The sequence below is a fragment of the Ylistrum balloti genome, unplaced genomic scaffold (genome assembly GCF_031769215.1).
Source record: "Ylistrum balloti isolate Yb309-2 unplaced genomic scaffold, AGI_CSIRO_Ybal_v1 Utg370064, whole genome shotgun sequence".
In the NCBI taxonomy this organism is placed as follows: domain Eukaryota; kingdom Metazoa; phylum Mollusca; class Bivalvia; order Pectinida; family Pectinidae; genus Ylistrum; species Ylistrum balloti.
In genome coordinates, this window is record NW_026782110.1 from 243071 (window position 1) to 387249 (window position 144179).

The window sequence follows — 144179 nt, forward strand, 5'->3', positions numbered from 1 at the left end:
GGTAATTTATTCAACGAACTTGGTAGTCCTTCATCCCAATTCGCAATATCGGCACCATGGACCTTTTGGTAACGGAGAAGACGTCATTTGAATGGAAAGTTTAAACACGGTGGACGGCAGACGGCGGGCAACGACGGACGAAACTTGATGGCTATAGGTCATCCTTCGGGTCGGTACGATGAGCTACGAAGATAATTAAGGAAAAGGTAGATATAACATAAATTTATACAACAAATTGAAGATTTTCAAAGTAGCATGCTAGAACTGTTCATCGACCTTTCTCTACATGTCATGTAGCCATACAAAACACGTTTTGTTCACATTTGTTCGGTATTACTTTTTTATGACAGCTTACCCGAATGCTTGTCCAAGTACACGTTCGCTTTGTGTATTGATTTTTGATGTTGTGTAATTTATTAAGATATTACCTATTTAAGAAATGGAATTAATAGTATGTGGATTTGAAAGAAATCCGAATAGCATTTGATCAATCTTCAACACCCTTTTCCAAAATAAAATTTCTTCTATAAGAATACTTAAATTCTCCACTCTGTACATCACCATACCCCATTCTAAACTGAGATTACGCCTTCGTTCTTTTTTACGAGAGATTCATTTTCAAAGGAAGGTGAACTGTGATATAACTATATGGTGAAATATACTGGAGCGTATTTCCTGAAAAACACGTCCAAATCAAAGAATGAATATACAGAGGACAAAATCATAGAAATGTTCAAGTTTATGGTTGACAACATCTTCGTTGAGTTTGGTAGTAAGATCTTCCAACAGCCTATTGGCATATCTATGGGCCCTTTTGATCTTAATTTCCTTATTGTGATATTCCAGTTCTGGATAGTAACACCACTGCATCCCAAACTTTTGATGTTTATATGTCGAAGTTGGTACGATATTTAAGGGTCTGTTCCCAATATCACGATTTTCATGCAAGAACCTGGTTCGTTTGCTTGTTGGTTACGCTGTTGTATTCCTTGTTCTCACGTGTACTAACTTAAATTTGCATGGCGGATGTCGTCGATGAAACAGGAGATACCTACTCCTCCGAAACACCTGGTTTTTTTCCTATCTAGTTTTATGAGTCTCCGTGTAAATCTTTTCATATTTTGCTTTAATTTATTGAGTTTGAATTTGATGAATTTGAGTTTTGATGGTTTTCCCTTTTTAAATATGTTAACTGTTGATGTATTATAGCAACGAAAACTTTCTATAACAGCCATCAAATTAGTAATTTGTCGGCGACTTGTGGTGAAAAAAGCGTATATACAACTATTATCTATAACACTAGGAGATGCAGAATTAACAATACAGACAATACGGCCAAAAAGTTATGAAGGAATAGCATTATTTTTGTACTATAAAATATATGTTACCACCCTGAAACGTCTATCGCACGGTAAAAGGCTTGGATACTCGTAATACACAAACTCACACCAGCTCAGTGGTCCTGTCGACCGGTGGGATGCGACAACTTTATGTAAGAATGAAGCTGATCTATTGTACATATAAAATCGTAGTTCTTTTTGGTGTTGAAACCACTCATCAACAGTAGGAGCCAGTCATCAGTTTATGGTCATCGAGGTCTATCTGTTGCGAAAGACATCGAGGACAATGTGTTCTGCGTTTTGTTTAATTTCATCTTATTGGCACTCATCCAAGCACTGAGGTCGGATAGACATTCCTATTCTTCTCTGGTTCTTACACGTTGTATTTTCTTGCTGATGTCATGGCTGTGGTAGTTCACTCAAGCACTCCTTAAAATTATATCTAAATCATCTGGAGCCGTTTGTGTACTGGTCACATCATTCATTTGGAAATTTATCCAAATATACACAGCGAGCCTAATTGGAATTAAAACAGGTCTGTTACCCTCGGCAGTCTTCTTTGTACAAAGAGAAGTCGGTAACTTGATCGATTTTAAAATTTGTAACATCTCAACAAATAGGTTTCTAAAAACATGTTCCGTTGTCCTAAGCGTTCTGTCATGTGATTGGCGAGGCTGACTCGAGAGTTTTACAACTTCATTGGGTTACCAACACATTGTCTTTCGTGTGATATGTTGGTCCGAAATTCTAAGCGAGCTGATGACGTCATTCACTAGCGTGGTGTTATAGGGGTAAATTCTATGTGTTGAAAATCTCACCGTGAGTACTGAAATTATAGGTCAATGTTAGTTATTTTTAGACGGCCTTGCATGTAGTATTGATAAAAAAATAGTTGATTTAATGAGAAAATATGACGAAAAGGGGCATTTGTGTATATAATGAATCTGCTGCATGATCTATATGTAAATGTCACACCGTTATAATGAATTACGTATATATCGATCCATTCCCCTGATTTGTCTCGCTAGAGTTGGAGTCTTCTTCAAATTTAATGTTGAATAATGAACACTTTTGAAGTTCCCTATCTAAATCCTTGACTCTAGACTGATTTATTTCTGTGTTATGGCGGCCATCGGTTGGATTTTGAATATGATTTAAATGACATGCCTTCATTCTTTGAAATGGATGTTAACACGTTTGTTTCAAGTATTTTTGTCTGCAGGAAATGATTCGATTAAAGTTCAGTATGGCTGCTGCAACATCCGTCAGCTGAATGTTTAAAATTCAGCTTCCTATCTTAAGTTATACACTTATTACATGTGCCCATAGCATTCATACCACAGGGACTTGGCACAAACTCCCGACCCATGATTAATATAATGTATTATATAGTGACAATATGATACATACATTTGTATAGATGGTCTGTGGGTTGGGAATTCGTGCCAAGTCCTATGGTTCATACAAGTACATGTATGTATCTTGCTGTCATGTCCTCATCTATCCACAACTCGTTTTGATCTTTTTCTTATAATCGAATATATCAATTAATATTTTATAATCGAATCGAATATATCTATTTATGTTTTATAATCGCCTAGTATTTAGCGTTATCGCGGACCAAGCAGGTTCAGTACGATAATCTAACTGAAGAGATCATTAGTGATCATCCTAACCCTTGAAAGTTTGAAGATGAGATTTTAACAACAGCTGGTTACATTACGATGTTTTGTCCACAGAATCAGGCAGAAATTTCAACCCAAGTACAGTGTGTACTGAATACTCTCTAAAACATGGTGTTGTCTATTTTTTCATTGTTTTATCAACTTATTTTTATTTAATTATATCCTTATATCAAAAGTTCAGCTGATAAGACAGTGGGCACAAAATTGTTGGTTTAGAGAATAAATACATCTCGTATTGGCGATAGCAGACGACAAACGGTAATGCCGATTTCTGTAAAAGAAACGGTAACATTTAGCGTTGTTTGTGTAAATAAAAAAATGCGTGTTTTACTTTTTCGAAATAAATACATGATAGAATATGAATTTCAAGGAACTAAGTCTGATTTTTTTACTGAAATCGAACTTCGATTCTCTCCTTCAGAACAAACAAACAAAAATACATTTCTTCTCTTGGATCACTGCCTCTCTAGTCTCAACTGACTTTTAGGGGGTTGTTTTTTTAAGTGAAAAAGATGGTCAGCTACTCTATAAAGTATATTGCATATCTTTAACCCCTCATATGTATACATAGTATTGCCTTTGACATATCAGAGTCTACAATCCTACCAAGTTTGACATGTTTCCTTTAAAATAAAAGATAATGTAAATGTACATGGGAATCCTCCCTCAAATCCGCTTTCGGTCGATTTTGTTTATTATCTTTAGAATGGAAAGAAACAAATTCATGATACATTTGTGATTCAGTCTATGTCTCAAGAAAAATATCTTCTTCTAGGAGAAATTCTCAATTTAGCCATTAATTCTTGTTGATCACTACATAGCTAATTGGTTTAAGAGAGATAACTCCGAAAAAACTTTGGTACACTCAAACAAGCACACACCTCCAAAATAGACCAATCAGATTAGCCGTTACAAAAATATCGCCTGAACATTTACGGTAAGATATTAGGTAGTAGTATTAACTGTATTTAGCTGTTATAGAGACACATCACACGCGACAAGAAAGTTGTCAATGCGATATGTTGTAGGTAAGTTTTCGACAAAACGTCCCATTTTTTAAAAACATGTTCCGATTACAGGGGTCAATATCCAACGTGACACAGATAGAGGGTAGATGTTATCGTACTGTGGTCGGCTACTTTGTAAGCTCGTTTGACAGCGGTGTCCTAGCGTGACTTTTACAACCTACATTTACTGTCCTTTTCATATTGATCTGGACAACAAAATGAGTCGATCGCTTTATTTCACGTAAATGTTACAAAGCTATTATACCTACATACAAGAATAACATCATACAGGTCATTAAAGGCAAATCGAAAGTATATGAAAAAGGCCCAATTGGCATATATCTATCGCACTGCTAACGTGGCGCTATCTAAACTGGAACAATTTTTTAAAGAAAGTTGTGATAAAAAGTGTTCTACCTGGTGTTTGAATCAGTCATATTTTTCTTGGATATTTTACAAATTTCATTTCATGATTTGGTTACATTTGGTCAGAACCACGTGTGTCTATAATTAGCACTCACCGAGGCATACCTGTACCAGGACCAGGAATATCCAACGCGTACAGGTTCCTTTACTTCCTCAATTTAGCTCACTTGTCTATCAATGATAAACATTTCAGCAATTTGTGAAAAAAAACATGATAGGGCATTTGTGTTGATGCATCATCATTTTAGGCGTCTTTTAATTTTGAGCTAAGGGTGTCCAATGTACATTATTGGACAATTTTTCTCTCATCAGATATTCAAAATATAATTTTACTTAATAAGTATATGTTGTAGGTGACATAGCAAATTCAAATCCTCTATATAAAGAGGTCAATGGAAAATTTGGACACAATTCCTTTATGATGTTAATGTTCATTTAAATTTAGTTTGTAGCACTTTATTCTAGTATGCACTAGGCCAAATATTATGATTTTTCACATTTTGGTTATTCGGGAAAACATGTTTAAGCTTTTGACTCCAGTGACATTGGAGGATATCAAAGATATTCCTTGATACAAACATTGCAGACCTTCTCCCAGTATACTACAGCCTTAATATCATGATCATGGGCCTTTCAGTTTCTGAGGAGAAGTTGCTTGAAAATTATAGCACACCTGTTATTGATTTCCATAACCATCAATGTAGGTCAAGGTCATTTATTTTAACAAATTTAGTAGCCCTTCTTCACAATCGATTGATAATTATTGAGCCATTTAATTTATACTGTCAGGGCCAGCGGTTCTTGGTTATTGGGTTTATATAGAGATTTTGACCTCTGTAGCAAGAAAATTGAGTTACTATGAAGGAAATGAACCCAACCCTTCTTCTCATGAACTAAACATATAAAGTAGTTTCCATCCCCATCTGTCCTAAAGGCGATTTTATTTTTGCATAAACAAATGATACTATCATTAGACTAGTTATCTCAGCAATGTTAAACAATAAACATCTTACCTAACTATCACTCTTCTTTTCCAACAGTTCCCATTTTAGTGTTGAAGGAACAACAGACAATTGATCTCCACACAATACATACCTGATAAAATGGCAGAGCTTTTTATTCGAACTCCATGTATTCAGAGCATCCCCATGTCCAAAGGGCCGTACTCTGTGTACCTGAAGCTGGAGAATCTCCAGATACCTGGCTCGTTTAAGCAAAGAGGCATTGGTCACTTCTGTAAAAAGGTAAGCACATCGAATAGGTCAAAAGAAAATAAATGCAATGTGACCATTTTTGTGTATTGTCTTATATAAATACCCAAGACCATTAGCAAACAATGTGTGATATGAACTAATGCAAACAATTGGATTCAAATCTTACTTCACCAATATATGTCTCTGATTTGCTACTCTAAAAATAGTTAAGAAATTATTTGTGAATAGAATACATTTTTTTTAATGCAGGCAGTAGAGAATGGTGCCACTAGATTTGTTTGTGCTTCTGGTGGCAATGCAGGGCTTGCTGTGGCCTACTCTGCTCAGTGTCTTAAAGTACCTGCAACAATTGTCCTTCCCACTACCACACCCGAGTTGGTTGCCAACAAAGTCAGGGACATGGTAACTATTACATACTTATGATTTGTTTTTCCATTTAACCTTTGTTCTGTCCAGATTCTTAATTCTTGTCTCCATAGAATTATATCTAATTATATAATACTAGTCAATATCACACATTTGATAAGAACATTTCACCCTCCTATAGATAAAATTATATTCCATACATTTGGAGACACAAGTACCCCATTCTTTATCCTGTGATTACTTAGATTATTATCTCTGTTCACCTAGGGTGCTGTTGTAGAGGTACATGGAGGAGTCTGGGATGAAAGTAATGCCTATGCTCAGAAATTGGCAACAGATCCAGGTAAGTATTACTTACCTCCCCTGTTTTTGTGTCATTGCCACAATGTCCACTGTACTTTGGAGTCATTTAAGTAAATGTGTCTTACTAATACACAGGTGTTTTGTTGTTTTCAGAATTCTTTGGAGAACTTGTCCTGTAAAGATAATAATAATGTATAATAGGATGTATAAAGAAACAGCAAACTTCCGATCTTCCTTCTTATTTCATTGAATCTGTCATTTCTTATCATATTGATTTCTTGGAGAAATAGAAATGACTTATTTAAAGGAATCTCTCCTATAAAGGTCAACATAACATACTGGGGTCAAAGGTCACATCTAAAATTGATGGGGATTTATTATTTCTTTTTTATAAGAAATATTCAAGGATTTATAGTTCGTACATTTGTTCTTTACAGGTTGTGTTTATGTACACCCATTTGATCACCCTGATGTATGGTAAGGAATATGAAGTATATATATTCATTTTGTAAAGGGTTACTAAAGAGTAAAGTGTTGGAATAGTAATCAAGTTTAATATATATATATATTTATAACAGATATATCTGATCACCTTAGATTATTACCTGGAAGGTAATATATAGATATATATATTATAACAGGTACATTTGTATGTCTCATCACCTTAGAGGAATACCTGGAAGGTAATATATAGATATATATATTATAACAGGTACATTTGTATGTCTCATCACCTTAGATGAATACCTGGAAGGTAATATATAGATATATATATTATAACAGGTACATTTGTATGTCTCATCACCTTAGAGGAATACCAGTTTGAAATAGTTGAAATGTCTTGTCATAATCAAGCATCTTTCTATACAAATTTAGATTGAGATATATTAGTGTCAAATATTAATCATAATAATATTTCTTCATTTAAAATTTCAGGGAAGGCCACAGTCCTATGATTGTAGAAGCAAAAGAACAGATGCCGTGCCAACCAGATGTGGTAGTGGCATCAGTTGGAGGAGGGGGCCTGCTGACTGGAGTAGTACAGGGTATGCAGAAGGTCGGGTGGCAAGATGTACCTGTGGTTGCCATGGAAACTGAGGGAGCTGAGAGCTACAAAAAGGCTGTAGAAGCAGGAAAACTTGTAACATTACCTGCTATTACCAGGTATGACAAACTGCAGTCCATTTGAGTTACCCACTCTTTATCGTTAGAACAAACGAAAAGTTTAGCTTTGACTATACATGAAGGTCACCCACATAAAGGTCAAGGTCAAGTATAAAATGCATTCATATTATGTAAAGCAGATTTCACTGAAATTAATTGTGGAATTACAAAGTGACATAATGGGTGACTGCAGTCAAATTTGGGGATGCATGACCAAATATGAAGGTGACCATGTCTTAGTTCAATGCTAAGAGTGAATTATCTCATAACTGGAAAATAATTTGTCATAAACGTTCTAGATTAGGGTGATGATTATAATATTGTATTGTGGCACTAAATTGCTAACTTTGAATTAGTCAATGTTGCTGGAGATTTGGGATTAATTCTATTTTATTACAATATTAAAGGCTGTAGTGCTGTTTTGTTTACTTGGATCACTTGCATTTCATTATCACCCGTCATTCTCACTCTGTACTCTTCAGTGTTGCCAAGAGTCTAGGATCCCTGACTGTGTGTGAAGCATCACTCGAGAAATCTAGAGAGCATAAGATCCACCCTGCCTTGGTAACAGACCAACAGGCTGTTGATGCTTGTATCAAATTTTCAGGTGAGTTACACATTCTTTACAAAATGTATGCCTGCTAGTTATATTCCAACTTGTCTAATTTGTTGTAAAAGTGAGTGATTCTACTGGACACGTTATCATGAAATATCAAGTCACATAGGCTTATACAAGTGAAAGTTGTCTCCCTTTGATCCCTGATGAATTTTACAATAAGAAGTAAAGTTTGTTGTGATTCCAGAGGACCACAGGATGTTAGTGGAGCCTGCTTGTGGTGCCAGTCTGGCGGCAGTGTACAGTGATGTTATCACACGATTACAGAAGGAGGGCAAACTAGGGGAGGTAACCTCTGTCCTGATCATCGTGTGTGGGGGGAGTGCAGTCACCATCGATAAACTCCAGCAAAAGTTTGGGTTATAACACCAGCAGTGTGATTACTTACAATACAAATCTATACGATATTTTACATTTTTTTTTTTTTTTGTGAATTCATGATTGGGTTGATTTATTTATATCTAAGATGTTGATATTTATTTTCTAATTCTAACTGTTATGTTGACTTACACTTAAGTCTTGGTTTGAAAATGGATATCAAGAATAACTCACTGCCACAGTATTTACTGTTTAGACAAATTGATGCAAGGAAAAAGCAGTAGTCACATTTGTATTTAACACATTAAAACACTTCCTTGATTGTAGCTTGTTTATATACAAATGTACAATGTCACGCATCACTGTCTACAAGATACCAATTGTCTCAATAACACATACTAGTACTGTATATGAGAAATACTTAGTTTTGGAATTGTTATTATATAAAGGTGTATACAAAATACACCTCCATCTTTTCTTAAACAAGTTTATCAACTTACAGCAATACTTTTGTATGTAGATGGAAACTAGAGTGTATAAAGAAACTATAAAACTTGGAAACTCGAAGGGAACTTAAGACTACCCATAAAAAACCCAAAAACCCAAAACTACCCATAGAAAACCCAAAACTGCCCATAGAAAACCCTAAACTACCCATAGAAAACCCAGAACTACCCATAGAAAACTCTAAACTACCCATAGAAAACCCAAAACTGCCCATAGAAAACCCTAAACTACCCATAGAAAACTCTAAACTACCCATAGAAAACCCAAAACTGCCCATAGAAAACCCTAAACTACCCATAGAAAACCCAGAACTACCCATAGAAAACCCTAAACTACCCATAGAAAACCCAAAACTGCCCATAGAAAACCCAGAACTACCCATAGAAAACCCAGAACTACCCATAGAAAACCCTAAACTACCCATAGAAAACCCAGAACTACCCATAGAAAACTCTAAACTACCCATAGAAAACCCAAAACTACCCATAGAAAACCCAAAACTGCCCATGGAAAACTCTAAACTACCCATAGAAACCCAAAACTGCCCATAGAAACCCCTAAACTACCCATAGAAAACCCAGAACTACCCATAGAAATCCCTAAACTACCCATAGAAAACCCAGAACTACCCATAGAAAACCCTAAACTACCCATAGAAAACCCTAAACTACCCATGGAAAACCCAAAACAGTATCCAGAGTAGCCCCAAATCTGGAAAACCATGAACTTGAATACCTACAGGAAACTGGACTACCCAAAAATACTATTGGTGTACCCAGTGATACTACAAACCTTAAATCCCCACATAAACTACAAACCTTAAATCCCCACATAAACTACAAACCTTAAATCCCCACATAAACTACAAAGCTGGAGTTCCCACATAAACTACAAACCTGGAGTCCCCACATAAACTACAAACCTGGAGTCCCCACATAAACTACAAACCTGGAGTCCCTACAGAAACTACAAAGCTGGAGTTCCCACATAAACTACAAAGCTGGAGTTCCCACAAAAAACTACAAACCTTAAATCCCCACATAAACTACAAAGCTGGAGTTCCCACAAAAAACTACAAACCTGGAATTCCCACATAAACTACAAAGCTGGAGTTCCCACATAAACTACAAAGCTGGAGTTTCCACATAAACTACAAACCTGGAGTCCCCACATAAACTACAAACCTGGAGTCCCTACAGAAACTACAAAACTGGATTTCCCACATAAACTACAAAGCTGGAGTACCCACATAAACTACAAAACTGGATTTCCCACATAAACTACAAAGCTGGAGTACCCACATAAACTACAAAACTGGAATTCCCAAATAAACTACAAAGCTGGAGTTCCCACATAAACTACAATGCTGGAGTTCCCACAAAAACTACAAAACTGGAGATCCCACAGAAACTACAAACCTTAAATTCCCATATAAACTACAAAGCTGGAGTACCCACATAAACTACAAAACTGGATATCCCACATAAACTACAAAGCTGGAGTCCCCACATAAGCTACAAAGCTGGAGTTCCTACATAAACTACAAACCTGGAGTCCCCACATAAACTACAAACCTGGAGTCCCTACAGAAACTACAAACCTTGAGTCCCTACAGAAACTACAATGGTGGAGTCCCCACATAATCTACAAAAGTGGAGTCCCCACATAAACTACAAAACTGGATTTCCCACATAAACTACAAAGGTGGAGTACCCACATAAACTACAACGCTGGAGTTCCCACATAAACTACAAAACTGGAATTCCCACATAAACTACAAAGCTGGAGTTCCCACATAAACTACAAAACTGGAGTTCTCACATAAACTACAAAACTGGAGTTTCCACATAAACTACAATGCTGGAGTTCCCACAAAAACTACAAAGCTTGAGTTCCCACATGTACTACAAAGCTGGAGTTCCAACAAAAACTACAAAGCTGGAGTTCCCACATAAACTTCAAAGCTGGAGTTCCCACATAAACTACAAAAATGGAGTTTCCACATAAACTACAAAGCTGGAGTTCCCACAAAAACTACAAAGCTTGAGTTCCCACAAAAACTACAAAGCTGGAGTTCCCACAAAAACTACAAAGCTTGAGTTCCCACAAAAACTACAAAGCTGGAGTTCCCACAAAAACTACAAAGCTTGAGTTCCTACAAAAACTACAAACCTGGAGTTCCCACATAAACTACAAAGCTTGAGTTCCCACAAAAACTACAAAGCTGGAGTTCCCACATAAACCACAAAGCTTGAGTCCCTATAGAAACTTCAAAGCTGGAGTCCCTAGAGAAATCCTAAAACTATTATAACCCCCCTCTACCCCCCCCCCCCCAAAAAAAAAAAAAAAAGCCCTTATGTTTGTAGTTTTATCAATACACAGGTGGTTGTGCCATGTACATATAGTGATATTGTTGTCAGGAAGATAGTTATGAAAGACAGCACGATGAAGTCAAACTTCTCTAGAACTAAGGTTGTGAAGTTTTTAACTCCTTTAATGATATGTTGGGGTTTTTATTTAACAACAGGGACCATATTTGTAATGTTTTAATTATAATTTATATTTATTTAGGTCAGAAGTGTGTTTTGCTATTCAGGTAACCATATCAATAATCTTCATAGTTGACAAAATAGAATAACACAAGTGCATAAAGCTGACCAAGAAAAGTGGATATTTTTGCCAGCAAATACCATTTTTATTTTCCATTTTTGACCTTTTTTTAAACTACACAGTAAAAGTAATCCACGACTATGTAATCACTTAAAGCTATTAATTTGAGTGTAATTTTTTGTGCCAGTTAGATCTATATGGGTTTGAAGTTTATGATATTCATTACAAGTCCAAATATTGTTTTCTTGTCTTCATAAATACCTCATGTTTTAAAAAAAAAACATACTGATCTCATCATCTCATCATGTGTGATAGTAAGAGATATGGAGATATTTCTGTTTTTTAAAGGTTGAGGTTTTGCTGTATTTAAGTGATGTGCATTTTCTTTTATAAATATCAATATCTCTATATATAGTATTACTGCTTGAAATGGTTAGTAAAGTCATTACTTGAAATGTAAGTGTCATTTCTTTGTGGCTACCTACCATCTTACAATGTTCAAGCTTAATTTTCAAAGCATACTTCCTTTTTCCATTCTTATCAGTACATATTGATATCTGGTATTTCTGCAACAGAAGTATTGTTTATTTCAATGCCAAGGGATTAAACGGGGGACCTCTAGTTTAGTTGTCTTACCCTCAACCGATCAAGCTAAAGAGACCTTTGTTTCCTGGCTGACAGTATATTGTGAATACATGTAATATCTACCGGGGTATCTTTGTTTTGATATTACTTATATTTTCTTGAAGTTTTCTTTGAAAGTATCAATGATATAACCGTGTTGCATGTGTGATATACTTGTTCAAATTAAACTGATGGTATACATATATTGTGTGTGTGATATACTTGTCCAAATTAAACTGATGGTATACATATATTGTGTGTGTGATATACTTGTCCAAATTAAACTGATGGTATACATAAATTGTGTGTGTGATATACTTGTTCAAATTAAAGGTGACACAACGAAAAACGATTGTTTTTCTTTTCATCTAAGAGTGAATCTGAAATATTCTCACGGGATGCTTAAAGATTAAAAAACAGACTTGAATGGAAAAGGACAGCTCAGTATCAAGATATGTTATACGGCCGCTCAAATGAGATATAAATATAGATTGTAAAGTGGCAACTTATTCCTTAAAATTAGTTTTATCAAGGTTAAATGATTACTATTACATAGTGTTGGTGTAACAGTCATTCATATTCAACTCACTACGACAAATATCCACAGAACTCGTGTTACACTTCCAATAAACTTAAATTGTGTCTGCAGATAAACCATTCAATGCTCTTATTTCAATTTCTGCCAACAAAGATAACTAGGTTTGCTGATAATCAAGGTTTATGATGATTAAATGATAAAAACTGCTAGCATGCTTCAGTCTTAGCATTGCTGACAGGGTTCTGAAACTTAGCAGATATGGATATAAAACGTTTTATTAGCTCACCTGGTTTGAAGGACTAGTGAGTTTATGCCATACCACGGCGTCTGTTAGTCCGTAAACTTTTAGTCCTAATAATCGCTACTGTCGTAAACGACTAGGCGGATCTTACGGAAATTCGGTCTGAAGCATCCTCAGAAAGGAACAAATTTTTGTATAGATGATGAGTCTGGTTCCGTCAGGAATCTGATAGCTGATTTTGTGCAAACGGTTGGTTTCTGCCACCTAGAGCATGAATAATAGTGCAGATGTTGATAACAAGAGCAATTATTTGTTGCATTTATCGTCCCTTGAACACCCAAGGTCATTAAGAGATGGATATCCATGTAGTAAGTAGCTGGTGGCTCCCTAACTGTACAACATGCGGAAGGCCCGCGTATCAACCAGAGCAATTACGGTAAAGTGTCTCACGCAAGGGCTGCTGGTCTGTTTCGGTACACGTAATGCGAGGCCTTTACCCAGGGTTACGTTAGTACATAAAGGTTAACATTCTACCGTCTAAGCTATCGTACATACTTAAACACCCTATTGAGTTCAAGTCATATCTGAGTCTATTTGATGTGTAGATAAACCATATATAATGTGACTATCACCTATATTCACTTAATTTTTGATATATGATAATTATTATACAGAATACATAAAAAAAACTACACTTTTCTACAAATTTCGATAAATGTACAAATACATAACATAGATTAGGAATGATAATCAGAAGCTATTGTATAATCACCTGCGTCAGTGGTGACAATAGAATAACACAGAAAAAAATAAGAAGTTTGAAAAGTGACTCGCCAGTGTATAGCCACCAGCTATTTAATTATAAAAAATAGAACCTTACCTAATAACTTGTTGTGTAATCTAACTGCAAATACATTCTCGCCAACCATAAACCCGACAGATACAATAAAAAACATCACATGTATATTTACAACCGTAACCGAGGCTCCATGGGAGCTGCTAAGAAAAAGATAAGGAGAGATTTATTACGTATATATAATTCGTCAATGATTAAAGTATTTCTGACAGCCTGAAATTGCTTGGTAGTTATATAAACTGTTTTGATGACCACACTGACAAATACATTAAATACAACGTAGCTCAAATGAAGTACAGTGATAAATACCGCTACTCCGTCGATCTAAGGACTCGCCAGTGTGGTAATTATACTTGTATAAGGTACCTAACATGATAGATGATTGGGAAAATTCGCAAACGGCCGAAAAAAGTAATAAAAAGTATAAATTGTTTTTAATGTAAGTTGATTGAACCGTTTTTGCACCACCCCTCTGTCCCCTGATGTCATCTACTTAAAATCACAAGTTATTATATCATCTTCTCAGGTGTGATCTATATAACATAGAAACATAGTTCTGCTATCCTTAACAGCCACACCAGTTTTATAAAAACAGTTGTCTTTGTTGTCATGTTAATTGTCACAGCATTCATCTTAACAAATATACAGATACAATTGTAAAATCACATCATTTATATATTTACAATTTTATAGAAAACAAATGGAGGTCTAAATAGGAAAGAATGATGAGAATATTTATAAAAGTGTACATACAAAAAATTGTAACTACTATTTCTACAGTTTGAATTGCCGTTGTAGCTACAGAAATTTAGCATACTGAAACGATGTACAAAAAACACTAGTGAATAGCACTTTTCATACCAACTTACAGTTACATACAAAAATGAATGACAATGCATCATACGGCTCTTTCGAATCTTCTGTGTCTCTTCAGCGATGTTAGGAACCATAAATAGTAGGTTTGAAGGAAATCACAACCGGCCAAAATATTTTTTAAATAATTATAATTAATATAGTCTTCGATTTGTAATCATTAGAATTGACCTGTTGTCACCGTACATTGCCACTGGAAACTTTGCTCGCCGGAGTTGCCTGGTGAATAAGTTTTAAGTCATTTGAAAATGTGATATTACTTACGTTTGAATTGACCAAGGCTGACATGGCGGGTGTCGTCGATAAAGCAGAAGATGCTTGCTCTTCCGGAACACATGGTCTTATTCTCCTTGTACTTTTTTCAGAAGTCTCAATGTGAATATTTCTTTTGTTCGTATTTTGCTACAGGTTTTATCAAATTTGAGATGGGATCATCATTCTGTTGACAAACTGAACATTCCTTTTTTACATATAACTAATGTGAATCATGCATACCGTGTTTTGTTTTCATGTTTAACCTTGATAAAGTCTCTATATCATTTCTCTATTTATAAGTTAATTTTTTAAAACAGTTCTTTAATTCATTTATTTGATTGAATTTATTTAATGTTAATTTTACGTAATGCTTCACAGAAAATAAAATTCATCTGTTTTGTATTTGTAATTTGTATCCCATCTATTCCAATCATAATACTCCCAAATAACTGTGACGTTTCACAAATAACTGTGATGTTTCACGAATAACTGCACAAATAACTGTGATGTTTCACGAATAACTGTACAAATAACTGTGATGTTTCACAAATAACTGTGACGTTTCACAAATAACTGTGACGTTTCACAAATAACTGTACAAATAACTGTGATGTTTCACAAGTAACTATGACGTTTCACAAATAACTGTGACGTTTTACAAATAACTGTGATGTTTCACAAATAACTGCACAAATAACTGTGATGTTTCACAAGTAACTATGACGTTTCACAAATAACTGTGACGTTTCACAAATAACTGTGACGTTTCACAAATAACTGTGACGTTTCACAAATAACTGTACAAATAACTGTGATGTTTCACGAATAACTGTACAAATAACTGTGATGTTTCACGAATAACTGTACAAATAACTGTGATGTTTCACGAATAACTGTGACGTTTCACAAATAACTGTACAAATAACTGTGATGTTTCACAAGTAACTCTGACGTTTCACAAATAACTGTGACGTTTCACAAATAACTGTACAAATAACTGTGATGTTTCACAAATAACTGTACAAATAACTGTGACGTTTCACAAATAACTGTACAAATAACTGTGATGTTTCACAAATAACTGTACAAATAACTGTAATGTTTCACAAATAACTGTACAAATAACTGTGATGTTTCACAAATAACTGTGACGTTTCACAAATAACTGTGACGTTTCACAAATAACTGTACAAATAACTGTGATGTTTCACAAATAACTGTACAAATAACTGTGACGTTTCACAAATAACTGTGATGTTTCACAAATAACTGTACAAATAACTGTAATGTTTCACAAATAAGTGTACAAATAACTGTGATGTTTCACAAATAACTGTGACGTTTCACAAATAACTGTGACGTTTCACAAATAACTGTGATGTTTCACAAATAACTGACAAATAACTGTGACGTTTCACAAATAACTATGACGTTTCACAAATAACTGTGATGTTTCACAAATAACGTTTCACAAATAACTGTGATGTTTCACAAATAACTGTGATGTTTCACAAATAACTGTGACGTTTCACAAATAACTGTGATGTTTCACAAATAACTGTGACGTTCACAAATCATTTTAACTTTAAAAATACATGTATACGTAATTGAATCATAAAACACTGATGTTTGTTATTCTTAATTATCATAACAATATAATTTGACTGAAGAAAGTGACCGTGTGATCATTGAAACGTCTCATACAAATCTGATACTGCTGCACCTCTTCATCCAGATTTTGCCTTTTGTTTCGATCAGTTTCGATTTTCCTCTGTCGCCTCCTAGCCTTCAAATTGTAGGCCTTTGGCATCACTGACGAGACTGAGACAGACTGTATGGTGTAAATGTACCGTCACTGACGAGTCCTAGAAGGACGAAACAGCTGTATGATGTATATGTACCATCACGGATGAGTCCGAGAAGGACGAAACAGATGTATGATGTATATGTACCATCACTGATGAGTCCGAGAAGGAAGAAACAGCTGTATGTTGTATATGTACCATCACTGATGAATCCGAAAAGGACGAAACAGCTGTATGATGTATATGTACCATCACTAATTAGTCCAAGAAGGACGAAACAGCTGTGTGATGTATATGACCATCACTGATGAGTCCAAGAAGGACGAAACAGATGTATGATGTATATGTACCATCACTAATGAGTTCAAGAAGGACGAAACAGATGTATGATGTATATGTACCATCACTGATGAGTCCGAGAAGGACGAAACAATTGTATGATGCATGTAGAAGTATTGGATTAGAAAATCTTCTCATTGTATTTCAACAATTGATTCAACTGTCTTGGAGCTATCGTACAACTTTCAACTGTATTTTACTAATTTAAACTTTGCCCAAGAAATGGAAGGATATATTGAACATGGATTTCAATCTATTTTTGTAAACTACAAGTAAAAAAAAAATTTTTTTTTTAATATCAAAACACGATATAGTACAGTTTGTAATAATCTTCATACTTCCTTCTTAATAGATAACAGTAATGTAATCACAACAACTATTGATCATGTTTTTTAAGTAATACATACATCAACAGCGTAGAATGAAATCATCTGTTGTGATATGATAAAATGTATCGCACTCTGTATATAAGACACGTGATGTTATAAAATGTAGTTAACATTTCTGCATTACGTAATCAGTGGGAAAGCGTAGTTGATTACGTTATCTACTAGGTTGTACAGAGATAAGGTAAATCACGCGCGACAACACGTGGTCATGAACACGAAATAAACCAACAAACGGATTATCAGCAGGTCAACAGAATCTTAAAACTTCAAATATGAAATTAGGAAATATTACCACGGAGATTAATAGTCGTCTTCTTCATAACAGATATCTGTAATATAAATCTTCATTATATATTCCCATCTTTACAGTTGATTTTATATGATAAAACTGCTCTCAGTTCTTGAGAGAATACATCTCCAGGGGTAAAGATCACTTTTGCTCTCTGCACCCCTGGAACATGTCATGGCAAAATTGAAGGCACAAGCGAAGTAATATGATTGATTCCAGGAGAAAAAATCTGACCGTTCACAGGCTGATATGTTCTTTTTGAAGATAACAAAGGAGCGACACTCAACTTCAAAGGCATTTCTTAATACCGTTGTGCGACCTCGAGATTCGTTTAATGTACATTAAAAGATAAAACTAGTCTTTTTGTCTTGTTCACAATGTACATGGACCCTTCAATTTTGCCATGACATGTTCCAGGTTTGCAGAGAGCGAAAGTGACGGTAACCTTTGTAGTATCAAGGATGGTGGAAATATGCCATATAGAGTAACCTACAATAGTGTAGGCTCTGACCACAACGGGTTTCCCATACACGTTTGTTCTATATAGTGTGGTTCCGTACAGCGTTATTGATAACAGATTAATATTAAACAGCAGATCTTGATTTTAAATATATAACTATGATATGATAAGTAAAACAAATGATTTAAAAAACGATTAAGGGCCGTTTTATAAATTTGGCAGCGATCAATTAAACCCATTTTAAAAATACTTTTAGAAAAGTGATATATTACAACAAAAATAGTAAATAAGGTGAATTCAAAATTCCAACTTATGTTGGATAAAACATTTTGACCCTTATATGCAATTAATATACTCTTACTTCAGCAGAGTATATACACATACGTTCCACGTGACTTAATGATAACTGAAGAATAACGTCGACGCCTTTTCGTATCAGCTGTCAATCACGGTGAGAGATTTTTACCTGAATTATGACCTCTAACGCTTATTAAGTTACTTCTAAACAGCTTATTTATTCTGTCAGTATATATAGACTTATAGATATGTTCCTGGCATTAGTTGTTTGTATTGACTAAGAGTTATATTGAATACATCCTTCCTGCACATGTTGTCTTACTCTCCATGTATTGTTGTTACAGGAGTCAATCTTTCTTTTATTCATATTTGAACATATTTGGCAGTGTTGTCGGTTTTATGTATTTTTGTCTTAGTCTCAGTGACTCAATGAATTACATCAATATCTGCTTATAATTATCATAAAAATGTTTATAATGATCGACGTTCACCTAAAATGTATGTAATGACAAGAACTTAAGTTGTTAAATTTTTAAATTTGAACTAATTTAAACTAACTTTAGATTATTCGATATATTGCTACAATGATCCTTTACCTGAATAAAATACGAAGTATATCGTTAAACAATAACAAGTATAAAAGTATTGATTATCACTTATCATAATCATAGCATTTTCAAATTCATGGTTTAGCTGTATATTTTTGCAAAATTTCTAGCCTAATGGTAAATCAGTCTTACCTACCGAACGTACCATACGAAGTAATCATATCACTTTGTATACTTAATATACAAAAGTCAAAGTGATGAAAGACAGCATAGTTCTTATACGAAATGTCCCTTGATGTAGAACAAAGTAGTTCTACTGGTGAGCATGTAAACAAAAGGCTACCTGATGTAGAACAAAGTAGTTCTATTGGTGAGCATGTATACAAAAGGCTACCTGATGTAGAACAAAGTAGTTCTACTGGTGAGCATGTAAACAAAAGGCTACCTGATGTAGAACAAAGTAGTTCTATTGGTGAGCATGTATACAAAAGGCTACCTGATGTAGAACAAAGTAGTTCTCTTGGTGAGCTTGTAAACAAAAGGCTACCTGATGTAGAACAAAGTAGTTCTATTGGTGAGCATGTAAACAAAATGCTACTTGATGTAGAACAAAGTAGTTCTTTTGGTGAACATGCAAACAAAAGACTACCTAATGTAGAACAAAGTAGTTCTTTTAGTGAGCACGTATACAAAAGATCATCTGATGTAGAACAACATAGTTCTATCGTTGAACATGTTAACGAAAGGTCATCTGATGTAGAGCAAAGTAGTTCATGGTGCAGCTCGCTATCCGTAGCAATGAATTGCCGATTACGTTATCGTCAAGGACGTACACAGATCAAAACACTTCATATGATTTATTTCGCAAAAATTGCAAAATAGGTAATGTGACAAGAGACAATAGAATAAACGTGTTATTATCACACGAATCGGTGTGTTTATATTTCTATCTTTACGGAAAATGACTACATGTTGATTCCGTCTTTAGTTTTTTTTCAAACGAACAAACAAATATAACGCAAGTTTGTAGAGATGAATTATATTTATTCATAACAGAAAATTACTACATCGCTCCGTTATTCAACCTTATGGACAATAAAAAATGAATTTGTATTATCGATCAACACTTTAAAATACTCCTCTGAATATTTCAAGGTAGGAATTCCACAACATAATTCATCTAGACTTTCATGAATTTAATATTAAATTTCATATATGCCTTTCCTTAAGCTTTTTATGGACATTCACTATTTTTGCCAGTAAAATGCAGTTTTGTCCAGCACTCTATAACAGTAACATATATGAAGTTTGATATTGATGAGAACGAGGATTGATGATCTGTTGTAATAGCAAGTACTCGAATAGCTGGAAATTCAACACAATGTAATGACATATATTGATTTCTACTTCTTCAGCTGACTTATGATCGCTTTACAGAAATCTGGTAAATCCTTTGGAAGTCTTGATGTGATCATGTTTCCATCCACTACGACAGGAGAATCCTCATACAGAGCTCTACAATGTACAAAACATTAACGTTTCCTTAAAATGTATTATTCTGGTTTGGTAGATAGATAATGTTGGATGGACGTAAAGGTGTCATGTATCAAATGTACTCATAGTAACGTCTTAAGTAACTGTAGGAGGGTGACACCTGTACAACAGATTTTCAACCCCCACACCCCACAACAATAGAATCGTGAATACAATAGATACATGCTAGTCACATGTGACATTCCGTTTGATAAGCCGTTAAACATGAACATAACGTACATAATACTCTACCCAGGGTCCAATCTAGTAATACGGACATACTCAAGGTCGCAAATAACAAATATCTTTTGACAGATAACATATTTCTAGAATAACGTTTCCGAATGATTTTTATGTCTGCTGGGGTCAAAATGTATGTCTGCGGTCATGTTGAAGTGTGGACTGTAAAGCTATTTGATATGAATAATCCTTACTATATAATACCCAAATATAATATGCTGAATCATAACAATTATCGAATGTAAGTAAACCAAAGGTAAATATAGATACACTAGGTGATATTCAAGTACTCTAGAACAGTAAAAACTGTAAAACTGTTTTGTGAACAAAACAATGTCTCCTTATTAGGTGGTTGATTCGTGCCATTTCGTTAATTCGTCCTACTGAAACTCGAAATTTTCACCAAAAAGACGAGAATTGATTAACCTTGACCTAAAGGACGGCGTTGTAGCATGACAATAACCCAATTCATTACAAATGTTATTGTAACAAATTTTGTTGTTGTAACACACTGGCATGTTACAGGCATGGATGGGTCGGTGATTGTGGTGACAGGAGCAGCTCGCCAACGTTTGCCTTAGGATATTCTCGACAAAATACTGTCAATCCTACATAGAGTACAAAATAAACACAAGTGACTAATACAGAATTAGACACAAAGGAGACAAATTATGAATTAAACTTATTCATACAGATGTCTCACCCTTCAAGGATTCAGCAATGATTCAACAGCAATTAATTGTTCAAACATAAGAAGTAGCCGAAGGGGATCCAAATCAATCAAAATAAATTAAACAAAATTCAATAATTTATTCAGTTCTATAAACACATCTTAAAATTCAAGAAGAATATGAAGAACTGTAAGAGAAGGATTTTGTGTACAGATGTATGATGATTTTAATTTCGCAGTGGGGTTCTTAGTTACCACACCCAACCTTAGATAAAATTGGTGAACTTTCCCTCAAGGATGCTTCTGGCCAAATTTGGCCAAAATAGATTGATATGGAACATGTTCATGGACGGACGGATGTACGGACGAAGGACGCTTCGCCATGAGGGGTTCATTAGATAATGTCCACGAGCTTTTTATGTCAAAATTGGTCAAAAGTATGACCTCGATCGATGGCCACAAAAATCTGTTGTAGGTATATACCTGTGATGGGATGACGAAAATAGGACCCATAGACTGATTGATGATATATATTGTACAGACTTGTCCATGGACGCGCTGACGAAAAGTGACCATCAGATGATCCATTTGATAGAGCCTTCTTGGCCGATACTCTCACTACGGGCTGCATGGACTCCCATAATGTTATTACTTTGATTACTATCCTAGACCATGATCATAATAGAAATATACCCTTTATGTGCCAATATTCTTACCCAGCGTTTTCAACATCGTCTTTAATTGCAACAAAGCATGTAACTTTCTTGTCCTTCAGAATTTTGGCGGAACAGAACATCCATGCACCGTGACATATCGCAGCGATAGGCTTTCCTGAATAACAAAAAAAAAACATAATACTACATTTAAACAAGACCATTGTCCATCTCGACAAACAGCTAAAAATCTCATATATCCTTACCTCTCCTGAAATAAACTCACTACATACTTTACCTTACATATCATATCCTAACCTCTCCCTACATAAACTCACTACACACTTTACCTCACATATCATATCCTAACCTCTCCCGACATAAACTCACTACAAACTTTATCTCACACATCATATCCTAACCTCTCCCGACATAAACTCACATCATACTTTATCTCACACATCATATCCTAACCTCTCCCGACATAAACTCACATCATACTTTATCTCACACATCATATCCTAACCTCTCCCGACATAAACTCACATCATACTTTATCTCACACATCATATCCTAATCTCTCCCGACATAAACGCACTACACACTTTGTCTCACATGTAATATCCTAACCTCTCCCGACATAAACTCACTACACACTTTATCTCACACATCATATCCTAACCTCTCCCGACATAAACTCACAACAAACTTTATCTCACACATCATATCCTAACCTCTATCGACATAAACTCACATCATACTTTATCTCACACATCATATCCTAACCTCTCCCGAAATAAACTCACGTCATACTTTATCTCACACATCATATCCTAACCTCTCCCGACATAAACTCACTACACACTTTATCTCAGACATCATATCCTAACTTCTCCCGACATAAACTCACATCACACTTTATCTCAGATATCATATCCTAACCTCTGTCCACATGAACTTACTACACACTTTACCTCACACATCATATCCTAACCTCTTCCGAAATAAACATATCATATCTTAACCTCTCCCGACATAAACTCACTACATACTTTATCTCACACATCATATCCTAACCTCTCCCGACATAAACTCACTACACACTTTATCTCACACATCATATCCTAACTTCTCCCGACATAAACTCACATCACACTTTATCTCAGATATCATATCCTAACCTCTGTCCACATGAACTTACTACACACTTTACCTCACACATCATATCTTAACCTCTTCCGAAATAAACATATCATATCTTAACCTCTCCCGACATAAACTCACTACACACTTTACCTCACACATCATATCCTAACCTCTTCCGAAATAAACATATCATATCTTAACCTCTCCCGACATAAACTCACTATCTCACATACATATCCTAACCTCTCACATAAACTCACTACACATATCAAACTAACCTCTCTTCCGACATAAACTCACTACACACTTTACCTCACATATCATATCCTAACCTCTCCCGACATAAACTCACTACACACTTTACCTCACATATCATATCCTAACCTCTCCCGACATAAACTCACTACACACTTTACCTCACACATCATATCCTAACCTCTTCCGAAATAAACATATCATATCTTAACCTCTCCCGACATAAACTCTCTACACACTTTATCTCACATATCATATCCTAACCTCTCCCGACATAAACTCACTACATACTTTACCTCACATATCATATTCTAACCTCTCCCGAAATAAACTCACTACATACATTACCTCACATATCATATCCTAACCTCTATCGACATAAACTCACTACACACTTTACCTCACATATCATATTCTAACCTCTCCCGACATAAACTCACTACACACTTTACCTCACATATCATATTCTAACCTCTATCGACATAAACTCACTACACACTTTATCTCACATATCATATTCTAACCTCTCCCGACATAAACTCACTACACACTTTATCTCACACATCATATCCTAACCTCTCCCGACATAAACTCACTACTAACCTCTCCCGACATCACTACACACTTTTTACCTCCATATCATATAACCTCTCCCGACATAAACTCACTACAACCTCTCCTAACCTCTCCCGACATAAACTCACTACACACTTTACCTCACATATCATATTCTAACCTCTCCCGACATAAACTCACTACACACTTTACCTCACATATCATATTCTAACCTCTCCCGACATAAACTCACTACAAACTTTATCTCACACATCATATCCTAACCTCTCCCGACATAAACTCGCATCATACTTTATCTCACATATCATATTCTAACCTCTCCCGACATAAACTCACTACACACTTTACCTCACATATCATATCCTAACCTCTCCCGACATAAACTCACTACATACTTTACCTCACATATCATATCCTAACCTCTCCCGACATAAACTCACATCATACTTTATCTCACACATCATATTCTAACCTCTCCCGACATAAACTCACTACATACTTTACCTCACATATCATATCCTAACCTCTCCCGACATAAACTCACTACATACTTTATCTCACACATCATATCCTAACCTCTCCCGACATAAACTCACTACACACTTTATCTCACACATCATATCCTAACCTCTCCCATAAACATACAACTTTACCTCACATAACCTCTCGACATAAACTCACTACACACTTTATCTCACATATCATACATAAACTCTAACCTCTCCCGACATAAAACTACACACTTTATCTCACACTCATATCATATCATATTCTAACATAAACTCACTACAAACTTATCTCACACATCATATCCTACCTCTCACATATCATATCCTAACCTCTCCCGACATAAACTCACTACACACTTTACTCACTATCATACTAACCTCTCCCGACATAAACTCACTCACACATATTACCTCTCACACATCACATATCCTAACCTCTCGACATAAACATAAACTCATAAACTCACTATCATCCTAACTCTTACTCACTCACATCTCACACATCATATCCTAACCTCTCCCGACATAAACTCAATACAAACGTTATCTCACACATCATATCCTAACCTCTCCCGACATAAACTCACTACACACTTTATCTCACACATCATATCCTAACCTCTCCCGACATAAACTCACATCATACTTTATCTCACACATCATATCCTAACCTCTCCCGACATAAACTCACTACAAACTTTATCTCACACATCATATTCTAACCTCTCCCGACATAAACTCACTACACACTTTACCTCACATATCATATCCTAACCTCTCCCGACATAAACTCACTACAAACTTTATCTCACACATCATATCCTAACCTCTCCCGACATAAACTCACTACAAACTTTATCTCACACATCATATCCTAACCTCTCCCGACATAAACTCACTACAAACTTTATCTCACACATCATATTCTAACCTCTCCCGACATAAACTCACTACACACTAACCTCTACATAAACTCACTACAACTTTACTTTATCTCACATAAACTCACTACAAACTTTATCTCACACGTCATATCCTAACATATTAACCTCTCTAACCTCTCCCGACATAAAACTCACTTTATCTCACACATCATATCCTAACCTCTCCCGACATAAACTCACTAAACTTTATCTCACACATCATATCCTAACCTCTCCCGACATAAACTCACTACAAACTTTATCTCACACATCATATCCTAACCTCTCCCGACATAAACTCACTACAAACTTTATCTCACACATCATATCCTAACCTCTCCCGACATAAACTCACTACACACTTTATCTCACACATCATATCCTAACCTCTCCCGACATAAACTAACTACAAACTTTATCTCACACATCATATCCTAACCTCACCCGACATAAACTCACTACAAACTTTAGCTCACACATCATATCCTAACCTCTCCCGACATAAACTCACTACACACTTTATCTCACAGATCATATCCTCACCTCTCCCGACATAAACTCACTACACACACTTTCTCTAACCTCTCCCGACATAAACTCACTACACACTTAACATATCATATTCTAACCTCTCCCGACATAAACTCACTACACACTTTATCTCACACATCATATCCTAACCTCTCCCGACATAAACTCACTACACACTTTATCTCACACATCATATCCTAACCTCTCCCGACATAAACTCACTACAAACTTTATCTCACACATCATATCCTAACCTCTCCCGACATAAACTCACTACACACTTTATCTCACACATCATATCCTAACCTCTCCCGACATAAACTCACTACACACTTTATCTCACACATCATATCCTAACCTCTCCCGACATAAACTCACTACACACTTTATCTCACACATCATATCCTAACCTCTCCCGACATAAACTAACTACACACTTTATCTCACACATCATATCCTAACCTCTCCCGACATAAACTAACTACAAACTTTATCTCACACATCATATTCTAACCTCTCTCCATAAATAAACACTTTATCTCACACATCATATCCTAACCTCTCCCGACATAAACTCACTACACACTTTACCTCACATATCATATTCTAACCTCTATCGACATAAACTCACTACACACTTTATCTCACATATCATATTCTAACCTCTATCGACATAAACTCACATCATACTTTATCTCACACATCATATCCTAACCTCTCCCTTTATCTCACACATCATATTCTAACCTCTCCCACATAATAAACTTCACACATTTTATCTCACACATCATATCTATATTAACCTCTCCCAAAAGCTTCTAATATAATTATTTCATTGAATGAGATCTTGAGCTTGCAGGTTGAAAGTTAAAAAAAAATTATAAAATAATGTCTTTTATACCCAATTGCTATATGTACTTACTATATGTACATGATTAATGCATTCTGGATATTTACAAACATCATAATTACATCTTGAATTAAAATTACAGGATTAGGCGGGGTCTTTATTTCAAGATAAATTCAGTCTCGTATAGACAAACATAAAATTTAACCAGACAAGAGAAGGGTACAGTTTGTTCCAAACTGTCTGCTGGAAGGTCTTACCACCAAATTCAACAAAAATACTGTCAATCAGATCATTCTCACAAGCTCAACATGGGTAGCCATGATTTAACGCGTTCCCTTTTATATAGCTTTAATTTCCTCGTTTGTTATCGGACCTTGTTTGATCGCGCATACAGTGTGTGATCAGAATTGTATTAACAAATTATTTCTTTCCCTAAACCGTTTAAACATCCCTAGCTAATTACATATATTGCCAAGTTAAATTGTACCGGACTTCACCACGGCGGCGGGATCAATTGTTTGATCGAGACGTCAACTTGATCACGTGACAGGAATTCAATTGTTATCGCACATGATAAACAAATTCAGGTGTTAAATGAAAATGAGAAAGTTTTCATCCTACCGCAATGGCAACGGAGCGGGTTTCTGAACGAACTATTAAATGTAAAGTTGTAGTGGTCGGAGATTTAAGCGTGGGTAAGACTTTACTAGTGAACACATTTGTAAACAGAGAGGACCAGGATGATTTATCTAAATCTAGTCAGTTCTCCAGCTCGTCCAAAGGTTTTCCATCTAGGACGGGATACGCTAGTAAAGCTACTACCTTCATATCTACAGAGAGCAAGGTCGTCAAACTGGATATCTGGGATACGGCTGGTAAGTTCATCATATATTTACAATCTTGTGTTTTGGTACATGTTCTTTAATAATGATGTCGACACACAAACACTGTCGACACCACCAAACCTGTTCTGACCAGTCCTAAACGTGATATATTAAATCTTACACACGGTTGTTTTTGCATGAAAAGCCTCGCTTAGTTTAAAAATGTTTTTAAACATATAGATTTGTATTCAGCCATTATTGTTGTCTGAAATTATGTACCGAAATAAAGTTATTTTTGCTTCAAGGAATTGTAGGCACATACAGCGCTTTCACCATTACGATTATGAGATACATATGATGACCCGCCTAGAGAACGATATATTTCCCTAACTGGTATAAACTTGATCTACACGTACTAATGTTTCACATTTAGATATTATATTTGCACTATCACGGCTATAATATATATGAAACAAACAAACAAAAAAAGAGAAAAATACATCGTACTGATATACATACCACTTATATCAAATACAAAGGCGTTATCTGTTCATACAATCAATCAATCCATTGTTCTCCGAGGCCACAGATAACACCAAATCACAGATATTCTATTACATCCCTCTTTGCGATATCTCTCCTATGTATCGGTCTTATTTTCGCTCGTCCTAATGTCGATTGATTGTATCTCTACCTTCAGTTTTCCTGTGTGATTACCGTAACATTTCTACATGGTTATATATGCAGTGTACCTGTATCAGGATGCCGTATGTGATGTGTTGTCAGATAATTGATAAATAAAAAAACACTGAAGTGCACGGCAGTCGGTGAAACTGCAGCATACTGATAAGATGACAGGTCATTTCATAAACGCAAGTCATCAAAATATGCTTTTAAAGTATTATACTAAAAACTTATCTAGATGTAATCTTAAACATATCAATAGTTTAAACATGCCTTCGGTGTAAAGCTATTCACAGTGTTGGTTTTAGTGGAAGTTGTTCGGTGTAGGACAATCATTTATCTGTTGAAATACGATTCGGCGTGATGAAGTACTAACTATTCAGGTGTCGCACTAGTCATCACACCAGATGCACCGCGTATACATAACTCTAAATTCATGACTTCAAAAACATTCGATACTAATATCAAAATTAAAGACTAGTGCGGTTGACGTGTATTGTGTTGGGATTTTAATGGCATTAAAGTTCAAAATATTTCCATGTAGAAGAAAATTATGTGGAGTTTAACGATCGTGATGTAATTGAGAAATATTCGATTTCTTTGGTCGGTATGAATCTGGACGTGTTTCATGCTCCTTAGCTTGCCTGTGGGTTCTAAGTTTGTAAACCTTGTTCTCATTGAACATGACTTTGATCAAGATTCACATGGCGGGCGTTGTCGATGAACTAGAAGACACTTTTCCGGAACACTTATTTTCCTTGTACGTTTTAAGGACTCTCCATGCAAATATTTCATTTGTTCGTATTTTGTCTGTGTTTTATTTTATATGAGTTTGGATTATGATTACCGCGTAAACGATTATTTTCGCAGGATATTTTCACCTTTTCGCGGTACAGTAACGTGATCGCGAAAATTCAATCCCTGAAATAATATGACACGTGTGTATAAGTTATCATCTACACCGTTAAAATATTATTTTGTCATTCTGAAAGAAAATCGCGAAAAACTTTGAACTGTAAAAATATAGAGTATGTTGATAACTTGTATGTTCTTGTTTTTTTTTCATACATAGTAACTCTTTATGAATATGAATACTAATGAAATTGATAACAATTTTTCGGTGACGTCAACTGATAACGTCAAGAAACTGCAGACTTTTGTATCTAAATGATATGTCCAGTTTTAATGTATTGTGTCGTGCGCACAGCGATTTTTAGCGATAAGAAATAAGCGATGATACTTTATCTTCAATTGATCGAAATCTAAAGCTTTTATCAAAACAGTTGCCATGACGACAACTTTATTACTGACATGATCACTTCCGGGAGCTAGTTGTATCCCCTGATAAATCACTGTAGCGTTCTATGAATGATTTGATGAATAGTTTAGTCTGTTTTCTTGTAAAAGACATTATGTAAATGTAAAGTAACTTTGCTACTCATTATCTGATACCATACATTTTAGAAATAAATCTTACAAACGCATTTAGTCAGGCTCAATGTTACGCAATTTTTCTATTTGGTAATTTAGAGCAAGGAAGAATTTGTGTATCCACAATAGTCAATTTATAAAAGTTAACAGCACAAACATTGATAAAATCAGAGCAAAATTTTCAAAGCAAAATGATGTTTGCAAGTTTTGCAATAAAACCCAACGAAACAGTAGAGTGACCCCGACAACATTGACTCTGTGAAGGTTAAACACAAAAACAGAATGGGGATTTGGACAGTTGTTTGTATGTCTGACATTGACACATGTTTACCTGGGATATCGCTCGTAACAGCTGCCTTTCTGCAGAAAGGGGACTAGACAAGGAAACGACGACTGGGTTAAACGACCACGAGACAAGTTAAATACAATCTGACACCTGCTGTCGCTGACTTCAATACAATGACAACTGATTACGTTGACAAAATGCGATATATATTTCGGGCTGTTAACTGAGATTGGTATTGATTCTGGCAATTGAACAAATATTGACAATACAGAGAAATATATCACATTACAAATCTTATATATTAACTCATATAAATACGAGGATAACAGAAGAGCAACAGAAAGATTTATCTGATCCCTGAAAGACCAGAATGCTGTTCCTCATTGACACCAGTCACGTTAATCAACCCAAGACAATGATGTCATGTTCTCAAATAAAACCATGTTTATAACCACGAAACTACTAGGTCTACTAGTGAAAACTGAACACGTAAAACTTCGTATCACTTCAGATCAAATAATATTTCGCAAAAAGATCATGTTAGCTACCAACTGCATCACTCGAAACCCGCGTTTAATTACTGATATGTCAGATGTCGAAATATTTCCTAGAAATGAGGACATTGAAGAGGGTCTATGATGTCGAACCTTCAATATGTCAACACCGCAGATCTTTCTATCTTTCTATATCTCCTATTGATATTAAATACACACAGACCACTGAAATAGTAACCGAAAACCATGGTAGAATAAGTGTCTTCTGTTTCATCGACGTCGCTCGCCATGTAAATCTTGGTCGATCCAAGTCAAACCTTCGTTGTATACAATTTAAATATTGTATACTATAAATGTTCGTGTGCAGAGGTTATCTAAACAAACTGGTAATTGCGTATATAATCCAATGAAAATAGTACATACTTAATAGATTTAATCATGTGCAAAGCAAAACACATCATACATGAACAATGCAGGTCAATCACCGAGAATGGTATTTTCTATAATTGATGGTATAATGGTAGGATATGTTTTCAAAACAGCTATTCAATTGCTAACGTTTAACTTAGTGAACCAACAAATGTCTCCTCAGTACTGGTGTTCGTCTACGTAATGTTCTCTATGTAGATTTTCTGTGAAAATCATTGAACGATGAAGCCACGTGTATAAACTATTTAATAATGAAATAATATGTAAAAAAAACTATGGAGAAAATTAGTCACCTGTACAAAGTATTAAAACACGAACTCACTGGTAAATCTATCGATCAACTAAGCCAAATAAAACAGATTGAACAGTGAAGTCACCTGTAAAAAAACATTGAATAATACAATCATTTGTAATATCTACTGAACGATAAAGTCACTTGTAAAAAATATTGAATATTGAAATAAATTGTAAAATTATTTAATAAAGTCACTTATAAAGACAATGCAATCACTTATTATCTCTATAGGACAATGAAATCAGCTATCAAGTCTATCGAAGAACGGAGTAACAAGCAATAACAGAATAACGAATTCACGTGTGAAATGTTTTGAACAATGCTTGTAATATATATTGGATAATGAAGTTATCTGTTAAAACATTATTGAGAAATGAATTAATCTGGAAAAATACTGAACGATGACATCATCTATTTAAAGATTATACAAAAGACACATAAGTGAAACACCTTTAAATACAAATGAAAAGTTACAGTATAGCCATACATTAACTTCACTTATAAGTACCCATACCCTTGTTCATGTTAGCAAAGACGTCTAATATATAAAGATACATATTTTCAAATAGAAAAATAAATTGTAAAGAATTTGTAAAGGACACAGTAGTGTAAATAGATAAGAAATGTTCACTTAATTTGATGATTCACATGAACAATTTCAAATAAAATCATTCTGTTATGAATATTTTTTCTATTGTAATAATAAGTAAATCAATTCGGTGCATCCGTTATAACATATTATTCAAGTATTATCGGTGTTTTGGCCGTTGATTTGAATTCGCATCTGTCCGTATCAATGAAACGTGTGTTACAATGTATGAAACTGTGACAAAAAACGAAATTTCCTTTGTAAAACACCAGTAGACGTTTATGGCCGATCATAATAATTGAGCTTGGCAGCTTGTATGATACTGTGACAAAAAACGAAATTTCCTTTGTAAAACACCAGTAGACGTTTATGGCCGATCATAATAATTGAGCTTGGCATTTTATAAGCTGTGTATCGTTTTCATTTTTTTTACCTTATGTCTTTTATATATTGTATGAAAAGGGCAAAACTGACATTAAAAGATAAATAATTTTATCAAACAATGAAAATTACACAATCAGATCTTGTTTACGAGACCCTGTCTACAGTAATTATTCCTACATACCACTTCACACATTAATGAAGGCAACCATCCCAGTTGTCGACAGATAAGGTTATACAAGTTATGTATTGACTGGTGTGAATGAAATCATTAGTTGTACACCTGTTCTTCCTCGTTCGTTGTCATGTTGTATATAAAAATTTCTTCGGCTTGCAATACGTGTCGTATCTATTACTAGTCAGTTGAATTGAATAGCTTATTATCTGTGTTGTGTAGTGCTGAGATGACCGTTATTGCGATTTAAAATGGAAATCAACTTAAACATTCAAGATTATTCCAATTTAGTTTTTTAGTTGTGTTCTTACTTTGTATGTATCTATTTATTTTCTTTCTTTCTTTTCAAAATGTTTATTTTGACCAACATAAAAAAAAATGATGATTCATATATGTTATTCGCGAAAAATATTCGATTCCTTGACGAAAGGAAATGCTCACTGTCATAAATGATATAAGAAAACTATTACATATATGATATAAACAATAAAACATCGAGTTGAAATTACCGATCTCGGACCACCAGTACTTTCAAATACGTGACGAAGAATAATACAATAAAGTGTTGTGTCTCTCAACTGTTACTGACACAAGGGCACAAAGTCGAGTGTGATTAGAAAACTAATTTCACAATAGTCAACTTCAACTCAAAATAAAAGAGATAGAGAAATACGTTTAAATCAAACGTACGGTATTTTACAGTGAAAGTTTTCATTGAAGGGGAAATTAGGTTTAAGTTGATTTCAGCGAGATTGCAAAATTTCAGGCATTCATGTGACCCATTGGATCGTAGATTTCTCTTGTGGAAGGTAGCACGAGAGGAAGCACGTGACCATCTTTGCGTTTTCCCGTTGTAATATCTTTCAAATGCATACTGGTTCATGAAAGCTTAATTGGAATAAGGATTTCAAGGTTTCGTCGTGGTTGGGGGATGGAGTCTTATTCCAAAGAGTGTGTGAACGAGAACACGCGCTGGGTTCATTTTAAAAGAAGTCTGCATTTATTCAATCCTTTTCAAAAGATTAGCAGATAACAATATAAAATGACTTCAATATAAGTGTACGTTCCTGGATCTCGATGACATGATATCATTGGTAAGGATTTACGTAATCAATAAGGAATTCTGTTCGCTGATGATCCATCTACAGTAGTCTGCACCCAGTATCATATTTCAAGTTTACAAAAATGGTATCTCTATTACAAATAAAGTTCTACTTACATATTATTCAGTCTTTTCCGAGACGACATACTCCTTAATCACGCATTAGTATGTTATCAGATCATGGGTTAAGGATACGCCGCTCAACTTCGCAAAAATCCATTTAAACACAAAATCTTTATCGCAAATATTCTTGTATGTTATAATATTAATTTGGCGTTACAGTTTCATTTAAATATCGTATACGCCAGAAGTTTGAGTGCCGCATGTCGAGTCTGAAGAACTCGCACATGCTACACATTCATACTCCATTTAAAGTCGAATTCATTCGCTGGAAACAGTTTTCTTAACAAAAGACACAAGCGAATGTCGCCTTTCTAACAAATTCAGAATAAGACGTAGCAGAGCAAATTAATTAATTGAACAGCATCATAAAGCAGTTTCGTCCTTCTAGGACTTGGCAGTGATGCTGAGGGTAGAGACCTAGGGTAGACGACTGAAGACATTTAATGATCGAAACAAATGTCAGACATGATATTTGACAGTGCACGAACCCAATAATTCAAAAACTTTCATAATTTCTTTCTTTCTGACAATTTCAGTAGAACGTTAAGAACAATCAATGCAAAGAAAGATGAAGGGTCGTACAAATGCTTCGTGGCACTAAGTAATCACCTCGCACGGACTAAATGACACTACGTATAAGTCTCGTCAGATATTTAGTATTCACATCATAGTTAAATGACACTATGTAAATCGGTTTGCTCAGATTACTGCTGGTAAGAACCCTGTGGGATTTTGTATCCCGTTAGATTACAGCTCAGTATTAACAAATTCGTCACAACTCAGTAGCATAAAAACCTGTTCGGCTTTATTGACCACCCATGTGAAAGAACAGGGAAGCATTGAAAGTTTTCACACATATTCAAACCTTGCGATCATGAAAGAAAGACAATGTCATTCATTTGACCAAATATGATAGTAATTTATCCCAACACGCTACAGGCCCAGTATGAGCATCCTTGTTTTTTTGGTTGTTGAGAAAGATTTTGAATATTTGATAAATAAGTAGGAAAAGGTCATTCATTTGAAAAAAATTGGTAGTTATTTAAACAAACTTGGTAGCCCTTCATCGTGACATAATGCATGCCCAATATCAAAATCCTTGACCGTTCGGTTGATGGGAAAGAATCATTGAAAGGGATAAGTTTACGTTCACGTCGGACGCCGAAGAGTAAATGAGTTTTGAAAAGAGACTTACAGGGAAATTCCTGGAATACAGGTATTCCAGAAGCGTATGCGTCTTCTGTTCAATCAAATATCCACTATATGTATCTTGGTCAATCCAATAGTGATATCTCCTTCCAAAGTAAGAACAATGTAACAACAACGAATCCACCAGTCATGTTTTATGGTGAGTTTGTGTGATAGTTGGCGAAATCTTGTACGTAAATAATGATACAGAAAAGTTGTAACGAAAAAAAACTTTCAGAAAACACAGAGGAATTATCACATCATAAGAGTTAAAAAAAAACATGTGGAACAATCTCCGGATTAGCGTAGTGATGTATAATGAAGTAGCATGTTACCAACATGAAATAGTTTTTCGACATCCTAAATGCTGCACCATATGGTCATCGCATCCACTGAGAATTTCGTCACAAAATCAATCGGGTACTGCTATTTAGATTTAAAGGTTGTGACTTTGATACTGTCGTGCTATTCTTAGTATCCAACGAAATATGTATATCAACAAAACTGTCCAATCCTGTTTGTCGGAGCCACCGTTTACAATTACAACATGCTTGTATTTTTAAAAGGTTCAACATTACTAGGTAAATGGGCGAACATAACACAGGAAAACGCACATGCAGATGAATCATCGGGTTGACCAGTCATGTTTCTATCTTTAAATCAATATAAATTACATCATTTATAACAAGAATGCTTATAAATACATCGGGTTTCCTCTTACGTCATTAACTCAATACAATATTATTTTAGGTTAATCTAATAATATCATATTTGGAATTTCCTCTATCAATCATATCCCGTTTTATTTTGGTCCATGATTTATCGATCTCTGTTCCAGGCGATACACGACACTGTTATATATATATATATATGGTTGTTTATACGTGAAATCACCTCGGCTATTATTAGTTTTGTATCAATTACATGTAAAATTTACATATGATACATGCGACATATTTACATTGTTTAATTATATATTTCCATCTAAACTACAGTATAAAGTTACAATACTATAATTATTATTATGTTGTTGTAATACTCATAATTAAATGATAAAAATCATAACTAATATGTACATTTATCGCCATTGCTTGAAAACCACCGTCATTATCACATTGTTAAGTTATTGTCATTTTTAAATATTATCCTCAATATTATGTTATAATACTATCTCATCATTACGTTGCAATTACGTGTCATTATTACATTGTTATAATAGCGTTGTAATGTAACAGTCCTAGTTACATCGTTATAAAATGGTTTTAATGTTTTCATTATCAAACTCCAGTCATAATTACATTCTGCCTTGTTAATACTACACTACTACATCGTAATATGATGGCCACACTAACATAGTGTAATTACAGACCTAATTGCACAATTAAAAATGATTATAACGATTATAATGATTATAAAACAACATTCATTTTACGTCATGATATATAACCATATTAAGTTACAAGCACATTGCAATACAACGTCAAAATACCACCGTCATACAGTCAGTGTTACATTAAATGTAACTAAGTGGTGGTAATTATGTCACAATCATACGGTAACACTACCATAATGATCAAATTTGAGCACTTGCGTCATTATGACATTATTTAGAAGTAATATCGTAATCATCAAATTTTCCATTCTGATGTTCTATTTCATTTAGAAGTAATATCGTAATCATCAAATTTTCCATTATGATGTTCTATTTCATTTCGATAATATCGTAATCATCAAATTTTCCATTCTGATGTTCTATTTCATTTCGATAATATCGTAATCATCAAATTTTCCATTCTGATGTTCTATTTCATTTCGATAATATCGTAATCATCAAATTTGAGTTCTTCCATTAATTTGACAATGTTATAATACCACGTTGTATTCATAAAAGTTTTGTACTTCCGTCTTCATCACAAGGTTATATTACAATAATATCGTCGTAAACAAATTAAGTAATTTCGTCGAAATGCATTGTTAAAGTCAAATTATAATACTGCCGTGATGACTCCAACTGACAAACTGATGACATAATACAATTACTATACAATAATGAATTGTAAAGCATGAGAATACACAAAGAAAACACATTCATTATAACATCGTGAAAGACTCCTAGCTATTTTATTTATAAACATTGTCATAATTATATTATAAAACTTTTCAACAAACTCTGAATCAAATAAAACAACGAAAAACTCGTTTTAAGAAAGTAACAGACTGGAAAGACAAACGCACAGGAAGCTTTACAAACATGAAGTGAAGATTATCCAGTTATAATGATGGTCAGATTGTCTGGTGAAATAGCAGTAGGGACGTCTTTATATTAAAGATAAACTCGCGAATGGAGAATAGTGTGGTAGCTGGGAAAGATCAACGAAAAGAAATATAATCTACTGCATTTCAATGTACATATATGTATTGTCTCAGTCACTTTGAACAGGTGTTGTGTCATCTGTTACAACTTATCATTTTTCTTTTTCACTTATCTGGCATCTAAAGTGTCTATATATCTTCTGTTTTTGTAGATGAAACAGCTATATACTCAACAAAGGTCGTGTGAACGGTATCCGAATAGGTGCAACTTTCGTGAGAATTGTACAACATTTTGTGAAGGTTCGACTGTCTCCTGTCGTGCCATTTTTTCCCTTATCAATTTTTGCTTTTGTTTTATTTTTTTCTGTGTACAAAATTTCTTCGGAATTATTTCATATTATTTTCATCTATGTATAAATCTATATATATTTATGTTTATCCAATTGGTCATGTTACAAATATGATGTGTAATAAATACATATTACATATCGCAATTTCAACTGTAACACATTTAAAAATACATTTCTTAAGGAATGCTGAAATACACATTTTCACATCAAATGTATTCAACAATCCAAGCATGTCTAGATTTCACTGAGGTATTATTTCTATAAACTTTTCATTTTTGTTTTTTTCGATATGTTACTTTATTCCTTTTTTATATAAAGTATTTTAGACTTTTTTATGCCACTTAATTGTAACACTTTATCTAGTAAACTGTTAATATATTCGTAAATCAAGCAAAGTTTCTTATCGTAATTAAAACATAATTATCAAAAAATTGTCATTACATTTTGGCGAACAACCACGACTCATAATTAAATGAAAACTATCAATGCATTTATGCGAAATAAAACCATAGCTCATAACTAACTAAAAACATATAAATACATAATTAACTTAAAACTCTTGATCCCTTTTTGCAAAAAAAACCCCATAGCTTTCAATGCAGCAATTTGGTACTTTTCTCGATTGTCACAAAACTGTTCAAATTGATAGTCATGACACAAGATCATTTATATCTTCACACGTGTTTTATAAAATCAAATTGAAATTTTTTTTAAAAAATATATTACTGTTGGCATTTACAAAAAAAAGCTTGAAACAATGATTATTTAAGACATTGGGTATATGGAATTTGTAATCAACCTCCATTACCTATATGTATAACATAACTGAGAACCATATAGAATTTGACACATGCAGGGGATATTAAGATGTTTTAGATGAAAGAGAACATATCAAGCATAGAAATAAACACAAGTTGTGATATAAAGCGAGAACCGTTAGGTTGTATGATATGAGACTAGCATTTAAAGTCAAAAGACACAAGTACAAAAACAACCATATTATATTACCGCCTGGTTTTAAAGGTATTTTCATTTTCAACTATCGGGAGTGGTTACATGTTAGAATAAGGTGCTAGACTCGGAGGTTTCACGTCTGACGTCATATAATAACATAACATGGCTTGAAAGCTTATGTTACCGATATACTGTCTACATACTAATCGATATCATGTATAGATGATTTTAGACAATTTTTGTAACATATGTGACTATTTTGCGGCTCTTCTGTTTGCTTCAGATTCCCTTAAGCCACGACTCTTTGTACGAGTTTTATGTCTGTCACAGACATAGTTGTCAAGCATGACAACGCATCAGCGAAGACCATTAATATCTCCTACCACTGTCCAAGCTCATAGATACGGATGCTTACGTAGCAGTTATGAAACCTTAAATGTGACCGTGACATTGTCTTAGTTAGTTCATACACTTCATTGTACTGTACTGTACTAATGATTATAACTACGATAACCCATAGATCATTTCAAGGTGAATGTAGTGAATAGCCAAATATGGCGAAAACAACAGAAGAAAGATAAGGAAAAAAAAACCGGAGTTAATGCTGTATATAGTAAAACATGCAAAACTAACGAAAAATCAAACATCTTCATATCGTACAAATAATATTTCTCAATGCGATCACTGTGACTGCCATAATACTTCTCAAAATTTTCATCAACTTGCATCTTTTGAAACCCAGTGTTATAAGTTTGTCAGTCAATTGACAAGATATTACACGAAAATCGTGGTACTCATACCAGACACTTGAGTAAGGAATCAACAGCGACATGTAAATTAACACCACTTAATTTTGAAAATGGTGAACGAAAATGGTTTACAACGGAAACAAAAGAAATATAAGAAGTAAATAGTTATCAATGAATAAAGTCAATAATGATGGTTTACACAAATACGGTCGTGAACAGTTAAAGCTGGATATAGTAAATGAAGAGTATTTACAACCTAAACAGTTGTATAATAATAAATATAGTAAACAGTGCAAACAGCAGTATCGAATATGAATCACAGTGAACAAGATCGCTTTTGAGAAGCATTAGATGTAGAGGGTACAGAACCTTGATTTGTGACGTAAAACTATTTGATGTTGATCGTCATTCAGAAGAAAACCATATATTACTTTTAAAGGAAAGATGCGTTTTGTCTTCATTATTAACAAAGTAGATTAAAAATCATTTCGCAGGCTTTAGATTCATATGCTATAAATGTAAGGATTTCGAAGTTCAAAGCTGATTTTGTATGCCCTAAGGAGTGATTTACAGTCAATCCATGCATTGTCTAAATACCTAATCCTATTAATGACGGTATCAAATTAAGAGTTACTGTCATAGCACAAGCAATATCAGATGTTCACATTCAAATGAAATAAATAAAAAATCATAGATACAAAATTGCGCCTCTTAATACCTTCCTGATGTTGATTTCAGGATGCTTATGTTCAACTCTTTGATAACTGAAAAGTTTGAAAGTAAACTATCATTTATATCCAACGCCGTCTATGCTACTTTAACCTGCCTTAATTCAAAACATTGTAGATATGAATAAGACGATATGTATACCAGGACTGGCAAAACAAATTTGGTCGTTGTGTACTTAACACAAGTCACAATGTCAACCCCAAGGTTTCTCCCATTGTTTGGTGTTATAAATATACACACACCCGAAGGACGACTGAGATGCTATATTTATATCACGCTTTTATCGATTGTGAACCTTTCACTGGATTGTTGTCCCGCCCATCGAGAGCAGGACAGACATTTCATTGGACAATAACGATATCCACTATCGTAGAATGTATATTTAAATGCACGTGTCATAGCATATGGTTCATAGAAATTATCTTTCACATGTTGGGGACGGTGATACATGTGACATTTTCAAATGTTGTTAAATTCATAAAACTTTCGTCGACAATTGTAACAGTGCCTATTATTTGCATTTATATTGCAAGGTTACGTTAAGCATATACAACATATTTAACAACAAAGATGTGAAAAATACGTCTACGCACATGGGCTAGCTACAAGTAAGTGTTTACTGTGCTTTTCAAAACTATTACGTTTTCCTGTACCGTGCTTATTACCACTAGACTCTGTAGTGGACAGATGGAATGGACCTTTGGTAATGAAATGGCTTTATTTTTTCACTCCCTGGTGAATGATATTACTGTCGAAAAACACCATTCTAATGTGTTGTTTCACCAGCCTTCCGATGGTCAGAAATCTCAGCGACAAAATAACATTCACTTTAGTCAGATTCTTTTCACTGACGAAAATTCAAAACGAGATTTCAGCAGAAATATTGCAACAAAACAACAAACAGGGGATATCCGACATCGCCAGTGGAGGGAGGCGGAAGACATGAAATTTCTATCACTTAACAAAAGCCATCACACGAACAATACACTGATAACAGAAAATATTGGTTTGAACAACAAAGGAAGTGCTCCGAAAGAACCCTATGTGGAACTTAAAGTGAAAGTGATATTTCTTGGATCAAGTGGTGTTGGAAAAACAGCTATGTTCGAAACCTTTGAAAACGAAGGTTGTGACTATACTCAAGTGAGACAGCGGCAAAATAATCTTGTGCGAACCTCAAATGCTTCACTTCCAAGGAAAGCATCATACAATTCGGACGTAAAACGAGTTAACGGAAAAGTGAAAATGACAGTCTGTGATACTGCAGGTAATTTTTGTATAAAGAAAATGCCGCATATATGCTTAGAAGTTTTAGCAGTCTGCATATGCATATTAAGTGAAAGCGATACCATAAGGAAATAAATACAAAACATAAAACACAAAACAAAAAAAATAAGAAAAAAAAATCGTTTTGCTCTAAAGCTAGAGTTTTGTGATCGTAATCTTCAACTCTAAACAAAAACCCCTTTTTCTTCGAAACCTGGTGCAAGTAGAATGATTTATAATAAAGATGCAACTTAGTATTAATATAAATGTAACTTAAATAGGGGTCTGACGTAAGTGCACCATCAACCTCATAACGTCATTGTTTGTGTTAGACACACACGTGCTATTTACCTGTAGACAGGTAGAAACTTATCTCTCCTTCAAGTTACGGGTGCAATGACATTGTTTATAATGCCATTAACCATGAACTCCGTGTTAACTCTGATAGAAAATGTACCTACACGAAAGCAGATATTAGTAGTACACATGTTCATTGTGGTCCCACTTTAAACGATGACATAATGTACCGGGTCAAGCAGAAACGAGGTGTCCTATCTTAAGCTGCTTATATCTGAATTCACTTATTTTATCTAGAAGGACAGAAACTGATGATATCCCATGATCCATTACAAGCAAACGGTCAAGCTGTTTGTAACTACACCACTATATATTTACAACCAGAGTTATCAATACCATATGTATAGTACATATTGTCTCAATCCAGAATAATACTACATGTATGCTTTCATACATAGTAATAAATATAACAACCCTTGGAGGAAATACAGAATTTATATTTAATGTGTATAAGGTAAACATATACAACTATACACTGTTTTTTCATAGTTACAACCCTTAAGAGTAAATGTGTATCTATTTTGAGAATTGTAACACAATTCTTCATAATAACACTTTTATTGTATACATTTGTGTACAGATCATCACTGTTCAAATTTTAACGTTGCTAAGAGTAGCATAATCGTCCCTCCACTAAATACTTGACCTAAACACATTTTCTGACAGAAACACCATGTAAGTAAAGCTAGAGACAGACTAATATCGTTGTTCCTCTGCCTAACGACCTCGCACGGCAAACATAGTTATCTAGATCGTGTATACAACCCTTTCAGAAAGCAAACAGCTGGACACTGTCCAGTGCTTTTGTGTTTCTTTGTATTCATTAATGACCTTGACCGTTGCCATCGATGTGTCAAGAACTAGCGCATTGGACTTTTTTTATCTGAGGAAGTTAAAGACATATTTATTCTCCAATATTAAAATGAGATACTTATAGACAAATTAAATGTCCAATATCTCTTGACCACATTATATTGTAACCTCACCTTCAACCATAATTAAATGTCCAGAGCTTTTACAAACATGGGTAAGTTATATTATGACCAGCCCATGCTTGACCTAGGGTGTGTACTCTTGGAACCAGATTAACATTACACGTGATGTCGAAACGAGTGGTCAGAGTGTGTCAATAATTTAACCAGGTAAACGTGACAATGTTGACCAGAATAGAATGACGGTGATAAGAATTAAGTCCTGCCTAGATGGTAAATGTTCATGAAATTATATGTACACAAGATTAGTCAGATGTATGCAAAATGTAAAGAAAATATTGCAGCTTTTTTATTTCTTTCTAGAAAATAAATTGTCTAAACACAGCACTAAATTGCACAAACAGGACCCATTGGAAGAAAATTATCAAAAAAGAAAGATGTTTAAAAGGAAGACGAGTAAACAAACATTAACGTTAAGTAGTCGATCTGTTTTTTATATTACAGGTCAGGAGAGGTACCGGAGTCTGACCTCCTCCTACTACAGAGGAACACACGGCTGCCTCATCTTATTTGATGTTACAAAAGGACATACTTTCGACAGCGTCCAATCGTGGTAAGTAATTTATTATATAACCGAATGTTCAACTAGATTTTATATAAACAGACTTTGATGCTGGTGTATACAGCAGTTTTTACAAATGGTACATTTTTTCCTTATGTGATAATTTTCTAAATATAACTGGAAATACCATGTTAAAAGTCTGATATCATTGTAAATCACAGTGAATCTGACGCTGAAATGTTCCAGTTATCGCACTATCGGATTCCTTTATCTGTTTCGTATAAATGTAGACAAGCACAAATAGATTTTCAAGCTCTATTAATACACTCTGGAATTTATCATGTGTTATTATATTGCTATACGTCATAATAACATAACAGAAGTAAATATAGCATGATACAGTTGTTCGTAATTCATAACTAAAACCATCGTTATTGATGTGTCCTTCTCTCCCTGATGATAAACATCACTTTATATAAAAATGATTTCAGCTGAAGTATCTTCATTTAATTATCACAATGTACAATTTGACGATAAACGTTTTATCACAAAATTATACCCAGGTATAAAACATGTTGTTAGCGCTGTTCTGTAGTCAAATACAATGCAGTTAGTGATTTTAAAATCTATTTCCCATCATTCAGAACACATTCACCTATATAATATCTATTTATAGTGATAAAACAGAGAAAATAATAAGTACTTGAATATTAAAATCAGATGTATGATATTTTAACAATATTCCTGAACGTAAATATATTTGCGAGTAACACACAGGCAAATCCCATGAAATCCTATTTAAAGACTTTCAACATTTCAATTAACATCACTGCTTTAGATATCACATCGTACACATTAATGATAACCACATACACCTTGTTTGAACACCTTCTTTCCTTTTGTACATGTAGGTATAATGATCTGCAAGCTTACTGCACTTCACCAGAAATGATCTCAACGATTCTAGTCGGAAATAATTGTGACGCAGAAGAGCGAGAGGTTCCGAGAGAAAAGGCAGAAAAACTAGCGGAACACATTGGAATACCTTACATGGAAGTGCGTAGTGATAATACCCATACTGTGAATGGCGTTTTCGAAACACTTGCAGATATGATTATTGACAAGTACAAGCTTCACCCATCTCTGAATACAGAATCTACCTCAACAATGCTCCCCAGACCATCGAAAAAACCTAGCACATGGTGCTTTTGTTGACCACCTCGCCCTCTCCAGGTGGCGCGTTGTTGAATTTCATTCGAATTCAGATATCCAGCATACTGTCACACTGTCTTCATGCCTGGGGTCAATAACCAGCACATGTCGTGAATTGTTTAAAAGGCTTGACACTATAACGGTGGGGTGGTTTTCGCAACAACATTTCTAGATTGAGAAATTATTTTCTGACATTATGTTTCGGTGGCAGCACTTAACAGTTCTGACACTAATATTTCGGAGGCGAGATAACATATTAGTTCTGAGATTGTCTTAATGTTTCAGTGGCAGGGCAATTCTTTCGGTGGCGAGATAACATATTTGTTCTTACTTTGTCTTTCATGCTTCAGTCATTCCTGTTTTTAGGGGATTGCACTAAAAATCTCATAGGTGATCATCATGATAAATATTGAAAATATGTATATCAAACATGTACTCAACATAAGTAATCGTTTGATTGAAAACCTTATTTTGACTGTAACCTGGTATCATGACAAGTCGTCCACGGCGTGTTCATTGTGATAGTTGCCAGTTGTTGACTGCAGTATTGAAGTACAAATGTGAGGAAATACATGACATTTGTAACACCTTCTTAACGTAAAACAAAACGTACATAATCGCCAAATAGACCGGCGCCTTCTTACGTGTATATATTGGCAATAAATCAATTAATATGTAAACTTTAAAAATATATACTGCTTGTTGTAACGGCAACGTGTAATGTTATGTACATATTAAGATAAAGATTCGTTTAGCCTGTGTCTATAAAATTCCTTCCACTAATTGACCGAAATTCACATCAAGACAATCATTGTAAAAATGTAAGAATACTGGAAATTAAGCGTTTCATCTACATTAACTCACCTCACTGACATGGATTATACTATGCCATCTCTTTCAATACTTTGTTGCGTGTCCTTTATTTATTTATTTATTTAAATGCATCATAAAGTGAAATCTAAAACAAATAAATACAGAATTTTACATGATAATTGATGTGTTTTCGATTTATTCATACAGATGTTAAACAACAGAACAATAACATTTGTATTGATAAAAAAAGAGTATTCACTACATCCAACAGTCACTGCTTCATCGTCGTCTCATGCTTTGCAGCTGTACACTGAGGATAACCCTTAATTGGTAATACTGTTAACTGTTATGGTGCATCTACTCATATTTCTGAGTGATATACATATACAACAACTGAATATCAGGGGAACTCAATGTGTCATAAACCTGGATATTTCAATAGAAAGTGTCACATGTGTTATTTCTTCTTCATATACAATAAAAATTCGCACTAAATGATTGAACATTTCAAAAGGAAGAGTTAAACGTAAGCCACGTCATTTAAAACATATTGTTAGTGCGTTCTTTTTTATTTTATTTTTATTTTCGTTTCACCGAAATTTGATTTGATAAATCTATTACAATATTATTAAAGCTCCAAATAGTATCCCAAAGATAATTCTCACTACAACCAGTATCCCAAGAATACCTAAACACTTGCAGGTGTTTATATTACAGTTGCAGTCACGGAAGTAATCAAAAGTACATGTTGACGATGATACGAACTGCCAGTCATCTGAAGGATAATCAATACCCCCGTAAGCGTCCATACTATAAATAAAAACAACAACTCGCACCCTAAGGATTACAGAAATTAAGCCATGGACATGTAAACACAATCTTAATTCAAACGAAAATTCGACGGGCGGAACATATTCTTACAAAAAGGTTGTCGGGCAAATATCTTAACCGATTACAGACTATAGTTTCTCTAAGCATGTAAAACTGATTAAAATATGTTGAAAACCAAACAAACAGTTATACCAAATTTAACCAGATGAAACAAAATCGGGGACTGAAAAAAATGATATCCAGATGCAGGGAGCGCAATGATAAGTGAAAAGTGTCTTTGAAATTGATTAGAATATTCAGGAGAAATTCTATGGACAAGTTCCAGCGAAAAGCAAGAGGGACAGGCAAATTCTGTGAATTGCACGTTTATATTTCGGTGTTACTGTGTTGACATTAGGTGCGTGCATCACCGTGTAATTTGTTGAAGTGTTGTGTCCAGAAATGAGAGCAACCAAATACTCCCTTCATTCACCAAGTTTGCATATCTGAATACGTTACTAGAAACAGCATGTTTATAAAAAGAATATAGATATTTCGACGATCATCGCAATAGCGTATTCCAGTTAGCATTAACACAAGCGTATTATATGCTGATAAAGAATTCAAAATGTCGACGTTTGAACACTTTGAATGCTTAACGTATGCACACTCAGTCTTCCAACCCAACGATCCATAAGTCAATGAGCTTTTATCCTACCTGTAAACTTCATCACATACCGTTAACTTTTATCAATTTAAGTCTTTGTCATGGACTCTATTTATACAGAAATGAAAATAATTCATGGCTGCATGATAGAACAAATAGAATTGTTTCAAGCAATGTAATGAACATCTCTACTCTTAAAACATAAATCAAATGTTCCCCCATTAATCAAAAGATGGAAGTGTTTCCTATTTATTTACCTTTCCATTTGAAACTAAATCCTAATGTTGGACAGGGCGTAGATAGGGCATGCCTGTTACTCGATTCCATTTGACATCAAAATCATGACAATAAAACACTGCATTTTAGGGCAGTTTTGGCACTTTAACCTCTCTCTTTTATGTTAACTGTGAAATTATGTGGGATATGTTATATTTCATATGAAGTAACACGTTCTATAAACAATTCTTTTTTTTTATTTTGCTGTGTTATACCTGCTTGCTGATCATAATACTTCATTGATACCACTGAAACCCCTAGCCAGTGAAAACATGTATATTTAACGAGCAAGACTCCATTCGGCATTATCATTCTCAAATGCTGATATTTCATCTTTGTTTTCGTCTTTATCTTGAGAAATAACAAGTCAGGTAACATTTGAGATCTAGCATAACGAATGATAAATCAAACAGAGTAGACTTTTACTCCGTCGCATGACAACTGTAGGAACTGTAGGAATAGAGATTGTGCGGAATACATGACTGAATGGCAACTTTCAGTGTTAATAAAGAAACGACTGTATACAGGTGCGACGCATTGGGAGCATCACAACATAGGGCTCTCCTAGGTATCAATCTAGACATGGGAACATTTAAGGTTACCGTTAACAAATGACTGAAGTGATATGGATGTGCACTATGACTTTGATAACGTCACTGACTCAAAGGCTCCTTGTATATTATATGATCATGCCGGGATCAACAAGGCATATGACCATGGATGAAAGTCTATCAACATACGCATGCCAATGTATTACACATCAACGAGAGAGAATTTCCGGAGATAACACCAATTAATAATCGAATCTGTCGTTTGGGACATCTCGTGACGGTACATTCGCTGTTAATCTCCCAATAAATGATGTCATATCATCATCACGTTGAAGTCACATCGACATAAATTTATACTGATAAATATGAGCATATGGTCTGTCTCCACGGCTACTCCAAGAACCCTATTTCCATGTTTCATCCGTGGATTGGGATGTAGATTCCCTTTTCATATTTATGAAGTTATTTCAACGATGCAAGGCATCGAGGAGGTCAGCAAGGTATGAGAATATAATTTTTCATCCCCTTGGAAGTGCGATAGGTAGATGACAACCTCAGGGGAAAGATGATTAAGGCTTGTCGAGGGTTTGCATCATCTTTACCCGAGGGTTGAGATCATCCATCTTATCAACACAGGGGTGAATGAATATTTTTATCCTACCCTACAAGCAATATTAGGTACTCGTATGTATTTTTGTTGTCTCGGCGCTTCGCATCTTTGAAGTGATTTAATTATAGACGAGATGCCAGTGAATTGTTACTGTGACGTATACATTGTCCTGACTGGAGGGTCCCTCCGTCTCAATCCTAGGATGAAATAAAGAGATCTCACATCGGTAAAACTGTGGATTTGCCTATCCGTAGTAAGAAAAAAATAGCATTCGCTCTCTTTATGGTGGGATAGGGGGGTCGCATTAGATGGGAAACGATTATTTAATGTGAGGCAGCGACAAACCTCATGATTGCCGACTTATTAATTCCCCTCTCCAATGAAATCATTACATCACATACCCATTTGAATTGATATTAGTCTTTTATTGGACAAGTTCCTCATTATCTCTGCTCTGCGTACATCCTGTCAATGAAATATTATTATGAAAGCACGGAAAGTCAATTCAACAGAGGGTTGGAAGGAGCTAATTCTTTAAAGTTAATTTGATTTCAGTGCTTCAGTGTCAAACACATACGTTAGTGTCTAGACTGTCATTTTATCAAATATCTGGAGGCTGAATCACGTACTTATCTATCGAGAAACCTCAAGGTCAGCATATCATATACAGTTATACCTATAACATACTGGTTGTAAAACAGAACATGTATGGCATTTATAAAGTATGGCACTAGAAAATTAATTATTATCTACTGACATTTTAGTTATATTTTTGTGGCAAAACTTTTCTTCCGAGTGTAATCATTATTTTTCTACTATGTTTTGTTGACTTTCTCCTGTATTAAGTGAAATAAGAAGAATATTAATATCATTTTTAGCATTGCATTCACCCCTTTGATTTTTTCACGCTGTTCACTCTAACATATTTTAATCCAATAAGACGTACGCCTTCATGCGAGACAGTCAATGGTTAATTATATTGCTCAGAGATACAGTGTAACGTGTTTCGTACATATATTGACGGCATCTAGTTAATGTCTACCAAGTATATCTTCAATAAACGACACCGATCCTTGTCAGAACATATGATGGAAATGACCAATTAAAGACTAGTTACTTCAAGAAAGGGAAACGTAAAGACCTAACAAGGACTTTTTTACCTGTTTCGATAACATTTTCTACAGATTCAGCATCGTGCGAAAACAAAACCGCTCGCATTCTGATAGAAGATATCACAATCAAACTCGACGAGGGTATTGTCAACCAGAATTCGATCGCTTTGATTTCATTTTCGGTATTACTATTTCCAAGATAAACATTTATACCTAACGCAAATGGTGACAACACACGATCAGAGGATATACCTTTACAACATATTTCTTTTCGTTAGCTTTTAAATTTTAATGACAAAATATTACCATTTTGATTATTTGGTACTATGCAGAAGACGTCACTTATCCCTTACATTTAAATCCCCGAATATAAGATGTGTGTCGTAATTTGTATACTAGCCCTAAGTAGTGATTTCGTTAAGTAACGACTCGGCCATATTTTTTAAACAGGTGTTGTCTTAAGGTTTGGGTCTTGATTAGAAGTCAATTCGGTGTTTTTTACTTTATCATAATTATAAAAAAAAATTGTAAAACGTCAATGAATAAGTAAGTTGGTTGATTTCCTAATTAATACCATGAATAAGATTTTTTTCAATCATGCCAAACAACTGATAAATCAACTTCCTGCGTTTTAAAAAGCATGTTTGAGTTTCTCTCCCTTAATTTATAAGAGAACACAGAGAATGTTAGTTTATCAGAGACAGATAAGATAGAGCTACACTGAACGAAGGATTATCGTGACATTCGTCAATCACTAAGACAGCCAGGGTTCCATTTCCATAATGGACATGAAGGGCTATACACGAGTTTGGGGATCACATGTCGAGGATCAGGTGAGAACGTCACGGTAATGAAGTTTTCTCCCATATACTGACCTCATGCAAACACCTTTGTAATTTGTGTCTACTTGAACATGTTCCATGGTAAAGATAAGAAATGATACAGCCTTCAGTTATACCAAGATGAAGATATCACATCACTAATTATTATCTAACCAATTAACTCGTTTCTTATGCCGAATAAGGAAAGATTGGCTCTTACCGGTCATCTGACAATGACAATGACAGATGTACGGACAGAAAATATTTTTGCTGATGATCGTCCAACAAATCTGATGAATTCAAATTTTGAACAAATTTCATGACAACACGTGCATAAAATAGCTATCATGTCAAACTTTAAACTAGGATGAAAAATAACATGGCATTTGTTTCTTTTCTCCAAACATTTTTCTGTGGTGCTAATTAACCTTGAGAAGTATTTATTCGAGTTATTTGGAATTTGAACCGAACCGAAAAATAATATTCTGTAAGGACAATCTCCGGGTCAGTTCATGCACGTTTGATATCATTGTCACTCTCAAGTAATGTTTAAAATCAAATGTGGGCAAAATCCTTCTAAATATTAAGTAAGTAGGAGCAACGTTTTAAAGCAAAATATTGTCCAACGTCCCTTCTAGGGCTCTGCCTCGAAGTCCTTGGGGTCGATTAAATTTTCTGAATTGAAGAATTAATTGCTCCTTATAACGTTTTAGTCCAAAATGTGAATGAAATTCATTCAAGCATTAAGGAAGAGTAAAGTTTTGAAGTCAATTGTTGTCGAACTTCCCCTGTTAAGGCCTCGTCCCTCAGTCCCTAGGGATCGAATCAATTCTATGAAATGATTGCCTTCATCCCCAATGATGCATCAGGCCAAATTGTGTTTGTCATTTTATCAAGGTACGAATGGGAGTAGCCTTGTAAAGGATACGTTTTACACGGCGGACGATGACGGACGAAGCTAGATAGCTATAGGTAATCTTCAACCTTCGGGTTAGATGGCCTAAAAACTTTCATCATAATATGAGTTACTAATGAACTGATAGGAATAAAGATAGGCTGATCAATTTGGAGATATTGCTTGCTAGACTTCAAAATCTAGCATCATGGACGAGTCCTCGAACGACGAAACAGATAATGCAGTTTAATTCATTGTTTGGTTATACTATAATTATATTTGTATTACAAGGTTCTTTTCACTTAGATCAAAAGGCACTGATAGACTAAGTTGTATCAAGGTATCTCCTTCCATCTAATCATAAGGGAAACACGAACAGGCCACAAGGGCCCCTTACGCTCAGACAGGGTCATATAAGGACGGTCGTACCTAGATATTACACTCCTTAAATGCCAAGTCACAGTCACCAAGGTTAATTTTGGAATGTGAATGACATGACGTGTAGCACATTATCATCCCTTGACTATATCTGCTCTGCTTATACCCTGTCAATGAAATATTATTTAGAAAGCATGGAAGGTCAATATAACAGAGGCGAGACGCTAATTATTTTACGTTAATTTCATTTCAGTGCTTCAGTGTCAAACATATACGTAACCAATGTCAGCAGTCTTCAATATTTGTTTATAAATATCATTTGAACTTTAATATGATCTTTTTGAACATGTCTTATTTCCTTTACCAACAATGCCTTGATCGTTTATTGACTTTTCCAATTTCAATACCATCAACATGAATAAACCAAAATGTACAATACTCCATTACGTTTCACTTCAATGGCACAAAACTGAACAAATTATGGACAAAGGATTCTTGATTACTCGAAAGGAATTCAAAGTTTAAAACACATTCCATATCGTAATTACATGTTACCTTCAAATTTGTGCTGAATATTTCAAACTCCCTATCAGGATTTCAACATCGAGTTTGCGTTACGTTATAAGTGTCGTTGTACATTGTTTTAATAATTCTTCTACCTATTACTAAGTACACCTTTAAAGAAATGCCCTTAAAAATCACAAGGTTAAGCTTTCTGATATTTGACGTCAGAATAAATGTGACTCGATATTTATCTGAACTTGCTACTTAGTGTACATGCTCATGAAAACCCTTATCACTCCAGACAACCTTGTGATGGTTACCTCAGCTAACGACTATTACAACAATGTCATGGTTACCTCAGATTACGCCTATTCCAACACTGTGATGGTTACCTCAGATCACGACTATTACAATGTTGAAATGGTTACCTCAGATAAAGACTATTACAACCTTGCCATAGTTACCTTAGATCACGACTATTGTAAAATTGCCATGGTTACCTTTTACCTAACGACTATCAATAAATGGTTATCAGATTTTATATAACGTCAGTCTAACAGTAAATGTTCAGTAATGACGTCATGATAATCTGACTCCTAAGTTACGTTCCTACTGACATTAAATAAAAACATTCGGTTGTTCGATAACTTGATTAAAATTTCGAATATGTAGATATCAACAAGTCTGTATAATCATAATATAGATGTTTTAATCGATGGAAGATTTTGGAAATCCTTAACACCTCATTGCTTTAGTAAAGATATGATGTGTGTAATGTAAGGCGACATCTTAATGCTTTAGTCAAGATACTATGTGTGTTATTTCAGGCGACATCGTGATGTTTTAGTAAAGCTATTATGTGTGTAATGTAAGGCGACATCTTAATGCTTTAGTAAAGCTATTATGTATGTAATGTAAGGCGAAATCTTAATGTTTTAGTAAAGCAATTATGTGTGTAATGTAAGGCGACATCTTAATGTTTTAGTAAAGCAATTATGTGTGTTATGTCAGGCGACATCGTGATGCTGTAGTAAAGCTATTATGTGTGTAATGTAAGGCGACATCTTAATGTTTTAGTAAAGCAATTATGTGTGTATGTCAGGCGACATCGTGATGCTGTAGTAAAGCTATTATGTGTGTAACGTAAGGCGACATCTTAATGTTTTAGTAAAGCTATTATGTGTGTAATGTAAGGCGACATCTTAATGTTTTAGTCAAGATATCATGTGTGTAATGTAAGGCGACATCGTGATGCTGTACTAAAGCTATTATGTGTATAATATAAGGCGACATCGTGATGCTGTAGTGAAGCTATTATGTGTGTATGTCAGGCGACATCTTAATGTTTTAGTAAAGCTATTATGTGTGTAATGTAAGGCGACATCGTGATGTTGTAGTAAAGCTATTATGTGTGTAATGTAAGGCGACATCGTGATGCTGTAGTAAAGCTATTATGTGTGTAATATAAGGCGACATCTGCTGTAATTGATTAGTAAAGCTATTATGTGTGTAATGTAAGGCGACATCTTAATGTTTTAGTAAAGCTATTATGTGTGTAATGTAAGGCGACATCGTGATGCTGTAGTAAAGCTATTATGTGTGTAATATAAGGCGATACTTTAATGCTGTAGTAAAGCTATTATGTGTGTAATGTAAGGCGACATCGTGATGCTGTAGTAAAGCTATTATGTGTGTAATATAAGGCGATACTTTAATGCTGTAGTAAAGCTATTATGTGTGTAATATAAGGCGACATCGTGATGCTGTAGTAAAGCTATTATGTGTGTAATATAAGGCGATACTTTAATGCTGTAGTGAAGCTATTATGTGTGTTATGTCAGGCGACATCTTAATGTTTTAGTAAAGCTATTATGTGTGCAATGCTAGGCGACATTTAAAACGTTGATATTGTGTTATGATCTAAAATGTATTGACACTTAAGTGGGTAGTATGCTGATTAAAACGGATTTATCACAAAGTCATAGATACATAGAATGTAAATATATAGGAATGTATCTTATGTTAGATATGGTGCCATCATATCACTTGTCTGGTCAAATGATAACGACTTGTATGATCATAATTGCGTCACATAATAGAGAACACATATATATTAGGAGAGACAAATTAACATCTCCAACGATGTAACCTTACTATCTTACATTGAAAATAAGTGTAAAACTACCTAGTCTCGAGAGGAGGGACTGAGCAATGTTTTAGTTATGTACCCTGTGTTTTGACAGGCGAACGGGGAGACGCCTATAAATAAGATACACCCAGTACCTGTGTGTTTATGCCAAGTTCACTGGGCCAGTGACTTTTGCCCGCTCATTGACCTTTCGTAAACTTGAACTATGGACAGGTAGAAGTAGTTATCATAAGGTCAGGTAGAACATCCTGAATTGATATCTGTCCTTTACTATAGATCAACTTATACATACACAACATTACACATCAATACATCACTAATGATACAACACATCACTAACGATACAACACACCAACACATCATCAATGATACAACACACCAATACATCACTAATGATACAACACATCAATACATCATTAATGATACAACACATCAATACATCACTAATGATACAACACATCAATACATCACTAATGATACAACACACCAATACATCACTAATGATACAACACACCAATACATCACTAATGATACAACACATCAATACATCATTAATGATACAACACATCAATACATCACTAATGATACAACACACCAATACATCACTAATGACAAAACACATCACTAATGATACAACACACCAATACATCACTAATGATACAACACAACAATACATCACTAATGACAAAACACATCACTAATGATACAACAGACCAATACATCACTAATGATACAACACATCACTAATGATACAACACACCAATACATCACTAATGATACAACACACCAATACATCACTAATGATACAACACACCAATACATCACTAATGATACAACACATCACTAATGATACAACACATCACTAATGATACAACACACCAATACATCACTAATGATACAACACATCACTAATGATACAACACACCAATACATCACTAATGATACAACACATCACTAATGATACAACACATCACTAATGATACAACACACCAATACATCACTAATGATACAACACACCAACACATCACTAATGATACAACACATCACTAATGATACAACACACCAATACATCACTAATGATACAACACACCAATACATCACTAATGATACAACACATCACAACACATCACTAATGATACAACACATCACTAATGATACAACACACCAATACATCACTAATGATACAACACACTAACACATCACTAATGACAAAACACACCAATACATCACTAATGATACAACACACCAATACATCACTAATGATACAACACACCAATATATCACTAATGATACAACACACCAATACATCACTAATGACAAAACACACCAATACATCACTAATGATACAACACATCAATACATCACTAATGATACAACACACCAATACATCACTAATGATACAACACACCAATACATCACTAATGATACAACACACTAACACATCACTAATGATACAACACATCACTAATGATACAACACACCAATACATCACTAATGATACAACACACCAATACATCACTAATGATACAACACATCATTAATGATACAACACACCAATACATCACTAATGATACAACACATCACTAATGATATAACACATCATTAATGATACAACACACCAATACATCACTAATGATACAACACATCAATACATCACTAATGATACAGATACAACACATCACTAATGATACAACACACCAATACATCACTAATGATACAACACATCAATACATCACTAATGATACAACACACCAATACATCACTAATGATACAACACATCAATACATCACTAATGATACAACACATCAATACATCACTAATGATACAACACATCACTAATGATACAACACATCAATACATCACTAATGATACAACACATCAATACATCACTAATGATACAACACACCAATACATCACTAATGATACAACACATCAATACATCACTAATGATACAACACATCATTAATGATACAACACACCAATACATCACTAATGATACAACACATCAATACATCACTAATGATACAACACACCAATACATCACTAATGATACAACACACCAACACATCACTAATGATACAACACACCAATACATCACTAATGATACAACACATCAATACATCACTAATGATACAACACACCAACACATCATTAATGATACAACACACCAATACATCACTAATGATACAATACATCACTAATGTTTAATTGTGCAATAAATAAAATGATTGATATGCAATGACTTTATTCTGTGCTTTTCATATATGTGATACTGAACATCTCTGTGTCCTATTACTAATATTCATGACGTGTCAAATCTTGAAAAAATGAATTTGTATAAAAGCCATTAATTTCCTTGTGATATTCATATTCGTTGATTTCGTTCATAAATCTATCTTAGAATCCATATGTCCACAAACTGCTAGCTCAGTATAACTAGACTTATTGTGTTATATTTATCCACAAACTGCTAAATCAGTATAACTAGACTTATTGTGTTATATTGATCCACAAACTGCTAGCTCAGTATAACTAGACTTATTGTGTTATAGTTATCCACAAACTGCTAAATCAGTATAACTAGACTTATTGTGTTATATTGATCCACAAACTGCTAAATCAGTATAACTAGACTTATTGTGTTATATTTATCCACAAACTGCTAAATCAGTATAACTAGACTTATTGTGTTATATTGATCCACAAACTGCTATATCAGTATAACTAGACTTATTGTGTTATATTGATCCACAAACTGCTATATCAGTATAACTAGACTTATTGTGTTATATTGATCCACAAACTGCTATATCAGTATAACTAGACTTATTGTGTTATAGTTATCCACAAACTGCTATATCAGTATAACTAGACTTATTGTGTTATAGTTATCCACAAACTGCTAAATCAGTATAACTAGACTTATTGTGTTATAGTTATCCACAAACTGCTAAATCAGTATAACTAGACTTATTGTGTTATATTGATCCACAAACTGCTAAATCAGTATAACTAGACTTATTGTGTTATATTTATCCACGGAATCAAGTGTCCATGAAAAATAAACTATTTGAAAACAAATTTTCTAAAGCTTGTTTGGGACAGAGTTACATGAACCCACTCATCACCAGCTACATGTATCTTTCTATTCAGGACTACTGAAGTAATAGCAATGGAAAGCCTTAATTGTCACAATCCAAGATGGTCATCTCTCAGCCATTTGATAACGATCTGCAACCATTCGAAATCCAAGAAAGTCCCCTGTCGGCCATTTTATTTTTCTAATTAGTCCCAAAATTATCAATGCAAAACTAGGGTCCAAGAGGAAAATGAAAATGAATCATCCGGTCCGTCTCTAAACACAGATAAAGTAAAAACTGTGTAAGGACAGTCGGACAGACGAAGGACGATTTGAATATTAGAAAAGTGAAAGTGAATGTATTTTTAGAAAAGTACTCCTAATAAAGACATCTCTCGTTCATCACCAATGTTTACGCTATTCGTTTATCATCGCTAAAACTGTGTTTTGACAGCAGAAGGAAGGACCACAAAAGGATTACAACATTACCTGACTGATATATAGTCTTTACGAGATCTAGAAATCTTTTGTCTCTCCTCCAGTAGTCGGGTGCGAAACCTCCGGGAATGATAAGACCAGCTAACTCCTACAACACAAATATGAGTCTAAATAATAACAAACCCTTCCTATTTGTTAAAAGAAAAAGCATGCAGAGTACACATCCGAGGAAAACCATCCTCTGTTTCCTTTATCAGTAGATCGTCATCTATACCTAGATGACACAACATCTCAAAACATGTAATATTTTGATGATTTGTTTTATCATTTTTTCTGTCTGTCTTCATATCTTCAGAGTAAAAAGTATAAAACAACACTATCAGGCACGCAAATCTTACGTAACGGCGAATGGAATATTATTTAACAAATTATTTGACAACTGTGCGCATTCTAAAACTTTAAAAGGCACATAAGAACTCAATAGAACCCGGCCGTGTTACTGCAGCCTGATACAATAGCGTCATTACCTCCGCTCTAACATCGTCGATTCCTTCCTCTGCCTTACAAGGATAGCCGTGTTTAGAGTTGTAAGTTTTGCCTTTCTCTGGTCCTATGGTAAACGTGTCATATCCTTCCTCTCGTAGTCGGTAGTACGGGTACCACAACTGTACAATGACAAAGGCTTACTTAATGTTTTACATTGTAGAAACAGCATGTATCGAGAATCTGTGATAACGCCATTGTATTCTAGCAAAAAAAGAGTTGTTGGGAGAATGTAAGTTGGAGCATTACCACACAGAAACCAAGCTCCCTGAAAAGTGATCAACGTCGTTATAGCCAATTTCTTGGGGGAAAATAACGTTGTAGTGGGTAATTGTGGAAAGAGTTCAAAGTCAGTTCTGTTTCCATGTAATTTGTCTCTTTAAATGATTGGATAAAAGGCACACATCACTCGGGATATAACGAAAGAAAACATTGCTGCTTGACAGACCTTCACCTGGATAGAGTGTAGAAGACTTTTAAGCTACATACTACTTGTGATGTAGGAAAAGTAAAACACAGAATTTACAGAAAGACAACAGAGTCACGATAAGATAGAGAATAGAACACTTAGGCGGAGTATAGTATTCACCTCCAACCATCACACACGGTAAAAAAAGGCAGGAAGGAAGTTATGGACGATCAAAATGGCCAAAGTTCAGGTGGAAATTTGTAATCAAGGATCTTACACGATATCTATAGTTATAACTTATAGAAATTATCAAACAAGTGTTGTAAAACGTCAAACTACTTCAACATTTGCCAAGTGATCATTATCTAAAAGAATATTAAACTAAAATGATATTATCACACCATGTATAGTCCTACAGAATACGGCTCTTCATTTCGCATTAGAATAAAAAAAAAAATCGGGACTACATCCCAAATAAGACGTTGACAAATTAATTTCATTGACAAAATCCTTAATTCAAAACCAAAATGATTTAATTACCAGCATTTTTTAGTTTTCATTCAATCGTTAACTTGTATAATGTCCATCAAGTATGTAGGAAGGGTCCCGAGGGTAGGGGTATCGTATAATTTATATGAAGTACAGTTCCTTCAAAGAATTTCTTACAACATAACCAGTAGAAGATTAGTGTGTAACGTTTTGATGACTACGCGGTCACCTCCATTTTCTAACACAACCAGTAGAAGATTAGAGTGTGACGTTTTGATGACTACACGGTCACCTTCATCAGACATTTCATAGCTGACTTGTCTGATGAAAGTGACCGCGTAGTCATCGAAACGTTATACTGTAACCTCTTCTTGTTGTGTTATAAGAACGTTTATTATATTGACATTACCATCCCGAAGGAAATGTTCCAAAACAGTCCCTTTATATTTCAAACTTAATAAATGTACCATAACATTATCATACTTTATCTTTCAGTTTGTTTGTTTGGGTTTTTTTATTTGTATGTTTAAGGACTGGTCCGACAATACATAACAAGTTATTTTTAAGTGAAAATGTGCGTCCCCTCCAACCCGAAATCTGGATATCGTGCCCATGTATTGCTTAATTAATTTACATGTTTATGTCGTCAGCAGACTGTATATGTCGTCAGCAGACTGTTTATGTCGTCAGCAGACTGTTTATGTAGTCAGCAGACTGTATATGTCGTCAGCAGACTGTATATGTCGTCAGCAGACTGTTTATGTTTTCATTATTGACATCGTTTATATTCCACTCCATCAACAAAAAACAAAATTACTCTTTTCCTTCTTCTGACTGCTGTATTCGCGGGAATTCGTGACACCATAAAGGTTGTTTAAAGAGTCTGTCAAAACCAAACGCAATCAAACTCTAGGCTTGTTTAATATAAAGTTAAAACAGTAAACAGGATAATCAAGAGATGTCACTTTACACTTCTGGGGGAAACGGAGTATTGTAACGAAATAAAAGCAGTTAGGGTCACTTTAAGGTCGTTTCTCTGTAAAACCAGAGTCACCATTAATTATTATTATCGGACTGGTGAGCATTAATAAAACTAACATGACTAACATTGACAACATTACGATATAAAGGTAGATAACTCTCATCCTGCTATAAGTTTAGTTGTGAAGCTTACGTTCTAATAATCCATGCTTGCGCTATTTGAACTTTTCTGCACGTTTACAATAACTGATCGGGATTTTACACATTAAATATAAAGGTGTGATCTAACTGAAGCTTTAAACGACATATCATGTTCCCCCTGGCTAATCTGGTTTCCTCTCACAGTAAGACGCTCGCTTCCGTCCGGGCCAACAAGAGTGATTCATAATTGTTTCAACACTATGAAAGTTCTCCCAATAAAGCACTACCATACAATTCATCTATTTATAATCAGCATAAAATGTAATTTCCAGTTTTATTTACTCACCTCGGTGTCCTTTCGTAAACTTTGTTTCGTTTGTTTCATTTGGTTTATTGAAAATAGCATACATTTTTTGTATGAACTATGAACCAATTTGCTGACTGGAATGGCCGTTTATCAAGATCGTGTTTAATTCTGTATACAATTTTGTGTGATCTGTCAACAACAGGGATGTCTCCGTTCGACATTGAAATAGTTCTCTTCCTCTTCAAATATCACGTAACACAGTGTACGTTTTAGAAGACTCGACGTTAGCTATATCTAATGCTCTCTGTATTTATTACTAAGAAAGTTTTCTATCCAATTTACAAATTGCTTCCTGATTCAACAACGCTGAAGTTGTTTAGGATACGTTTTAATCTGGAATTTAGGCAGATGGTTTCATTAAATCCATATATACCACATCAAGTTGATAACTGATGTCCAGAATGTCTGTTCACTCTTCCAATACCAGCAAATGAGGCTGTGTTGATCTCATAATGACAAATTTCAATTGTTAGTTGTTTTGTAAATTAACTCAAGCCGTAAAAATAACTTACAATTTGTTCAATACTTGTTTTAAACATAGGTTACAGCCCGTAATCTCCTGGTTCTGATATTTTTCCCTTTTTAGCCCGCCTTCTCAAACAATAGGGGCTAATGTAAATTGGGTTAACTTAAAGTCATTTATGGACGCAAGCAAAGACGAATTACCTCTATAAAAAGATATCAAAAATACTACAAAATACATGTATATTTTATTCTGGGATATCGTCTCGTTTCTACACGTATAATCTGTCTTTTCTAGGTTGGTCTGTGGACCCTGTAGATAAATCCATCCTCTGTTCAGCCGCGGTCCTGTCTTTCTTTTGTTTCTTGTTTTAATTTCCTTTCGTCCTCTCTTGGTGTTTGGTCAGATCGTCCTTGAAAATTGGAAAATAGTCTGCTCTTCAAACGTCCAATGTTTCTATATACTTCTTTGTATCCAGGCAGTACGTAGCTACAATGACATATCTTGAGGGTTGACGTTTTCCTCTGGCTCGTGTGTTTATTGTCTATGATATTTTAAATCGCCTTTGACCGGAAATTTCATCTATTTCCGTTATGTCTGCCATCTTTCGCTGTCCCTAATCAGCCCTTACTGCTATGAGTTCCCCACTATTTTACAATAACCATGTTACAGTGACATTCTCACGTTTCTCTTTTCTCCTCAATTGGTGCCATTTTCCCTTCTACAGCTTGATGAACATACTCATAATTTTAATGTTGGGTTTTTGATGACCTATTTTCTAGCCGTAATGGTTTATCATTATTTTAGATAATTAGAAGATTGATATGATTGAAATGCCGAATCACATTTTCCATAATTATGGGATTACAAATGGATAAATTTCTTTGTGCAGACTTTGGGATCAAATTCCTTTATTGAATTTTCGTAAAGTTTCTTAAGCCAGTATTGGATCATAAAAGTCAATGGACAAGCAGTATACAGTTCTCGTGAAACTTCATATGACTACATACATTTAGAATCCGCCTTTGTAAGATACGTAATCAAAATAATCAATACGTAATCAAAATCTATTATTTTCAAAACCATTTATAGATTAACAACTACATTTCCATTTTTGAAAATTTTTATTTTATTTTATTATTATTATTTTTTTTTTTTTTGTGGGGGGGGGGGGGGGGTGTTTATATCACTTTTCACGTGGATTTACATCAGCACAAGTAACATACTACGATTCAGACACACAAATATGTACATCTCATCAGAATGACACCAATACATCACCATCGTCGTCTTCATCATACTGTACAAGTTAATATAGGATGAAGTCTGTTGTGTATTCATTGCTCTACTAAATTGTAAATTCTAACGACGTATACTGTGTAAAATACTCTACAAACCACCTAATTTTGTAATTGACAACGGCAATATATTATGAGATATAATAGTCACAGCGCTAGTCAAAACGAAAGTACAAACTAAAGGTGAACATAATAAAGGAACCGGAAAAAGCACGTGAAACCGGTATGTCGTACTAAGAAACACAAAAGAAGCAAACTAAAGCAGTTCAGGAAAAGCAAAACTATTGCCAAACTGTAATGTAGGGGTAATATAAATCTCGACACGTGACCACTTACCTCAAGGTCTTCATAATTAAACTCTGTCAGTATTCCAACACGACTGGACATGATGCTCATTAATGTGCTTCTGCTGAACTTATGTAAATCTTAGATGGTTTCCGAAGGAACGAGCGTTCTAAATAATGGACATTGTTCCGGTTATCGTCAAAACATTTGTAAACATGTTGGAGTATGACTTTGTCTTTCTGTGTTGTATCATAATGTGTTTATATATTATATTGAACTGGTTATGATTTGTTAGAAGCCATAATTAAGTTACATCTTTATGTTTCCTTTCTATCAAATTAAAATTCCATCCGTATATTGAATACTACCACTTATTTTAATTTTAGACAATAATTTTCGAGAGTTCGGACGATAAGTTGGGACAGATGCGACCAGGTAAGGTATGTATATGTAGTCACCAGTGATTTGGGAAACATCCTAGGATTTGGGACGATGGCCTATATTTTCAACGCACCTTCTCGTTACAGAGAAGTTCCGACTCCTCAGGACTCGGACACATCGGTGTGCAGGTCAAACAACCACGCAAAATGGCATTTTCACAAAAAATGACCAGGGCTTGTACAAATTGTATGTTGAAAATACATTTTCAAATAAAACGCAAAGGGTTTCATTGTTATCAATGAAGACTGAATAGTGGAAAGGTTTATCAATTAAAAAATAGACAACATACATGTATTTTCGAATTTTTTGCTTGCAAATATAATTTGCTATACAAATATTTTGGCGTGTGATTTTGTCCGGTTAAAATATTCTGAGTGGATGGTATTTTTGTCCTCTTGACTGAGAAGACGTTTAATAAGTTCCGATGCTTCCTCATGAGTCAAAAGACGTTTCGAACCTGTCTACAGATACAGCACATCGTTTAAATAAATAATTCTCATTATATTATCATTTGACCAAGATGCTATGTAATTCGTTGTATTTTTAGAACACGCAAGTAAACTATTTTGTATGTGTCCCTGACATTATATTGGAAAACAAAACGGTCTTTTTTTTCTTTCTTTTATTTATTTTTTTTTTTAAACCCTAATGCTTACAGTGCTCCAGATAATTTTTGCATGCAATGAGTACGTACTCTCAGATTTTGCTCTTCAATACTGAAAACCAAAATCAAATGCTGAAAACACAATAAATTGAACATGTACTTGTATGAAACATTCTTCTCAACCAGAAACCTCCACCATTATGTATAAAATGTCATTTAGGTGTACTTCTGTGCAATCTAAATTTAAATCACTTAAAACTTAGGATAGAACTCCTTTCAGTGTAAAATCTTCTACGATGATTGTTCACAGAAAACTTGAAAACTTGATAACTGAATAATTGAAGTAACAATTAACTTTTGAACAGTAAAGTGTGTCTAAGAGTTATCAATTACTGATAGCTGGGCCCTCTTTTGCCCCTGCATCAGCCTGGCTGTACGCCTTCTCTTCTTTGCAAACCACATCTTGACAGGTTTGGTGAAGTCAAATGCTTCAAGCTCTTTCTCACACATGTGTATAGTTATCAGTGTTTCAACACCTTCTGTCTTTAATGAGCACCTGTACTTGCTCTTTAGCCTGTTCTGCAAGCTAAAGCTTCTCTCACACTCTACACTTGAAACATTAAAGCAAAGTGGTGCAAATTTGCACAACTTAGAGAATTCTGGAAGCAAATCTTTGTGATCAGTTATCACTCTAAGGCATAGTCTCTCTGTTAATAACTCTTTATATGCCCCTGCTATCATCCTTCGTCGTCGTACATTATGTGTTTACTTGCAACTTAACAAATCTTATGCGTACACATTTTTCACGTGCGTTTTAAAATAATGCGGGAAAACGCATGTATGCGCATTATCTGGAGCACTGCCGCTTATCTATCATACTCAAAGTTTTGCGAAGATATATTCAGTTAGAATTAACTAGAATTGTGATGGCTTGATATTCTGCTAAAAATGACAGCTGCTTATTGCGCCGATTATCGTCCCTCCTCTAACGTGATAAATTACAGTTTGAAGCTGTGCCCGTTTGTGAACAATTACAAATACATACGTAATAAAAGCAGTTAGGTCATTATCGCCTGTATCATTGGTTAATAGTAAGAATTAATGATAACAGAAAATGTCTCCCCCGTTAAACAAAATTAATTATCTGACTACAATGTTGCAGATCTAGAACTTTGGTGGCCTTCTTGCTAGAAGCAGATATTTTAAACAGTGGGGCATGATGATGACCTGCAGAGATGGAATTCGAAATCGACTCTTTGAAAAGATACAAACAGAGAGTAATCTTATAAAATAGGAGAAGACTGAGGATAGGAATCACTTCATGCACATTCTTTCTCTCGGAAACCATAAGCAAGGTTTGAATTCAGCAGTGGATACAGACTTGCCAATTACCGACCGAAGAAGAATGTGTATTCAAGAGACATGTCATACTTACACGTGCAAGGAAGCTGCTGTTTCTGCGGGTAGTGTTGATGTACTTACAGGTGACTGTGAGGATGGAAGTGTCTATACGTCAGACTGCCTTACAGTGTCCACCGCTGACATCCCTATGGGATGTAAACTGAGAACAAAACTGCAAAAACTTTGTAAAACAAATCAAGCTTTAAAAGGGAAAGTAATGCTGACTTATATTCCGGACGTAGCAGATAGTAAGGAGTTTGAGGAGGGAAATGCGAACACAAATATACTTGACTTGAAAGACATAAAAGATGCTTCCAACTTGGAGACATGTGAGAAGGTTGTAACGAGAACCGATCAGCGTTGTAAAGACTCTTCAATACAGAACCCAACAACTACTTACAATATATACAATTTATTCACACTATTTTACATAAACAATGCTATCACTCTCTCTCTCTTTCTCAAATTACATCCACCTCCACGATTCATACCCTGAAAATATCTACAAATCTACAATAAAATTCGTATTTCCTATACCTATACACAATACTCTACACAAATCAATCTACAGTCGTTGTAGCAAGGGCTAGAACATTCCTTATTCCCCGTAAGCTGGCACACGTACAGTTCCAACACAAGACTCCCGTCGATCCAGACAGGAAAGTAGTTTATGGCACCAAATACAATGATCTCACAGATCTTCACAAAAAAACCCAGAACTATGGATAGTTCACAGCCAGGCTGATGTACTTTGACAACAACCAATCAAACGAATTTGTAATTCCAGTGTAGGTATCAATCACCATCATTGTACCAGGTAAGTATATGGCTTCCTCGCAACGGCATGTGCAGAGACTGTCGCCATCACCTTCATCAGACCGTCAGCTTTAGACCCTGTGCCAGGCGGTCAGCGTTGCTTGTTAACCTTCAGCCCATTAAGCTACAATATATAATAACTATAACCTAACATCTATCTTTAATGAATATGTACAAAACCAAAAATATCTTTTTTATGGATAGTTTGGATATTAAATATCACGTACGTTTTCGTACTTAGATTATTATAGTCAATCACATTTACTGTTAACGATCTATACCCACATTATGTAACTACTAATACATACTAACATACTAACATTGTAATTCTAAGAAATATTCACAACTAGAGTATTCGAGCGGCGCCTATATACACATAAACATACCACTAGCACGTGCATTACTCCCCGAACAGGTGAGTTTGTTGACGTAGTACTGGCTACACCTGAACAATAGCGATACCTGGCATTAGATCCTCTCGTGTGCCAAATAAACGTACATGTACGTTTATTTTTTTCTGGGAAAAAATCCGCCCTGTACGATGCTTAAATCTTTAAAAAAAAAATCAGCGCGCGGGCGAGCTTCGCCTACCGCGCGACGGTTGAAAAAAAATCAATGTTCTGTCCCAAGGAAAATTCCATTGCGAACCCCCGTAACTGGTGACCTGATGGTATCGTCCACCGTCGGTAAAACGAAGACTAGGCTCAACATTGAATCGCATTTTCAGTTTGACCGAAGCGGAATCTCACAATTCGTGAATGGAAAACACATTTGTTTGATATTCCCGTGATGTGTGATGATATTCTCAACTGTCTATCACTGCTTACTTCAAAACGTGAAATCATATTTTCACCGTGTTGCGACGAACGTCCCCTCGGAATATAACCGGAAATGGAATCGCCCAATCTGTCCTTGGCCTGAGCTTGTTTTTCGAGCGCTGTAATTTCTGGGAAATGTCATGGCGCGGTGTTTTGCTGTACGTAATGCATCGTGATTCTGACGAATAAATTTTAATTTTCACGACAGAGATCTGTTGCGATGTTGGGATTTTTCGAAATTCCCAAAGAATTTTCCGCCCTGTACTTTTATTCCGCCCTGTACTTCTATTTGGCGCACGGAAGTAATATACCTCATGTACGCCCTATAACCACCCATATTGGTGATAAATATGTATACGTCCCATTTATCAATTGTAGTATTAACTTAGAATGTGAGTTAACTTACCGTAATATGTGTTTTACGCTCTGAAAATAGAATGAATACGGCCCACTGTCACGTCCGTCAAACCACCCGCTATTAAATGGAAGTGTCGAGGTTACATTAGATCAGGTAACAAAAGAAAAGGACCTTGGCATTATAACAGACAAAGACCTAAATTTCAACGAACATATTCATGATGCAGTCAATAAAGCCAATAGAATAATGGGAACCATCTGAAGAACATACACGTACTTGTACAAAAAGTCGTTCTGTCTTTTATATAAAGCTCTTGTACGTCCGCACCTGGAATGTGGGGCCTGCGTGTGGAATCCCTATCTGCAAAAAGACAGACATGGGATGGAAAATGTACAGAGAAGAGCAACGAAACAAATACCGGGAATGAAAGACCTAAGCTATGAGAGCAGGCTAAGGATTCTTAAATTACCGACACTGAGGCGCAGAAGATTGAGAGGAGATATGATTCAAGTATACAAACTAACACATGGAGGATATGATAGGGCTGTCGCGGACGATTTCCTGATACAAAACAATGACAAGATAACAAGAGGGCACAGTTTTCCACTATCAAATAGAAGGAGCAGATTAAATCTGAGGAAGTACTCTTTCTGTGAACGGGTGGTAAACTACTGGAATTCACTTCCTAATGTCGTTGTAACGTCACTAACAATCCAAACTTTCGAATCCCGATTGGATAAACATTGGGGGCAAACTGGATGTATTTATAATCATGAATTAGACAATAACACACTGATCCATATCCAGGATGCTAATTCTTTATAATTCTGATCTGGATATATAGGCTTAATAAGCCTGCGTCCAGTATATATTATTATTATTGTTATTATTATTTTCTCAGTCGCGCATGCGTAACTTACCGGAACAGTGACTTGATAAGTTTATAGCGCGATATTCAAAATTTACATTAATACATTCCGGTTTAAATAACATGTGACAAAGATACAAAATCCTGTTCAGGAGATAGACTGCAGACTTCAGTTAGTTTAAGATGAATTCAACAGGGAGGAAAAGCCTTTCCCTTCTGGTGACAATTTTACTCCTATACTGAAAACTAATGTATCTCCATATGACACATGTGACAATTTTTTGTCTCGAATAGGGGTTTAAAGGAGTACAACAAAATACACTCAGGCGAGAAACCGTACGAATGTCATATTTGCGGCTCGCGATTTAAAAGTATCACAATGAGATCGAGACATATAGTAACCCATAGTGACGAAAATCCAGTATCTTGCGAGATTTGTGACGAGAGATTCCGAGATCGATCCCGAATGAGGTTGCATATGAGGAAACACTTTGACGAGCGTAACGATAAATGTGATGTATGTGGACGGACATTCAAGCAAAGTGGTCACCTCCAACGCCATTGCAAGATTCACTCGGGCGAGAAACCTTATTCATGTAACACATGTGGAAAATGTTATAATCAAAAGGCAAATTGTGACGCTCATATAAAACGCCATGAACGATTATGATAAAACCATTGGCATTTACACTAATTGCTCTGTCGGCAATTTGATCAGGTTTACACGTCCCCGAACGCCTTATCAACGACACCGAAACGTTTAATAGGAGTGTGTAGTACAATTTAAGTCACTACAAGTTATCGAAGCGGGAGAAGGCCGAATGATGTACACGCTCATATACGTAGAAGACAAGTGGAATTCAGTATTGATTTCCTTGTTACTAAAACATCATTAGGATCTTCTGTCTTTCTCGTTTGCTTCCACTTCCTGGTGGCGTTCCCGGGGCCCTGTCTTCGTAAGATCTTTAATGATGCTCCGAACAAATCGGTAAACAGACAGTCGGTAATTTTAAGTCGACCCCTAGTCCTACAAGACTACCTGGTAAATAGAAATTCAGCCAAATTTCTTACGGCAAAATAAGGTATAACAATCTAAACTGAGAAATGTTCTATTAAACTAGACCTGCATCATGACGTATTCCGAGATACTCCCTGGTAAAGTGGAAATCCATTATAAAATATTCCGAGATGATCCCTGGTAAACTAGATGTCAGTCATTACGTATTCCGAGAAATTCCCTTGTAACTTAGAAGTCAAATATATTCCAAGATACTCTCTAGTAAACTAGAAGTCCATTATGACGTATTCCAAAGGCAGGTCAACCTGAACACCACCAGGACCTCGGAAAAGGTTATGGCGTACAAAAACATTGTTGTTGTGTTGCTATGAATACAATATTGTTGTACTCGAAGTAAAAAACGATCGCAATTTTTCAATCAGCCTTATTTAATGGAACATCGTGGTGTGTTCAATACACATCAATATCTAATTCAAGCCGTTACTGCTTTGATAATTTTAATGTCTTAGATTAGTTAATGAATAAAAATATTCAATCGATATTAAAATGTTTATCCTGAGTGGTTCTGTTGACATAGAAAATACTGGATCTGTAGACATAAAATACACATGTTCTGTAGACATCAAATACACATGTACTGTAGACATCAAATACACTGGTTCTGTAGACATATAATACACTGGTTCTGCAGACATAAAATACCCTGGTTCTGTAGACATATAATACACTGGTTCTGTAGACATGGAATACACTGGTTCTGTAGACATAGAATACACTGGTTCTGTAGACATGGCATACACTGGTTCTGTAGATATAGAATACACTGGATCTGTAGACATGAAATATACTGTTTCTTAAGAAATGGCATACACTGGTTCTGTAGATATAGAATACACTGGATCTGTATTCAATGTACAATTTGAAGTAAAGGAAATTCCTTAAGTTAGGAAAATTAATGAAACTAGGACCTAACATGTCTTGATTATTGAATATGGCGGGCCGTCCACTTATTCACTTAAAGATAATTGGTACATGCCCTGTACATCCGACTTATATTGACATATATCAAACTTAGTAGTTATAAACCGTAATACGTGTCGCATGTATTTCGGAATACCATGAACCTTTCTGTCTGACTGATACCACAACATATCTCCAGGCATTCCAGATATCGTAAAACTGCCTGGCTTGGTACACAGTACAAACTAAGTCGTTACTACGGCCTTTTTAACACAGTCGTATACATGGTCTGGAGTGGACAGATAAAGATCATGTCGGGAAAACAACCAACCGGGAATGTACTGTATATCAGTACATATATCTGGTGTTTTTGAGACAAGGCATGTAAGCTCCGATAGACATCCAATACTGGAGCAAGAAAACAAGTAGAAAAATAACATTTCCTTGATTCTATATCCGCTTCAGATTCCTATTTCAACTTTGGGTTGATAAGATATAAACAAAAGCTCGTCAATACCTTTCACATAGATGACGGTCTTTGTTTGACCGCTGGAATCTGTTCTACAATAACTCGTAGGGATTATTCATGTTGGGGCCAGAATGCCAATGCTACTGTTCATCTCGCGTCGTCACAGCCATCTTGATACATGTGTGTCCCCTCCGGACCACGTACGAAGCCTTCATTACGACACCTGACGTGATATAAATGTATTGTATTAGCTCGGTCATGGCACATCTCGTCTGATATCCAGTGGATTCGGCTATATAATATTTTAACATAAGTCGTTTGTTTAATATAGACTGTGGAGCGTTTTCCATTGTCTCATTGGTCGTTCAGGCGAAATCGATTCTGCTGTCATGATATGGACAATTATGTTGCGCCATGAATTGAAAATGGTGCAACGACATGACTGCCTCCGTGTAATTTTATCCTCAACGATTTTACTTTGAAACTTCTCAATGTGTTGTCTGAGTTACGTGATACAATGTACAAATGTACCTTCAATTGTTTTCGGTATAGATGATTTTTAAGAAAACTCGTCTCAAATATTAATAATTTAGTCGCCAAGTCTCGCATGAACGGGAACGTCTCAGACTCGTTTCTTAAAATCTCATTCCGTTTATTGTTTAGCTATAATGCATTTGTATTAGTTAAGAGGTGCTATTCATTTGTGTGTGCTTTGTACAATCATGAAGATCCTATTTAAATACACTGTCATGTAATGTAAAGAAAAAGTTAGACCCTACTGTTAAGTCGTTACGACATGTATTTTTCTCTGTGATCTTAGCAGTTAATTCATAAGTGTATTAGTTTTACTATTTTTATTCCGGAAAAATACCAACTTCGCGTCGTAAATTACAATATTCTCTTTTTTCCATTCGGAACATCTCGTGCTTGCATCAGACGAAAGAGAAGACACGCAAGATCTTCGCCGCTTTGTCCTTGCACACTTTTGACGGTATTCTAAGGTAATTATTAAATGTCAAGACAAATTAACGATAAAGCATAATTAGATTATATTGTAAACCATGACAGCACATGTTCAAACTGTTAGTTATTTATAACGAACAGTTCATTTGATAAATAGCATGATGTGTAGAGGTGCACTCTGACAAGCGCAAAGGTCGCGCTGCTGGTGGTCATCGTTATCTGATTGCCGTTGTATAACACCTTTGAATTAGATGTCTGTGGTCTTAGATATAGGATAACACGTGGTATGTTTCTTTTTTTTTTCACGGAGCCGAATTAATACTGCTGTATTGGTGTAAAAGAGTGGGTCTGTGTGGTTTAGTGTTCAATACAGTCCGTTATTTACAGTCTACATATAGCGTCCGAAACTAATACACCAAGGATAGTAAACAAACCGAGCATGCTTCTTTGGTTCAGTTGGGAGAGCCAGGGATTATATGGATGATATTGCTAGGAGTCTCAATTGATGTTAACAGGACAATGCAGTTGATGACCAACCAAGCATTTGGAATTATTCCAAACCATAGATCTCTGGACAAACACCACTTTTATGGTATTGTAACAGAGGTAATTTTTCGTCTCAATGCCTCCGCTAGGAATCGAACCCGGGAGTCCTGGCTTATAGTCTAATGCCCAACCAATCGAGCTGAAGAGAAGTTCTCTCTAGCCAAGTGTTATATTGCAGCTAGTATTTTACCAGAGTTACACACTCTCCCTCCAGGAAATAACTCATCCTCGAGTTTCCAGGGGTTACAGCGATGCCTGTAGGGCATGGCTAAGTACTATTCCCAGGTCCCTACATGGGCGCCAATGTAACACAGGTCGTTTTTCGTCTCAATGCCTCCATTAGGAATCGAACCCGGGACCCCTGGCATACTAGTCTGACACTCAACTAATCGAGGTAGAGAGAAGTTCTCTCTAGCTGAGTGGTATATTGCGGCTAGTATTTTACCAGGGTTACAGTTTCAGAAGTAGCATTCCATTAGATCAAGAGCTACTTTTTGCAGCACATCTAACTGGTCATGATACAATGTACATGTAAGACACAAAGTTGTTCTCGAGGGTCGGAATCTGTTCGGTAACATTTCTACTATCATTAGGAATTCCGTTAGCCATATTCCTGGGTTATATTGAGAATCTATCTGCCTGCTTAACTTCAGTCTGTTTGTGGATGACTTTATGCTGTACAGAAAAATCTCCACAACACAAAGACTCTGTAAAATTACAACAGGACAGACCACAGAAGTGGCAGATTTGCTTTAATATCAGACATGTGATGAGATACAATATTAAACCAGGAAAAGAACCCCACTCGTCTTCTAGAAAGCGACCTACACATTGTCCTGTCAGCTTAATATAATTATCTTATGGTGGATGTAAAGAACATTAACAATTCCTGGAACAAACACTCTGTCATCACTTAGATGTCCAGTTGATGTAAAGGCTCGCTGCACATTATCATTTATCAATTTTAATTACAGATCAGTTGTAGGTCACATCATGTACCTAGAATAACATCCAAATGTGGAATGGGTCTGGCAGAAGACCGTTGGGTATGTCATGGTTGACAACAGCAAGTAACATAAGGTCACGGTGATGCTTCACTTGATTTGAGCAGCTTCCTGGAGCATAGAAGCTTGGGCCTAATAGTGATACTCTAGAATATCTACACTAACATCAGACTAAAACCTAATATTTAACCAGAAATAATGTCACTAAGGGTTAGAGGGCATGATGACCAATACATCCGGCCACCATCATATAGTCATATCAATACAACTATTGTTCTTTCCATTTGCTGTGTCGACATTTAACCTATGGCCACTGTCAGTTTTATTATCACTGTTCACCAATGCTCTCCACCACAGCATCATCAAAGTCCATCTGACAGTCACCCTCCAATAGGCTACTGATCAACTTTTGTCTTATGTTATGTAACTGTATTTTTTGCAATGTGGAGAGTACCGGTAGTGTGACAGTATTCTTAGGAATGGCACTACAGCAATAGAAAATAAAAGGAAAAATTACCCTCATTCTAGTGACCATTTGCTTTCAACATCTATACTTAAGTTGACCCAATCTCCAGTACTTCTACCCAGTTCCCTTCATCACAAATTCTTAATTACATCTTAAATGACAAGCATAACCCATGACCAGGTCTTTTTATCTTTTAACAGTGATGTACTCTTTCAGTGGTCAAAGGCACCATACCTGAAATAGGAAGCTTCAGGGGTGCTTATTAAAAAACTCAAAAATATCCTCTGCTGGAGCTTTTAACTAGCAATCTCTCATGGGGAAACACCCTACTCGTAGTCTATAAGTTAATATCCTGTCAGTATGCCTTGAACTGTATAGTAAAGTTTGCTTGGCTGATATTTCACGGTTGTTCAGGCTTGGATTTGTTCACAGGGATTGTTTAAATAGAAAGGCTTTTCACATTTCCTAAGATCATAATTCATCGTAAGTGTGAGCAGTGTATTCAATGTCACATCATCTTTATGACCATGAAAATAACTGAATTAAATCATCTGCAAATTTAAATGTATTATCAAATATACAGTACATTCTTTTGATACAAAATGCTAGAAATAACACAGTTAAGCTATTTCAGTTACTATAGGAGTACATAAATATTCCTGAAGTGACAGGTTGTAAAATTGTAGTTTTAGTAGTAGACAAGAGAACATAATTCAACAGAGCTCCTAAACTTGGCATTAGAACAAACTTAACAGATAGCTGTCAAAGAAAAAAAGCAGGTTTTGTAATCTGAAACTAAGAGAAAATGAGATATAATATACAGTGTACGTCTACCTAATGATTCAATAGTGAATGTAGTTTGACAACCACTTCTCTGCATACATTGTTTCTCAGACGACTTTTCTAAAAATTCTGATGACCAGGCAATCATATACTATCAAGCAAAATTCCACATGTTTCTATTTCAGGAACAACACAAGTTAAGATGGGAGGTTTATCAAAGATCATGGAGGATTTACCAGAGGGTTATGGCTACGTAATTCTAACTGGGGTGGGCAGCACGTTTGTCAATATGTGGATGGCCATGAATGTTGCCAAGGCACGCAAACAGTATGAAGTAGCTGTGAGTATTTGTCAGTTATCCGTCTTGCTGGGCTGTAATTGTTAAGGAAGTGATATGTCTTTGTGAACTGTTGTTCCATCTGGATTTATAAAGTTTCATCAGTTGGTTAAACTATTAAGTATATAAGGTTCTGGAAAGTCTAATTCTGTTTATTTCATTTGTATCAATGATACATTAAACCAGTGCCTAATAAGTAAATGTGTACTTACTTGTGATGTTAGTGACTTTTAATGGTTTACTATCTAGCCAAAGGCTATGGCTGCTAATATTTAGGTATCTAATGATACAGCATTATTTTTAGCCCACAATCATTAGATGATGGATTACTCAAATCGCACAATTTACATTTGCATTTACAATATACATGTAGTTAAAGTTATATTACCTTTTTTTACCAAATCATTTCTGTGACATGTTATAACTAGAAGCATTGTTGCTCAGGTGACCATTAATGCCCATGGGCCTCTTGTATTTAATACAAAGTAATTTTTAAAAGGCGTAAGATTACTACAGAAATATAATTTTGTCATTATGAAAGCTTTCTTTTTTTATTAGTACCCAGATATGTACTCTGAAAGCAAGATGTTCAACTGCATCCAGAGAGCTCACCAGAACACGTAAGTTTAGACTCTGAGGTCTGTGCTTTGACATGTATGGCAACTGACTTGAAGGTGCTTTCTATCTTACAGAGTAGGAAATTACGGTCCAATCAAAAGCCATTAAAATTGAAATCTGTTATCGTCACTTTTATGGGAAATGGTTAGTGTATTAACCATGCTTTGATGTTTTAGACTCTATTGTATAAAAATAAGCCATGTATATAAATACATATCTTTACAGTTGCTTTATTTTAAACATAATAAAAAATCCTGATTATTTATCAAAATGATCAGTGTGTATAAACTGAATTAAGTATAAACTAGGTATTTTAGAGGATTTTTTAAAAATGACTTGTGGAATTGATCTGTTTATGGCAGTGAAATTTCAGTAGAAGTAATTGTTCATTTGCTTATAAAAACTGTTTTTATTTCAGATTGGAAGGGTACCCAACATTCTTGATGTTGCTTTTTGTAGGAGGCCTTCAGTATCCTGTAAGTGTTTGTAATCTGTGTAATTCTACCTGTAGTAGTGAATCTACTGTATCCTGTAAGTGTTTGTAATCTGTGTAATTCTACCTGTAGTAGTGAATCTACTGTATCCTGTAAGTGTTTGTAATCTGTGTAATTCTACCTGTAGTAGTGAATCTACTGTATCCTGTAAGTGTTTGTAATCTGTGTAATTCTACCTGTAGTAGTGAATCTACTGTATCCTGTAAGTGTTTGTAATCTGTGTAATTCTACCTGTAGTAGTGAATCTACTGTATCCTGTAAGTGTTTGTAATCTGTGTAATTCTACCTGTAGTAGTGAATCTACTGTATCCTGTAAGTGTTTGTAATCTGTGTAATTCTACCTGTAGTAGTGAATCTACTGTATCCTGTAAGTGTTTGTAATCTGTGTAATTTTATCTGTAGTAGTGAATCTACTGTATCCTGTAAGTGTTTGTAATCTGTGTAATTTTATCTGTAGTAGTGAATCTACTGTATCCTGTAAGTGTTTGTAATCTGTGTAATTTTATCTGTAGTAGTGAATCTACTGTATCCTGTAAGTGTTTGTAATCTGTGTAATTCTACCTGTAGTAGTGAATCTACTGTATCCTGTAAGTGTTTGTAATCTGTGTAATTCTACCTGTAGTAGTGAATCTACTGTATCCTGTAAGTGTTTGTAATCTGTGTAATTCTACCTGTAGTAGTGAATCTACTGTATCCTGTAAGTGTTTGTAATCTGTGTAATTTTACCTGTAGTAGTGAATCTACTGTATCCTGTAAGTGTTTGTAATCTGTGTAATTTTTACCTGTAGTAGTGAATCTACTGTATCCTGTAAGTGTTTGTAATCTGTGTAATCTGTATCCTGTAAGTGTTTGTAATCTGTGTAATTCTACCTGTAGTAGTGAATCTACTGTATCCTGTAAGTGTTTGTAATCTGTGTAATTCTACCTGTAGTAGTGAATCTACTGTATCCTGTAAGTGTTTGTAATCTGTGTAATTCTACCTGTAGTAGTGAATCTACTGTATCCTATTAGTGCTTGTAATTTGACAGTTATCATATTGTGTCAACATTTTCATTCATTTTTAGCTGACGTCAGCAGGAGGAGGAGTAATTTATCAATTGGGCAGGATAGCATTTGCAAAAGGATACAGCACTGGAGGTATGTAATACACTGCACTGTATAAGTAGTTACATCACTGGAGGTACATAGTACACTGTACATACAAGTAGTTACAGTGATATTTGGTTTTCGGCATTAATATGTCATAATTAACTTTGTCAACAAGATTGTGTGTCATTAGAATGAGCTTCTCTACAAATTTCTGTCATTTCCTTTAGTTATATGAAAATACATTTAAATAAAAAAAAGAACTGGAAATTACAGTTAAGTTTGAAGTCTGATGAATCAGAGTAACCAGAGCCATGTTTTATTTGTAGTACAAGAAAGTATTAGTATGTCACCTCTTCAATTTCATGGTCACTGAGTCATGTTTACTTTTCTGCTCTTTACATTAGTATTATATATTTTGGTCTGATTATTGTCATAGAGTGTTCAACCTTACTTGAACATTAAATTCTCCATTTTGTGATGTAGAACCTGAGAAGAGACGATGGGGAACATTTGGCTACATCGGTTTACTTGCCATGCTGGGATGCTCTGTTGGGGCAGCAGTGAGGCAGCTGAAACTTCTTTAAATTGTAAGTAGAAAACTCCAATCCAATCACCAATTTAGAAAGGGAAAAAATTGTATCAATAACGTATATCCAAGAGGGCCAAGGTCATGATATTGAGCTTATACTTAGATTTGTGATATTCTTACTTTAAATATATCTCTCTCTGTGATGTCACAATACATATGACATCATGAAGCTATGACATCACAATGAAAACCTCCTGCAAATCACACTACCATTCAGTTATGTTACAAATGTGTCATAAAAAAAATTTATGGAATGGGTGTAACCACTCTCATAACGGTAGTTAGGTGATAAATACCTATCCAAAATGCATTGATACTGATGTGGATTTGCATGAATGTATGGTATAAATATGTGCACTTAATTACCTGTAGTGAATTTGTATTTTGCAGGTGTTTCATTTGACCTGTAAGAAAGGAGTGCCAGCACAGGATGTTTGGTGTTATAAAGCAGCTGATTATTTTTCGTATTCCATTGTAGTGATATATTGTGAATATTCTGTCGAATTCAAACCAATGTAAGATTATAGTATTTCAATAATCAGAGTAATTGACTAGTAAGTGCAGTGGTTTGTTAAAGTCACAAATACCTTTGTTTAACATGTTTTAAAAGGAAACACCCCAGACTTTGAATTCAATCAACTCTTTAAATATTGATACATACATGTTTCTACAAATGGATGAAATTAATATTCATAGTAGTAATTATCATAAACATGTTTATCACTACTGCTGGTGGAAGTTTACTGAAGAGAATAAATATATTAGTAGATCCTGCTATTTATTGAAGACTAGGTTTAGATAAAGTGATATTTCTAATTGTCTGATATTGTTTACTTAATGTTATTGGTGTTGAAGATTTAGTTAACTTTTGTTAATTTTGTGCTGACTAAATGGTCTTGTGCTGATACATTTTCATATCACATGCCAGTAGTCATCTTGTCCATATATTGTGCCAACAGTTTCATGACAGCAAATCAAAAGATTTTTTATGCTTCAGTGTCTGAATTGTTAAGTTAAAGTCATTGGTGCCTTGATTGGAAAGTGTCAATTGATTACAAATTTTAGTCATTCGTAAATTTGAAATTGCAAATTGCCAATCATGTTGAATGAAGGAAATTTTGTTCAAATGCTTTTAAAAAGTTACTAAGCATAATAGTAGTGTGAGTTTTATATGTGTCTAAATTGAAATAACATGTTAGGAAAGCAAAGATGATGAATTTCAAATGCCAGTGCACTTATGCCAAGCACATTTAATAAATTTAAATTCAAATATGCATGTCTTGTTCTCTCTCTCATTATATATGCTACTGTGTATGCAATGTTATTAACAACTGTTTACAGAAATTTGTGATGGTTAAGCTATTTCCTTATTTATCCTTCTGAAAACATTTAGACTTTTAGTTCTAATTAAAATTTCATTTCATACGAAGGGTATTTACCTGGCCAGTAATTAGTCAGTAGATAACCACTGATCATTGATTGGCAGGACTGGACCATTTATTGGTGAAGATATACATCACTGTGATTGGTCAATAGATAGAATTAAGTATGTGGCCTTAAAGGGATATATTGTGTATTTGTGTAGAATTGAATATGTGTTTGTAATTAAAAAAAACTTTCAAATATTGAATGTTGTCTCTATCTCTCATTTTTAAACATTCCTGAAATGGAAGAGGGGATGTGGTTTCAGTGCACTTGTTCTAACAGAAAATGAGCTTCATAGAATTGTGTGAAGTGCATCTGTTTTAAAATTCTCAATATCAGAGGCATTGTGTCATGACACACTGCAAGGGTTAAATGTAACACTAACTTGTCAATAAGCAAAAGAACCACCAGGAGTCGCTAATTTATGGTCAGTTGTTAGATGTATTAAAATTAAATCTTGGTTATATTTGTCCTGAAGGTTTCTCATGCAAGGATAATAAATTTTGAGATCCATGTCCATAAGACAAATGAATTATTAAAGTTGAAACCTTCACATATTCATAAGGTGTAGCTAATGGAACCTGCTGTACCTGTAAATGCTGAGAAGAATTTCAATATAATCCACTATAATATCTAAAGAACTAGTGAAGGGTTCTCCTTGAAATATTAATGTGTTTTTATTTGGGTTTTTTTCCATATTTAAGCTCCACCAAAAGACTTACAATTTCTTTAAGACTCCTGAAGAGATTAAAAGTTTTGAGACATGAATGTGCTTATCAGGAGACCTACATTGTAGTTGTACATGGCATATTTTGAACTTTATCAGATTTTTGCCACTAGTGATCATACTGGATTTTGAAATGAAAAATGTTTCTTTTTCTAAAGAGCTACTGAAGAAATTTCTCTACAATAAATTAAGTTTAATACATATGTGTAAGAGCTGTGCATGCTACATCTTGAGGTTGATTAGTTTTGAAGATGGCCATTTTTTATGTCAAATTTGTTTTCACTATGTCTGGAAAAATTGACTGATTGGACCTCTTTTTTCAAATATGCTCGTTATCTGTTATAGTTGTGCCTGACAAATCTTCAGATTCTCAAGGTGGCCACTGATGATAAACTTTGATAGTTCAGGTCATCTGATCCAAAGGGTCAGGATGACCTTTAACCAACATGTTTTGACCTTCACTGTTCACCATGTGTAAACAATTTTTTTTTCAATTTCAACTTCTCAAGTTCTTCTCATTGGATTGAAATGATCCCGAGAAGGTCCTGACAAAGTGTTATTTTTTGAGTTGATCTGAAATCCAATATGGCCACCATCTTGAAAAACACATTTAAAACTTCTATAACATATAAAGGTCTCTACAATCACATGATGGTTCAGGCCCATAAGCCTTTTTGTTGATATTTAAAGTTTGCGACAGACAAACCATTGATTAAGATTAACAGTTTCTCATCAAAACCAAGACAAAACTTCAGAAAGTTTCTTAATGGAAAAAAATGTATCACTGGAAAATTTCCAGTCAAGTGTATCTTTGAATTTGTCATGGGTTTTAAATACTGCACATTTATATACTGGTAGTGTCTGACAAAGTTTTTAACAAGCCAATAGCAGACAAGGACAATCTGCCATAGGACAGATATAGATCTTACAATGATAGGAGTCACGGTTCATCCAAGACCTGTTGTTATAGGACACAAAGACAATTTCATCATAATCAACCAAGATTTATTAACGAATATTTATTATGAAATTAAACGGGACTTCAATTGTGATCAACAATAATGCAAATTTCTTATTCTCAAAGAAAGATGTACCTCTAAAGCAGATCACATTGCCCATTACCCTCGACTCTGTTAAGCAAGATAACCTTAATCCACACTTCACTGACAGCCGGATTCAAGCAACTCATCCTATTTTTTTCATTTTTCTTTTTTACGAAGATGCTCATTCTCTTCTATCATTACATTTATAAAGGCACGCATAAGACCCATAATATAAGCTTTTCTGAAGATGTCTCACCCAAGCAAACCAAAAAAGGTGAAATATTTACAATATGTGTATATTGATGTCAAACAATGTATACGGACTTTTCAAAATTCTAAATTAAATATTTCCATGAAATGGAACAGAGTCAAAAGTGGATGGTATATTCTTGAAATATAAATAAGAACCAATACATATATTTTAGCGTATATATGAAACGGATCGAAGCGTGTTACAATATAAAGAAATCCTCATCATACCCTTTGAATATTATGACTACCTTTTGTGTACATGAACTGAGACTCGGGTAATAAAAACCATTCAATATGATTTTAACAGAAAATCAAGATTATATAATTCACCATCTATACTGACAAAATTCAGACAAAAATGATTACAACATATTTGTAACAATATATCAAATCAACAAGCAGACAGATTAACTAAAATACATTGTCAGCATTAAAAACCAAAACAAGATAGTATTGTCTAATGATAATAACAGCTACACTCACATCAAACATAAATAATACAAATATTAACATGAAGATATTTTCCGAAAATATCCCAATCATTTTAACAAAGTCTCAATGTTTTCTGAAAACACAAATTAGACAAGAGAAAAATAAATACTTATCATACTTATCACAAATCATTTAACTGACACTCATTGATACCTTGTTTAAAATTTTGAGCAAATCCTATGCCTCTACAGATTTCACAGACACAGAAATAAGTGCATTAGAGTGAGTTTCTTTAGGTTACATGTAATTAAAACAACCTCATAAGTGAAAAAGCAAATATATCAAAACAATGTACACATTATTTTCATAAAATCTATTTTTCTTGTTTTTTTCAAGTACACATTTTGTAGATTCTAAAGAATCTTCAGTATTCATGATGATTTTTACGACCAATCTGAGTGTAAATGACAGTTGAGCTACTTGGTGGTGGCAATCAATTCTGCTATCTTTTATTTTAGGGTAAGGCTTGGCTGAAAGAGCAAAAACAAAAAAAAAAGCAGTGGAAGTTGGACTAGATTGCAGTCAGTTGCCAGGATTTTTTTCTTTATGCATAAAACTGATTTAACTTGGTTTAATTTCAACTTTTCGCACATTGCATGCTCATATTGAGGAATATATAAAAGAACCGTGTCATAAACAAAACATTCTTGGTATCTAGGTTCTGTAAATTCTTAACAAAATTTTAAATTGTGATGTTTTCTTTCTTTCAATTCCTTTCAACAATTATCTGATACAGTATGACTAGTTATGATCAAATTAACAGTATATAAAAATATGTAGGACACTCAACACATTGCTGAAAGACTGTCAATGTTAACTGGATTTCTTCTTAAGTCCTGTACTCCTGTACATCACCTACACACCTCATGGTGTGGACAAATGTGTTCTGAGAAAGTCTGATGTTCAAGTGAAAGTTTACTAATATTAGACAAGCATATTCTGTCAAATGTATTTGAAACACCGCTACCCACAGCTGAATGGGAAAAAAACTGATATGTAACAATGGCAAGTGTTGACTCCATATATTACCAGGTATGTCCTTTATATAATTACAACAAGGGAAGACCATACTGATGGTCAACCTCATTCAATCTGTGATTGGTGAGTCAAGATCTTTAAGCTGACGTATGAAAACTAGCTTTGGAGGGATATATCACAAGACAGTGATCAATGGTTGACCAGGTTACAGAGGATCATAGTATCCAATGGTAGACCAGGTTACATAGATCATAGTATCCAATGGTAGACCAGGTTACAAAGATCAAAGTAAACAATGGTAGACCAGGTTACTAAGATCATAGTATCCAACAGTAGACCAGGTTACAAAGATCAAAGTATCCAATGGTAGACCAGGTTACAAAGATCATAGTATCCAATGGAAGACCAGGTTACAGAGATCATAGTATCCAATAGTAGACCAGGTTACAAAGATCAAAGTATCCAATGGTAGACCAAGTTACAAAGATCATAGTATCAAATGGTAGACCAGGTTACAAAGATCAAAGTATCCAATAGTAGACCAGGTTACAAAGATCATAGTATCCAATGGTAGACCACGTTACAAAGATCATAGTATCCAATGGTAGACCACGTTACAAAGATCATAGTATCCAATGGTAGACCAGGTTACAATAAAATTATCCAAGAGCAGACAGGAATACAGAGGATCAGGTTACAAAGATCATAGTATCCAATGGTAGACCTGGTTACAATAAAATTATCCAAGAGCAGACAGGAATACAGAGGATCACAGGTTTCCTTTCACAGACAAGCTTACATAAAGAATTCCATGTATCAGTGGTAGGGATCACGATCTCGACGGGCACGTGTAGGGGCTCTCTGCAAATCAATACAAATAAATCTCAATTATATACAATGTACATAAAAAGAACAAACCCAATTTGTCAATTTTATATTTGATATTTGTTTTCAACTTTTAGTGGTAATTGAAAAGAAATCTTTAAAAGCCAATCTAGTATTCTAAACATAATAAGCATTATTGAATCAATACAGGTCTAGTTGTCTACCAGCCTGCTACAAGCTATTAAACAAAGATGTTTGCCTCTGGTGAAAAGGTAGAGAGATAGAAAGTGTATCATTTCTACGTAAATACTTTGATAGAACAGCACCCAAAATTTTCATGTAGGTATTCTGTAAATATATAACTTGATCCTTGGAGCTGAGGTATCTTTTAAGAAACTAGGAAATATCTAAATGTAACACCTGAATTCCTACATTCCCGTGTTTTTAAGTATCAAAATTTGACAATTTCGATCAATTATGTCAATGGCCTTGACTTAACTTTGGAACAGAAAACAAATTTTTTTTGAGGAAAAGTCATAATTATCCTTTGCTTTCAGTTGTCTCAAAATCCCTTCTTGTCAAAATCATAATAAGAGTCTGGACAACACAGGACAGACATGGGTAAAACTACATATATCCCCTATAAAATGACAGGGACATAACAAGGTACAATAATATTTTCTTAAAATCAACCTCAGCTATACATGTTTTCAAAAATCTCTTTAAATATTTGGATAAATAGGTCTAGGACACTTACAGTAGAGCGGGTGTTTGTCGAGCTAGAACTGGTTGCCTGTCCATGTGAGAAGATGCCATTCCCTCTGTCCCGTCTGGCTGACCCTGGAGTTGTAGATGTAGTGCGAATGCTGGATGCTGCCAGGTCCTCAGAGGCCTGTGAATTTCTGTTAAAAGTGTAAAATTTTGAACTGACATACCAATGCATAAAATGAAATGACTCAAATCAAACAACATAACCTCATGAATATATCATGTATTCATACAAAGGCATTTTGAAATGATCTTCAGTAAATTAAAATCACATGCAACAAATGGCAACAATTATTGACTTTTAACTAACAATGTAACCAATGTATACCGAGTGAAAAATTATCAAGTAAGTTTTGTACCCAGACAAAATTGATGTTTCTTAAATTGTAATATTTAGACATGATGTATATGTAATTGATGTTCCCCACAATGTAATACCCAAACACAATTGATGTTCCCTACAATATAATACCCAAACACAATTGATGTTCCCCACAGTGTAATACCCAAACACAATTGATGTTTCCCACAGTGTAATACCCAAACACAATTGATGTTCCCCACAGTGTAATACCCAAACACAATTGATGTTCCCACAGTGTAATACCCAAACACAATTGATGTTCCCCACAATGTAATACCCAAACACAATTGATGTTCCCCACAGTGTAATACCCAAACACAATTGATGTTTCCCACAGTGTAATACCTAAACACAATTGATGTTCCCACAGTGTAATACCCAAACACAATTGATGTTCCCCACAATGTAATACCCAAACACAATTGATGTTCCCTACAATGTAATACCCAAACACAATTGATACCCAAACACAATTGTAATACCTAAACACAATTGATGTTCCCACAGTGTAATACCCAAACACAATTGATGTTCCCCACAATGTAATACCCAAACACAATTGATGTTCCCTACAATGTAATACCCAAACACAATTGATGTTCCCCACAATGTAATACCCAAACACAATTGATGTTCCCCACAATGTAATACCCAAACACAATTGATGTTCCCCACAATGTAATACCCAAACACAATTGATGTTCCCACATTGTATCTATACACAATTTGTATCCCCACAATGTAATACCCAAATACCATTGATGTAATACTCAGATAAAACTGATATTCTGTAGTGTAATATCTAGACATATTGTATATCCCTGAAGTGTAATACACAAACACAGTTATGTTCCCCAAAGTGAAATATCTAGCCATATTGTATATCCCTGAAACTGATGTTCCAAACAGCGGTAATATCTCCACAAGGTAATACCTAGCCCTCCTGGATCCAGTTGTACCACTAATTCCTAATGTTGACCTATTTCCTGGAATGAGGTCAAGTTCATTTTGGACGTCACGAGCTGTCAGTGGTTCTTTGGGCCTCCTGGAAGGTGCAGCAGCATCATTGCCTGAATAAGACAGAATAATGCTTAAAATCCAATGACATTATGAAACATATGTATTTGACATTTAACTTCTCTTAATTACAAATTATAATACACTGACTATGAATCGTCAACAGGACTGTGACGTACTTACATTTAATGTATACAAAGCATTACCTCTAAATTACTAATTACACTACTTCTGTCTGTCCTATTAGTGTAACTACACTACTTCTGTCTGTCCTATTAGTGCAACTACACTACTTCTGTCTGTCCTATTAGTGTAACTACACTACTTCTGTCTGTCCTATTAGTGTAACTACACTACTTCTGTCTGTCCTATTAGTGCAACTACACTACTTCTGTCTGTCCTATTAGTGTAACTACACTACTTCTGTCTGTCCTATTAGTGCAACTACACTACTTCTGTCTGTCCTATTAGTGCAACTACACTACTTCTGTCTGTCCTTTTAGAGTAACTACATAACTTCTATCTGTTCCACCAATGTAACTACACTACTTCTGCCTGTCCTATATGTGTATCTAACCTTGTGTTACTATACATTACCTCTGCTTGTTCTACTTGTGTTGCCATATAAGCTGGAGGTATTCACATCATACTTCTGAGATGTCCTTACACTATGGCTGGGCACTGAGGGGCCACCCAGCGGCCGTGTCTGTCTGGATGAATTCAAATTGTCCTTACTAGTTTTCCTAGTGGAAGATGTTTGGGTCACATGACCAAGAAGATCATGTGATGGTCTAACAGAGTTTGTGGGATCAACTTGGAGGAGACTATCAAGGGTACTCTTAGTACCAAGATTCCTTCGCCCCACTGATTTCCCTGTCCTAGGACGTGGAGTCACATCCTCCTCATCTTCATGGGAATTTTGATGCCTAAGAGCGCGACGCTCCGCTCTCTTTTGGTAGGTGTCATCAGCTGCTACACCATACCTCTCCATGGTAGATTTTAGTTGCTGTGAATGTTTTGGTATATGGTTGGAACTTGTTCGTGAAGAGGTACCAGCCTGTCTACGACGATTGTCTGGACTTTCACTTAATATACTCGCTATATCAGGTGCAGGCTGTCGTTTTCTTACACGTGAGGGCTCATCCACTGTCGGTAGATGTCTGTTTGAGGGATCTATGTTCCTACTAGTTGAGGAGGGTGTTACTCTGGGTGTTACAGTTTCATTGGCATTACATACAGCCTACAACACAATTATACATAGCATTTATTGATCCTAATTATGCACTTCTATCTAAATTATGAATATATTTGATGTGATTTCATGTATTCAAATTTTAGTCCAATTATAAACAAGAAATCCTCTAAGGATCGATCTTGGCATCCATCATTGCCTGATTTTTCATCTTTTCACTTTTTCGTGTGAAATTTGAAAATTCTTCTAAAGAAATAGAGATAATAGTAATTCACTGCCAAATACAAGATTAAAGCCCGAGGTCCATTTCAATTTTCTTATTGGTCCCAAAATCAAAAGGGCATGCCTATAGAGAAAAGGGAACCTACACATGAAATCTAAGAATGATCCATCTGGTTTTTTCTCAAGAAATATTAACAACAAATTGATATTGTAAAAATCCCAGATGACTGCCTTTCAGCCAATTTCTTGTTCTCATTTTTTCTCTGATCAGTTCAAAAATCAAAACTGTATGACAAGGGACCAAGGGACATCTCCATATGAAGTATGAAATAGATACCTCTGGTACTTCTCAAGAAATAGTAACAACAAACTTTCATTGTCAATATCAATGATGGCTGCTTGTCAACCATTTTGATTTTCTAATCAATTCCAAAATCAAAAGTTCACAACTGGGGACCAATGTAAACCTACATTTCATATTTGAGAAAGATTCGTAATTTTTATTATCAAAATCCAGGAAGGCCACATGTAAGCCATTTTGTAATTTCTGACCTGTCCAAAAATCAAAATAGAACAACATGGGAACAAGAGACAACTAGCAACCACAAGAAACTTTCATAAGAAAGTTGTGGAACCTTTCACAAAACATTGAAACAAACTTTCATTATCAAAATCAGAGATGGCCATTTTGCTTTTTAGTATGAGTCCAAAAATTTTAAAAAGTTAAAACTGGAGACCAACGGGAACCTACATAAGAAATTTGACAAAGATTCATCCACAATTCTCAAGAAATGGAGACAACAAGAATGGTTTACAGACAGACAACAGATGGAGACCATGAACGATAATCCATGGACATAGGGTGATTTGAAAAATCCAACATCTGACGATGATGATGGACTAAAAATAAATGCTTGAGAACATAATTTATCATAACATAATGACACTATCCTTATCTACCATGGAGATGTCTGTTGGTTACCATATCACAAAAATATAGGAATACTCAAAATACATATTTGAGGACAAAACTACATTATTCACCTGGTGTTGCACTAAGATTTCATGGGGAAATAACTCCTCACAGAATTCACAGGGCAGCAGGAAATCTTCAGCAAAATCCTCTTCTGGTGAGATCATTTGTTCAAACCTGGCAGCCAAGCAAGCAATCGAGATTAGCAATCACAGTATAAGAGTTTTAGAAATAGAAAGTGTAACAGTGGTTAACAACTGAAGTACAATCATTCAATGGATCTACAAATTTTATTCATGATCGGGTCGCTGAGTGACACAGTGGCAATGCACTGGCCTTTCACCTAGATGTTCAGGGTTCAATTCCTCAAGTGGACATCAAAAAGTATGTCCCCTGGGTACTCTACTTTCTTCCTACAGTAAGGCCTCTCACATGCTTCCATCTGGGCCAACAAGAGTGATTAATATAAGCTTATATCTTGTTTTTCACAACTGTTGACAAATAAATAAGTTTAATTCAAATGAATTTATGATTCGGGAGCTGCAGTATAAACAAGCAAAAGGAGAAAGACAATAAAAGGATAAAAAGAATTTTGGAGAATCTCATTCAAACAACAACTTTACAGCATTGTCTTTGTTGGCATAAACCCACCATTGTTGTTGTGGAGCAGAGGATTCTGGTACAAGGTTATTGATGATTGGGGGAGGCTGTCTACTCTCAGGGGCTGTCCCTCTGTATCGGTTGTCCTCTGTTCGCTCATGAATTGGACTTTCTGAGGAAGCTGCATGGGGCATCAGAGAACTCAGAGGGTCTTCTATGCAGTTGCTCTGGAAAGTTGCATAATTAAGTTATTACTCAAATATATTCAATTTCTGGACATGATAGTATTATAAGTTTTGATTTTGATGTCCTGTTAATCAACTTGTTACATTCTACTTGAATCATTCAATCTATACCTAAAGCAATGGTGCAATTATGTGAAGCATTTTCAATGCTTCCATTATGATATACAAATTCACTGACAGCAATCAGTACAGCGCCGACATGTACATGGTGCAAGCTCTATTCCTTAAACAAGAAAAGGTTGATACACATATATGGATGATACAAACTTCTGAAACTGACTCATTTTAATACATTTTATGAAATCTTGATTGGTAAACATTGGCCTCATGTAACAAGCAGAGGTATGTAGTTTGATGTTCTCTGTCTGAGAAAAATTGTTTCTAATGAAACTGAGAAACAAACTAGTCTGTGTTGACAATGTTGCCTCCTGCATGTTGTTCAGTAAGGCAGCCACTAGCTACTACAATGAAGGTGAAATTTATCATTAAAAATTGCATTAAGGTAAACAATCATAGCTGTTGATACAGGTTTGATGTGCTTATTACTTATTTAAGTTCTAAAATCACAGAAATTTAGAATGTATCTATTTTTACATATGTATTGATGGACAGGTGCAGTTGAAAATCAACTATTTCATGATAGAGACATCAATGTAATGCCATACAATCAAACATATCTACCTGATGAATAACGAGGTCATCTACTGGAATAGCCTGGCCACAAAACTCGCACGGTAAAACAGACAGATCTGAAACCCAAACATTGAATCTGAAAACAAAAATGAATTAACAGTACGCCAGCACATCAATAACTGTATAACCTGTTTGGTTGATCAGTCATTAAGCAAATCCAATGTTTGAAATGATACAACCAAGACAAAGAGGTACTTTAAAGTATTTTTATGCAGAGTCTGTAGACCATATAAAAAGGAAAATAATACTACACATACTGGGGGTTTTGAGACTATTTGATCTATCTTTATATGAAGTTTAGTGATAGTTTGTTAAGCAATAAGAATCTAAACACAAAACTTTAAACTAAAATGTTGGCGATGCTGTTGTCGCCACAAAAGAAACACCATAGTCTTGCTCATGTGACTTTTAATCTCACATGAGGCAGCCATAGATCATGGCAAATTTTGCCCCACTGCTATCACAACATTCCTAAACACAACCTTTTCCAAACATTTCTGGCAAAACTTTGCAATCAAAATGATGATCAGAAGAACAGTACATCATATAAATATTTGTTAATCTTCTGATGTAGGTCTCCCACATTTACTTGAGGTGTAAAACATGCTACATGTTGTTCATATATTGATCTCATGATTTAATTGGTGAATTTAAACCTGTCATACCATAAGGAAAATCACTTTGTCTCTTCTTGTCCATGTCAATGTTCTTGCCAATAAAACTAATAATATTGAACAGATTACATATCATTCGAAATGTCATTAACCTGATGTCTAATTTATCTAATCTAAGTAACCAATTTATTTTGGAATTAGATCAAACAAGACATGCCTCCAAAACTTGAGTGTAAGTTTGCTGGATTTCCGAAGCCGTCCTCATACAGAGGACTGTCTGGGGTGAGAGAAACTCTTGGTTTGTCTATAGTCCGTATATACTGATCAATGCCATCGGCACTGTGAAGGTCATCGGACAGAGCCATAGCCAGAAGTCTGTCCTGCTCCTCATTGTAGATGGGACCCATCGCAGACTGACCACTGCTGGATTGCTCTTAAAAGGATGAAAACAGATTAAGTTAATACATAACGATTCCACTTCATGTATGGTAAGTTACAGTGTAGTTTTTTCCATGCTGATATTTCACAGGTGTTCTGGTTTGCACTAGTTCACAGGTATTAAATTTTGCACACACATCTATATACCAGACATTGTAATAAAGGCCCTTCACATACTTATTCAAAATTTCATTCACTGTAAAATAGTTTCTGTATATTTATTTGCCCTATCTTAATTGACAGCAATATAGTAAAAGTAACCCCCTTAAATATAACCAATTTTGTAATACTTTGTAACAATAGCTGAACAGTTACACAATATCAATGTGGTTACCAGTAGTTCAGCTTCGGGTTGTGGTAGGGGAGTTTATTATATGATTTTCATCGGTGAACTATATGGGTGTTATTTCCATTGATCAGCATATCTTCATACACCTGTTTATGTGTCACAAAATCATAAACATGGGGAAATTTATGAAACTTAAGACTTCCATATGTTAAGCTTAAATTCCATGGGATAGAACATGTCAAAATATACCTCTCAGACGGTTAAGATCAGATTTCTTATTTTTGTCGTTTGATTTCTTTCCTGTTGCCTTTTTGGTTTTTACAGCTTCAGAACGACTTCTATGGACACTTGAACCTTCTGCTGCTCCAGAAATTTCTGGCTTTGTCAGAATTCTCTGAATTTCTTTAAACTCAAAAGAATTCATATTTCCTGAGCCAAACAACATGTCGTCAGAAAAGGCTGCACTAGCTCCTTCACCATTGCTGGTAGCACCATTACTATTGGACATCTGTCTATTAACTTCCTTACTATTTGTTAGTTTTGGTTGTGGGTAGGTACAATTACTGTCCTCATGTTTAACCTGATCTTTGATCATGATATACTGGCCACAGCGAGCACAAGGTTCTGTTCGTGTGCCACAGTAGCCAAGATGTGTCTCAAGATCCTGCTGAGCAACATCCATTTCACAATATGCACACTTCATTTGGCGTTTCGGACATTCTTGTTCCTGTAGATAAAGAAAATGAAACTTCATTATCACATTCAATATCAGTGTCCTTTTGAGTGAAAAGAAACTAAATTGAATTCATCTTCAGATTCATATGTAAATGTATTAACATATCTTAAATAATTCACATTCCAAATTAATCTTTTTCCATCAACAAAATATTAAATAGATATACATGTATATATCATATATAATCTCCCTCCAAGAAGTATTATACAACATGTTTCCTCTAAATTGGTCTGTAAATTATATGCACATTATGTATATTAAACATGCTATACCTCATGTTCTTCCAAATACATTTTTTCCACTGCCTGGTTACATTTTCCACAGTTGATTTTGGCATGGCTTTCCTCAAAGTGGATCTCCATCTCAGCCTTGGGGATTGGCTCCTGACAGTGTGTGCAAAGTGAGATATGCCGTCTGCAATGCATCTCGTGCATCATGAAATTTGTGGCATTTATCTCTCTTTTGCTGGAAAAGTAATTAAACTTCATTATGTTTTTTATTTTTCCTCTCTTTTTTTTGAGGGAGTGGGGTTATTTATTGAAAGTCCAATTATATGCAAATAAATCTTGTACAAGTACTATTATATAAATTACAACTTCATACATTGCATCTTGATATATTACTGACACAAAATACCACATTACTGAGACCAGGTATAAAAACTTAACTTTGAGTTAAATGTGAATTACAAGATATTAAAAACCTCACCAAGAACATATATCTTACATATAATGTTCCAGTGTCTTCTAGTTTAAGAGATAGAATTCTGACAAACTTTCTAATTGATGCAGGTCAAAGGTCAAAATGATCTATTTTCGATACATGACACATCACCTCACTAAGATGGCCTCACACCCTTAGCATGATCTTCCAGGGACAAGCAGTGTAGATGATAGAGACTAAAGCATTTTTCTTTGATATAGCTAAAAGGTCAATATATAGATCCGAGTGACTGATTTGGTAGTGTAGGAGAAAGAATCTAAAATTCATTTGGTGAAGGTTAGAGGTCAAAATATAATCAAAATGACTTTTACTTTTAATACATGACACCACCTCACCATGGTGAAACTCAGCCGTTAGTAGGTAGTTCCAGTGACTAGAAGTTTAGGACAGAGCCCTGTAGGCAAATGTTTTCTTCGATGTGAGTCTAAGGTCAAAATGTAGTCAGAATGGCCTACTTTTGATACATAACACACTACCTCACCTTGGTGAACCCACAACTTACACATGATGATCCAGTGTCTTCTAGTTTAGAAGATAGGTCTCAGACAAACTTTTAGTTGATGTAGTTAATATAGGTCAAAGGTCAAAATGAAGGTCAAAGTATCCTATTTTTGATATGTGACACACCATCTCACTAAGATGAACTCATACCTTTAACAATATGGTCCAGTGACAAGTAGCAGAGCAAATATAGTTTTAAAAAACTTTTCTTTTGATGAAGGTCAAAGGTCAAAATATAAGTCAGAATGACTTCTACTTTTGATACATGACACACCACCTCACCAAGGTGAAACCATAACATTAGTATGAAGTTCCAGTGACTAGTATTGTAGAAGATAGGGCCCTGCAGATAAATGTTTTCTTTGATGTGAGTCTAAGGTCAAAATGTATTTCAGAGTGACCTACATTTGATACATGACACATTGCCTTATCATGGTAAACCCATACAATTGGTATGATATTCCAGTGACAAGTAGTGTAGGAAGAAAACCTAGACACACATTTCCTTTGATGTACACCAAAGGTCTTAAAGGTCAGAGTGACCTACATCCACATGTGAATTCACATCCCAAGTTTGAAGTTCCTGTGATTAATTCTGTATAAGTGGAAGGACACAAAACTACAATAATGTTGGTTCCCAACAGGGGACTAATTAATATATAATATATATAGTTTCATGAAAGAAAGAAATCAGATTTATATTATGCTATAACAAAAATTATAGACACCATTACACAACAAAAGACTATCCTCATGTATTTGTCAATGTCAAGGATGTATAATAAAAAATAAACAACATCTAAAGCTGATTTCATGCATGTTTACTGAACTTATTTAAATTAAATTTAAATTTATGAGGGTAGAACTTATGGAAATTTTATCTTATTAGCCAAAACAAATTCTTGAATTCTTCAATTCTAGCTTCACAAATTGTGTTACATACTGCCTGTGTCATATGTAATAGTACCAGTTTCATTTTGTCAAAAAAAAAAAAAAATAAGACTTGACCAATGACTGAGTAATCAACCTAAACATTTGAAAACGTGATTCAACGTTTGATTTCAATAAAATTTGACGTAATCACCATTTTTAACATTTTTATCCAAATCGTGATGATTTGGAGAAAAGAATTATGCTATCAAACAATAATGATTAATTAGCTGATTCTTTAATACTCTGTCCAGAAAACTTAATACCAATCTTTTCAATGGTGACCTTTTAATATTGTTTGGTCTTATCATCAAAAGATTCTGATCAAATTTGCTTCATAATAAAAAACTTAACACTGACAATTGAAATGGTGACCTTGATATCGGATCAAATTTTCCAAATATTTCTATCAATTTTGCTTTGTAGCTCCTTCAACAGTTATTGTGTGATGTTGTATGATATTGCATTTTGTTGTTTTTTCTTATTTTGCTCTTTATTTTTAATCCAAAAAGGAAATCAAAGCTGGTGTTGAGACCCCTTTCACAAGCCTACCCTATCCCATAATGGTCCACTGTCTGAGAATCAAAGAGGTATAATAGAAATCTTAGTCGACTTCTATAGTCAGCCAGACATGAATGAAGCACAGAAACATCCAATGCCTGCTTACGTTATCATTCATCTGATACTCCCACTACAGCTTGTGAACTTCATTCTGCTGGCATGTATCTAAGACCAATGCAGCAGGCACAACCACGAAATGTTATATATGTGCAAGGTATGTACAATCATTCTGATATGGGAGTTATTTTTAGATGAGCTATTAGCCTCAATTCCCACAACACAATATTATCACTTAGCATAAAGCAATACACATGAGCACCTGTATCTTCAATTACTGGTCACTACCCGAAATAGTGCATCAAGGTTGGAATGTTTTACCACTGATAATTTTTTTTTTCATTTAGACTTTGACAAAATTTCAAATGGTTTTTATATTTTATGAATTAAGATACTGATGACAAGGTTACAAGAAGGTGGTGAAAATCTTCAGATTTCATTGAATTTTCTGACTTAATGGACAAATATTTATACTTTCCTGTGCAACTCATCCACATAGTAAGAACTAGTTATTATGATAACTCTTGGCAATGGTACCCATCAAAATTTTAGTAGTATGAACATTCTGGTCTAGTCAGGGGAAAAAAATTAAAAAAATAAATAAAAAAAAGGAGTACTGATATTTGTAACATTTCAACGTTTTGAATCACACTACAATGCACCTGCACTGTCTATACAGTACATGTAAATTGAATCAGGAAGGGAAATTAAATGACCATGAGAATTGTCTAAGTGAGTGACAATCTTATCCCAATGGAAACATTAAAGCTTTAGCCAAGTTAACGTCAGGCAAGGAAGTAAAATAATAACAATAACAACACAATAACAACAACAACAACAACAACACAACAACAGCATGTTGAGTGTAGACGTATTAAGATAAACGATCCCAATGTCAGTCATTAAGTATACTTACCAGTTTGAACAAAACTTCGTTTCAAGTGTCGTACTGTCTGCCATTATTTTGGTATCTTTAACGATGTAAAAAAAAAGACGATATATGGCTAAATCAAAACAATGGTTTGATTGTTTTTTCCCAGCAACACAATAGACAATGTGAAAGTAGTTGATTTCGGAATAAAAGTGATTCCATGAAAATAGCAAAAGTGAAACTAAAAAAGGTCGACCGATACATGACGTATCACACAGAGTTGATCAAGTTGTTCTGCCGCAATACAGTAAGAATGGATAGATTAGGTCACAGTTTCACAGTATTACTCTCCTCTGGCATGTACCTGTCATCGAAGTCAACACAAATATCCGTCAAGTAGTGTTGTTAAGGTTCTTTTGATTGGTCATTGTGTATGTTATATCGAGTTTGATTGGGTAAAAAGTTGGTAAATGTAACAGCTGACTATGTTTCCGGTTCCGGATGGAATAAGGTCACAGTGCACGTGTGTATCGTAGAACACCGGTAATATACAAGATCTATATATTGTGATTACCAAAAATCAAGATGGAAAATTTAACTGAGTCTCAAATGAAGGTGATCCAGGAAATCGAGGTGGAGATGAGTCAGAATCTTTACCAAAGGTGACTTTTAGTATGCTTATGTTGCGTCATGTAAATCATTTTCATTTGCAAGGACACAAACATGTGTGCTGATATTTTTCATCCTATGCAATAATATATATTTTTTTCTACAATTCATTCCAATACTTTAGATCCAATCAAAGAGGTTGGTATAGATACTTTCACTGACTCAATATCTGACATGTGTTCCAGTTCCAAGTTTCAGTGATAATTATCAGAGTTATAGCCCTTATTCATTTTCTGTTCATCATCTCGACGTCTGATAGGTGATTATTTGTGGCCTTGGGACCAGGCGCAAAATGATGTCATTGTGACTTTCATTTTAACCTATGACCCTGATTGAAATTACTCAGCATATGTATGATATGTAGGAATTAGGCATCAGGCAAATCCTATCTGAAAGATGAAAAGTAAAGCCTGAAATGAACTAAGCTTCTATTATAATTACTGAAACACAGGAATCCGACTAAAACAAGACATACAGTATATAAAATGTACCTAGGCATAGATACAGTATAATGTTTTTATTAAAATGCCATTAGATAATATAGCAATAAAAATTTGGAGTCATACCACACTGAGAAAGTTGATTTTAACATTAATTGGCTTGTTTTCGTACTGTAAAGTTATATACAAAATTGCTGTTTTAGTAACAGGCATTTAAATCCAAATTAACATATTCTAATAATAATAATGATAATAATAATAATAAACTTTATTTTCTGAGGATTACATATTTAGCCAACGGCTAATCTTCCATATGGTCCTCTTGTTAGTAAAATACAGTATATATGTGTTAGATAAAAGTTACATATTGTATATACATAGTAAACCTGTAGTAAGAAAGCAAGATATCATAGATAACAGTTTAGAATGGTATATCACAGGATGCATAAATATCATACATAATATTAAGTCAATTTAAACAGCTCCAGCCTTAAACATAATATAATAGTGTAGCAAAGAAAAATAAAAATGACATAAAAAAATACCAATAATAAAAAAATGTGTGTTTACAGTGTTGACACATGAAATACACTGGAGGATAAAGAGTTAATTATGGGTTAAAAATGTTATAGGTAAGATAATAGGATAATAATCTGCTAAAATATTGAATAGACTTTAAAAAGTTCTTTAGATAATTTTATTATGAAATCTGTTCATCCATGCTTCATGAGGCGATTGCTGAGGGAACGTTTAAAGGAGGCAAAACGTGTTGCCGTCCTTATCTCATTCGGCAAGTTGTTCCAGAGTTGGCTTCCTGCAACTACAAAATTATTGCCATAAAACTTGGTACAATGTTTAGGAATATGTAAAATATTGCTATGGCTTGATCTTGTACATCTGGTATCAATATCAGACTTCAAGTTAAACAAACTACATAAATATTCTGGAACAAGATGATGGACACATTTGTATACCATTGAACCTGTCCTGTAACGATAAAAATCAGCTGAAGGCAACCAGTTTAAAACACAAAACAAATCAGCAGATGGAGTGTCATATGGTACATCTAAAATCACCCTTGCTGCCTGCTTTTGAGCTTTGTAAAGCTTTTGTGACAGATTTTTTGAACATCCGCTCCAGACTGTTGAACAATACAGGAAGTGGGGAAAAACGCACAATTATAGTTACTTTGGATGTGATATATTCTTCAATTGAATGAAAACAAATATTCTTGTATTAAAGGATTAAGTTGTAAATTGTTGTAATCAAGTAAAAGTGGGATACAGCATGCACCACATCGCTGCTATTGGTAAATTTACACAAGAAAGGTAACTGTAATATTGGTCACACACTTGATCTCATTTTAAAACTGATGGCTGAGTAAGATTAATTCTCCTCTTGAGTACTGTTACCATACAAGTATCATTGGTAGCACATATTGGAAGGGATATATACAGCACATTGTGTTCAGATAAAGAGTGATGAGGTAATTTTATACAGAATAGGATTAGTAGTAGCTGGATTTACACAAGTAGTATACATTGTGTAAAAATTCAAAATTCCATAGGACTATTGATGATTATACATCTTTGGGAACAACTTGGTTTACAATAGTTTTAACTAGATCTTCTGAGAGTGAATATAAAAAAGGACTAAGTGACTTTTATTTGGATTTCCTACCACGTTCAAAATGTCAGATCTTGATCATGAGATGTTCTAATTTTCTTCTTTTACAGATTGACCAGTGTGTGCTTGAAGAAATGTATTCCACCAAATTATAAAGAGACTGAATTAAACAAAGGGGAAGGAGTTTGTATCGACAGATGTGTAGCAAAATATCTAGAAATCCATGAAATGATTGGAAAGAGGTTAAATTCAATACAACAGGAGCAAGCACAAGTACAGAAGTGAAGTATGCATACAACTTTAGTTTGAATTTAGAAAGATTATCCATTGAACAGGCAAAATGTGTCAGAAAGATTGCCTTTTGTGCTGTCGAGCATGTTGAAAAGATTCATGCCTGTGCAGTCAGACAGAGGTGTCTAAAGATACAAATCCAGCCGTCAGAGGAGGGCAATTTAAGGATGCTGTGATTCTAAAACCTTCACAATACCAATGAGTGAGACATTACATAACAACTCTGTGACAGTGGACCAAAGGATTATCAGGTGTTGAATATTTATGAGGCGTTATGTTTTATTAGGAAAATGATTCCTAAACATATTTAACTTGTGTTACAGGAATACATGTATCATTTTCTCTTGTGCTGTGATAACTTAGATTGAAATGAAGATAATGAAAATTAAATCACCAGATTTATAAAGTGTTTTAAACATGACTTGTTTAAGAAGGTTTTTTTTTTTAAGAAACATGTAACACAGTGGATCTGCATCAGTCCAGTCATAATCATTTCTTCCCATGTGGCTTTATTGTAAAACAGCTAGATAACTAGGACAGTTTTGAATTAAGGAAAATACTTTATTGATATAGAACCCGAAATTAATGGTGGCTGGTGAAAGTGTCTGTATTATCAGAATGGTAAACCAACAACATTATTGTGCCAGGATTTGTTGGCGGCTAAATAATCATGTGATTTTACTGGAAACCAAATCTCACTCGGAAATTATGTACCTCAGTGCAGAAATTGAAAGACATGTTTGATTTTGTCAATTAAATTGATTTTAGCGCTATGAAAAATACAAGTTTGACTCAGACTTTGTAATTGTGAATGTTTACTGAAATAATTATTGTCGTTTTGTTAGACTTGTCATTCCATCAAATTACATAAGATATACAGTTTTGTAAACTATTGTTATTATTGTTTTCTTTCAATGTAAAAATCATTTACTATGAAATCATATATTGTTGTGGAGCACAACTTTGGTAACTTTCCAAAAAGGTACAGTTTTGTTAGCACTCGATTTCATGGTTAAATCAGTCTTACAAAATCCACTAGTACCATATCCCATATCAACTTTTATCTGATTTATCATTATGATAACACATTAATCCACGGATTAATATAGTACCCACGTAGTCAATCAGAATAAATTCCCACAAAAATTAATGGCTTTACTGTAATACTAGACAAGTCTCTATATTTACTTGCTAAATGGGCAAATTAGCTTATGCTGTGATGTGGTGTCCAGGGTCCATCTGTATGCTGTTCATCCAGCATCACCCTGTCAGATTGAAGATCTGAGGTGTGTGGTTCAACGCTCCCTACCTGTTGCAGCTGCTGTTTTTTAGAGAACTTGGAAGCAGACTAGCCCATGCTGTCTTGGTTATGCTCGTGGACATTTTACCCCAGTTACTCTAAATGTCATGTGACAGACCACACAAATGATGTTTGGTAAAGTAGCCACCAGTGAGTGCAGCATTATTTAAAATTAAACTTTATTTATTTTACAACAATTGGGAAACAAGTAATTCCAACTTTATATCAATTATTGTTGGCCAAGATGGAGGCATGTGAGAGGTCTTATTGTGGGAGAAAACTGAAGTACGCGAGGAAAACCCACATGGTCAAGCATGTGATCCCATATGTTTTCATGTCCTTTCCTGGACATCTAGGTGACAAGCAAGTATTATATACTATAAAGTAATTTGCATTAAATGATCCTGACTGTTAAGATAGTGATAAACCCAGCAAACAAACCCATTTAAATGACTTCATTTCAATTTTCTAAGAAGCTTGAAGCCAAGATATTGAGTCAATAGTATGCTTGAGTTAAGAGTTTTCAAATTGTATACCTTAGCATACTTAAAGGGTCACAAAGGTCAAATGAGTTTGGATATTCAAATGACATCACTAACAGGTACAGGGTTGTGTTATTTGAACTGAAGCACGCTTTGATGAAGGGTTTCAAGGATGGCCAAATGAAATTTAACTGTGACCCACTGTTAGGTTGCAGGGTCCCAACAAAAATAATGGTGACATCAAAAGTCGAAATGAAACCGATTTTGAAATCTCAACAAAAATTCCAACAGAAAAACCAATAAAGTGACATTAAAATTATTGCAGAAACGAAAACTCAACAGAAATGAAAGAAAGTAAGTTACATCAAAATCCCATCCTCGATGCTCTGTGCACCCTTGGAACATGTCATGGTAAAACTGAAAGTTCCATGTGCGACACCTTGTGGACAGGTGAAAAAAATGGTTTGGTCATTTGATGTACATAGTACATAAAACAAATCTCTGGGTCACATAACGGTATATTATAATATTGTAAGTTTAGTGTGAATGGTCAGATTTTTTCTCCTGGAACCAATCAACTTACTTCGCTAGTGCCTTCAATTTTGCCAGAACATGTTCTTGATTGCAGAGAGCAAAAGTGATTGTAATCCTTGGAGTATTGAGGGTGTCAAAATCCCTATAAAAATGAAACAAAAGTGACATCAACATCCCTGCAGAAAAAGAAACCAATAAAGTGATATCAGATTCCCTGTAGAGGGTAATGTAACTTATAGTTGGTGTAGGATGTGTGCTCCCATTGAAAATCTGGTTCAAATGTTTTTAACATGTATTGGCAATTTGATTACAACTTTTAATGTGATATTTAGAGTAGAGATAAGGGACCAACTGTATGTACCCATGTTCACAGGGTCATTATACAGTACTATGGAATTAAAATATGAACAGAACAAAAGTAATCATAGGTGGATATGATCTTCTTTGATCAGTTCTATGTTTTGATTTTTTCATAACCTTATTCTTAATCAATCTTTTTTTCCTTTTTCATATCACATGTAAAGTTGTTTTTTAAGGAAAAAAAGAAAATTTTGATATGCTTGAAATCCTTCGTTAAATGCAAGCTTATAATTTGGTCTTTTGACTGAAAGAAGTAAAAAAAAAAAAAAAAAGACAAAAGAAATATTTCTGTTGGTTATGCATATTTTTCTTCTGATCTTGTCACCCATAAAATCATTGTGTAACCATACTTTCTTCTGACCAGCCTCAAAATTACATCTTTCACAATGAATGACCAGACAAACTTATATGTAAAATTTGAAAATGATACATTCTGTCTTTTCTGAGAAATGTCAAAATTCAAGATGGCCACCTGTCAGCTCATCTCAAAAAGAAAACAGTCTACCACCAGGAGATGTTCCAGTTTTGTAGGAGAGAGGACTTGTCATCTACAAAATCATCATAATCACTATAACTGATAGATGTAATCAATAAATTTCTTGTTATTTAAAGTCAATATATCTGAAGGTGAAATTAAAGGACATTGCAAGGTCTTTGTGACCTGTTTTGATAAGCTCATCAATAAATTCAGCCTCGTATGAAAACAAAAACAAGTCTGTCAACAGAGGGGTGCAGTTAGTTCCCATAAGTATGCCAAGTCTGTTGGAAGATCTTACTACTAAACTCGACAAAGATGTTGTCAACCAAAACCTTGATCATTTTTATGATTTTGTTCTCCGTATATTTTTTCTTTGATTTGGATGTAAGTTTTACAAAATACGCTTCAGTATAGTTCACAGACATATATTTGTACCGCCATTGGCCTTTCTTGGAGAAGAAAGCTCTAACAAGAGAATGAAGGCGTTACTTCAGTTTATAATGGGGTATGGTGGTGTACAGGGTGGAAAATTCAAATGTACTTATAGAGGAAATGATTTTTAGAAGAGGGTAATTCAACTTCTTGAGTAAAGAGTATCACAATAGGACTGTAACCTAGATTTGATAGTACTTAGAATGGTGGTAAGCAGTTAAGACAAAGGCTTGGTTAAACAGACAAACCAGAATAAAACGGGTTTTTTTTATTGAGTCTTGTGAAGTTTGGGGATCCAGTATAAATGAGGGAGGTCTGTATCCTTATCACTAATAGACAATCTAAATTATTGTAATACAGAAGCATGGATAACTTGTATTTCATCATTTGAAAGATTGCATAATGTTTGAAATTTTAAAAAAGATCCATCAAGTACCTTTTTAGAAATAAATATAGCAAGAACTGTTTATGGTAAGAAAGACTGATGATGGATTATGGACTCGGACTGCAGGGAAATTTGAACGGCCTACTATCTGATGATAATGGTGGGCTAAAAATACAATTGTCAACAATCATCACTACTCGCCAGTGAATGAAGCAGTACGTTACTGTAATACATATTACCAACTAGTTTACTGGCTGAGCTCAAGTTTTACAGTAGTATAATTATTTACAACTGGATGGCCACCAAGAAAGTGCACAACATTATCATTTGTCAGCTTACATTAAATGCACAGCATTGGGACGGACCAGATATATACATTGACCAAAGTTTCAATGATCCTATCTGTGATAGCTTTCAACTGATAATTAAGGTTTCCAACTCTAATCCTATTGAGAATGGCCCATTTCTCACACACATGTATTAAAAGTGTCTTATTATACATTTTACTCATTTTAATTATACAAACTGTCTTTTGAGGTTTGTTATATATGCAGATCTGTCACAAATACTGATGCACAGATGTGTGAACAGGGACAGGTGCAAAATCACCAGTGTCATTTGAAGTACATGGAAAGGAGAACATTGTTGTGCATTTGGATTTGCCCCATGAATCACATAGACGATGATGATGTTGATAATAATTAATCATGATATATATATATCAAGATGAAATAATCAGCATATTATTCTTTATTCATTATCGAGTATATACTTTTGAATGAATAATATAAAAAAAAATCGCCTATATGAATGTGAATATATATTGTTATGTCTTTAAGCTATGATGAAAGATTTGAAAAATAATAATGATAAAAAAAGATACAAATACACCATAGGGGTTGTCATTGTTACTGAATGTTGACCTAGACCCTAAAACGTCAAAAAAATTGTGTACACCTGTCTCTTGCTCCATGTGTACCTATAGGTGTAAAAAAACTCTGTAGTACTCCGGTCAAATCATGTCTAGTACTTTAGTGTGTGCCTTCCCGGTAAATCGATATCCGGTTCCGTTGGAGGGCACGTGTATATGTTTACTCTCAAGATTTAGTAGGTTAATATTGCGCTTGGAAACTCTTAAAGTAAAGTAGACGTTGATTGATATAGACAGTCGAGAATAGATTGATTATATCAGGATGGAAAATTTCAACGAATCACAAATGAAGTCACTTCAGGAACTAGAGGTAGAAATGATGCAAGATCTCTATCAAAGGTAATTTTGTATGATCAGAAACGTTTCCATCATATCCGCCGATGTTCTTGTAGAAATAACTACCGTTAATTTTTCCAATATGTACACGTACTACTTCCAAAACTTTGATCTTAGAAAACTACCACTAACTGAAGTTAGAATCTTGGTCATATTCATAGCACCATATTTGAAAAAAGAAGTAATTAAAACATGCAGATGCAACCAAGAGTCACCAAAGCTCCAAAGTTAATGAATTATTGTCATTTTTAATTTCTAGCATTAGTCTTTGTGATATGTTGTCAATTCATCAATGGTGCATCGGATGTTCCTTCATTAATCGTTGGCGGAATAACGGAAAGATTCTAGGTCATGATATTTTGCCAGGAGCTTTCCAAGATAAATTACCTAAATATACATCCAATTCTAAAGTTCATTGGAAAATGTTTTAGCATCATGAATTTCTGAATGACTCGGAGGATGAAGGTGGTTGTTTTTGGTATGTAGCAGTGCTATCAATTTTGTTTCAATGAATGACCTTGAGACACTTTGAAGGCCAGAGGGTTCAAATACATGAAAACAAAGAGGTTAAAGGTCAAGGTATAATAGTATGGTAAAATGAAGAGCCCTCAATTTTGTCCAAACGATTACCTAGACCAATTTTTATTTTACTTTTCACTAAGAGATCTAGATCCAGGCTCATCGCATGCGGAGATGGAGCAGGACTACAGTTTATTTATGTGATCAAACTTTACCTACTTTCGAATTCACTGAGATCACATGTGTTTACATATTTACAAACCATTACTTCTTCTGAATAACGGAGAAGTTCAATCCAGGGTCAAGATAGTTAGCCAATAACATGACAGGGTTTTGATTAAAGATGGTCAATGAATAACTAAGTTGAGGTTATTTGTACACTAGCATCTTTTAGACAAAGATATTCAATTTTATAATTCCTTGAATTGTCACACAATCAACCCTTTGAATATAAGATATACAACACAATATTCATTGTGAATTGATTTATTATGGTATGTCTTCATTCAAAAAAATGTTGAAAATTTAATGATAGGTTTATAACAAACATACTTTGTATATATGTTGTAGGTAAGAAGAAAAATTGCTTATTCAGAATGCTTGCCTTCTTAAGAAATTATCTAGAGGTACTACCGGTAAAAATAATCACTGCCCGCTCAAAAACTAAATTGACTCCTGCTTTCAGGATATTTATCACAATATTAAGGGTGTATGAAACTCGGATGCCCTTAATTTACAAAATTGAACTTTTGATTTGGTGATGAGATTTTGAAAGGTTTGATGACAGGAAGTAATTTAAAAAATGATACGTTGCCACTCTTCTTTTCTGCTATAGACATCAGAATATGTAATGAAATTTCACTTATTTCCCTGAATTTGTATGCTGTGGTGCAGCATCTCGTTCATTGTCATGGGTCAACTTTTTCCTTCAAACAACTTCTTCTCAATAACAATTGAACCAAATGCTTCGATATTTGGCTATTATGTTCCTAGAACGAAGCCCAACAAAGTTTGTGAAAATAAGTGACCTTGACTATATTCAACGTTACAGGAGAAAGATTTGTTAAAACGTTTAAATGACTTCTTCTCATGAACGAAAAGGTGTAGTGGGATGATATTTCGCTGGTATATTCCTAGGATGAAACACAACAAAGTTTGTGAAAAAAATGACCGTGACCTTTTGTTCTCAGGAACTAAATGTGCTAGAGGCATGACATTTTGCTTGTATATTGATACCAGGTGAGTGCTGCAGGCCTATTAGGCCTCTTGTTTCAAGAATAACAAGTAATCTTGGTTACTTACAAGGAGATTTTTGTTACTAGCAAACCATTTTTTTATGCTGCTCTGCTTTTCTGTTAATATGTAATGAAATTTCATTTACCAGCAAATTAGATTTTTTTATTAAGATACAATAGAATGATACTGTAATAATTTGTTTTAGTACATTTAAAAAAGACTTTAAATTGTGATGTTTGGGAAAAGAAGGGGTTGCAGTATTTTATTTTTTTTATTTTTTTAAACATTTTTTTTGTAATTTTCACTCAAATGTCATAAAAAAAAACCCAACAAACATTACAAATAAATGAAATACTGAATTATTTATTTATGGATCCTGAAATTCAAAAGTGATCCACCAAGTCAGCGTTCACATAAGTCCTGTGGCTTGTAGCAGTAATTCTTCCACAATGCTTTTAAGTTCTGCCCAAAACTTCCAGAGAGTTATGCTTAACAGAATTACCCTATACATGGAACAATGTTGAAATTATTGATACTAAAAGCTGAATCATGACAACAACGAGTACACAGGAAAAAATGTACATAATGTAATACCAATCCCTCCACTTTGGAAAAAAAAGTCCCAACTGTTTGTAATGAAGGACATCAAAATGCAAAAGTCTATGACATTATGTTGGAGTTTATTCCTTATTGAATTACCTGGTATACTCTACTTCTGGTCATACATGGGTTTCATACATTCTTAAATTTGATAACAAAGGGTGATCCAACACTCCTCTTGTGGAACTTTGCAATAAATTCAGTACTACAACTGTGAAATGCACATTCAACTGTTTTTCTCTCCAATATTATTTACAACAGCGTTTTTTTATGTCAGAATTTTCCTGACGATAGTTGACGTAACAGAAGCATGAAATTCTATCCTGGCAAGTGACCGAGCAGATTCCTTACCGAACTCCGACATCTTGATCAAAATATTCAAACATATTTAAGACTTTTTTGATGAAATTTCATAGTTATCTTTGCAGGTTTATCATTGTGGCTGGGCATCAGTCATCTACAGATTACTTCTCAGCATCAAATCATTCTTTATTTTAGTTTTCCATTTGTTTCAGGGCGTCAGGTGTGTGTTTGAAGAAATGTTTACCACCAAATGGAAAGGAAACTGAACTGAACAAAAATGAAGCAGTTTGTATTGACAAATGTATTGCAAAGTACTTGGAAATCCAGGAGGTAGTCAACAAGAAGTTGATATCTCTACAACAGGATGAAAATGCAAAGGTTGAAGCAATGAACCAGCTTCAAAATCAAGTCACAAAGTGAATCTGTGAATGGTTGGTTCCACAGGATAAATTCTATTGACTATTTGAAAAGCTATTAGAAGGATCAGTCTTAGCACTGACAAACATTTCAGAATGATTGTCCTGTTTGCTGGCATTATGTTGTGAGCAAGGCTAGATCCCTGAAGTATCACAAAGGATGGCTAGATCCTTGATCTATCATATAGAATGATGGAAATATAATATTGATACTATTTATATTCACTGTGATTGTATAACACTTAATTATGAACAAAGAATATTATGTTCTTCAGAAAATGTGACTTTGGTTTCGTTGCTGAAGAGAGTACAGTGTCATTAATCCAAATCCATCTCTGAAAATCTACATATAACATGCAGGAATCGTGCAAAGACAAGCTGATGAAGATATTATGTTAACATCTTGGAGAATCACATTTCTAGTTATCAGTCCATAAGGTGTTTTACATATGACCACTCAGTGATTTCTCTGGTCATATTAATGGATCTCAATAAAGACTTTTTGTTTCCTGTTACCTCCAAACTTTTAACGTGTTGAAAGTTTTTATTACAGTACTCATTGGACTATTTTTAATGCTGTGAATTTTTCAAAATGTATGTGTAACAGGAAACAAACATACTTTTTGTTTGGCTTGTCACATTATCCTGTTTTACATTCTCGATACACCAGGGGTACTTACTATCGCTGTCGGCACCCTTGGAACATTTCATAACAAAATTGAATGTTCCATGTGTGACACATTGTGGATAAGACAATAAGACTAGTTTGATTGTTTGTTGCACATGAAACAAATCTTGATATGGCTTGGCATCTATGTTGTACTAATCTTCAAAGGACCATATCTGTCTGTGATTTGTTAGTTTTTGCTTCTGAATCCTGCTCTAGACCGATCAAACTATTTTAAATGTAACTTCAATTTTGCCAGGAAATGTTCTTGGGTGAAAAGAGCAAATTAAAGTGATCATAATTTTCAAACCCTGGAGTATTGAAAATGGCTGTTTCATGTCTGTCTGTCAGACAATAAAAAATTAATTCGCTAACTTTGTACTTGTTGTCTTTGTTTTTGAGGGATACAGTTATTGATTTTTTTCATTCTTTTGCCATCTTTTTTTTGTCTGCTCTCTGAAAACTTAATTTCACTAAATCACACCAGAATCTTGATATATAGTGTATGTGTAACTATAGATTCAAACCCAGGACCCCCTACCTAAAATTGAATTCTTAACTCTAGACAAAATCTTCATTAGATAAACACATACTATGTAATCCAGCTGATTTATCTGCCACTGATTTACCCAGTTCAAAACTTGTATAATTGACCTTTGATAAGGAGCTGTTTTATATGTATACCACTTCTACCAATGAAATATCCACACAAACTCCAGACAAAAAAATCTATATCACAGATGTTTATTTGTTGTTAATGTAAACATGAAATTAATATATGAAAGTAAAATGTAAACGATAACATAATTCATAGGACATTCAAGTAAAACTATCCTGAGGTAACTTGGAACTATAAATCAGTAGTGGTACTTGCTAAATTCAAGTTTTCAATAGTGTTTTATTTTACAAATCTAATAAACCCTACACAGCTTTCTCTTTTGTTAGTTTCTATGATATCTTTTAACAGAAGAGTGTTAACTTTAAAAAGTATGATGATTTTATCAAGTCTAATTTACAAGATTTTTTTTTAGATATAGAGTAAATAAACCGGTTTCATCCCTTCAAAGTTGGCAAACATGATATAATTAAATACTTTGCAAAATTTCTTGTATCAATACATTTCACTGCCTGTAAAAAAAATATCACATTAGCTAATTGAACAGAATGAACTATATGAGCTATCACAGATAAGTGTAAATGTTAAAGCAGCTATCACAGATGTTATGGTGCAGATGTTGAAGTAGAGAACTACTATCAATAAAATTTCAGATGTACTGATGAACAACTGACCAGTTATTTATTATTTCCCTGTTAGTCATGTTAAAATAAATTGTAAATTTGAAATATTTTCCAATAATATTACAGAAAGTAACATTTTGAAAATCTGAAAAAGATGTCATCATTAGTAATGATATGAAGAGTTGAAGATTGACTTGTCAGCAGATGCTTTTGTCAAAGAAATTCACCACAGATCTATCTGTTTGTTATATAAATTTCTTCAACATGGCCAGACAAAAGTGCCTTCATGTTTTAATCTACTAATTTGACTATACAATGTATGTTAGTTTTATATCATCTACAAACATACGTCTTGGCCCAAAATGGTTGTTAATCACAAATGGCCATTTAACAACACATGTACAATATCTGTATGTGTGAAACTAAAGTGTTTATATATAACACAGAACAAATTTTTTCCCAGTGGGCTTATTCTTTTCATAACAAGGAAGTTATATATGTTAATAAAACACTGAGGTTATGTATCCTAAACAGAGGTTATCCAATCACAAGTGACCACTCAGGCTTTCAGCTTCCTCCCAGTTCTATTCATTATCTAAGTCAAGGTCCTCCTTCAACACACAACTACTGTAACAGGACCAGCAAAATACAACAGGAACACAGACGGTGGTTTGAACACAGAACTTGTGAACTCTGAGTAGATAACCTTACCAACTTAACCACCTTAGTCACCATATTCAACCAACTATAAACAATAATCTCTTCTATAAAAACACATCATCATGAATGAGGTCCAGCTGCCATCATTTCAGGTGGTGCAGAACAGGAACTTCCTGGGTTTGATGACTGGTCCTGGTCTGAGTCTGTCTCACTTGACAAAGCAATTCTCTCTCGTACTGTTTTGTCTTTGACATTATAGACAATTTCTTTTGGTGTCCAAAGTTTTTCTGTACCTCCTTTATCCAGATCAGATTTCATACTTTTCACCAGATCAGTGATGTCAGTGATGTTGACAATCCATTCACAGCTATACTTCTGCAGCATCTGAAAGTTTACTCAGTATTGTAATCTTCAAATTTACTGAATTAGATGATGGATTCTTGTTTTAAAAATGGTACTCCAGGTAACATTTATCACTGCCAAAAGTAAATGCATCAAGAAAGAGCAAGATATCCTAAAGGGGGCTTTCACTAGCATCCATCAGTGTTTTTATGATTTTACTGCCCAACATCAAGCCAAACATGAAGCCTAGAGGACCAAACCTGACTGAATTTCTTTACAGCTTCATCCAGATCAGAGAAAGTTACTATGTAAAAAGTAAATTAAAGCCATTATAATATGTAATTGTTATTTCCACTTCTCCAGCTCTTGCCCCAAAAGTTATATTTTGACCAGTTTTTGGCCAAGGTTCATGTAGTATTCCTAATTCTTTCCTTTTGCATGGAATTCAGCGAAGTTTATCTACCATTGGATTCGCATTAATTTTGTCCTGTTATATTACATGTACCTTTTGAAATGAGCTCTGACCCAGTTAAATTTGACTATTATAATAACACTTGTTATCTTACACAAGATTGATTGAGGACGGCCATTCTGAAACCCATAAAAGCCCCAAATAACATGGATATCAGTTTGAGACAGAAATCAATCACAAGTAATAATTAATTTGAGTAAAGATTGCATAAAAACTGCAACAGTTTAAAGTACTTTTCAATTTTGAATTTCTTCAGTGTGGCAGAATTATGATCTCTTTGGATTATATGACTGAATGACAACTGGATTCAATGAATTTTTATTTTGACAAAACTGTTCTAGATATTGCTTGAATTGCATAAAAACAGTTCCAAACCAGTAGGTCAGAAAAGTCTAGTTCTTGGTAGATTGTTTGATCTTTATTTGTTCTTTGAACGTTTGATCTTTTCCCTTCTTTTCTCTAGCCTAATCTTGATCTTACTGATACCAAAATTGATCATTCCTTTGCACAAAAAAGGGATAATAATCCTTAACATCCAAATCCATGATGGCGCTATTTTTTGTTATTTGGATCAGTCCCAAAATAAAACAAGCACAACTTGGGACATAATGGGAACCTATATATGAAATCTGAGAGAGATTCATCCAGTACTTCTCAAGAAATAGCAATAACACATTTTCATTGTTAAAATCCAAGATGGCCTCCTGTTAGCCATTTTGTGTTTCTAATCAGTCATAATATCAAACAGGCATAAATAGGGAAAAAAAGTGAACCTTCATATAAAATTTGACAGGGATCCATCAAGTTCTTCTCAAGAAGTAGTGATAGCAGACTTTACTAGACAAAATCAGAGATGGTCTTCTCTCAGCCATTTTGTTTTTCTGATCAGTCATACAATCAAATTAGCACAAAAAGAGACCAAGGGGAATCTATATATGAAATTTGAGAAAGATCCATCCAGTAATTCTCAAACAAATTTGAGATAATAAAAATCATTTATGGACAGATTGACAGACAGCATATGATCGACAATTTGAATGGCATTTAAAGGAAAATGTAGTTTGTTACAGAAAAATTCAGCAGATATTGATTATAACAAAGAGATAAGATAAACACTTTATACTGGGTAACCATTATCATATGATATATGCAATGACAACATACTTTCACTTCTTGAACTTTTAAAGTTGGTAAGAGAAAAAAATGCATACCTCTCCTTTCAGTCCTAACTGGATGGCTTTCCTTCTCTGATTAGCATAGGTCGGGCTATGGTCTGGATCCCACTGAAGACGCACTCTTATATCTTTTGTCTGAATCTTTCTTGCTTTCTGAAACTGTGGTTTCATAAATGTACAAAAACATATTCAAATCAGTAGTTTAACAGAACTAAACAGTGCTCAATTGATTCTCCAGTCACATTCTATTAGGACTGTCAGATAGTTTCTTCCAAGAAAAAAGATTTACAGTACAACAGCAATAACTAACTAAGGCAATTGTAATTTGATGAAATTTTAGAATCGACCAAAATAAACAGCAAAACCTTAATGAAGGCAAAATCTATCACTTTGTAATTCACGAAATTTTATGTATCTATTCTTAAATAAGATTTTGCCATTGATTTCAGCTTTTAGTCAAGTATCAGGATTCTTATATAATGATCAAATAAAGTTATTTAGAAAATAATTTTATCAAACTTTTCCTTCAAACTTAACTTTTACTCTGGTGAATCATTTGTTAAAGTCTCATTTCAGAAAGTAATTTATAAGCAAAAATTCAATCCAATAACAAGAAACAAACAGAAATATCTATTTTCAGGTTCTAAAAACCAAGGAAAGTAGTCTACCAAGTCAGGATTCATGCATTTAAAATCTTTGACTTGCAGTGATAATTCATGAAAGATAGTGTTGAAATCTAATCCAGACTTTCAGAATTGCATTGAAGAAAAATAGCACAATAATAGAAAGATGTTGAACTTTTGATGCTATTAGCCAAATCATGAGTCACCAAAAATAATTCACTTGCAAATATTACAATTTTATACCAAGACAGTCCACCCTTTTAGGCTACAGACTATAATAAAATTAAATGTTCAATAACACCTTCAAATATTAACTTGGTAAAAGATAAAGTAAAAAAAATGTATATAATAATCACTGAGTCAGACTGCATAATTCCTAACCTAATTGTCTCTTTAATTATAATGAGATAAGAGGTCTACTGATGATTTCTAAATGAGAATTAAGTACCGGTATGTTTACTGACATTGATCTGGCCTAAAAATGTTTCAACATTTTCAAAATTGATATTTAAACTTATTTTCTCTAGTCCTTTATAAGGATGTGAATTCATTTATATACAAGTATATATTGTATATACTTCAACAGCAGACAGCAGCATTTTGTATTTATACTAAAAAGATTGACTACATTTTCAATATACCTCAACAGTGTAAGCATTTGCTAAAATTTCTTCAAATCCATCTCTTTTAATCCGTACTGCTAACACTCTCTCTTGGTTCCTTTTAGTTGCCCAGCCACATCTATACATCATCCACAGAAAATTGGTTTTGATCCAAGACATCCTGGTCAGTTCAAAGTCTGGTCCTCCAAATCTTAAACATGATAAACACAATCTAAGAGACTGTACTTCAAATCTTCATCACTGCAATTCAATGTTTGTTTTTTTTTCTCTTTAAGGTCATGCATATATACAATGAAATTGCTTTAAACTTACAAAACTGATTTTCAATAGATATGTGTAAAGTAAATGTTGCCAATACTTTTCTAAACAAGAGTGCCGTGGACACAATATACGCCGCCACAAAATATAAAGATCAAGATTGGTCCTTTTACTTTTAACCTGTCTGTATCTTAAATCTTACAAAAATCAATGAACCGTAAAGACACCCCTTCATGCACATTGAACCATTGTATTAGTGACATTGAGCAAGTTTTATGATCATTAATTTAGGAGGACTTGCGTTCACAAATCTCCACTAAGAGCAAGCTACAGATACAAAGTTGAAAATGGCATAAATCTTACAAAAATCAAAGAACCAAAAAATCGCCCCTTCATGCACATCTATCCATTGTAGTAGTGACATTGAGCAAGTTTCATAAAAATCTGATGGTTAGTTTAGGAGGATTTGTGTTCACAAGAAATGGACGTACGGACGGAGAAGATGACGCCAATATACGACTGCATCTGGCGGTGTATAAAAAAACAAAAAATCTTTAAAAACTATTTTCTGAATTTTGGAAAAATATTGCACTTTCTATCTTTCATCTTATTCAAAACTTAATTTCATTTCATACAGTTTACATACATATATTTGAAACCAAATTCATCAACACCATATAATAGAATGAACAGATATAGAAGTTTTCATCCTAACACTGTTGTTGAGCTCATCTCTGTGCCTTCAATAAAAACATTGTATTTATTAAATATCCCTGCTCCTGGGACAGTACAAAATGAGCAAAACAAACTAGAAATGAAATGGAGTGTATTTCATTTCATCCATTATCTTTACTTTAGTACTCATTTGAAACCTTACAAGCTTATAAATCTTTCTAATTTCCTTGATATGGTAATTGTGATCGTAGATTGATATTTCATAATGTGCCTTGGTATTGATGTTACTGTCTAAAATCCAAATGTGAACTGAAATGTATATCTATTTGTATATGAATTTTTTTTCATTTATATGTCATTAATGAGTATCATGGGACATATGAAACAATAACAAGTATCGAAATATATAACTGAAATATAGATCTGTATATAGATAAGTCTTTAATTATAAATTTGTACTTACTTGTTTATCATAAAATGAGTATCATGTGGAACATAGAATTAAAACAAATAAATTATAATATGTATGAAAAACTAATCATATTTCATAAGTAATACATGCTGGTCAATCAAACATTCATGTGAAACATGTATCTTTACATACAATGTGTTGGTGTATCATAGATTTTCTTGCCAGAAAAGCTTATAAGGAAAGCAAGCTATGTTTGGGAAGGGTGGGTGGGCCACTATTGAAAGAGAACCTGAAATCCTCAGAGGGGTATATTTTGAGGTTGTGGCTGTTTAAGCTACAGATTGATAGGTCTTGTTCAGTTAGGTGTGTTTTGATAAACTAGACTGATGACAACTAAAAACTCAAATTAAGTGAAAATGATCATGAGGAAGTTTTAGTGTTGTTGAATGTGTGAATGCTAGTCATCAAAGTAGAGAAGTCAGCATAGCAATTGTATTTGAAATTGAAAGAAATTAAGTAATAAAATAAAATTTATATTTCATTAAATTGATGCAAACTTCAAAACCATAGAAGTGGATCAATCTGATTCATGTATAATACTTATTAATGTTGGCAAAACCCTGACTTCATACTATGTTACACTTATATCTACCAACATAGCAAGTAACATCAATATGATATTAATCAAATCAAGGTTATCAAATGCCTTACATCTTCTGTCATTGGGTTTGACTATTGAATATTGTTGGGCATCCATCTGTAGTACCTGCACAATTCGATCTATAACCAATCACAACCAAGATATTGTGACTCCAACTCTATTAGGAGTTATATTTTCACAGATGTCTAATAGTAATGAATACTATGCCTTCATGAGACATATCAACTAATGATGGACAAAAATAGGGACAAGAACAGCTCAAATTCATTTTCTCAGTCAGTGAGAAATAAATCCAATTTCGTGTCAAAAATAATACAAACCAATTAAAATGACAAAAAAAATTACACTAGTCAAGTAGAAAATTATTCAGCTTTTTTATAATGTCATCGATTTAGAAACTATTTACTTCATATTTCTGTCTGAAAAAGGTACACAATATGTAGTGGTACACATATTACAGTTGTAAACAAGGACTGTCACAGACAGGTTATGCTCCCCAAATTTGACAAAATTTAAGCATGAAAGAATAACACAGAGCAATGAGAGAGCTATGTTTCTTGTGCACTGTCCGCCTTCTTGTTGAGATATATCTACCTATTACGTTTTTTTATTATTATGCTTCTGACAAAATTTAAGTATAAAAAACTGCACTTCTCCATGCTGAGATCTATCTACCTGGACAAAATCCTGATGGACGGATTAACAAACGGATGGACAAAGCGGAGACTGTATGCTATACTTACTTTTTTTTAATAAATATTATTATAACACTATTGCAAAATTACAGATGAACAGAAATTATTTATCACTCAAGTTAACACAATCATTTTGAAAAGTATCAATCTTTCTACTACTGTTTATTTTGAAAACATAAAAAATGGACTCTCAGAGAAAGCAGAGACGAAACAAGGCTAGTATCCCGAAATTCTTATCTTTCAGAGAAATACAACGTTTCCTATCTCTTTATTATAGGCTACGTCACTGGTTGAAATGACCATGATATGAAAATCTTTTACCTTTGATTCTCAACAGCATACTGTGCTATGGAAGGTTTGTATGCTTGGTACACAACGAGGGTGTCTTCGTCGAATGTCGCTAAAATGTGCCTTCCAACCTGTGGCCAACATCTTTTCTGCTTTTCATATTGTTCCATCACCAATCTGCAGTTTTTCGAAATGTTAATCACGGCCTCTGTTTGAGTTTCACACGAGGCAGCCATAATTTTTACTGTCTTTGTTCGTAGTGCCAGAGATGTAAGTACTGTAAATGTATTACTCCTAATAACGACAGGTATTACAACAAGCACTTGCAACTTCTACAGGAAGTGCCTTGGAACACCTCAAAATATAACATGCAACTTCCGTTTGAAAAAATAGTTTGTTTTTTTGTTTACTTATTTATTTATTTATCATCGACGTCAACCTTTTGTTTATCATTTGCATCAAATGCGTCTTATCATAATATTCAAGAGTTGTTTTTTCCGTCGAACGAATATGTATTTAAAAAATAAGTTAAATGATTGGGCGGAAGAATATCAATGCTACTGATCTCGTATCTGGCGAGAAAATGTGAGATTAATAAAAAAGATGGCGTCTCGTAGCCATGTGGATGTGAATGAAAGAAGATTGAGACCTATTTATGGTTTGTTTTAACTGATATAGACAATTCGATCGAATTTGAAGCGAAGCATGATGGTGTCGAATGATGTTGCTTTATGCACAGATATATCCTTTTCACACTTTGCGTTGAATGGTTGTAATTTAGCTGCCACAAAATTTTAAGAACTCCACAGGAAACGTCAAAGTTTGCGATTATCACACTACAAACCGTAATTAGACTTGGTTGGATATGATGCGAAATACAGATACTAACACTTAACGTACTAGGCAAAACTTTAAAGTCAGCATTTTATTTGTAGTCTTGCTGAAGTCCACCATTTTGCTATAGAACATTTTAACATTTCCTATGTTGGGCACAACCACAGTCATGGGTAAGAGTCCTGGCATTTGAAGGATAGTTACCACATTGAATAATCAATAACATCTGAATTGCAGGGTTATTTGGGGGAAAATTGTGCTTTTTTACACAAAAAGTTGTTTGTGAAGTTGTCATACATTTTTGTTAAAATCACAGACTTCATCATTTCTATTGTTTATCCACTGCTTATTATAGTGTAACTGAAAACAGCACAAGGTATCTTCATGCTCACCAAAGACATTTGCGCTTAATGCTGCCACTGGCTGTACACTGAAATCAATGTCAGTGATATAAATTGTCCTTTTAACACAAAGTTTTTGGATAATGTTAAAGATTATGTCCCTTTATTGGCAAATTTTTAAACAAGCGTTTCTGTTTCAGAATGACCATGCATTTGAGTAACTAACTTATTACTCAAAGAAGTAACTACCCATATGGGAGGTTGTGCCCAACATTTTTGTCAAAAGGTTGATGGGTCTAAGAATTTGTGTAGAATCTTCAACGTTATGGGTTGTTCAATTCATACCGCATAATTTACAACATAGAACTTATCATAGTGTGAAGATCACATGTAAACGTTTTGCAAACCATGTAATACAAAATTTTTAGGCTCGGGTAGGATTAAGTTATCAGTGATTTTTTTTAGAATATGACATTGCTGTGCCAAACTTAGATTAGTAAAATGAATCTGCAAGAAGGGAAATAAGACAATTTACAGAACTTATGACCCTGGTTGCGACATGCTCAACATAAACTTATGTAATAGGAATAAAATTATGTAACAGATTACATTTAAATTTTGGGCTGCAATAACATCATGTTTGTGGAGAAAAGGTTACAGATCATAACTATTTTATAAAAAATGCCAAGGTTGTTAACCCTTTCGGTGCCATAGGTGACTAAAGGCAACATGCAGACAGGCCGCCATAGGCGACTTTTGTCAACAATTTTTGCCATTGTTTTCGGATATTTTCTGGAAAATATTTGGCATTGAGCTGTACATTGTGAGAAATATTTGGCGCTGAGCTGTACATTGTGAGAAATAATTGGCACCGAAAGGGTTAATGGTGACTAAACATTCTTTCCGCACAGAATTTTCCACTAGAACTAATAAATCTCTTGTAACAACAATTTATATGATTAATTCAATCCGAAATCAAAAACTTTAGGTTTGGAATATAGATCTCTGTAGAAAAAGGATGTAAATTTATATTGAATTATCTGTGATAGACTCCTGTCCAATCATGGAAAATAATACTTTAAAAGAATTGTACGAGATTTAGAGATGTGTAATGCTGCTGAAATTGCAAATGATAAGATAAACAGATATATGTCAAAATACTAAAACATGATAGTGATGTATTTTTGTTGTTTCAGATTGTCTAGATAATGGAAACAACAAGAAAGCAATTCAAGAAGCTGACAAAGTATTGAAGAAACAGAAGGATTTGCAGTGTGCAAAAGTTTGTGTTATTTTTCATTCTGTCGAAATCTATTTGATATTGTAAAACATCAACATTTTGAAAAAGAGTTTATATGGGTTAATTGACTTAGGTGATGCTGATTAAATCTTTGTAAACTACCCTGTCTAGCTTCTTTTTCCTGATTAGCTGACAAATATTAAAGGTCAATGTATATTGTGTTGTGATAGATTTAAGATTTTTTATCATTTATACAACTGAAGAAAATAGCAAAATTGATCTGTTGTGTGAGGTAAATTATAATCATTTGAAATTCTTCAATATACTTCAATGTAACCTATAATTCCAGGTACTAAAGGCTCTTGCTTTACTAAGACTGGGACGACATGATGAGAGTTCTCTTCTTCTAAAGGATATTCATGCACAAAGCCCAACAGATGAAGCCACCCTTCAGGCTATGTCCATCTGTTACAGAGAGGTCTACAAATGTAAGTCTCTTTAACACCGATTTAAAACACTGATTGCTTAGAAAAAACATTAAACATTTGATAAACCTACATCATTTCCATTTGTGTTATTTATTTATTCTACAAGCATTACATATAAAATTTGATATCTTGCTTTACAGTGGATCTGATTGCTGATTTATATGAGAATGCTCACAAACATCGGCCAGACAATGAAGACATTTTGTCATCACTATTCATGGCATATGTCCGTCTTGGAGATTACAAAAAACAGCAGCAGACTGCCATGACACTTCACAGACTACAACCACAGAAAAATCCTTACTATTTCTGGGCTGTTATGAGTATTGTGATGCAGGTACATATTTATTGAATGACTGTACAACCAAACAATTCTCTTAAATACAATATGTTATGTAATAGGGTTTTATGTACAGAAACGTTTTCTTCAATTTGGTAAATATATACATATATGTAAAGAAGTTCTTGTATCACAATCAGTAAGAAAAGTATGTGCACCTTTTTAATAACTATGCTGTTGCTTTCATAAGACACATTTTCTTTTTATTTACATCATCAGTACTACTTGTTCTTCTGGATGTCTGAGAGTTAGTTTTAATTTTGTTGCCTTTAATGTAGACACTAGTTTGAAAGAAGCAATATGATATCATGAAAATAGCACTGATATTAAATGTTGATCACACAAATTTGTGACTCTATCATTGTAAATTGTGAAAGCATCATTCAACTGTGAACATGTTGGAATAAGGAGGTAAATTTTGAGGCAATTGTGAGTTATATTTTGTACAAAATATCTCCATCTTATGCATTTCATTACTAATTGGACTGTTATATTTCAAAATCTTTTTGAACACAAAATATGGCTTTTGGTATGACTTTGGTTTTGGCTTCAGTATTCACAATTTGCTTTTCACTTCAGCAAATGCATTATTATATTTTGTAGGGTCACCAAGATGAGAAGTTAGCCAAGGGTATGTTTCTTCCTCTTGCTGAGCGCATGACTAAAAAATATATTGATGAAGAAAAGATAACTGCTGAAGCAGGTAAGAAGTGTTATTTGGAGTCTTGTTGAAATTCCACTTTATGTTCTGGGTTTTATTTGAGAAATTTTCATTGAAAGAAAGTTGTCATATTTGTAGATAATATTTGATTAAACAAGTCAATGTCATTTTTCAGAGGTCCAAATATACCTCATCATTCTAGAACTTCTTGAGTAGTTTAGTGACATTCTGTGTTAACATTGTTTTTCAGAGGTCCAGATATACCTCATCATTCTAGAACTTCTCCAGAAGTGGGAAGAAGCATTAAAGGTAGTGGAAGGACCACTTGGAGGTAAAATCATCTGAACCTGTTGTATACTAATATCTAAATCTTTATTCTTTTGTACTATTTCCATGTGATGGTCATTTTTTCATTTTATTCTCCCAAAAACTGTTTTTATTGCAACCTTGTTATAAACCCATAAGATATCAAAATTTAAAGATCAAGGAGATTATTATAAACACACAACTAACATACGTACAGAAACAGGAACTTATAAACTATTTGCTGTTCTATTGTGAAACAAATGACATTTTTTTCTGTGTAATAAAAGCATTTCTTAGCTGTTTCATTTTATTATTGTCTTTTTAGCAAAACTTACAAGTGAATTCAACTTTCGGGAGAATAAAACTGCAGATCTTTATGCCAAGTTAGAGCGATGGCCGCAAGTCAACCGAGAGTACAAGGCTCTCTTAAAGGAAAAGTAAGATATTTCTTCAATATTGTACAACGGTTCCTTTGTCATAGTAGTTATGGGTTAATCTAGAATTTGAGAAATGCTACCCATTGTGGAAAAAGTAGAAGTTTTGACTGATTATGAGAAATGGAGAAATTTTGGACAGCCCTATTTGGTCAGAATTCAAAAAAGGGGAATGGTTAAAACATATGACAAACATGAAGACATCTTTTACATGGATCATATATGGTAATGTAGAGGTTAGATTGATATTCTCTTAAATTGATTGCATTCTTTCAAAACATGTTATCGAAAAATAAAATAATTAGCTCTGTTTGATGGTAATTTTTGCCCTGTTTTCTCATGTTTGTTGGTGAGGAATTTGTTTATCTTCAGAAGGAAAAAACTTTTCATTTATTACCCATTTCAAGTCATAAAATTTGTCTAGATTAAACCCTTGCAGTATGTAGAATATTTATCTATGTGATGTTCTAATTGGTAAAATGGACCTTGTCCTTGACAAGATTTTACATTGTATATGATCTGCATTTTATTTATATATCATGATATCACAATTTGATGACTTAATATTGCAGTCCAGATCACTGGAATAACTGGCAGGATTACATCCGCTCCTGTCTACGTCTGGTTGAGGCGAGCTGGACACCAGATAAAGACAGGTGAGATTACTGTAGAAAGCACATCAACTATTTATGGCATAATAAGTTTGCTTATTTCTACTCTGGATGGTCAGTGTGTGTCAAGAAGCTGATATGAATGTTGCCATTGTGTTCATAGATCCCACAAGATGATAATTGAGATAACCATCAGCTTCTTTTAGGAGACCCCACCTCAAAAAGACTCTTTACTTCATTTACTAGCAATGATACTCGGCTGAAATAAGGATCAAAAGTCTTTTTTTTTTCAAGTTTTATACAAATATAATAATAATGTTGAAAATCAGGTGGGGGTAAATTTCTTTTGATTCAAACTTTAATATTTCCTTAAAACACATTTGAAGCACCAGCATTGATTTTATGTGTGGATCAGCAGCATTTAGGTGTGATATTTGATATCAATTTGTGGATCAAACTTTTCTTTCTTCTTTTTTTTTTTTGTCTAGTTTTTTTTACTTTAATGTTTTTAATTGTATGTTTGATAAACAAAACTGTTGTTTGTTGCTACAGTGAAGAAGACATTGACTACACAGAGGATATGGTCGCCACATTTATACAGGAAACTATCAAGCAGTGTGAGGGTGGTCGACCTCAAAGGGGCCCTTACCTTGCGCAATTAGAACTCATCAAACAGATGAAGGACAAGAACCGATGGAAACCAGACCTAGCTGAAAGTGAACAATTTGGTAAGAGCTCATTTTTGTTACATTATAATTAGGTTTAGGATATTACATTATAATTAGGTTTAGGATATTACATTATAATTAGGTTTAGGATATTACATTATAATTACGTTTAGGATATTACATTATAATTACGTTTAGGATATTACATTATAATTAGGTTTAGGATATTACATTATAATTACGTTTAGGATATTAATTATAATTAGGTTTAGGATATTACATTATAATTAGGTTTAGGATATTACATTATAGTTAGGTTTAGGATATTACATTATAATTAGGTTTAGGATATTAGGTTATAATTAGGTTTAGGATATTACATTATAATTAAGTTTAGGATATTACATTATAATTAAGTTTAGGATATTACATTATAATTAGGTCTAGGATATTACATTATAATTAGGTCTAGGATATTACCTTATAATTAGGTTTAGGATATTACGTTATAATTAGGTTTAGGATATTACATTATAATTAGGTTTAGGATATTACATTATAATTACGTTTAGGATATTACATTATAATTAGGTTTAGAATAGGTACAGCAATGGCTTGTTTACTGGGAAAAGTCAAGAAATGGAGAAGTATTTAAACACTATTAATAAACAAAAGGGGATATACAAAACCATTGACAATAGAAATCATTGTTTACAGGAGACCCTTTACAGCTACTTCTACGGTACTATGATCTATTTGGAGATAAACCATGCTGTTTTGAAGATATGAAGTCATTTACAAAGCTTCTGACAGAAGACAAAGAAACAAAGGTATGAGAACAAACTTATATAAAATTTTGCTTATTTTATGATCAATCAACGAGATATAACCAAAATTTAAATATTCAGCATGCAGTCTTTGACATATGGAAGTGCAATAGTGTCAATCCAGCAGTCTAATGGTCATTGTTACAGTGAAAATGAATTAAGGTTCAAGCAATGTTTTCAACAACCAGAAACATAATGTTTCATCAAATAATCACAAAGCTGTTTGGTCAAAGATCAAGATCATTTTTTTTATTCAAAATGAAATAAAAAGTTTATTGACCGATGGTCAAGTAAACATTGACCTGAGACAAATTTTGTATTTTTTTTCTATGAAGATTTTTGTTACGGCATTATGAAGCAATCATCATCATAATTAATCATATTTATTTTTTATTTCATAGTTGTTGTTAATTGTTTTAACTTTAAGTCCTATAGATTTATCTGAACACTTCTCATTGCTCTTTTCAGTTGATATCTGTGGTAACAGAGGGTGTTGATTTACCAAATCCTGAAGAGACACTAGGATATGCCTCTAGTGTAAGTGAAAACTTAAGGCTTAGACTGTTGTCAATTATCAGTTGAATTTTATGATCATTGTTTCAAATGAAGTTACAGGATATCAAATCTGACTCTTAGGAAATCCTAATAATAAGCAGAAATAATATTATTTAGCACCTTTAAGCAATATTACCAATTATTTAACACAAGCTGACAGTATTTAAACTGTTTTTGAATCTGTTTATTATAATCTGTATGATGATTTGATTTGTAGGTGAAACAGATGCAGCGTCACATAACATTGCTACAGCTGATGCGGTACATGGGATACTATGACAAACTGTCTACAACGGAGAGACTTGTCTTAGTCAAGGAATACATTCAACGCTATCACCATGGCCTCAGTTATGGTCTGTTGTTATCAAATTGGTAGTTTTAAATCAGACTTTGATAATGTACCAGAATTTATATAAAAATGAAATATTTTTAAATAACACTATTAGGAAATTAAGTTTTGAAAAATTCTGAAGTTTGTATTGTTAGTTAAAAAAGACCTTCAGGTCCAAATTACCATCACATATGATCAAGTTTCATTATGTATGTTTATAATAGATAACAAATTATTGTTCTGTAATACATAATAAATAAATTTTCACCTATCTTACTATTGATACATTATGTTGAGTACAGGTGTTGATTGATACATTGTTTGTAGGTAGAGACTTGTTGAGTACAGATGTTGATTGATACATTGTTTGTAGGTAGAGACTTGTTGAGTACAGATGTTGATTGATACATTGTTTGTAGGTAAAGACTTGTTGAGTACAGATGTTGATTGATACATTGTTTGTAGGTAGAGACTTGTTGAGTACAGGTGTTGATTGATACATTGTTTGTAGGTAAAGACTTGTTGAGTACAGGTGTTGATTGATACATTGTTTGTAGGTAAAGACTTGTTGAGTACAGGTGTTGATTGATACATTGTTTGTAGGTAAAGACTTGTTGAGTACAGGTGTTGATTGATACATTGTTTGTAGGTAAAGACTTGTTGAGTACAGGTGTTGATTGATACATTGTTTGTAGGTAGAGACTTGTTGAGTACAGATGTTGATTGATACAGATGTTGATTGATACATTGTTTGTAGGTAAAGACTTGTTGAGTACAGATGTTGATTGATACATTGTGTGTAGGTAAAGACTTGTTGAGTACAGATGTTGATTGATACATTGTTTGTAGGTAAAGACTTGTTGAGTACAGATGTTGATTGATACATGAGGTGGAGGTAGAGACTTGCTGAGTATAGGTGTTGATTGATACATTGTTTGTAGGTAAAGACTTGTTGAGTACAGATGTTGATTGATACATGAGGTGGAGGTAGAGACTTGCTGAGTATAGGTGTTGATTGATACATTGTTTGTAGGTAGAAACTTGTTGAGTACAGATCTAGATTGATACATTGTGTGGAGGTAGAAACTTGTTAAATATAGGTGCTGATTGATTCATTGTTTGTAGGTAAAGACTTGCTGAGTACAGATCTCCAATACAGTGATAACTACCTGCTCATAGCAGTGCTGCTGCTGCTGGACATATGGAGGGAATCAAGTAAGTCACAAAGTATATCTACATAGTATCTGGTATTCATCATCCTTTACTTAGATACAGTTTTAGTTGATCTATACATATTAACTATACAGTTTTTATGGGATCCCCATTTTCACTAATTTTATTATGGTTACGCTACAAAGTTGTCATCAGTTCCACACTATCACAAGGAGGCCTGTACAACATACTTTCATAACCTGAAAACGCACTCATCAGGATCATATAGCAAGGCTATCTTTCAAAAACCTACTTTTAATGTAAATAAGACATTCAACAATATTTAAACAGTCCTACAACTGGATGAAATAAGATATCACATACATTTCAGGTAGGATTTTAGGATTGTCACACTTTTAACGAAAAAAAAAGAGTGTCACCATTTACTATGAATAGAATTTAAGTGTTATCAGAAGACTTTTTATCTCATTTGATCTGTTAATCATCACATATACATTCATCTTATAATTCTTTATTCAATTTTTTGTTATTGTTTTTGATGCCTTGGTTTTGTCATAATTTTATTGACATTTTTTTCTGATTCTATCAGAAAATGACTCCCTGGTGTGGCAGGCAATAGTACAGTTAGAAAAAGGCATTAGTAATAGTCGTTCCAACTTCCATATGAAGCTGATCTTGATGCGTTTGTATTGTATTATGGGTGAGTACAGACTTTACCTGATTTTCACTTATATTATCATTTGGAAAACAAAAGTATATCAGTATAAATAATTCATTTTGTCTGACATTATCTCTACATGTGGATTTGTCTCTTTACATTCTGTTATCTTGAAAAATTTAAGTCGTCAGTCGGTATTGTAGGTCACACTTAATCACTTTCAAAAATAAGATATGTTTACTGTAATCAGAGAAACCAACAGTATACTCTGAATGAATCGTCATTTTGTTCATCTTTTGGGTATTTGAATTGTATCTTTGATTTTCATTTGCATGAGATTGTGTAAATATTTATGCTAGTATGACCGAATCCTAGTTTGAACACCAGTAAGATATTCTCATTATATGTTGGACAGATTTTACCAATTTAATTTTTACTCTTAACAGGAGCGTATGGTCCCTGTCACACAGTGTATGAGTCTATGGAGGTGAAACATGTGATGAATGATACCCTTGGGTAAGCCTTTACAAATATCACAGATGTTTTAGTACATATGATGATACTGTATAACATGGAAAGTTTGTTGTGTAGAATATTTATTGTTTTCATGGCTATAAATAAATAAAAATAATGAAAATAAACTGTTAGGACTTCAGGTGAAAAGTAATGTTAAGTTATGCTACCTGAGATGGTTTATGTGTCTCAGGTGAAGATCTGAGGGATGTGATTTAATCAATAACTGAGATGGTTTAGTGTCTCAAGAGCTTAAATCACTGACTATCCTGTACGGTTGTGGGAGGGGCCATTGGCAAAAACCAGCAAAGCAAACCCTGTAATTTGCATCAGCAAAGTCTTACATTGATTCAAAATCATTTGGTATCTGTTTCAGGCACACAATAGCGAACCATGTTGGACGCCTGGGACATTTTGTTGCAGCCTGTTCTATGTATGGAACAATGCTGCGTTTTTTTGCAGTCAACCACAAAGAGGTAATAAATCCTTTGTTTAAATATATTGTCAAAACATAAACAAAATAAAGAGGTCAAAGGTTCAAAAAAATGTTGTTCACAGTGTTTAGGTCATTTACATATGAAACAAAACACAGAGGTCACATTTATATGTGCCAGCTAAGAGTATTGATAGTCTTGTTGTAAAGAGAGAGAAAAAAAAACAAAGATATGATACATAATCTTACAAGTAACACAGAAATGCACCAATCAGTCGTAATTTCAAAAATGTTTTTAAATAAACTTCATTTTCTGATTTACAGACAGCTGAATATTTGATAGCATCTTACAAGTATGGTTCCTTTAGCAAGGTAAAGTGATGCAAATTAAAACAATAAATATATCATTGTCAGCTTTAAAGCACAATTATAGACTTCTAAAGATTTTGTTCACAAACTTGATTGTGTTTTAAATGTCTAGTATTCTGTCACATGAAAGCATCTTAATAATACCTTGGTAATGCCAGTATGCTCAGTGTCCCTTATTTGTGAATTTGCAAAACCATGATGTCATCACCTTTTTCAGGATCATTCAGTATGAATAAATATATTTAAAAAGGAAAGAATGTTTACTGTTGCAAACAGATTGTTCCATTTTTATGACAATATTGTTGCAGATACATGAATTTGTAAAGTTTCGGGAGCGCCTTCAGAAGTCTTTACAGTACTCTTCAGCAATGACAGAGAGTATGTTGTTAGATTTGGTGCTAGAAACTTCAAGGTGAGCTGGAAATTACATTTTTATATAGATTTAATGGGTTAAAATAAACTATAACAGCACAGACCTTGGTTCTTCTTATCTGTGTTTATTTTGGGTCTATTCTCAATGATACTTCAACATAAAACCTGGAGTTGCTAAGTAAAAAGCAGGTTTCAATGTCCTTTTTCCATAGTAACATTCTCTAACTATATCAATACATTCTGATCATTTACAGTCTAATGGTCAATATTATGCCTGCAAGGTCAGAACATCTTTGATATACAATCAGACGAGACAGGATTGTAATTGTCTATTTATACTTACAGCCATGTTAGCACAGAACAGATGGTAACATACATGGAAATAGACCCAGAAAAAGGTAATTATACACATAGATAGATCTGATGTGACAAGATATCTTCTGTTTAAGGTATCAATGTCTGGTGTTGTTGAGTTAATTTTGTAGCATTATAATGCGATACCATACCAGCTTTGTCAACTGCAATTGACACTAATTATAAACATGATACAATGAGGCACTTTGTGGTAGTTTTGTTCTGGATTTCTATTTCTTGGGTAAATGAGTTTAAGGTCGGTGTTGAAACTCACTTTAAAATGTGTGATTGATAAGAAAAATCTGACATTATGACAGGTATAAGGTCATGCTTAATGCTAGCTGAAGTGAAACTGTTATAAAGGGAGACCAACCTCCTAAAAAGGACTATTACTTTGTTATCATGCTCTCAGGAAAATCCTTTATTTGGAGAATATATTTTAATATTATGCTTTCCTTAACTGATCACCTGTTAAAGGGAATGCTCTCTGAAGGTAATGCAGATGATAATAAATCCTGTTTAATTTCAGAAAAGAATGGATATGATGACCTCTGTGATAATAGGGATTTCTCTGTGATGGAATCCTGGGAACCTCATTCAAGGTAGGTAGTAGTCATTTGCATAATTTAGGAGTTATTGAAACTTGATTTATACGTTGGTCATACTAAGAGAATGTGCTGTATACCAAATTCAGGGCCTGCAACTTCTTAATCACAGAACTATTGCCCTTTGAATTTTGTGTCCATTAGTCGTTTTCGGGGAGCATTCATCAGTTTCACTGATACTTTTGTGCTAAATCCTTGAGAATCTTGAGAAACTCTCAACAGATTGGATTAATATTTACCTCATATGGTCATAATATCAGGTTCTACACCTTATTATCATAAGGTAATCATCAGTCAGGCTAAGGGTTAAAGGTCATATTTTACAACTCCTACAAAATCCAGAAGAATTGATACAAAAAATATGTTTGGAAGCAAGGGACATTCATTTTCTAGTCTGAAAATATTTTAATTCAATAAGTTGAAACACATATAAGTCAGATAACTTGAGTTGAAATTTATACGTAAAGAACCCATACCAAGTTGAATATATCAAGTAACAAACCGTTAAGAGTTTAAAATCATCATATAAAGTCAGAACCCGAGATAAGTCAATTTGAATTAAAAATGACTGTAATCTCATTGCTGTGTAGGTATCACATCCACATCTGTGTATGTGTTGTCTGATTTATGTACACAATGTATTATTATATGATGATATCTGTGATTTAAAGGGGAATGACTTAAATTAGTTATTCTGTACCATGTTTCATTTCATTTCAGATGTAGACTTGAAGAGGCTAAACTACATTCTCGGAAGGAAGAGGTATGAATTTTTGTTACCTGATTCTCCATTAAGTTCATCATCTTGTGAACATTCAGTGGATGAACCTCTTATCATTTTTCAATGAAACTTAATCAAATTTATTTCTGAAAATTAATTTAAACCAGTTTTACAGTTTTAATCTTTGCTCTTTTTTCTGTCTTGATGTTATTTATAGTCTGGAAATGTTTGTCATATTTGTTATTGTATATTGCAATCTGTTTCGTACACCAGATACTGTGGTTAAAGGTGAGAAAGCTGACGCTACGAATCCTTACAGCCAGCGTGATGCTCGGCCAACAAAGTGTCAAGACTGACAGCCACACAAACAATGGCATCAATCATGACAGGAAACCACCACATGAGGTCCTCACCGATCTTCTGTCGCTGCTTTCCCAACACATAGACTCTTGTCAGGAGTTCTCTTCCCCATATCAGGTCAGTACAACATATAGACTCATATCAGGAGTTCTCCTACTATATCAGGTCAGTAAAACATATAGACTCTTGTCAGGAGTTCTCCTCCCCAGATCAGGTCAGTAAAACATATAGACTCTTGTCAGGAGTTCTCCTCCCCAGATCAGGTCAGTAAAACATATAGACTCTTGTCAGGAGTTCTCCTACACAGATCAGGTCAGTAAAACATATAGACTCTTGTCAGGAGTTCTCCTCCCCAGATCAGGTCAGTAAAACATATAGACTCTTGTCAGGAGTTCTCCTACACAGATCAGGTCAGTAAAACATATAGACTCTTGTCAGGAGTTCTCCTCCCCAGATCAGGTCAGTAAAACATATAGACTCTTGTCAGGAGTTCTCCTACACAGATCAGGTCAGTAAAACATATAGACTCTTGTCAGGAGTTCTCCTACACAGATCAGGTCAGTAAAACATATAGACTTTTGTCAGGAATTCTCCTCCCCAGATCAGGTCAGTAAAACATATAGACTCTTGTCAGGAGTTCTCCTACACAGATCAGGTCAGTAAAACATATAGACTCTTGTCAGGAGTTCTCCTCCCCAGATCAGGTCAGTAAAACATATAGACTCTTGTCAGGAGTTCTCTTCCCCAGATCAGGTCAGTAAAACATATAGACTCTTGTCAGGAGTTCTCCTACCCAGATCAGGTCAGTAAAACATATAGACTCTTGTCAGGAGTTCTCTTCCCCAGATCAGGTCAGTAAAACATATAGACTCTTGTCAGGAGTTCTCCTACCCAGATCAGGTCAGTAAAACATATAGACTCTTGTCAGGAGTTCTCCTACACAGATCAGGTCAGTAAAACATATAGACTCTTGTCAGGAGTTCTCCTCCCCAGATCAGGTCAGTAAAACATATAGACTCTTGTCAGGAGTTCTCCTACACAGATCAGGTCAGTAAAACATATAGACTCTTGTCAGGAGTTCTCCTACACAGATCAGGTCAGTAAAACATATAGACTCTCGTCAGTCATATTAGAATCACATTTGCTCTACACAGAAACATTGCATATACAAAAATTTTATATGAAGAAGTTATTTTTACTTAATGTGTGTATAAAATCATATCTGGTAATCCTGTTTCAGTACCCAGTCCATGGTCCATTCAGGACACGATTGTGTTCATATCTCAAAGAACGACATTGTGAAGCTTTCACAGATATGGTCAGCAATGTGATGTATGTCCACCACCTACATGACAATGGTCTAGGTAAGACAATGGTCAGTCTATGTAAGACAATGGTCAGTCTAGGGAAGACAATGGTCAGTCTAGTTGAGACTGGTCAGTCTAGGCGAGACAATGGTCAGTGAAGGTGAGACAATGGTCTAGGTGAGACAATGGTCAGTCAAGGGGAGACAATGGTCAGTCTAGGGGAGACAATGGTCAGTCTATTTGGGACAATGGTCAGTCTAGGGGAGACAATGGTCAGTCTAGGTGAGACAATGGTCAGTCTAGGTGAGACAATAGTCAGTCTAGGTGAGACAATGGTCGTGAGACAATGGTCGGTCTAGGTGAGAAAATGGTTAGCCTAGATGTGTCAACTGTTGGTCTAGGGGAGAGACAATGGTCAGTCAACGGGAGACAATGGTCAGTCTAGGGGAGAAAATGGTTAGTCTAGGTGAGACAATGGTTAGTCTAGGTGAGACAATGGTCAGTCTAGGTGAGGCAATGGTCAGTCTAGGGGAGAAAATGGTTAGTCTAGGTGAGACAATGGTCAGTCTAGGTGAGACATTGGTCAGTCTAGGTGAGACAATGGTCAGTCTAGGTGAGGCAATGGTCAGTCTAGGGGAGAAAATGGTTAGTCTAGGTGAGACAATGGTCAGTCTAGGTGAGACATTGGTCAGTCTAGGTGAGACAATGGTCAGTCTAGGTGAGGCAATGGTCAGTCTAGGGGAGAAAATGGTTAGTCTAGGTGAGACAATGGTCAGTCTAGGTGAGACAATGGTCAGTCAAGGTGAGACAATGGTCAGTCTAGGTAAGACAATGGTCAGTCTAGGTGAGGCAATGGTCAGTCTAGGTGAGACAATGGTTGGTCTAGAGAAGAGACTATGGTCAGTCTAGGTGAGACAAGGTTGGTCTAGGGGAGACAATGGTCAGTCTTTGTGAGATTATTGGCACTCTAAATAAATAAATAAATCTTAACTTTGTATAGAAATATTTCAGGCTTGTTTTACAATAATTCAAAATTTTATTTCTTAACTATGACATAGTTTGACGGGTTGGTAGCATGTTGAAATCTAAACTTTAGAAGCAAAACCAGAGAACCTGTATAAAACCCTGTGACCAGTCAGATGATCTAAAACTGTTTTTAGTACTAATTACTACTGTATGCAGAAAAATTATCACTGTAGCATAATGTTGACCCAGTAGACAACAATAAAATCTGGGGTCATCTTTGATGATTTCGATGTGTATTTTATAGCAATAATTCACTGAACTAATGGAGGCCAAAAATCCCTTGGTAAATATTTCACTGTATACAGTATTTCTTAGAAAGTACTGGATCATTAATAGGTGAAGGTCATTCTGTAATTTCTTGTAGGTTTCCATTTGTCTCCTGTAAAATTTTAGCGTGATTAATAAAGCAAAATGTTATGTACATACAAATGTCAGGATTTCCAACTGAGGTTCATGTGATAGAATTGTCTTGATAAGACAGTGTCAGGTAATATGTGGAAATGATTTAAACTAAAAGTCACATATGTCTTTTCAGATACTGCAGACAACGAAAAAGAAGAAAAACTAAGAACATCTGTACCAGATTTAATTAGTGGTAAGCATCAATCAGTTTGGTTTGTACTTCAATTTGATTTGGTATTAAAGCTCATATATGGTTAGATCAGATTTTAACAAAACCTTCAGTTGGGTAAGAGTAGGGCTGCCACAGGTACAGAATTTCAGACGCGGATAGTCAGATCTAATACTTGACTCAACATGAATGAAACATAGTTTTATATTGAATGAGTCTTTTGTACTTACACATGTACAACAGGAAGTAATCCCTTTTTTGCATCCTTTTGTGTTATCAGAATGACACAAGTAAAGCTTTCAAGTACATATAATTGACTATTCCCCTCAGTTATAGAGTTATTGCCCTTTGTTAAAAAATTTTATCCAGAGCATAAATTGTTCACAATTATACTTGGTTACTGAAACCTGGTGAATACATTAAGAAGATGTTTCACTGATACTCTTGTTTTACAGGTTTGATATCCAAACATAAAGGTAGTTTGGTAACAGATGGAGAGAATCGTATCAACACAAGTATATTGGAAAATTTAGTCCTTATAGCTGAGGTATGCCTTTAGTCTGACATGAATAATGCAGTAGTTTGATCTACCCGAGCAACTTCTCTTTGAGTGTAAAATATCACTCATATGTATTCTTTAAAAAGTAAATAAAAGTGCTACACCCATACAACAAATTGATGTGATATTTTTGTCCCTAATGCAGGATTAGTTTGTTTTAAATCAATTTATGAACTACATGTGTATTGTTTGTTATGTTTCTGTACATTATATGCTAGATCTTATCATTATCCCCATCTATTTTACAGACATTATCTCATGTTACTGTACTGGTAGGAGTTTGTCATCGCATCTTAAAACCTTTAAAGAGTCAGTGGAACAAAAAGTGTAAAAAGAGCAAAGGAGTCCCGCTAGAGGCAGTAAGTATTAATGATATACTGAGGTAGAACAAGCCCCGTTAGAGGCGGTAAGTATTAATGATATACTGAGGTAGAATAAGCCCCACTAGAGGCAGTAAGTATTAATGATATACAGAGGTAGAACAAGACCCGCTAGAGGTGGTAAGAATTAATGATATACAGAGGTAGAACAAGCCCCGCTAGAGGCAGTAAGTATTAATGATATACAGAGGTAGAACAAGCCCCGCTAGAGGTGGTAAGTATTTATGATATACTGAGGTAGAGGCTGTGACTGGTATACTGAGGCAGAACAAGTCCCACTAGAGGCTGTGACTGGTATACTGAGGTAGAACAAGTCCCACTAGAGGCTGTGACTGGTATACTGAGGTAGAACAAGTCCCTCTAGAGGCTGTGACTGGTATACTGAGGTAGAACAAGTGTGACTGGTATACTGAGGTAGAACAAGTCCCTCTAGAGGCTGGTACTGGTATACTGATGTAGAACAAGTCCCACTAGAGGCTGTGACTGCTATACTGAGGTAGAACAAGTCCCACTAGAGGCTGTGACTGCTATACTGAGGTAGAACAAGTCCCACTAGAGGCTGTGACTGGTATACTGAGGTAGAACAAGTCCCTCTAGAGGCTGTGACTGGTATACTGAGGTAGAACAAGTCCCTCTAGAGGCTGGTACTGGTATACTGATGTAGAACAAGTCCCACTAGAGGCTGTGACTGCTATACTGAGGTAGAACAAGTCCCACTAGAGGCTGTGACTGGTTTACTGAGGTAGAACAAGTCCCTCTGGAGACTGTGACTGGTATACTGAGGTAGAACATGCCCCAGCTCTATGAAATATTAAAACTTAAAAAAGAAAAAAAAAAAAAACAATACACGTTGAAAATGATGTAGTATATCTTTGAGAAGTGCAATTTTAATTAATTAATTGTTGAAGTTTGAAAGGCACTGAAAAGAGAAATTGTTATTATTTTCAAAGGCATAATAGTTCTCCTCATTGTTTTTCATTACTGAATAAAATACAACTGTTCATGTAAGGACTCTATTGATACCAAGTTAAATACTAGTTACTGTAATTGAATTGAATTTTTGAGTCACAGTAGGATATATGTGTGGTATTATTTTTTCATGGTTGAAATTGTGTTCTACATTATCAACTGACAGTTTGAAAAGAGGCCTGTCACTTTACATAAATGAATATGTTGACTTGTGATTCACAGCCTTGTACATTTGGGAGCTACGTTCAACTTGTGGATGGTCTAGATAAGGCAGCGAAAGATCTACACCAAGCAATTCGGGATATGGATCCAGTTTTCTTAACTCTCGACTTCAGCAAGCTCAACCTAACACAAAACCTTTGTGAAAATGAGGTTAGTATTGCATAATTAGTCTCTGGATGTAGATATAATATTTTGACAGCATCTCGAAACATGTTTAGTTTTTCAAATCAAACTTCATTAGAACAGTTAGGTCTGTAGTCATATTGGTTGTCAATACTGAAAATAACTTCCTCCTTAGAACCTAATTAGGATAGTGTCCAGAGAATAGGGTTAGCATTAGTGCTGGGACAGCTTTTAAAGTCATTTGTTGTGAAAATAACTTCACTGACTTCTGATAGGCCTGAAATGAGTCTTAATGTTTGAATTATAGCTTTGCTTTTTTGGCTGTATAACATACGGAGAGTTAATGATATACTGGTCATTGAATCTGCACTACAGAAAATCAGTCAAAATGGACCACTGAAAGTTTATGAAATATTGATCTGTTAATCTGGACTACTGAAAATGTATGAAATATTTTGATCTGTAAATCTGGACAACAGAAAGTTTATGAAATATTGATCAGACCTTGTATATCAAAAGTGTCGTTAAAATTAGGCTATTAGGTATTATTATATAAAACGTCTGGGACTTAAAATCTGTTAACAAGGTGCTCCCAAGCAACAAAGGATAGAAAAATTCTATGTATCTTTTATGTTCCATCTTACAGGAAGATAGTGCTATTGAAAAAGACATGTGGTGTAAGGTGGAAAAGAGCTACCAGGTATCGGCACGAGAAGTGACAGAATTCCTCCACAATAAAATGCAGTACCTGGGTACCCTACGACTGTGATATGCATAATATAACCGTGATATGTGTAGTTGTATAAAAAAACTGGGGACAATCGGACAACAGCCAGTATACTGCCAACTGAGTATTAGATCCATTTAGGATTTACTGTAGGGCTATCTCACTCTTGTAGTGCAGATTTCCTACAAAGGAACTACGATTTCCTGGGATTTGTAGCTTTTTTCTGTGATTTCAAGGTACAGTGATGGGGAAGCTACACAAAAAATTTCATCTGATCTCTCTGCTTTTACTATCCTTGATGATAGTGATATTGTGTCCTGTTATCTAATGTAACAGAGCCAGGTCTTCACTGTGTTTGTGTGTGTGTTTACTGACATTGTAAACCAAACCAATTAAGTGTGTTATTTTAGCAAAAATGGGAATGGAATAAATGCATTTTTATCAGGGATATTTTCAAAACTTATCAATTTGACTTGATCATATTTATGTTGTGGCTTCAAAGAACAAAAAGAAAGGAAACCTGTTACATTTATGCTGTAAGTCCTATATTAATGCTACCAGTACCTGAAGTTAATGCAGTCATAGGGCTATGAATGCCATAGGATAAGTATCATGTTTCCTGAATCTATTTGATCATCAGTCTTTTATATACTGACACTTTTTCCATCTCCTGTACTTTTAAAATAAAGGAAACATTCAGAAGATATTCAGCTGTTCCATGAATAGCATAAAAGCACTTACGATACTATGCAGGGTAATTATTCTTCACCATGAATACTAAGGACTATTTGCATTCAGATTGCTAGTAATTATATCAATTCAAGATGTATACATGCTGAACATAGACTGGTGATATCTTGATACCCACTAGCCTCATGCATTATGGAGGTAAAAGACTTGCTTTTATACTGACAGAAGTGTTTATTTGTTATACACAACTTTGCTGGAAACATTGTATAATAATAAATATATATATCAAAGTTAGAAACCTGAGAGAAATCTGCAGATATTTATATCAACATTGTGAAGATATTGAAACCGTCTTTTTTCCAACAGTATTTTATAAGAAAGAGTGTAAATGTATTTATGACTTTGTTGTAACAGTTCATTGTGCTATAGAACTTTCTGTGTATCAACAATACTGTGTATTTACTGGTACAGTAGAACATAGTATTCACCAACAATACTGTGTATTTACTAGTACAGTAGACAATACTGTGTATTTACTGGTACAGTCATAGTATTACCAACAATACTGTGTATTTACTGGTACAGTAGAACATAGTTCTTACCAACAATACTGTGTATTTACTGGTACAGTAGAACATAGTATTCACCAACAATACTGTGTATTTACTGGTACAGTAGAACATAGTTCTCACCAACAATACTATGTATTTACTGATACAGTAGAACATAGTTCTTACCAACAATACTGTGTATTTACTGGTACAGTAGAACATAGTATTCACCAACAATACTGTGTATTTACTGGTACAGTAGAACATAGTTCTTACCAACAATACTGTGTATTTACTGGTACAGTAGAACATAGTTCTTACCAACAATACTGTGTATTTACTGGTACAGTAGAACATAGCATTCACCAACAATACTGTGTATTTACCAACAATACTGTGTATTTACTAATACAGTAGAACATTGTATAGATAATAACAGGGCTGTGTATTCATTTGTTTACTGCAGATCATGGTATTTTACAAAAGTGTTATTTATTTTCTCATTGTACTGTAGAACTTTGTATTTACTGACATGTTCACACTAACAACATGCCCACAAAATTCTTCAATGAATTGTCTGAAATTATATATTGATGTAAGAAAGTATTAATAAAAAACTGCAGCTCTTTCTCAGCTGAATGAAGCTACTATGATTTCAGCATATAAGTCTATCAGAGTTTCAATTTGTTGAGATTTTTGACAACCATCTAATGGCAAGCTAAAATTAAGAAGAGATTTTCATAAATCACATATGAAATGGAACCTTATGAAAGATACTTTTATAACATGATTAATTATCTTGGCAAATATTGATAAAAAAATGTTGTTTACCTTGTTAAGCTTATTTGTCTTATGTTGACATCGATGATCATCATTGTGAGTACTTGTAATCTATGACCATTTTGACATTATCTTATTATTATCCTGATGTCTTGATAGGTCATATATCAAGGAAATCGTGTGATGAAAGATGTTAGACATTGATGCTGAATTGTTGAACATCACAGCATATGCCAATTGTGGTGGAGTTCCATCTTTTATCACTCTGTTACATTGTAATATGCATATCATAATTGCGGTAGACCAAGAATAGGTCTTATTCAACTGTGTGTTTTGTCTTTACTCTGTGATAATGATGGGAGTTTTAGTATGTTTGATATCAAGACACATACATAAAGGTACATTGTATATAAAAGTGTTGCCGTATTCAGTAAATACATCCTTGTATGTTAAGTCAACAAGGACATAAGTGTAAGTTATTTTATGTTGCTTTTTATATACATATATACTTGTGCTTTGTATATAACTAGTGTGTGATTTGTACCTGATTCGATGGAATGGGTAACGAATTGAAAATTTTCTACTAGATTGTTACCAGAAGTAGGTAACTTGGTCATTACTGGTCTTATGCATTGATTTCTTAGCAGTTAAAAATCTGCTATTATTTGAACTGGATCTATATATTATATATATAAACCACAGTAATAGTCCCAGGGACAGTCACAGTGATACATTACACTTCAGTAGAAACTCCCATAGAGCAACAGTCACAAATTGATCATGTCCAAATTCAAACTTGTTTCAATAGGGTCAGTTCTGAGATCATATTCTTGGTTTTTTAAATAATTTAATAACAACAATTGCAAAACAAGTTACTTCAACTTATCACTCCTGTTGGCCCAGATTTAAGTGCATGAGGGGTCTTGTGGGAGGAAACGAGTACATGGCGGGGGAAACCCACAAGATTGGGCAGGTGAACCCATACCCTTTCACATCCGTTCCAGTAATGGAACCCCAGGCGGCTAGTAGGTGAAAGGTGAAGGTTACCACTGCATCACCCAACAGTCCATTGGTTTCTTTGGTAGGTAAGACCAAAGGAACGTTATGTGCAGGTTGTATATATAAATTTTAACCTATACCAAGGAATAAGGTGTATCCAGTGTGCATGGTTCTTTTCCCATTTTTTGTCAGGTATCCTAGGCTTATTGGAAATTCTCACTAGATCTCAGTTCTATATCCTTTTTATACTCCCTGCAAAAATAAAGCTAATGGAACCATATAAAAACTCTGATTTTCATCTTTTTTGTGAAGGTTTGGTGAATGGAAAAAATACAGATCATTTAATAATTTTCAACCTGAATTGGAATGGACCTGCAAATATCAATAGCTGCACTGAAAGTCTTTTTTTAAGACTCTTCAGAGAATAAACTAGTAGATCTATCCTTATTTCAAACACTTACAATCATGGTCAAAGTGAGCATACCGATGAATGAAAACAGCCCTGGTGTGGTAACAGAATTCTTGACTGAATACAGTATGTCTTTATTGAAATAATTTCTTATGTACTTATTTTTCTCTCAGGTTTTACATGTGTGTTCTATCCAGATTAAAACTCACTATATCTTTATAAAATTATTTATGTGACTTGTTAAACATTGCATTTAAATATCATGGTCCTTTTTTTAGGGTGTGGTTTTAGTTTGTGGTTGGCCGTTTTGTCCCACTTCATGTGTACTGGATCTAAAAGTTTAGTATTAAGTTGCCAAATGCATTTTGTTATAATTTTAATTTACCAATGACCATAACTTCTTCCAATAAGTGAAACATTTTGGTAATGAAACATACATGTGTATTTCACAGCGGTGGCTTTCGCACTATAATTGTGTGTAGACACTTTTATCAGGTGAAATTATCCATTTTTATTGGAAATTAAGCAAACTTTTATTTTCTTCAAGGAAATTATTTTGATTTCAGAATAAAGATTGCCCCTTGTAAAGATATACTTATGGAAAAAATTCTTTGTAAATTTAGCAAGGTGTGTTCTACTTCTACTTGACACAGTATCTGTGTCAGGTTGTGGAATACATTGTACATAACTTTCTGATCATTGGATATTGGTCTGTTTACTTATACATAAACAGCTGAATGTTATTCCCTTCACTTTTGGTTTGTTTGTCCTTAAAAAGGTTGTACCTTAAAGGTTTCCATTTGAAATGAAATAAATCAGGATGAACAAACTAGACACCTACAATACACAGAGGTACTGTACAGTAACAATACATACCAATACTGTACAGTAACAATATATACCAATACTGTACAGTAACGATATATACCAATACTGTACAGTAACTATATATACCAATACTGTACAGTAACAATACATACCAATACTGTACAGTAACGATACATACCAATACTGTACAGTAACGATACATACCAATACTGTACAGTAACAATATATACCAATACTGTACAGTAACTACAAATACTGTACAGTAACAATATATACCAATACTGTACAGTAACAATACATGCCAATACTGTACAGTAACAATATATACCAATACTGTACAGTAACGATATATACCAATACTGTACAGTAACAATATATACCAATACTGTACAGTAACAATACATACACATACAAATACTGTACAGTAACGATACATACCAATACTGTACAGTAACTATACCAATACTGTACAGTAACTATATATACCAATACTGTACAGTAACTACAAATACTGTACAGTAATGATACATACCAATACTGTACAGTAACAATACATACACATACAAATACTGTACAGTAACAATATATACCAATACTGTACAGTAACGATATATACCAATACTGTACAGTAACAATATATACCAATACTGTACAGTAACGATATATACAAATACTGTACAGTAACTATATATACCAATACTGTACAGTGGCAATATATACCAATACTGTACAGTAACTATATATACCAATACTGTACAGTAGCAATATATACCAATACTGTACAGTAACGATATATACCAATACTGTACAGTAACAATATATACCAATACTGTACAGTAACAATACATACCAATACTGTACAGTAACGATACATACAAATACTGTACAGTAACTATATATACCAATACTGTACAGTAACTATACATACCAATACTGTACAGTAACGATATATACCAATACTGTACAGTAACGATATATACCAATACTGTACAGTAGCAATACATTCAAGTTCTGTACAGTAACAATATATACCAATACTGTACAGTAACAATATATACCAATACTGTACAGTAACAATACATACACATACAAATACTGTACAGTAACTATATATACCAATACTGTACAGTAACGATACATACAAATACTGTACAGTAACAATATATACCAATACTGTACAGTAACAATATATACCAATACTGTACAGTAACAATACATACACATACAAATACTGTACAGTAACTATACATACCAATACTGTACAGTAACAATATATACCAATACTGTACAGTAACAATATATACCAATACTGTACAGTAACAATACATACAAATACTGTACAGTAATGATACATACCAATACTGTACAGTAACAATATATACCAATACTGTACAGTAACAATATATACCAATACTGTACAGTAACGATTCATACCAATACTGTACAGTAACAATATATACCAATACTGTACAGTAACAATATATACCAATACTGTACAGTAACGATTCATACCAATACTGTACAGTAACAATACATACAAATACTGTACAGTAACGATACATTCCAATACTGTACAGTAACGATATATACCAATACTGTACAGTAACAATACATACTAATACTGTACAGTAACAATACATACAAATACTGTACAGTAACGATACATACAAGTTCTGTACTCTTACAATACATACTAATGATGTACTACTGCGATACATACTGATTCAGTGCAGTAACAGCAAATACTAGAGCTGTAATGTTACAATATATACTGGTGTTGTACGGCTACAGTTGTAAATACTGGTGCTGATTATCATAAATTTTAAATAATCATGGAATTTTATAGTCTAATTCAGTATTTGATTTTACTGGCGTGAAAAAATGATTTTGTAATTTTCTATTGAAAGAATCTATCATGGTTGACTATCACCATCTGATAAAATAGAAATTATAAGTTCAATCCTCCAACAGTAATCTGTCATTGACAACATATCAATATCTTGTAGTAGGTATAGTTTGTTGTTGTGTACTTGTGTCATTAAGGTTCAGTATAGAAGGAAATACTGAAATGTATTCATACAACAAAATATATAAATATATAACTTGCTAATTTGAGGAATAAAATGTGTAAAATCAATTTTTCTTAAACTGTGATATTCTGTTTTCTATGTAATGATATAATTTAGTGTCAACTTTTGCAGTAAGTGGCTGACTTGTGTCTGAACCTGTTAGTACTGGAACTTTAGGTTTACAATGGCAGTTTTCCTTTTGTTTCTTCAAGTTTGTCTCACTTACAACATAACCTGATTATCGTGATACAGGTATTTCAATAAAATTGATTTTCCTTAATCACATTTTATGTAGGTGTGATGGTGGATGGGTAGGGATTTCTTAAATCAGATTTGTCATTCACCACTGTGTAACTGAGAGAAACAAGATATCTTATTTTAATCAGATTTGGGTTACTTCAAGAAAAAAAGTTCAGGGTCTATCAATTATAAGTAAATCTTATATAAAAGAACATGTATTTATATCTGTTTATGAATTGTTGTAGAGATTGGTATCATCAGTCTAACAGTATACATATACACTACTACCATAGTGAATAAAACACTTATATTGACACTTTCACCGTTTGATGACCCAAATGACCTTTTATGAGTTGACGAGCTGTTAAGAATGTAATAATAATAATATTGACACTACCTGATGTAATTCAGATCTCATCGTAGTATCTTGGAGATATTGTTATAACATTCTGACTTAGCTTGATTTTCCTCTGGCTCCTTAACCAGTTGTCTCTTCAAACTGTCGTAATATTTGGTGTCCGAGAAAGAGGAAATTCAGACTAGTTATGATTGAAATGTATTCAAGACATCAAAATGGAAAAAAACACCGAGGATATTTATTCATTTCTACCGTAAACAATGTGTTGAAATCCAGACAGCCTCAATATGAATGAGTGAGTTAAAAAAGTATAATAAATTATGTGTTTGGTTTCAATGCAGATTTAATGTTATTTTAAACCTGTAAAAAGTACAAGTTGTTATTATCTGTCTAGATCTAATGCAGATAACATTAGTTTGTAACAATTTTTATAATGGTTCAGTATGTATGGGGAATGTTGGTGTGTAATTGTTCCTTTTTGTAAGTATTGTTTTGTATAGATTGGATTGTATTATGGACAAAAACCATTAAACACTAGTCTGTGTTCTTTTTGGAATGGAACTTCTAGTGTGCATGAAGAATAAACTTGCTTTGAAGACAATTTTTGAAGTTTTATTTTCATTACATTTAACATATATTAAGTTTGGTGATATCGAGGCTGTGTTACTGCCTACGGTGACAAGACAGTCGACAAACACTTACATTTTCAGAACAAGTCATGTCATACTAAACCAGGACATGGTGCTGACCTGATAGTTCAGTTTCAATACTAGACAAAAGCACAATGCCTAAGGAGACCAGACCAATTTCTGCAAAAAATACCATTGTGAAATTAATGAAGTGTTTCCAACTATCTCAAAAGATTGTGTAGGAATAAAAAAAATTAAAAATGAGAATCCAAAATTCCATATACGGTAACCGGCATTCTCATAGGTCAGTCTATCATGGAATCCAAAATTCCACATAACTAGCATTCTCATAGGTCAGTCTAACGTGGAGTTCAAAATTCCACATAACTAGCATTCTCATAGGTCAGTCTATCATGGAATCCAAAATTCCACATAACTAGCATTCTCATAGGTCAGTCTAACGTGGAATTCAAAATTCCACATAACTAGCATTCTCATAGGTCAGTCTAACGTGGAATTCTCATAGGTCAGTCTAACGTGGAATTCAAAATTCCACATAACTAGCATTCTCATAGGTCAGTCTAACGTGGAATTCCAAATTCCACATAACTAGCATTCTCATAGGTCAGTCTATCATGGAATCCATAGGTCAGTCTATCATGGAATCCATAGGTCAGTCTATCGTGGAATCCTAAATTTCATATAGCAGGTATTCTGAGATCAATCTACAACTGTATCTTAATTGCGCTTCAATATTCCACACAGCATATTCTGAGGTCAGTCTTTCTTGAACTTCAAAATTCTACATAACTGGCATATTCAATGATTTTCTATCTCATTTGGTACTTTGAATTTTTAAATTCTTATCAATTGTATAATCTGACATGAATTGATATAGAGCCTTGTATCATTTTCCATTAAAATGTATCCTATTACTAAGTCATTTATCCCACAATTAATCAATTAAAATATTTTATGGGTGTTTCGCTTTCAAATGAAGGTTATGTTGTTTTTCTAGTTATACTTCACTAAATACGAGACTTAGTGATGGTAATTTTTTATTTTGAAAGTTAAAAGTTTGTTTTCGTTATTAAAAAATGAAGGATGGATCCTGAAATGATGTATATATATACGTTCTGTCTAGCCCTATGTGCAAAAGCAATTTTGAGATTGATTTGGAAAACAAAATTGACTGTGTTCTGGAAACAAAGTTGGTTAACTCCATACACATAAATGCCTAAAAAAGATGTCAGGTGGATCTTGATGCCAACAATTGTATGATCTTTATTTTAATTATAGTTTATCAAATTCATTAAAACTTTAAAATAAGTGCTGACTGAAATATTTCCCGAAGTAGCGTTAACTTTAATCCCGTACGCGTCAAACATAATGTTAACGGTGATCTCGTTTCTCAAGCTTTTAGATGATGTCGATCCAGTGCAAGAATGTTAGGAGCTAAGACCTTGTTAGGCGACATGGTAGGTTATAATAAGTACTCCCGTGCAAAAATAGTAAATTTCCATAATCACAATTAGTAAGCTCTTTTAAAGTTAACATGATGCCATCATGAACGTACTCTGCCGTGATAAATAACATGTCATTTGCCACAATTTAAAATAACTGACGTGACTGACTCGGTACGATGTACTGTACTAACACCGAAAATTTATGTCTCTAAAATGATAATTTGATGTCAGAATTCACATTTACTATACGGTTAATGATATTTACATTATATTAGCAGTGCTATTTTGAGAGACAGAAATTTTTGGTCGAGGTATGATTGTGTATTCACGATCGACATGATTGTGTATTCAGGACTCGGTCCTGTTGCATAATATGTGCTCGACATCGGTTTCGGACCGTTTTGTATTTCGGAGCGGTCATGTTGTCGTGCCGTATCACATGAACTATTGGCCTGATAATTTTTATTGCTGTAACATGTCATGCTTCCGAAAGAATAAAAATTGTGATTTACTCAATTCACCATAAGATGTTATGAGCTAATATTTCACTGGTATATTTGTGTTTTTTCTTAGTACACACAATTTTACATGTCAAACACCCTCCTGGTATGATGAAATAATTCAAGAATTCAACATCGAATGCCAATGTTTTGATGTCATCTGTCATGTGAATAAAAATTGACCATGAATAATAAGCCACAGCTTCTTGCATTTTTTTGACTGCAGAAGTCCAAACATGCATTGAAAACATGATTTTGAAATTATTACTTTTGATGACTCCTTTCTGATTTTATTTAACTAGAGAATGGTAGACTGAAAGATGAAAAATCTTTGCTTGAATAGGTTTTATTATAAAAAAGAAGTTTACAAAGAAATATGGCTCATTGGAGTAAAAAAACAGAATCAAAAAGAACAAAAAATACCTTGAATCAAACCCTTTAGAAAAGTGCACAGATAATCACAGATATCCACCACTCTTGGAATTTATTTTGTTTTTATTTTGTTATCGAAATGATATTCCTGTTCAAGGGAAAACACTGGTGTTTCATCAATCAGTCTTTTTAATAAATCTTATAGTATGAACAGCATTTGAATTTATTTATGTATGAGTTTGATGGATAATATGTTGCTGCAGTCTGCACACCTGTCAAATTGTTTACAACTCTTGTTTGTCGGTTTAAATACTTATTATTTTAGTTCACCTGGCAAGAAGTCTGGTGTTAAATTTTCACTTCAAACAACTTCTTCTCAATAATGGTAAGGCCCAGGGTACTGATGTTGGACCTGTAACATGTTGAAATGGAGGGCTACCAAAT

General features: G+C 34.3%; 9 protein-coding genes across 11 annotated transcripts in view; 6 read left to right on the top strand and 3 right to left on the bottom strand.

Moving 5' to 3' along the window:
- Positions 1-5561: 5561 nt before the first annotated feature.
- Positions 5562-8487, top strand: LOC132549547 (serine dehydratase-like). The gene is made up of 7 exons (XM_060213486.1): positions 5562-5702; positions 5922-6074; positions 6306-6381; positions 6779-6818; positions 7278-7505; positions 7988-8112; positions 8309-8487. Exons 1-7 carry the CDS (start codon positions 5562-5564, stop codon positions 8485-8487), a joined length of 942 nt encoding a protein of 313 aa, XP_060069469.1.
- Positions 8488-20093: 11606 nt separating this feature from the next.
- On the bottom strand, positions 20094-62562 carry LOC132549535 (putative cysteine protease YraA). The gene is made up of 5 exons (XM_060213475.1): positions 62512-62562; positions 58012-58149; positions 57536-57632; positions 22230-22344; positions 20094-20585 (listed from the first exon to the last, which is right to left on the bottom strand). Exons 1-5 carry the CDS (start codon positions 62560-62562, stop codon positions 20474-20476), a joined length of 513 nt encoding a protein of 170 aa, XP_060069458.1. The 3' UTR covers positions 20094-20473.
- LOC132549523 (ras-related protein Rab-26-like) lies at positions 27582-44384 on the top strand. Its single transcript, XM_060213464.1, is given in 5 exon segments — positions 27582-27831; positions 40655-40746; positions 40749-41319; positions 43112-43220; positions 44081-44384. Coding segments are annotated over 5 exon segments (1326 nt in total).
- An 8569-nt stretch (positions 62563-71131) lies between the features above and the next one.
- LOC132549513 (glutathione S-transferase 3, mitochondrial-like) lies at positions 71132-78732 on the top strand. The gene is made up of 7 exons (XM_060213451.1): positions 71132-71214; positions 74161-74315; positions 74871-74932; positions 75349-75406; positions 76489-76561; positions 76997-77100; positions 77493-78732. Exons 2-6 carry the CDS (start codon positions 74178-74180, stop codon positions 77095-77097), a joined length of 432 nt encoding a protein of 143 aa, XP_060069434.1. The 5' UTR covers positions 71132-71214; positions 74161-74177; the 3' UTR covers positions 77098-77100; positions 77493-78732.
- A 1542-nt stretch (positions 78733-80274) lies between these two features.
- Positions 80275-94951, bottom strand: LOC132549521 (TRAF-type zinc finger domain-containing protein 1-like). Of its 2 annotated transcripts, XM_060213460.1 has the most exons (12): positions 94684-94951; positions 91268-91460; positions 90509-90986; positions 89750-89965; positions 88907-88974; positions 88032-88207; positions 87452-87557; positions 85591-86233; positions 84911-85046; positions 83602-83746; positions 82819-82880; positions 80275-81511 (listed from the first exon to the last, which is right to left on the bottom strand). In XM_060213460.1, exons 1-11 carry the CDS (start codon positions 94725-94727, stop codon positions 82836-82838), a joined length of 2250 nt encoding a protein of 749 aa, XP_060069443.1. In that variant the 5' UTR covers positions 94728-94951; the 3' UTR covers positions 80275-81511; positions 82819-82835. The 2 variants fall into 2 exon arrangements, with proteins under 2 accessions (XP_060069443.1, XP_060069442.1); XM_060213459.1 differs by having other exon boundaries at positions 80275-82880.
- Positions 94952-102738: 7787 nt separating this feature from the next.
- LOC132549524 (mitochondrial import inner membrane translocase subunit Tim10-like) lies at positions 102739-107017 on the top strand. Its single transcript, XM_060213465.1, has 2 exons — positions 102739-102905; positions 105773-107017. Exons 1-2 carry the CDS (start codon positions 102829-102831, stop codon positions 105978-105980), a joined length of 285 nt encoding a protein of 94 aa, XP_060069448.1. The 5' UTR covers positions 102739-102828; the 3' UTR covers positions 105981-107017.
- Positions 107018-107408: 391 nt separating this feature from the next.
- On the bottom strand, positions 107409-115037 carry LOC132549532 (uncharacterized). The gene is made up of 4 exons (XM_060213473.1): positions 114800-115037; positions 111796-111967; positions 110568-110690; positions 107409-108926 (listed from the first exon to the last, which is right to left on the bottom strand). The coding sequence occupies exons 1-4, from the start codon at positions 115000-115002 to the stop codon at positions 108663-108665; spliced, it is 762 nt and encodes a 253-aa protein (XP_060069456.1). The 5' UTR covers positions 115003-115037; the 3' UTR covers positions 107409-108662.
- Positions 115038-115369: 332 nt separating this feature from the next.
- Positions 115370-134953, top strand: LOC132549548 (N-alpha-acetyltransferase 25, NatB auxiliary subunit-like). Its single transcript, XM_060213487.1, has 28 exons — positions 115370-115424; positions 117138-117223; positions 117531-117669; positions 117810-118006; positions 118613-118712; positions 118921-119001; positions 119302-119413; positions 119983-120066; positions 120574-120749; positions 121407-121519; positions 121985-122053; positions 122289-122424; positions 123528-123617; positions 124165-124275; positions 124680-124749; positions 125123-125222; positions 125504-125551; positions 125857-125960; positions 126266-126318; positions 126804-126876; positions 127600-127642; positions 127874-128077; positions 129201-129324; positions 130829-130888; positions 131320-131411; positions 131672-131782; positions 132995-133144; positions 133764-134953. The coding sequence occupies exons 1-28, from the start codon at positions 115370-115372 to the stop codon at positions 133884-133886; spliced, it is 2904 nt and encodes a 967-aa protein (XP_060069470.1). The 3' UTR covers positions 133887-134953.
- Positions 134954-142760: 7807 nt separating this feature from the next.
- Positions 142761-144179, top strand: part of LOC132549518 (uncharacterized) — a 9326-nt gene continuing 7907 nt past the window's right edge. Inside the window, exon 1 of one of the 2 annotated variants that reach the window (XM_060213456.1) lies at positions 142761-142875. The gene's annotated coding sequence lies outside the window, so the exon portion shown is untranslated. The remainder of the gene's footprint in view (positions 142876-144179) is intronic. The other variant, XM_060213457.1, reaches the window with a different exon arrangement.

Coding starts and splice junctions, on each gene's coding strand:
- LOC132549535 (XM_060213475.1), bottom strand. CDS start 62,562: ATGTCCAGTCGTGTTGGAATACTGACAGAGTTTAATTATGAAGACCTT. Junction 58,150..62,511: donor TTAATTATGAAGACCTTGAG/GTAAGTGGTCAC, acceptor GTCATTGTACAG/TTGTGGTACCCGTACTACCG. Junction 22,345..57,535: donor AAAGACTATATATCAGTCAG/GTAATGTTGTAA, acceptor TTTGTTATTCAG/GAAAGCCTATCGCTGCGATA.
- LOC132549548 (XM_060213487.1), top strand. CDS start 115,370: ATGGCGTCTCGTAGCCATGTGGATGTGAATGAAAGAAGATTGAGACCT. Junction 119,002..119,301: donor AGTGGAAGGACCACTTGGAG/GTAAAATCATCT, acceptor TTGTCTTTTTAG/CAAAACTTACAAGTGAATTC. Junction 124,750..125,122: donor GTGATGAATGATACCCTTGG/GTAAGCCTTTAC, acceptor TATCTGTTTCAG/GCACACAATAGCGAACCATG.
- LOC132549547 (XM_060213486.1), top strand. CDS start 5,562: ATGGCAGAGCTTTTTATTCGAACTCCATGTATTCAGAGCATCCCCATG. Junction 5,703..5,921: donor TTGGTCACTTCTGTAAAAAG/GTAAGCACATCG, acceptor TTTTTAATGCAG/GCAGTAGAGAATGGTGCCAC. Junction 6,819..7,277: donor TTTGATCACCCTGATGTATG/GTAAGGAATATG, acceptor TTAAAATTTCAG/GGAAGGCCACAGTCCTATGA.
- LOC132549521 (XM_060213460.1), bottom strand. CDS start 94,727: ATGGCAGACAGTACGACACTTGAAACGAAGTTTTGTTCAAACTG. Junction 91,461..94,683: donor ACGAAGTTTTGTTCAAACTG/GTAAGTATACTT, acceptor TTACTTTTCCAG/CAAAAGAGAGATAAATGCCA. Junction 88,208..88,906: donor ATGACCTCGTTATTCATCAG/GTAGATATGTTT, acceptor GCAACTTTCCAG/AGCAACTGCATAGAAGACCC.
- LOC132549532 (XM_060213473.1), bottom strand. CDS start 115,002: ATGGCTGCCTCGTGTGAAACTCAAACAGAGGCCGTGATTAACATTTCG. Junction 110,691..111,795: donor CAAATGCTTACACTGTTGAG/GTATATTGAAAA, acceptor ATGAAACCACAG/TTTCAGAAAGCAAGAAAGAT. Junction 108,927..110,567: donor AGTTAGGACTGAAAGGAGAG/GTATGCATTTTT, acceptor GTAAACTTTCAG/ATGCTGCAGAAGTATAGCTG.
- LOC132549513 (XM_060213451.1), top strand. CDS start 74,178: ATGGGAGGTTTATCAAAGATCATGGAGGATTTACCAGAGGGTTATGGC. Junction 74,933..75,348: donor CAGAGAGCTCACCAGAACAC/GTAAGTTTAGAC, acceptor TTTTTATTTCAG/ATTGGAAGGGTACCCAACAT. Junction 75,407..76,488: donor TAGGAGGCCTTCAGTATCCT/GTAAGTGTTTGT, acceptor ATTCATTTTTAG/CTGACGTCAGCAGGAGGAGG.
- LOC132549524 (XM_060213465.1), top strand. CDS start 102,829: ATGGAAAATTTCAACGAATCACAAATGAAGTCACTTCAGGAACTAGAG. Junction 102,906..105,772: donor ATGCAAGATCTCTATCAAAG/GTAATTTTGTAT, acceptor CATTTGTTTCAG/GGCGTCAGGTGTGTGTTTGA.